This window comes from Mustela lutreola, chromosome 1 (genome assembly GCF_030435805.1).
Source record: "Mustela lutreola isolate mMusLut2 chromosome 1, mMusLut2.pri, whole genome shotgun sequence".
Taxonomy (NCBI): Eukaryota; Metazoa; Chordata; class Mammalia; order Carnivora; family Mustelidae; genus Mustela; species Mustela lutreola.
The window spans coordinates 9208469-9352647 of NC_081290.1; the positions used below are offsets into that span (position 1 = coordinate 9208469).

A 144179-nucleotide genomic window follows, 5' to 3' on the forward strand; every position below is an offset into this window, starting at 1 on the left:
TTCCACAATCTTTAGGCGAAGATATTTCCATTTAAACTGTTCCCACAGGGGTGCCTGGGTGGCTCAGTGGGTTAAGCCTCTACCTTCTGCTCAGGTCATGATCCTAGAGTCTTGGGATCAAGCCCCGCATTGGGCTCCTCTGCTCAGCAGGGAGCCTGCTTCCTCCTCTCTCTCTCTGACTGCTTCTCTGCCTACTTGTGATCTCTCCCTCTCTGTCAAATAAATAAATAAAATCTTTTAAAAATTTTTGTTCCCAAATTGAACTAGTAGTCACTAGCTACCAGTTGCTTCTTTTTTTATTTTTTGGTTATTTTTAAAAATATTTTTAAAAGACTCATTTACTAGAGAGAGAGAATATGAGTGGGAGGGAGGAGCAAAGAGAGAAGGAAAGAATCCTCAAGCCGACTCCCCGCTGAGCACGGGGCCCAAGCGGGGTCTCGGTTTAGGACCTCCACCAGATCCGCTGTGGCCACACAGACGCCGGGGTTGCTTTTTTAAAACTTAAATGGATAGGAAGATACATTGGTACCTCTTTCTTTTAAAAAGGCTCTGTATAGCATAAATTGGAATTTGTATGTAAACGTATTTCAAAATTCATGTAGGTGCATAATTAAATAAGAACCATAGCTGCAACTTAACATTACCCAACATTTGTCGGAGGCTTGTTTTAACCAACGTTTTATTCCACACAACGCAATTTGGGCTCTAGGTTTAGGGGTGACCCTTCTGTGATGAAACTCTCACTCCATTCCAGTTTGTATACTGCTGCCGGGAACACAAAAGTCAAAATTAGTCCGTGTAGACGAGGCATATTCTTTTTAAGTCGAAGACGGTTAATGCTACTGTTCAGGCTCGCGAACCTTTATGTAAGATGCACGGAAGCTCCAGTGAAGGCCCCGTCTCCCAGCCACTGATAAAACGCCTCAAGGAAGGCGATGGTTGGTATCCTTGAGTTTTGCCACTTATAATGGGAGATAAAAACTGACACTCGGTTTGCAGTTGGGGTTGACAATGTTAGCTGAACAGATGAGCCAGTTAGATCTCTCTTCCACATACTGAACTTTGACCAGTGCATAACGGATGCGCATTAAACTCGGCTCGGCCAGAAGCGCCGGCCTCTCTGCAGCCTGCGACGCGCCGACTCAGGCCGCGTGATCCACCTCGGCTCTCGCACGTAAAGAGGTCGGCGGGGGGGTGCTACCCTCTAGGTCACGAAAACCACCGACCAAATTGAATCCACTACAAAGCAAACGACTAGTTTTAAGTGAAAAGGAATGCAAAGGCCCGCGGAAGGCCGACGTCAGAGGCAAGCGCTTCCAGCGACCGCCCCGCCGGGCCCGAGGCAGCAAGCCCCGCCCCTAGCTCTGCACTCGGTGCGGCCTCGGGGGAGCCCCAAGCCGGCAGCGGGAAAGTTCTGGGCCTGCGCACTCAGGCCCGCCCCGTGCCGCGTGGAAAAGGCGGGACCTGCCTGCCGACGCGTCATCTCGAGGGCGACGCCAGACGTCACTGCCTGGACCGGGAAGGTCAATCGGGCCTGAGGGGGGGCGCGCACCGAGTTTTCGCCCGGCGTGGCCGGCGCGTGCGCGTGGCTTCCCAGGCGGCCGGGACTCCGACGCTGGTCCGGGAGGCCGGTGTTTCGGCTCAGCCCGGGCGCGGTCATGCTGTCCCGGCCGGGCGGTAGGTGGCTGCGGCCGCTGTCCGTACTGCCGCTGGGGGCCCGGGACCCGCCGCTGGTGCGGGCCTCAGCGGGCGGCGTTCAGCGCTCTGCCCCGCCGGTGTGGGCGGCGGCGGCGTCCGTCTCTGCGGGCCCAGGCAGCTGGTACGAGGCGCTAGCCGCGTCGGCGCCGGTGCAGGGCACGGAGCAGGTGCTGCTCGGCGTGCACTCCGCCACCGGTCTGCCCTGGTGGGCCTGCATCGCTCTCACCACGGCGGCCCTCCGCGGCGCCGTCACGCTACCCCTGGCCGCCTACCAACACTACATCCTGGCCAAGGTGAGGGCGCCTGCTCCCTGCGCGTCCGCCTGCGCGGCGAGGGGTGCTGTGTGTCTGCCGGGGCTTAGAATCCGCCTCTGGACTTGCTTAGTGTACCTGATCGCGACCACTTTTTTAGCTAAGACATTTGACTAGCATTGGGTCTGTGAGTTGAGAGATGGTTGGTGACACATGTGCCTGGCATTTCGTTTACCCTGCTGGGTCCGTGCTCAAAGCCCTGTTACTAAGCTTGCTGTTGGAGAAGGAGACGAATAAAGGCGGCGGTAGCAGAATTGTATGGAGAAACCTGTACAGTTGCCGTCTTAAACATCGTAACAGCCTGTATGTCTGCAGCATCCTTGTCCCCGAGGATTCCGATTCATCTTTCTTAGAAAAATCTGCTGAGCCAGCCATTCGCAAACGTGGTATCCTTATTCGGGCTGTTCCACCTGCGACTCTGGTTAGTGCAGCCCCTTGGGCTTCAGGGCTTCTCTCTCTCCTGTGGAATCGGGATAGTAGTAGCTTCGTGGTCTACTTCACCATGTTATGAAATCAAGTCAGATAATGTGGCTGGAAGTGCTCTGAAAGCAAAGTATTATTCAAATGTAAGACTTCAAGAATCATGGTTTTCATGTTTTCAAATTATTGCGGATGGAGGTGGAACCCATAAGCAAAAGGAATCATCAGCACCATTAAGGCAGTGGGGTATTTTACAGAAACAACACAGAGCATAAATTAAGGCAAACTTTTTGTGACTGGCTGTCACAGAGCATATTCAAGACTTAATTGACGACTTTTTTTTTTCAGTATCATTACTCAGAAGTCCAATATGAAACATTAAAGCATAGGGTTCAGTTCTTATCTAATCCTTATAATAACTGAGGTAGGTGCTGTTAAACATTTTATATAAGAGGAAACAGTTTTAGAGCTTAAGCAACTTGCCCAGGATCACATAGCTAAGAGTATAAGCTGGACTTTGAATTTGGTTGTAACTGAGGATATCTTAAGCAAATTTGACGCCTTATCCTTAGGCTTAATTTTCTTGAAATAATCAGTAAACCACATTTTTCAGTGAAAAGAATAGAGAGTAAAATCTGAGTAGTTATGAATAAAGATCCTTTATGTGCTCATAACGAATTCTACTTTTTCTTTAGCTAGGTGGAAAATTTACAGCCAGAAATAAAAAGCATTGCAAGGCATCTTAACCAAGAAGTTGCGGTTCGTGCAAATCAGTTGCGGTGGTCCAAAAGAGTTGCCAGGTAAGCTAATTCTATGAATATAGACCATATATATATATATGTGTGTGTGTGTGTGTGTGTGTGTCTATACGTGTATATATATACATGCTGCGTAAGTGATTATATTAATTCTAGGTTTGGGTGTTCTGTAGCTTTAGCAGCAAAGTAGTCCTTTCACTCCTTAATATTTTAAGAAGTTTATGTGGTATGAGTTTTGTATAGTGAAAGCAAGAAATGGAGAAACAGAGCAAGTTCCTTTATGAGGAACTCCAGCCTCCTGAGGAAGACCCGTAATCAAATAATGATTAAATTAAGTGCTGTGGAAAGGGTTGTGAACAAGGAGTTCAGTCATAGTGGAAAGTCAGGGAAGGCTTCACGGATGGATATATTTTGCTAGTCTGTTGGGATTTCAGTCGGCAAATGATACAGATTATTTACACACTTGACCATTTTGGAAAGAATGCTATAGCAGCCCACAAAAAGGGGGAGGTAGAAAGTGTGAATGCTCTGGTAGAAGAAATTAGATAGCCAAGGTGCTGTCTATCTGCTGTGGTTACCCTGTGTAGTTGTCTACCTGGGCTCTTAGAAAGCGCTTAGAAGGTGCTTGGCTGTGCATGCTGCAGTCCTGTGCCTGTCGTTATCCCCTGGGAACTTGTAAGTCCTGCTTTCACCAGCCCAAGTTAGTACTTAGTCAAATTATAATCCTTACTAGGCTGTGACCAAGTTCACCAGTTCACAGCAATGAGAAAAATAAGGGCATTACATTGTATATATATGTAATGTATATATGGTTATCTGTATATTTTTACCTATACGTGTATAAATTTGCCAGCTCACTTCAGTGTGAAATTGTTCCTCTAGTTAGTGTTAGAAAGATCTGACATTTAAAAAAACATTATGGTAGTTTAATATCTTTATTTGATAAAATAGAAAGTTGACAAACTTAACAGTTTTGAAGTTTTACTGACCAGAGAAATCTAAGAGTGATAACTCCAGGCCAGAAGACCAGATTAGCAAGCTGCTCATGTGAATCATAAGCGCAGCCTGGTGAGACTGGTACCTTGTTTATGTAGCATCGGCAGGATGATTTTCCAGACACATCTTTGCACAGATAGATGACTGTCTAGGAAGACACATCCGAGAGTTTCTTGCATTTTCGATGAACTGAGTCTTGAAGGCTAAAACAGAGTTAGCCAGGTGGACTGTCTACACAGATGACGTAATGACTTCCAAAACGTGCTGATGTAGAAGTTTGATTTATTGGATAGCCTGTGCATGTCGGCACCAGAATATGCAGGTTTCTGTAGAAGAGTAGCAAGAGATAAAATTGGAAGAGTCGGCAGAGTCTAGATTATAAAGCCTGGAATGTCCGTGTACTGTCTTAATGCAGTAATACACTATAATTCTAGTGGATTAGCTTCAGGCCCCTTGGATGTCTGCATTGTACAAAACATGCTACAGGAGACTGAGAGGTGAAGACCCAACACTTGATCTTCGAGGAGACTATAGAAAGTGGGATTTAAAAACAGGAATAACGAATAAGGTTAACAGAGAAACAGATTTTAAAAATCTTCTTAAAAGAGTTGGCTGAATGGAAACCATTTTGATAGGTCAAGAGCATATATATTACAAAATCACATTGCTACAAAAGGTATATTCAGGGATCAGGTAATTGAGCTTGGCTGCAATGGAGGGATTTGAGTTAAATGTGCTTTCACCTTTAGAATTTGTCATACAGACTGGTCAGACCACGCCAGTAGTAAAATTTCACGTGTTAAAACCTAATTGGCCAAAGACCACCAGAGCCAAAGCTTCTAATTCGATGATGTCAAATTTATCAAAGTATTATGTAATTTGTGTACCTTGCTAGAGAACTTTCATTAAAAGGCTTTTTTGCCTCTTGTTAGGCAATCCCTTAGTATAGTGTATGACCACTAAAAATCCCACACAAAACTTTACCTAATAACTCTGACCTGGGTGTGTTTGTGCTGTCGGTGTGAATATTGTGCTGCGGGTATGAATATTTTCTCCTTTCCCTCTTTCCCCTCTTCTCTCAAACCAGGCTCACTTATCTAAAGAATATGCGGAGGCTTGTTTCAGAACTGTATGTTCGGGATAACTGCCACCCGTTCAAAGCCACCGTATTGGTCTGGATTCAGTTTCCAATGTGGATCTTCATGTCTGTTGCTCTGCGGAATTTTAGCACCGGGGCCACACATTCAGAAGGTAGTTATTACAGCAGTCTGTTTCCCCCAAATACGTGCTCTAACATTGTCATTGTACGCTAAAGGGGAAAAAACGGGGGAAAAAACTGTGTTTTTCATAATTAGAATATTTTTACCATCTTTCTTATAAGGGTATTTTAAAATATTAACTGTAAGCAAACTAGCCATGTTGAGAAGACGTGAATCTAGGAAGGACAACAGTAATACAGTTGACCCTTGAACAATACAGGTTTGAATCAGGCAGGTCCACTGATAGATATGTTTTTTACAGTCCTGCACTGTAAATATATTTTCTTTTCATCATGAATTTTTTTTTAAATTAGAGAGAGAGCAGGGAATGGGGCAGAGGGAGAGAGAATCTTACGCAGACTCCCCACTGAGCGCAGAGCCCCACACAGGGCCGGATCTCACAACCCTGAGATCATGACCTGAGCTGAAATTGAGAGTTGAACACTTAACCGACTGAGTCTCCCAAGTATTTCTCATAATAATTTTCTTAATAACATTTTCTTTTCTTTAGTTTTATTGTAAGAATACAGTATATGATATTTAAAGCATATAAATGCTATTGGTAAGTCTTCTAGACAATAATAGGCTTTCTGTAGTTCTTGGAGAGTCAAAAGTTATACACAGATTTTTTTTTTTTTTACAATTTTATTTTTAAGTAGTCTTGTACCCGGTGTGGGGCTCAGACTCAGAATCCTGAGATCGAGAGTCACCTGCTCTGCCACTGAGCCAGCCATGTGCCCCATACAGAGAGTTTCAGCTGTCGGAGGGCCCAGCCCTGAACTGTTTAATGGTCAACTATAGTTCTTCATGGAAGTCCTAATAAAATTAGTGTTACAATTCCATGATTCAGTTTCCTGGCCAAGAATTTTTTCCATTTATAAAATTAAGGGACCAGAAAAGCATTAACAGTTATAAATGTAAACATTTATTAAGAAACTATAAACTGGGGGCATCTGGGTGGCTCAGTCATTAAGTATCTGCCTTTGGCTCAGGTCTTGATCCCAGGGCCCTGGATCGAGCCCCACATAGGGCTCCCTGCTTGGCAGGAAGCCTGCTCCTCCCTGTCCCACTCTCCCTGCTTGTGTTTCCTCTCTTGCTGTCTCTCTTTCTGTCAAATAAATAAATAAAATCTGTTTAAAAAACAAAAAAACAAAACTATAAACTAAAGCATTTCTTAAAGGCATTTCTAACCAGAAAATACCTGAACAGATTTGAAAGAAAGTAGCCTGTGGACAATTATATAAATATAAGTTAGAAAAGAGTACTGCTATGTATCTTTGTGCTCCTACAGCTGTTTGCGACAGAGAGCTGCTACTTTCTCAGTGCAGGAAGGGCTAATTTATGTCGTGGAATAAAAGTGAATGAAACCAATGCAAGTCTTTAGTATGAAGGATATCTTATTTGAATTAGACTACTTATGTGTTGTATATTTCTTTCTATGTTTTATTTATAAAACTGTCTTAGCAGGTTTTTCTGTTCAGGAACAGTTAGCTGCTGATGGAATCCTGTGGTTTCCTGATCTCACTGCATTGGATTCTACTTGGATTCTGCCTATTTCTGTTGGTATCATCAATTTATTAATAGTGGAGGTCAGTGGTTTTAAATGAGATTTGTGTGCCATTTAAATTGTTGGGATTTTTGATGCTGTCCCAAGATCAAATATAAATGTTTGAGTTGGTAGTGATATTCTGGCTCTGAGCTAGAATTGAGAGGCCTTGGTTTCTGGTCATAGATCAGCCATTGGCAAGTGTTAGGCCAGTTCCTTAACCTCTCTGGGAGCAGAATGCTCATAATTGAAATGGAAGAGTTTAGTTAGAACACTTCTAAAGTCTCTTTACAATTATATGAATTTAATACACATAATTTTTTGACTTGTTTTTGGTAAAGACAGTAATTAAAATGGTTAATCAGTATGGTTTTATTCTCACAGTAGATTGGTATTTTGTGTATTTGTTTAAAATGTAAATTTGCAAGTTGGAAACATAGTGTCTGTCTTTTTTTTTTTTTTTTTTTTTAGCTGTATGACTCTAGAAAAATCAATACTTCTTTAAGTGATGAAATAGAAAAACATATACATATAAAATATCATCTGTCAACTATGTCTTGCCATTATCCTGTGCTGTGTTACTCAGCAGTTTAGTGGAAGCAAGCCTTTAATTGTATAAGGACCTGTTCTTAATGGAGTTGAACAAAGACTTTGAACTGGAAGAAACCTTAGAAATGATCCCTAGAACTTCGTCTCAAAGATCCATCACTGTTCTCTGGGAAATCGAATACACCCTTATTTATTTATTTATTTATTTATTTATGTTAAGGTTTTTTTTTTTTTTTTTTTTTTTTTTTTTATTAGAGAGAGAGCACCAGCAGGGGGAGTGGCAGAGGGAGAAGGAGAAGCAGACTCCCCACTGAGCAGGGAGCCTGATATGGGGCTCAGTCCCAGAACCCTGAGACCATGATCTAAGCTGAAGACGGACTCTAGCTATCTGAGATACTTAAGTGCCCCAAACCCCTTTTTTTTTTTTTTTTCTTTCAAATGAGAAGAATGAAGAGGATACTCTAATGTTTTGGGCTAGAGTTTCTTGAGGAAAGACTCCATGTGTCGTCCTAGTATGTTTCCCTAGGGTCACCTAGCACAATTGAATGTGGTTGGTACTTAGTGAATATTTATTAGAATGAAGAAGATGATAAACACAAGGTCACAGTGAATTAAGGTCACAGTGAATTAATGTCAATCCTCAAGCCTTTCCTTTTGCCAGCTAACAACCTAGTGTACAAAAGTTTAAAAAAACTTATTCTTGGGACGCCTGAGTGGCTTAGTCGGTTAAGCATCTGCCTTTGCGGGGAAGGGGTGCGGGAGAAAAAGGGAAAGCCTCTGCCTTTGGCTCAGGTCATGATCCTGGGGTCCTGGGACCCAGTCCCGCACCAGGCTTCTTGCTTGTCAGGCAGTCTGCTTCTCCCTCTGTCTGCCACTCCTCCTACTTATGTGAGTGCTCACTCTCTGTCTTTGATAAACGAGTAAATAAAATCTTAAGAAAACCAAAACAACTTATTCTTACATAATATACATCATGTGCCAGGCAGTATTGTAAACAGTTTACATGAATTAACCCATTTAATTAGAATAATTCTGTAATACAGGTATTAATATTATCCCCATTTTAAGATGGAGAAAGCGAAGCACAGAAGGCTTAAGTAACTTATACAAAGCCACATAACTGTTAAATGTAGAGCTGCCATGCAAATCTAGGTCGTTTGGATCTGGAGTCTGTGCTCATAATCATTTCATTGTTCTGTCTCTTAAATAAGTTATTTATGAGTCATAACTGCTTTTCCTAACCTGGTTCTAACCTTCATTCCATACAGCCATATCACAAACCTTTGAGATACCTATTGTGATCCTTCTTTATGCCAGGCACTGTGTTTAAATACTAAAACAAGGGTAGCGGTTCATACATAGCACCTATCTTGAAAGGATTTTCAGTCTTACAATTTTTCATAAACATCGATTTGTAAAAATTATGCTATGATACTGTTTAATATAGCTGAATCTTCTTTACTGTTATTGATTAAAGCTCCCTTTAATCTGCCTAATTATTAAGTTTTCCAGAAACATAGTTGGTCAGCTATATACATTTATCAGTGTTTTAGTTTTTTTTTTGCTTCTATTAAGATATAGGTGGAGGCCAGGCAAAAATCAAATTGTATTTTAAAGCTTGTCTAATTTAATATGCTTAATAATTGTTGTGTATATTTATTATTCTACCCTCTCAGATTTTTGCTCTGCAAAAAATAGGAATGTCTCGTTTTCAGACATATGTTACGTACTTCGTTCGTGCGGTATCGTTGTTGATGATTCCAGTTGCCGCAACGGTACCTTCGGTGAGTAAGCAGCCACACTGTGTGTAGCATGTGCTCAGTCCTCTCTGTGCTTAACGTAGACTGGCTAGGTCTCTGTGTCTTCTGTTGAGCTGCCTTTGACTGCTAAATCCCTTCCTGGTCTACAAGTTTCTGTAGTAGTTACTATTACCAAGTGACACTTGGTATTTCTTGGGCTTAGATAATCTTCCTTTGTGTGAATGTGAGTTAACTCTTGTCTCCTTTTTCTTTCTTCCTTTCTTTTTTTCATCTTGCACGGCACTGTAAACATAGTATTTGTTCTGTTTGGTTAGTTGAAATATTGAATTCTTTCTGTCTGCATAGACTGGGCCAAGGAATTTAGCTCTTAAAAAAGAAACAAAACGTTGTGCCAAGTCCATACGGGTTCGTATGTAATCTTGTTTAACCTCATAACAATGCAGTGAGGTAAGTACACCTGCCCCCATTTGTATGTCATTATACTTTGGTAGAATTAGAAAAAAAAATACTGAGGTTTGCAGTTATTTCATATTTTTAGCCTTTTGCTTATTTCCCAATGATACTTAGTGCAAAGAGGGCAAAAGCTGTCTTAGGTATTATATCTGTCTTTTCTCAGGGCCAGACATAGACCATGAAGTAGAATTCATTTGTCGGGGATAGTTAGTGCTCTGTCAGCATATATCAAAGTACTTCGTTGTCTTGGGAATCTGCAACAGTGCATTTTCAGCATCAAAAATATATTTTTGAAACTGTCCCTTGAACATAATACTGCCACTAATCCTGTGTAAAATAAGTAAGTTTCCGCATTTCTAAAGGAGACCTCATAATGTCTGTGAGAACTAATAAAATAGCATCAAGTGCTTATTATAGTATTTTCCATGTAACAGTAATACTGCTGTAAAATACCCTGTGAAGAAGGAACAGTACAGGTTCACTGCATGTCTGGGGAGAAATCATACCAGTGGTAACTGAGGAAACTGCCTGAGCAGATAAAATAGGAGCAGTGAATTTTCAGTGAGGGATTGGGTTTAAAGTGAGTACCAGAGATCTCAAAAGTAGTGTCTGAAATACGTCAAAGTTTATTCCCCCAAATACAGGAAATTCAGAGTTTGGCAGTTTAGTGTAGAACTGATGTAGCAGCTGCATGAAGACACGTGAGGAAGCGGACTGCCCCTTTCATTCCACTCCACCATCCACAGTCGGTCTTTCCTGTCCTCGAGGCCACAGCTGGTCACGATGGCTGCTGGAGCTCATCTTGCTGGAATGGTGAAAGGGAGCTTCAAGTGCCATTAGCCCCTTTAAAGAGCCTTGCCAGATGTCACACCAAACACTCGTGCTCACATCCTAGTTATTTGGGCCACAGCCGGTTGCAGAAGATACTGGGAATTAGTCTTTTTTTTTTTTTTTTGATAGCAGTATACCCAGCTTAAAATGAGAATTTTATTACTAAGAAAGAAGAAGGATTCTTAGTAGGCAGTTTGTAGTTTACCATAGTTGGTTTCAGAGTACTTTTTGCATACGGGATAAGTCAGATGATGAGGATGATATTGGTTAATCCTCATTCAATATTGACTTTGTGTCAGGCACTATTTTAAAAGGTTTACATGTAATAGCTCATATAATTCATCCAGTGGGCACTGAAGTAGGTGCTATTACAATTTCCACTTTAGTGTTTAGGACACTGAGACACAAGGAGGGTAAGAAGCTCACTCAAGGTCAACTCATCCATTACCTGATGCTTAATATCACGCAGGTATCTCAGGCACATCCAGAGGGTTTGGCTCCTGCCTGTAACTGATATGCTAATCTGCTTTGAGGCTGTGGTACCTTCTGCCCCCCAAAATTTGCTTTGGAACAAATGCAAGTCTTTAATATGGGCCACCTTCTGTTCTGACCTGTCTGTGTGAGTTACCTCCCTTTTTCCTCACAGCAGCCTTCTGAGGCGGGGATAGTTCAATCACCATTTTATAGATGAGGAGACTGAAGCAGAAGGAAAATAACTTCCCTCCAGTCAAATAAATGGGATTCCCATTCAGGCAGTTCAGCTCCAGGACCTGGACTCACCCACCCCAGGCTCCTGCCTCTGGGGCCTGATCACATTCTGATGCCAGAGAAAAGTTGGCAACACATGCAGGTATGGGAGGATCTTGAGAGGCTCCAGAATGTCCTCAGTAACCTAAATAAATCACTCTGAATGGGAATACAAAAGAAGTTGAAGATAATGTTGAGACTGTCTCTGAAAAAGGCAAAGGGAATGCCTTCCCGACTAAGAAACCAATTACTGGGAAATTCGGGGGTGATAAACCACTGTGTGGAGAACAGTGGGGTCTAGGGAGCCTAAATGGCTGTGCCCCCAGTGCCCTACCTCCAGTATAGCAGCTTGTCAGGACTCTTGGTGTGGGAAAAGGGTGCTTTCTTGCCGAAGAGGAGAGGGGAGATCTCTCTGGAGCCTCTGCCTGAGCGCTGCTGTCTGTCCTCGGCTTTCCTATTGTGAAAAGCTCTCCTGCTGCTTTCTTTTCACTTTTTCGCCCTTTCAGCCTTCTTTCTACCTATCAGAATCATCACAGGTATCCGGTAGCTGCCACAGTCCCGTGCCGTCCTGGCCCACGGCTGCTTCCCCACATTGTCATTTTCCCCTGTCCTGCGTGCCAGTGTGTGGACATCGGTGCCCTTGGCGAGTTGAGAGGTGCTGACATTCACGCGCTTTCTTTTTCTAGTCGATCGTGCTGTACTGGCTCTGCTCCAGCCTCCTGGGCCTTTCACAGAACTTGCTGCTGCGCTCTCCCAGGTTTCGTCGCCTTTGCCGGATACCGTTGACCAAGTCCGATTCAGACACCCCTTATAAGGACCTCTTGGCTGCCTTTTACGCCAAGTTCATTTCAAGAAATTGACGTGCTTTCCATTAATTTTGAAAAAATTGCAAGTGTCACTATCACAGTATATTTACGTTTACAAATTCAGATGTGATTTAATTTGTCTTTATTTAAAACCGTGAATTGTGTGAAGTACTGTGGGTTAAGATATAATCCAAATATATTTGACAATACCAAAAATCCTTTAAATGCTAGAAATGTATGTTTGGTTGTATCCTAAAAATACAAAAGTAGAATCAAAGTACCTTATAAAATTATAACTTGCTAGAGGGGCCAGAACTTTGGAAGACCGGATTAGATACCGAATGATGTCCGATTACACTAACTGATCTCATACATTAAAGCTTTTATAAAGAGAATACAGTGAGGTGATTCTTAAGATTTTGGAGGTGTGGAGGATCATAGACCCATTTGCTTATCTGCTAAGGCTATGGTTTTCTTTTCAGAAAACTCCTGGGACTCAGAACATGAGGCCTTCATTGATGAGCCTCTTTTCTCCCGCCCTGAGGCTTTCTGGTAATTCCTGGTTGAGAAATCTTACTCTTACTCTAATGGAACACACAATGATGAAGAGTTAATGTGTGACTCCTAAAAAAAATGGACTTGAGATTCATGCAATAGAGGAGTCCTTATAAGAAAGTACCTAATATGGTAGGTGATGTTGCCTTTCAACCCTGCTCTGAAAGAATGTAAGAAGGGTACATTCCTTTTTCTATATCTTAAGAAGAATGGACTAGAGTATAGCACTAAGTACTGCTAGAGCCCAGAGTAGAAAATCTTAAATGTTAAGTTAGTTTAGTCCAAGGAAGAAAACCTGAAAGTCAGCCATATGTCACGGAGGTGATTTTATAAGCTTTATTTGGAGGGTTTGAGAATTCTAATGGGCTTAGACTATGGTAGATGGAAAAATTAATAGGTAATATAAATTGTGGATCCAGTTTTTTGCTTGTTTGATCTGAAAGGATGATAAAACTACTGCAGTTGGGATATTTGTGAATAAATTTGACAGGCATCTGAAAATATTATAAATTATAAGTTGTTATTGAGTTAGAATATGAACCGCATTTTGAGAGGCCCTGTATCCCATCTCATGTTTAACAATAAAGCAAAAACCAAAGCAGAATTAATCAGTCTCTCTTTTTTGAAAATATTTTTAATTTTTATTTATTTGACAGAGAGAGAAATCACAAGTAGGCAGAGGCAGGCAGAGAAAGAGGGGGAAGCAGGCTTCCTGCCAAGCAAAGAGCCTGATGCCGGGTTCGAACCCAGGACCCTGAGATCATGACCTGGTCCTAAGGCAGAGACTTAACCCACTGAGCCACCCAGGCACCCTAATCAGTCATTTTTAATGTCTTTTAATGTTTTAAAGTCATTTAATAATGTCTGTTAAATTTTAGCTGTTTTGGTTGTCACCTCACCAAAAATTTAGAGATTGCAGTTGGGACCTGGTTCTCGTTTCCTGACTTCGCAGTCCTAGTCATGACTGCCCTATTGAAGTAACTATCTTTCTAATCACAGTGAAGGAATTGAAACTTATGTACAATCATTCCTCATTATTCACAAACTTTGTATTTGCTGGTTTGTCTACACACTAAAATTTTTGCGTAAGCCCCAAATCAATATAGTGCTTTTGATGTTATTCTTGAATAAACATAGAGTGGCAAAAAATCTGAGTCATTCAAAGTACATATTCCCAGATAGGTCAAATGGGGCAACACTGTGTCTTCTTGTTTCAGCTCTCCAACTGTATAATAACCAAGTGTCCTTTTCATGGTCTAGTGCCATGTTTTTTTCTCATTCTTGTGCTTTTTGTTGGTGATTTCACTATTTAAAATGGCCTCCAACTGTTGTCATCTGAAGTGCTGTCTAGTTTTCCTAGGCACAAGAATCCTGTGATGTTCCTTAAGCAGAAAGTAATACCTACATGAAATAAACTTCATTCAGGCACAAATTATGATGCTGTTTGGCCATGAGTTTACCATTAATGAATCAACAATATTTTGTATTGATGGGTTGTTGAAAATTTGACAAGAGGCTCATAGGAATGTAACTCTGTAAATTCTCTGGGAGCAGTGGTTTAGTGTTGATGAATTCAGTGTTTGTGGTAATTTTATAGAATATAACTACCTCAGATAACAAGAATTGACCTTTTGGAACATGTACAATCAGGGAAGCAGAGGCAGAAATGTCTGTGCTGGTTGTATTATAGCAAAAAGAGAAAAGATAATTTGAGAAAAATTGTGGCTATCTCTGGAACAAGTTGAGTCTCGCCATGTGTATCATTGGGTACTGAGTCATGTATTTTTCTCACAGTGAGATGAAGGAAATCAGCTCTCTTCCCCCATCTTCCTCAGACTTTCTGAAAATAAGTCTGTCACTTTCTGAAAGTAAGAAATAAAGGACTGCTGTGACTTCCTTTTCCAGTACATCTCCTTTTCATGAGTGTGCTCTTACCTTGTTTACTTGGATTCCCCTCGATTTCTGAATGTACTTTCAACATCTTTCTCCAAGGGATGATTTACTTTGTTTCCTATTGCTCTCCTCTTTTCAGGCCTTTTGAATTGCTTTGAAAATAGATGCAAATTTCTTTGAAAATACAAGATCCTTCTTCCCAGATCTCAAAATAATTTCTGGTTGGGTTGAAGGTGGCTGGGATCTGTGAATACTCGTGAATAAAGAGAACTGGTACATTAGAACTGAGGTGAATCAGTCACCTGACTTCAAGCTGGTAAATATTGCTCTCACTTCTTTCTTCAGGCAGATTTTTTAGTAAATAGCAAGTCATGTTTCTGAAAACTCCCAGGTCCGTGGTCTCTGATCTTACTTCCCCAGCATTTTGTCATAGGAGCACTTCCAGAGCCTAAGAGCCGGGGAGGTGGGTATTGGATGGGAACAAGAGGACACACACACTATAAAGATCTCTTGGATGCTTCTCTCCTCTGCTGCTGAGGGACTGGCAGAGCTCAGTCCTGGACCCTGCAGAGTTCAGGAAGTCCTTTTTTTAATTTCAGTTGGAGACCATAGTCTATTTGTCTGTCTTCCTCCTCTCTGAAAGGGAGTCTTTTTTATTTTATTTATTTATTTTTTTAACTCCATGTGGGCCTTATTTTTGTCTCTAGGCCAGATTCACTTTTTTATATCTGTGTCTCAGCCCAAGAGTTAGGAAAAGGGACTCATTCCTGGATCAATTTATACTCTGTAATGATACTAGAGCTCAAATGTATGTTAAGAGATGGAGCTGGCATAGCCAAACAACCCAAGTTTTCCCTAGAACCCTTGTGAGAGAACACCTGAGCAGCCCTCTCTGGCCAGATGTCATAGGTGGGAAAATGAAGCTTACTTAAAAGCAAAATCCTTGATTGCCACCTTCACGGATAACCCCGGAGAGGTTTCAAAACCTCTCAGAGAAGAGAGCAAGCCTTTCTAAGGTACCTTCAGAAGCACTCAAGAGCTAAAAACCAAACCCTCACATCTCAGAAGAGATACAGCCAGTTCTAGACCATAGTGGGGAAATTGTTTCTGGGGAAAAGTGGAAAAAAATGAGGGCCCAAATAAACTTCAGTAATTTCTCAGTTTTGTACCTATGCTTAATTAACCCATGTGTCTTCACAGGCTCCTCCTCTGAGGATTCCAGGAATCTCTCTATCTTTTTTGTGAGAATCACCTTTTAAATTGCTTTAATACCAGATTAAGCCCCCAAAGCAGTAGTAACTCAGATCCTAAACACAAAGAATGTCCTTTGTTTTTTCCCTGGATGATAAATGAAGTTACCACAGAACGCAAAATTTAAGATTTCAGGTATGACCAATGAGTCCATGCAAGAATTTAGGTTTCTGTGTTAAAGCTAAATGTGCCAATATGACATAAACACGAGACTAGTTACAATAGGTCATCATTCTGTGAGTGGATTCTACCAGGACACGAATTACCTGGAAGTAATAGGAATCCACAGAAAATTTTCTATTTGAACCTTAAGAATATATTTTAAAGTTGTAATAATTGGTATTTTCTAATTATTGTTTTTAAATACTGAATTTTGGGAAATCAAGATTTAGCTTTGGGACCTTTGAATTTGTGCAATAATAAAACCTTCTGAAATTTTGGACTTCTGTACGTGTTTCAACAAGTAAAATAGGAATTTATGCATTCATATATATTTTTAATGTATTCATATATATGAATTTTTCATCCATGAACATTCCAAGCAAACCTTAAAGACAATTTGCATGTATTCTTTGCTAATCGTATGAAATACAGAGTTACCAGGTATCTCATAATCTTTTAAGAACGTGAAAAACTAGTACTGGGATCAAGCTAATGCTAGTTGGGGGAATCCTTTATTTTATTTTATTGTCATGTTTTGTATTTTCATGATGGTAAAATTATTTTATGTTTGTATAATTCTTTTATTGTTTAAGATGTTTGTGTATCCACATATTTTTTTAAAATTTAATTCCAGTATAATTAATGTACAGTATTTTTTTTGTTTCAGGCATACAATATAGTAATTCAACAATTTTGTTCATTTCTCAGCGCTCATCACAGCAACTGTACTCTTAATCTAATTGGGGGAATTCTTTAGACCTGTAAGCCGTGGTATGATAATATGTAACATTAAGTTAGTGTAGGGATCTTAATATTACAAGATTTATAATGTCATGTCTAGGAAAAAGCAAATTAAATTTAAAAAGCTTGAAAGATCAGGATAATACTTAGCAAATTTTTAAAAATAGTGACAATATATAGAAGTACATTAATTTTACTACAAATAGAAATTAAATAATAGGTGAAGAACTAGCTTATTCAGCCAGAAAGTATGCATGTGGATTATGTATTTATAATTACATAGTCATTAAAAAATGTACGCAGATCACGTAATTGTGAAATAAGATTGTTTTCCAGATTCCAGAGATAGAGCTGTTTTGAGTATTTTACATCATCTCAAAGTACAGGAGACTCTTCCCTGACCTCCTGGTCAGAGCTTTCACACTGCTGGAACGCCAACAAACAAAGCAAACTGAAACCTCATCAAATGAGGACAACGCGGCCACAGAGAGGGAGTGATTTGGTGAACAAAGTGACTAGAGGATCGTTGGTAGAATATAGTCTAAAAGCCAAAGGAATTATTAGAAAATGTTTAACTTTATTCAGTAATTGTGTTGCTCTTATTAATATTGCAGTGTTATTTTAGAATTTATTGTTAGGTAAAATATGAGGTATCTTAGTTTTCTTTGAATGCTGTAACAACGCCCTTCATTCATGCTGCTTATGCTACCAAGGGGTGGATATTGTTGAATGTATTTGTTGGAGTTTTAAAAAATATTTTTAAGTAAAAATATTTTTATGTGAACGATAAAAATATTTATCGTTTCATGATACTGCCACATAGTGGAGATACAGAAGATACATTTTTTCCCCAAGTTTTTCTTCTAAGATGGCTTCAGGGATTGCCCCTGAGAAAGAAATGGGTCCCACAGAGGGTCCACTTTCCCCACAGGTCTCCACCCCCACACTCAGAAAGCCTAGCCTTCGTATCTGTTTCACCGAAGGCCTTCCACAGTCTCAGGAGCAATGCATAAGAGCATTGGGTTGACTCCCATCTGTAGGAACCACAAGACTTGGCCACAAGAGAAAGAGAAAGAAAAAGTTACCAGCTGACGAATGGTGACAAAATCCCCAAGAATCAGCTGAATCAAGAAAGTATGTTCATACAGAGGCCTTGCCTAGCTTTTAGAACAGTAACTTTTGTGGGGCGCCTGGGTGGCTCAGTGGGTTGAAGCCTCTGCCTTCAGCTCAGGTCATTTATCCCGGGCCATGGGGGCCATGGGGGTCACAGGGGTCCGGGGATGGAGCCATGAGGGCCATGGGGGTCACAGGGGTCCGGGGATCGAGCCATGAGGGCCATGGGGGTCACAGGGGTCCGGGATCGAGCCCCACATCTTGCTCTCTGCTCAGCAGGGAGCCTGCTTCCCTTCCTCCCTCTCTGCCTGATTGTGATCTTCGTCAAATAAAATCTTTAAAGGAAAAAAAAAAACAAAACCCCAGTAACTTTTTGCTTTGCTCCTTTTAACTTGAACATGAGGGCGATATTGACACAACTATGCCAAAGGAATAGGTACAGAGAGAAGCCTGGCCCCTTGTGTTCTACCACTGACTGCCTTCTTGACCGTCCTGTACTTTGGTAAATTTTACAAAGTAGCCTTACCTTTAATTACCTAGTCCTGTACTGCTGGTTTCATTTACTAAAATGAGGAGTTCTGGGTGTTTGGGAACAAAAGCGTTAATGGAAAAACACCTGAAGTAAAACTAAAAGTGCTCCAAGAAAATAGCTACTGAGTTATTCTATCTAAGGCAACAAAAAGAAATTTCTGTCTTGGAGAGTCTCTGCTAACTCCAGAGGGCCAAGATTTTCATGATAAAGAGGACTCCTGGAAAGCGCCCATTTCTATCTTTTCCATTTTGAGAAAACAGCACAGGTGTGCTGCTTTCTCTTTGTGTCCCTGATAAGGCAATTTACATTTGTTTTGCCTTGGCTGGGAAGGCAGCACTGTATTTAATTTAGGTCTGGTTTTCGTCTTCTGGCTAAATTGTAGCTTTCCAGGGAAACTTATAACTATGAATTATGAAATATACCTAACCATAGTCTTTTCATTGCAGCTGCATTTCTGCCGTGTCCCAATCATAGCACAAATCGTTTGAGGAATTTCTTCTAATTATAACCTCAGGTTTCCTGGCTCTTCTTTGAGTGAAGGTTGCTGCTGAGGGTAAGGAGTATTAAAAATATAAATCCTGTATCTATGAAAGAATTAACAGCTTCATATTCCATGCTGTTTAAAATTTATTATACGTGTTGCTACAGGTAAGAAATTCCCATAAAGTTTTATTATAAAAGCTTCAGTTGTGCTTGAGTTTTCAAATATAAATGGGCTATTTGGGGTCCAAATAAAAACTACGGTTCCCATTATAAATTACAGTTGCAACCAAGTATAGATTTTGAAATGAATTATCTTGTTCCTCACCCTTAACTCTCACCTACCTGATAATGTGTTATTTTACTTTAAAATACAGTTGGTCCACATTATTCACAGATTCATATTTGTGAGTTTATCTGCTCACTAAAATGTATTTGTGATAATCTCATGGTGATTTTTCTGGTATTAGCAGACATACATGCTCAGAGCAGCAAAAATACAAATGGTGGGGTACCTGGCTGGCATGTGACCCTTGATCTCGGGGTGCTAAGCTCAAGCCCCAAATTGGGCATGGAGTCTACTTGAAAAAACAACAAAAACCCCCCACACTGTCCAGTGCTCACACTCAGCTGAGATCAAACAAGGTGACAGTCTGCCTTTTTGTTTCAGTTCTCATACTGTAAATAATTATCTTTTTTGTGGTCTATTTACTGCCACATTTTTCTAATTGTTATACTTTTTATTGATGATTTCTCTGTTTAAAATGGCCCCCAAACACAAGTTTGGGGAGAGAATATGTATGTTAAATAAGCTTTGTTCAAGCATGAGTCACAGGGCTGTTGGCCAGGAGTTCAGTATTAATGAAACAGCAAAATATATTAAATAAGATGTCTTTAAGCAGAAGCACACACATAGGAGAAAATTTGTCTTGTTTGGTTGATGAAAATGTTACGGACACAGGCTTGCAGGAACCTAACCCTGTGTTTCCCCTAGGAACAATAGTATCTATGCCAGATGGGCAGAGCCCCGAGAGGGCCTCTCCAAGAGGGTTCTTGGCTTTGCACAAAATAAAATTCAAGAGCAAGCCACTTGGAGCAAGGGACAAGGGTTTATTAAGTATAGAAGTAAGAAAGGGGCTGCTTCACAGACGAAGTAGTGGTCTGTCCCCATAGGCAAGGAAGAGGAATCCCCCCAACCTTTGCCTCTAATGAAGGGTTTTATAAGTTGGTTTTTGTTTTTTAATTAGCTGACAGGATAGGGAGGGGCTTATTCTTTAACTTTGGGTTTATCACTTACATGGGGTGGTCAGTTTTTCCATTGTCTTCAGGTCATGGAATCACCCATGGGGAGCAATTTTAAGAATGTCCAGCTTTTATTACTTTCGCTGTCAGAGGGAGTGGGGTCTTGTGGTCTTTCATGAGTTGAATCCCATGACTCTTTTTATGACCTGCTGACTTTTAGGTTAAAGGTCAGCCTAAAAACCAAAATGGCGTTACTTTGGTCAACTTGTCCAAGCCTCCTTTGCCTCCTGCTTTAGTAAGGTAGTAATGAATTTGGTGTTCCCAGTGGCTTTACAGAACAAAACTACCACGAGGAATGAAAATTTTACTCTTCTTCAACCTGTGTCTGGGGTATGATATTCATATGATAGTCCAAATCGGTGTCCTCAAATTATGACACTGGGGCTAAATGCACCTCACTGCCCTTTCTTGTATAGCTTGAAAACTAAGAATAGTATTTACGTTTTTAAATACTTGAAAAAAATCAAAAGAATAATGTTTTGTGATATACAAAAATTATATAAAATTTGTATCTCAGTGCCTATAAATAGAGTTTTATTGGAACACAGCTGTGCTTATTTGTTAACCTATTTCTGTGCCTTTCACCCTTCTGCCGCAGAGCTGACTGGTTGTTACTCTGCTCGGCGCACTCTTATTTCAGTGATGCAGCTTTTACTCCACATTTAGAGTGCTCTGCCTACCGCCCTACTGTGACTTTTTGTTATTTTTTTACCAGTTCATATTCAGTCAGAATAAGAAAAGTGGACTTCAGATGTCCTGCATTTAAGGCACAGTACAGTGTGAATTATGTTATTGAATTAGATGGCAAACATTGTGTTTATTATGCAGTGACACTGCCACTGTGTTGAAAGTATACAATATATGTTGACATTACCGGGCATCATGGTATTCCCAACTTATAGAAAGTAATCGTCAGAAATATAGAAAGTTTAAAATGGGACAGTTCATCATAGCAGAATGGGTTTAAAAGAAAAACTCCAGCTAATGGAAAGTTATTCTATATACTACCCTCAGAACACTTCTAGCCACCAAATATGTATATTTTTTCCCCACAACAAGCAATTCTCCAGTTCTCTGTGGATACCAGTTGGGGGACCTACAGTTCAATTCAGTTCTGCCACAACCTGGAGTTAGCGTCAGATCCCACAGGTTAAGGGGTCAGTCTCACAGACGACTGCCCCTCCTCAGACACCAGTCTCAGGTAGTGGATCTTCAGGTTACCCACAACTTCTGTCTGACTCGGTTGTAAACTGAGGGTTCCCACAACTCTGCCTTGGCTTTGATAATATGCTAAGTAAAATGGCTCACAAAACTAAGAAATGCCCTTATGATTATCCACTGAGGATAAAACTCAGGAAAAGATGGATATGGCAGTGTATCAGGCAGGGTGCACAGCGCTCCCATTCTCAGTAGGAGGCATCATCATGTCGGCATCATTGATTAAATCATTGGCCATTCATTGGTGATTGAATCTACAGCCCTGCCCTCCTGAGAGGTCAAGGGGTCGGGCTGAAAGTTCTGAGTTGCTGCTCACCCAGTTGGTTCCCATGGCAACCAGCCCCCATTCTGTGATTATCAAGGAGATTTTTTTTTTTTTTTTTAAGATTTTATTTATTTGACAGAGAGTACAAGTACAAGTAGGCAGGGCAATAGGCAGAGGAAGAAGCAGGCTCCCTGATGAAAAGAGCGCCCAGTGGAGGGGAAGAGGGGTTCAATTCCAGAACCCTGGGACCATGCCCTAAGCCTAAGGCAGAGACTTAACCCACTGAGCTCCCCAGGTGCCCCAAGAAGGGGGCAAGACTTGCCTCATTAGTATACATTTAGGTGTGGTCAAAAGGGCCTTTTTATTATGAATGACAAAACTCAGCTCCTTTAAGAGCTGTTTCAGGAGCATAGAAGGCCAAATATAACAAAAGATGCTTCTATCACTTTTCACTTAAGAAGTTACAGTGATTTTAGAAGCTCTGTGCCAGGAACCATGGATGGAGACCAAATATGTATTTATTTCATCACAGTGTCACAGGGTTTTAATTGATGAAATTGGCATTTTGCTCAGACAATAGATTATTTAAAATGGATTCTCACTGGTCAGATTAGTTGTATGAATTGGTTGAGATGTGTTTAGGACTGAGGGCATTTGGATGGGTTGAGATGTGTTTAGGAGACATGCCTACATTTAAATGATTAGGGGATAAGAATCTGGTAAATCCTCAGGGATGGACCTGAGACTTAATCTGTATAAGTATTTCTGTTCCTTCCAAGGATAACAGAAACCTGCCTGTAGTTAGTCTTCATACGATGGGATGAAAGCCCCTCAAGGGGAGGGATTTCTTTGAGCTCAGAGCACAGAAATATGAGCTGTTTGTGTCCACACACCTGCCTAAGGCATTGACATTAACATCAACACAAAAATTGAGGGGATTATTCTAAATAAAAAAGCTGCCCTGCTCTCCCTACCACTATAAACAAATAGGAGGCTACTGTTAGAAAAAGGGAGCAGATAGAAAGGGAGTGACCGCTTGCCTCTAGAGAGTGCGGGATTATCTACCACTGTGACATGAAGATAGAGTAGCTTTCACCAGGTGATGACAACTTGTACTTGGCAAGCCATAGACAACTGGATCTGGGTTGTTCGTGGAGCACAGGTAGGACCATCAAATCTCTTCTTAAAATATGAATACGCAGAGACCAAGTCAGTTGGGTAAGTGGTTCATGCTGGACCAGCTATCACAGCAGCCCCAACCCACAGGCATTATACAGCTAGGATGTTGCACAGAAGACAAGGGTGGCAGAGAACGTTTCCGTAAGAAGAGAGAAGACAAAAATAACACCATCTTGCAAAAGAAGCTGAGACTGAGATCCCACAGTCTCTACCCCCGTAGCGTGCCCAAAATTCCAAAATCTGAAATTGCAACCACTCATTACTTTCTTATTGGTGCTGTGGCACATTACCATAAACTTAGTGACTTAAAACCACACAAATTTATTATCTGACAAATTCTTGAGGTTAGAGATCTGAAATGGGTTCCAGAGGGCTGTGTTCCTTCTGGAGACGGTAGTCAGGAATCTGGTTTCTTAGGTTTTCCAGCTTCTGAAGGTTCCTGACCTGCCTCTCTGTGTCCACTCTATTGTTGCATCTGCTTTCCCGCTCCCCTTCCTGCCTCCCTCTTAGGAGGACTCTTGTGATTGCATTTGACCACCGTGCTAACCCAGGATGATCCTCCCATCTCAAAATGCTTAGTCACATTTATAGGTCATGTTCCTCAGGTCCGAGAACTTCTTGATTCAGATCTGCGGACACGAGCAGGCTTCTCTAGCTTCCACAGCACAGTGGCGGATGATCAGCAGGAGTCATTCCGTCTCTGTCTCCCTTTTTCAGTCTTTAGCCCCTGTTTTGCTTACAGTGATGGTGGTAGGGAGAGCAGGGCAGCTTTTTTATTCAAAGTAATCCCTCCAGTTTTTGTGTTGGATGTTAATGTCAGTGCCTTAGGCAAGGTTTGTTCTCTTCTTTGGGCAGGAGGTTATTAAAATGCCTTATCAAGATAATCCTGACCTTGATCTCTGATGCCATCCATCTCAAGGAGATTGCTTCATTCTACCACGCATACAATGAGTTTACAGTGGTCAGTTGTTTTTATGTCTGGAATGTACAAATACCATAACCTGTTTTGCCATACCTGGTGCTACACCCGAGTGGCAGATGTCGCCTCTAGTTCAGTGATGTGCTCAACAACGCAGTGCCCAAGGGATAAGATGTTCATTTCTCCTGCCCCAACCTGGCTTAATATCTCTGATACCTTGTCATTTACCCTAACGTTGTTTAATGGAAGGAAGACACACACTCAAAGATCAAAAATGGCGAGGCAGCCATGCAGCTGGTAATTCCCAGTGGCCTTATTGTTGGAGGCTACTGCATGGTTGGAGTCATGGATCAAACCAGGCCCTGACTTGTGTCTCCTTTAAAGTCCGGACATCTTGATAAGGGGTCAAGGACAGGAAAGTTGAGTGAGGAAGGGTCTGTGCTATGTGTCGTGCGCTCGCCTACGTGACTTCCCACACGCTCTCTCTACAGAAGGGAATAATGTGGTCAGGGTCATGAATTCTTAGTTAGTCCTTGTTGTTCCTATACCTCCCATAACCCACTCCCTGACTGATTGTCTTGCTAATGAGACAAGTGGACTAGCCGTGACTTAGCCGTGACTACCTGGCATCGCGAAGTTTGCTTGTAGTAAATGTAAACTTGTTAAAGAAACTGCGGTCATCTGACTAGATACTGATGTATTACTCCTCCTTTTCTGATCTGCCTTATAAATGATTGTAAGATGTGAAATAAAATCAGTACTGTTGGACATCATCCTCAGTGCTCCTCCTGCCCCCATCTCTTTGTCTCTTAATTTCTTTTCATCATTCTCTCTTACCCACACCTTTCCTGGTCGATTTGTCACGCTGGCCGCGACACCTTAGAGGCATGGCAACCCACACATGGACTCCATTTTCATGTTTGCTCTATATGCAGAGTTGCTGACATTGTTGATGAAGTTTTATTAAAATTCTTAGAATTTAGGTTCCCCTGAGGATAAAAGGGAATAGACCCCTCTCCCCTGAAAAAAAGCCCTGCTAAGTAGGACATTTCTTATAACCACCTCTCAAGTTTTCCTTTAATCACATAGAGTAAAGCAAAGGTATTTTCTCCTATAAAACCTTTGTTAGAAGTTTGGCTTCCTTGCATGTAGGGACTGACACCAACAAAAGTATGTATGCAGATTTTACTCTCTGATTTTATGAAAAAGGTCCATGGATACAAATTCTATAGGTTTGGTATTTAAAATCAGCTCAGAATGCCACTATGGTGGGTAACATGTTCGAATGAGTGTATTAGCTGCAGGAGTCACATTGTAGGCAAAATGATCACTTCTCTTTGGCCTGGGGAGGCTTTCCTGCATGAGCTCAGTGTCCATTTGCTCCCCCACTTACGCACAGAATGCTTGCCTTCAGGCTTCCTCCCCTAGAAGGACCAGGGTAGAGTGACTCCACTCTTCTTCCATTGCCCATGGCCACCAGGGACCATCAGGAGAGAGAAGACAAGGTGGCTACCCCGTGAAAAGGTAACCTCAAGTCAAAAGAGAGAGATTAGAAATCCAAATTTTTGAAGAAGAAAAAAAAAAAAAAACCCACCTGTAACTCCCAAATATATTATCTCTAGCTCTCTAAAGTGAATGGGACAGGGCCACTGTTTGAACAGAGGTCTTATAAGGGACTGTGTTTGTCTTTGGCTGAGCTCACACTGTCCCACATACTTCACAGGGAAATAGCATAATTGACAATTGGGAAAGTTTCAAATTGCCTCTTGGAGGTGGTCTGCTGCTTAAAGTCTCCTTTTCTTCTTCCAAAGACTTACCAAATAGAATGAAATTGTTTAGATATACCATTATGTACATGGAATTTATGTTCCCAGGCCCTCTCTCTAGCTCAGCTGCAAAAAGAGATACAACTTCAAGATTTAGTGTTTTTCTTCCACCTAAAGTAGAGTTAACACTTTTTTTCTGAGCTAGACCTTTATTTTATTTTCTTTCCATAAGACTTATATTGATTAGTCTTTAGAGTCATTCTTTTATTTGTAGGTACATTCCGATGTTAAATGCGTACTCTTCTCTTCCCAAGACAGGTATCTTCAAACAGGTCTAAAATGGTGTCAGTTCAGTTGGTCAGAAGGGTCAGATGTGAGACCTGCCACCACCAGTTCAGTCCTTTGTGTGCTGCTGGAAGAAAGTGTTCAGAATTTCTTGCTTTCTTTTGGAAAGAAATAATGGACCTGGGGAGATATTAAATCAAAACATTCTTATCTTACTCTGTATACTGAAGAGAAAAGGTTTTCCCCCTCTCCGTCTGCGTAGACAGAAACTACCCAGAGCACAATTAGAATAAATCTTGACTCAAAAATGCTGGGCCTAAGAAGAACATTCTAACTTGTGGGGAGGAGACCGGGCGCAAACTTTTATTGAGGTTTACAGGAAGGGGCACTTGACAATTCGGTAGTTCCAAGAACTAGGCAAAGATGTTCTCCTAATAGGAGTAGCCATGTTTTGGGAAATTTGGATTTTTAAAAAAAAATATTTTATTTATTTATTTGACAGAGATCACAAGCAGGCAGAGAGGCAGGCAGAGAGAGAGGGAGAAGCAGGCTCCCTGCTAAGCAGAGAGCTTAATCCCTGGACCCTGGAATCAGGACGGGAGCTGAAGGCAGAGGTCCCAACCCACTGAGCCACCCAGGCACCCCAGGGCAATTTGGATTTTATCAAGAGGAGTGGAGAACAGTGAGGTGCCAAGACATTGGGTAGGAGGGAGTAGAGAAGAATAGTTATAGGACTCAGTAGAAACTTCTGAGTTCTTCAGGGTCTCTTACACTATCTTTAAGATAAAGGAAAGCAAGGATGTTTTGCAGTTGAAAAGAAGGCTATTTCATAATATTTTTACAAACATTATATATTCACTTTCTTCATAGCATGTGTACCTCTGGCAGGGACATACACATCCTTGCAGTATATTGTTGAAGAACAAGAAGTAGTATCCACAATCTACCAATTCTTTTTATTTCCGTGGGAAGAAAGAATTGTTATATGGTAATGGTTGAGGGTCCCAGTGTCTCTCATAACAATAGGATGAGTCCTCTGGGAAAAGACCCATTTCTTAAATTTAGAAATGCCGCTACTACCAGTCACCACAAATACCATCACTAACATCCCTACCACTATCACTGAGCACTTGGCTCAGCAGTTAGAGCATTTTGAATTCCCAACATGAAATACTAATCTAATTTATTTTAGCCAATCTGTCCCATGCCATATTTCTATATATATCTTAATTTTGTAGGATCCCAAAATCCAGATACTCTGGCATTAATACATCATTAGTATGTTTTTTTAAGTCAGTAATTTTCTCTAATGAAGCAATTTTTTGTAGGATACTCCTTAAAAAGTGGAGGGGCTTCATATTGCTAATGTAATTTCTCTTTAACACATTTTATATCCGATTCAGTGGTTGATAAATGATGATGGATAAATTCTAATCGATCACTTGCTTCTCCATTACTTAGTTTGATCACAAGGCCTCTTTGTATTATAATGGATAGCAGCCTAATTCAATCTAACTTTTGCAAAAAGGGAATATTCACGTAGCTATAGTCTATAGGTAATGTTGGTTTCAGGCATGGGTGGTCCTGGGAGGTTAAACAATATCTTCAGGACCATTTTCCTTTTCTTCCAACTTTGCTTTCCCTTGGGTTGGCCTGATTCTTGAGTCTCAAGTGGAAAATATGGCCACTAGTAGCTCTAGGCTCATGGTATCTCTTCAGTTAGTGCTTTTTGCACTTTAAGAAAATGTGCCAGGGAAGACTTTAATAGGCTTGCAAAGTAGGTGGAATAATGGCTTCCCAAAGATGTCCACGTCCCAATTTCTAGAACCTGTGAATACGCTACCTTATATGGCAAAGGGAACTTTGAAGGTGCGATTAAGTTTTGGCTCATAAGATGGGTGAACATCCTAGAACATCCAGATGGGCCTGACCTAGTCACAGGAGGGAGGCAGGAGGTCTGCTACTAGCTCTAAAGATAGAAGAAGGGGGCCATGAATCAAGGAATGCAGAGAAAGGCAAGCAAACACACTGCCTCCTAGAAACTCCAGAAGAACACAGACCTGAGGACCCATTATAGATAACGATCTTCAGAACTATAAAATAGTAACTCTTTTTCCAAGTCACTAAGTTTGTGGTAATTTCTTATAACAGTGATAGGAAACAAATACAGCTTTTGATGATTGACCATCCCTGAACCAACTGGTCAAACTTTGGTGTAGGACTGTAAGGATGGTACACTACTCAGATATGGGCTATGTGCACTCCCAGAGCCAGGGTTGGAGTAAGTCCAACCCGAAGCACGTGCATGGAGTTTGAGGAAGGAATGAATCCATCATGCTCCTTAGCTGCTCTGTGGAATTCATGTGTACATACGTGTGTGTGTGTGTGTGTGTGTGTGTTTCTATCTATTTATAGTCTCATGATCCAATTAGCACTCTCTTTGGCTTCTGCTGCTAGTGATCAGTTGGTATGAAATTTCTCAATATTCTTTAGTCTCAGATGAAGGCCACTAGTCTATCGTGCATCAAGGCCAATACATTTGTGGCCTTTCACCTACATATGACTTTGAAGGCAGAAGCTGCCCATGTTTCAGAGTCTTTCTTCTTCTGTTTATAGTTCTGATACATTTTATTCTTACCACAGCCCATAAGTCAGATTTAGGCCATCTGAGAAACATTTTGTGCTCCTGACAAATACCATTAGCTTTCTTTATGTAATAGCATACAACGTAAGCAACCTTATCTCTCCCCTGACCATCACAGCTCATCCCACTGATTCTGATGTAATCTCTGCATTTCTATTCCCTGGTCAAGTTCTGTGGATGGATCTTCTATTTCTAGAAGTGATCCAGATTTCAAAAACAAATTAGTCTGAAAATGAGGATCTATATACCACTTTCCATATATAGCAAGGAAGCTCAATATTGGTTTTGCAGAAGGCATGGCTCCAGTCATCTCAATTTATATACTCACTCACTGGTTCCAGTCACCAGATCACAAAATGGTATACTATTTCTCTCTCTCCCTCCATCTGAGGGTTCTAAACCCCAAAACCACATTATTCTGGAGCCACTTCTTTTGGTCCTATTTTGCTAATATTTTGGCTGCCATGGTGGATTGTCTCTTAGCTCAGTTCTCTTTTGATTTGATTCAGGTACAACTGGACACTCAAATGCCCCTGGAGACACCCCCGTGGGAAGCCGTGAACTGTAACTGGGTTTCTGTGCCTATTATCTTGGAGGTGGAAGACTGTGACAGTAAGGTGAAATCTTTAAAAGAAAGGCATTTGTTCCCATACACACAGTTTTTTCCCACTGGAGAAATGCAGGTATCTGCTGTTAATTGATGAGAGAAAGCATGCCCTGCCTCTTTCTCAGCTGGAAAAACACACAACAGAGTTGCAAAGGAAGACCATTCTGTTCTTAATTTAGGTTTGCTCTATATGGTAACCCATATAATATCCATAGGGGGTAAGAATTTAGGAATGGTTTTCTTTATTTTACTCATTTCATTCTCTGCTCATTTAAGTGAGCTTTCACTTATGAACTCTAGGGGGTGCCCACAGGGTCTCTCTTCTGGACTCTCCTTCTTGAGGTATCCCCATAGTCGTTCATCCCCATTAACTACTTCTCTTTCTTCCCGATCCCAGCCTACTGTGCTGTGGGTGCCCTTGAAATAGGTGTCCTTTCTTGTCCACAAGATTTCTGTGCTGGGCAGAAGATAGAAGAGGCAGGTAAAAGTGCTAGTCTGGCCTGAAAGTTGGATACAAATTTAAAAAAAACATCTGACACTTTATATTATAGATGTTTGTTTCCTGTCAACATCTCCCTTTTCCTCTTATATCGTATGTTAAGAGACTGTCCCCTGCCCACCGGACAGCCACCATTCTATCACCTACATATGGAAGCTTTTGGCTTCCAGGAAGTAGGGGTGGGGTGGGAGAAAACTCATCTCACTATGGAATTTTTTTGGTCTTTTTTTTTTTTTTTTAAATTTTATTTATTCATTTGAGAGAGAGAGAGAGAGCTCGAATAAGCATGAGCCAGGAGGGGCAGAGGTGGAAGGGGGAAGGGAGAAAGAACACGAAACAGACTCCGCACTGAGCCCGGAGTCCATGCAGAGCTTGATCATGACCTGAGCTGAAACCAACAGTTGGATGCTCAACCAACTGTGATACCAGGATGCCCCCCAAACTCATCTCACTATATTAAAACCAACCAACCAACCAACCAACCAAGGTGGAGTATGTTAGTTTCTACAACTTCCTGGTGCCAATTTACAAACTTCATATCCATTATTTTTCCCCCTCTTTCTCTCCTGGTACTATAAAACGTGAACGTCTTTTTTGCTCCGCATTATCATTTATCATTAGTTATTCCTGCAGCAGGGACCTGACCCCTTTGCTTAACTTTATGGTGCTCCTCATCATCCAACACCCCTTAATTCTGCGCCTCTCAGTATTCCCGGTCATCCTTCCATCTGTCTTCTCCCACTCGTGGTCCTTTTATTTATGTCATTCATACCAGCTGCCCCGTTCTCTCATTCTTCATGCCCTCCCACTTTTCATCACTCTGACCTCTGCATCTGTGCTCCGGTTCACTAATGTGATCTTCAGCTGTGTCTGTTCTTCAGGTGCATCTATTCAGTTCATCTACAGTGTTTTATTTCAGTTACAGTAGTTTAAATTTTAATGATTCTGATCAATTTTTATAGCAGCCTATTTTGCTACATGGATATGGTATCTTTTTTATTAATGCTTCTAAAGACTTTAATTATACTTTAAAAAAATCTCTCTCGGGGCGCCTGGGTGGCTCAGTGGGTTAAAGCCTCTGCCTTTGATTCAGGTCATGATCCCAGGGTCTTAGGATCGAGCCCCACATCGGGCTCTCTGCTCAGTGGGGAGCCTGCTTCCTCCTCTCTCTCTGCCTGCCTCTCTGCCTGCTTGTGATCTCTGTCAAATAAATAAATAAATAATCTTTAAAAATATTTAAAAAAATAAGAAAATCTTTCTCCATTTGGTGTATTTTTCCCCCCTCAGGAGTTCAGCATATTTAGGTTGATGCTTACATTTCAGGGTGTGATTTTCTTTCACTATTTGGTGATTCTTTGTTGTGTTCTTGTCTCTGACTTAACTTTCTCTGCTAGCTTCCATTATTGTAGAACCTTCCAGTAATTGTGATTAGCTCTGAGATAAGATAAGCTCTGAGGTAGACGATGTCAATAAGAAGTCTTACATGGGGAGTGTTCCTTGTGCCCCTTGGGTGTAGCTGGCCACTCAAGACCCAGCTTTGGTTTATGTGTGGACACGGTAAGACAGCTGTGTGGGAACCGGAAGTGGGCTCTCACCAGACATGGAATCTTCTGACGCCTCATCTAATTTTGGATTTCCCAGCCTGCAGAACTGTGAGAAATAAATTTCTGTTGTTTATAAGCTACCCAGTCCATGTATTCTGTTGCAGCAGGGGAATGGACTAAGCATCTGAGTTGGTGTAAGTCAAAATTAGAAAACTGTCACCACCAGGCTCCTTCAGATATTCGGGAATTGACTTAAAACAGTCGGTTTGAGACAAAGACATCTGAATTTTGAAAAGGCTGAAATTGTTGCCTAGTTTTTAAACCTTGAATTATACTCAGATATCAAAGATGTATCAGAGGCTTACCAGTAAGAATATTCGTTTCTGTGTTGTGAAATTAGAAATAATCTTAAGTTTAGAAAAAGGAAGTTGACTCAGTTTTTTTCTATCTCCCTAATGTAATACTACTGTGCAGCCACTAACAAGGCTGATGGAGAAGATAAAGTCATGGAAATATTCATGACATAATTAATGGGGGAAAAGCACGTTATAGAGCAATAGGTGCGGAGATTCTTTAAAGGCAAATTCTTTGCCTATGGAAAGGTAAAACCACAAAACTTCAAGTGATATTTTCAAAATGTTAAGATTTGGTTGGATTTATATAGGCTATTTCATAAAGTTAAAATTTATTGGGTGAAATGTATTACTTTTGTCATCATGAAAAGTGTTGCTATACTCATCTTTTCAGAAACGCATCTATTTGGGTAAAGCAGGAACCTAAATAATTGTTCTGGATCATTAAATAAGATCCTAATTCTTTCTTAAACAGTTGTAGTTTTAGTGAATTGATACAATAATTAAAGTGATTAATTAAAGATTGAACTAAAAATGATACCACTTAGACACTAATGATAAACTTACTGTGATAACAAAAAAAAATGTCTAGTGTTGAGACTTTTATTCTTCAAATTTTGGTTGGTATATATATGTATATATGTATATAGCAGACACAAGATAGCTACTGCAGTAGTGGTAGGTGGACTGCAGACCATTCTTAGAAAAATACTGCAGAAGTTCTTCTTCATTGCCAGCGGAATCTCATTTCTCACCTTGCAGGTGTCCTAGGCAAGCAGCCCAGTACTACCCACCAGCAGTTTGTAGGAACAAAGTAACGATGCCAACTAAGGGTAGGTATTTTGTATAAGCTTTTTTATCCCTAGGACTTTTAAATTATAATGAACAATTTTTTATGCTTATGGAGCTTTAGAATTCATAATAAACATCCTTTTTATTTTATATATCAGAAAAACAAGGTAAATGAATAGCCTTAGATCCAACAGCTACATTGTGATAAAGATGGGACTAGACCCTGGGACTCCACTGTCCCTTGCCAACATAATTTTTGCCCATCTGAGCTGACTCAGCTTTCATTTGCTAGTATCCTAGAATGCTGAGGTGTTTGTCAAACATATTTCTGGGCTGCAAACTTGACTGTGTGTCGGAAGCTCAGAGCTCCGCATTACTTTCAGCTCCCCCTGAACTTGTGATACTTTGGTTAGAGATGGGCCTTTGAGATGGGACACCTATTGATTTACTCCAGTTAATGCTGCATAGATATGATGTGCAGGTGGTTAAGTTAAAACACCACCCAGCTATGTGGTTATTGTTGACGAGATAAAGCCAACACCTGAAGGCTGAGCGTTCTGGAAATGCCCTCCTCGGTCCTGCTCACAATGGTAGTCGGCAGAATCTAGTGTCGTTTATTGCAGACGTATCTTTACTAAAAGGGCATGTTGTTTGTTAAGGCTTGTGGCTTCAGTTTCTTGATCTCCTTGACACCCAAAGGTAGAATTGTGGACTTTATGTCATGCATTCTCTTGTGGAATAGGCAGCAAGTGAAAACACAGGGATGTTAATGAATGAGATGGTGATGCAGTAATTCTAATGATTTGGCAGCATGTGTGTATCTGCACATCTCCTCTTCATTTGGTCCTAGTCCCTCCCCCCGACGGCAGTTAGATAGGAGAGCACTTTACTTTATTGTTTTTCAAGTCTATGACTGCGAGGAAACACCTGCATTTTTTGAACTGATTTGTATCAGAGTTCACTGGAATGAGAGACTTTTGATTAATGCCTCTAGGTGGTGCCTGTGACCTGTATTTGGAGTCAGTAGCTTTGTGTGTCAAGCAGAGGAAGAACACTTTAGAGGAGAGAGATGGAGTGTGTGTGTGTGTGTGTGTGTGTGTGTGTGTGTGTGTGTGTGTTCCAATTTCCAAGCTCTGTAGAGAGACAGTATTAGAGACCAACGAGTGAGCTCAGGAACCCTATGTGGTTAGTCAGTCCTCATTTTTCCAATATCCTTTGTCTTTTCCCTTCTTAGAAAGAGAGTTCACAAGGTTGACATAAAAAAGGGGTGAAACCCAGAAAGGAATTGGAATTTTTAAAATTTATGACTAGCCATTTATGTTTTTAGGGGTGATAAAATGACACTTGCATGTAAATATTGCACATAAAATATATCTAATGAGTACACACAGAAGGCATTCTGTTAGCATTTTACTGTCTTTCTTTGTAATGACGGTGCATAGCAAGTCTTTTCCTCTCCCTTTGTGTTGTAGCCCTCTTCACTGCCGCTTGGGGAGGTGGATTTGCTCACTCAGGTGTTGACATCATGTGTGATTGGAGTTTCTATCAGTGTTGCAGTGGAACTAAGGTGAATGTCCGTGTGTCACTCTAGAAAGCAGAGCTGGAAGGACCTTTAGAGATCAGCAAGGAAAAGAGTTTTCAAATCTTTGGTTTTGTGACCAGTAACCTTTTAAGCACAGATTGTCTAATCATGTTTTAGGTTTAGAATAATTAAAACAAACAAGGTCAGGAAAGTCTGTAATTAACAGAGTCTGAATTGAATCAACGCAGCCTGGTCAACTGTCTCCAGCTTTCACTGCCTTTCTACCATATCATCTCTTTCATTGGATTTTCATGGACCTCATATAGACCAAAAATTTGGGGGGTCAGTTTAGGTTTGGCAGTGTTTTACTTAGCAAGGATGTGAAAGCCACCCCTAATAGCATCTCACCACTGCTTCATAAAAGAAAGGATTAAAAAAAAACACTTATTTATTTGAGGGAACAAGAGAGTGAGAGAGAACATGAGCTCGTTGGAGAAGAGGGAGAGAGAATCCCAAGTTGACTCTGGACTTGGTGTGGAGCCCAATGCAGGCTGAAATGGGGTTTGACTTGGATCTTAGTCTCTGGACCCTGAGATCATGACGTGAGCCAAAATTAAGAGTCAGGGGCACCTGGGTGGCTCAGTGGGTTAAGCCTCTGCCTTCGGCTCAGGTCATGATCTCAGGGTCCTGGGATCGAGCCCCGCATTGGGCTCTCTGCTCCGTTGGGAACCTGCCTGTCTCTCTGCCTACTTGTGATCTCTGTCATCAAATAAATAAATAAAATGTTTAGAAAAAAATCAAGAGTCAGACACTTAACTTGCTAAGCCACCCAGGTACCCTAAAAGAAGGCATATTTTAACACCATATGGATTTAATCCCAGAATCAATCTTTTAATTTAATAATTTAACTTTATGTAAAACTCTACATTGTTCATTTCACCAAGGATAAATGAGCTCCTCTTAGTTTGTTGATAATCCATGAGCAGCAGTGGAGAACTACTGATTTAAGACAATATCTTCATTTTTTGGATAGAGAAATTGAGATCCAAATAAGTTAAGTGATTTGTTTAAGGTCATCTGTCTTGCATGTAGCAGAGAACTGAGTTTTTCTTATTAATTCAATTTCTTATTAATTCAATAGATAGAAGCTCAGATGGCTTGTCCCCTTTTTTCTCTTTTTTCTTCTGTTGCTGAGTGAAGGACATATACAAAAGCTAAGAAGAGGTTGTATTTGTCAGGCAGAAAATAGATCCCATAACAAAATTTTCAATTCTGTGAAACAATGGCATTTTTATTTCCTGTGAAACCTAACTTGTTTCCTTTTTTCCCCTTGTCCTGTTTCCTTCTTTTCCATTTTTTCCTTCCCTGGCTTTATAGAGGTATAATTGAAAAATAGAAGTGCATATTCTTAAAATGGACAACACGTTGATTTGATATGAGTACACAATCTGAAACAATAATCACAATCAAGATAATGAACATATCCATCACCTCACATAGATACCATTTGTGTGTGTGTATGTGTGTGTGTGGTCCATTTTGGTTCTGAGTCCTGTTTAGAAATACATCTGTGTGGGATGCCTGGGTGGCTCAGTCATTAAGCGTCTGCCTTTGGCTCAGGTCATGATCCCAGGTTCCCGGGATCGAGTCCCACATCAGGCTCCTTGCTCCACAGGGAGCCTGCTTCTCCATCTACCTACTGTTCTCCTTGCTTGTGCTTGCTCTCTTGCTCTCTTACTCTCTCTCTCTCTCTGACAAAGAAATAAATAAAATATTTTAAAAAATACATCAATGTGAATTCAAGGGAAAGGAATAATGTTTACTGAGTACTTGCTCTGTGACAGGGATTTTGCTAGGTGTTTTGCATAGTTATTTAACCTTTGCCTGTCTCACAGCAACAACTGAGATCCGGGTGAATAGCATTAAATGCCAAAAATTTTCCACACCATTGAGTTTCCTTGTGTTTGGTCTTTTCTTTAGAAACACAGAACATACAGAACAGTACCTTCTTCCCCTCTGGAATTAATGACATTATTGTTTATGTATCTATAAATCCTCCCTCGTTCTTCATTTTACTATAGCTCTGGTCAAAAGAGGGCCTTTTTAGAATTACCCAACGGTGCTGGGGACCTTAATTGAGGGGAACTAAAGGGGAACTAAATTGAGATGAACTACATTTGTATGCAAATTAATGAAGGGGAAAGAGAAGTCAATGAATGCCATCTCATCTTTTGAAATCCTTTCCCGTATAGAAAAATGGGTGAACATTCTGAAGTAACCAGTCTTCACTAATATGACCACCAGGGGGTGTTCAATACTGTCAGATCTTGGTGTCTGTCTCCAGTAAAATCACAGCACCACAGGTTTTCTGTAATTACATCTTTTCTCTCTGTCCCCCTTTCTTCCTCACAATGTCCATCCTTTCGGGACAGATAATTTACCTTTAATATATTGACTTTCGGAGCTTCAATAATATTCCATGAAAAATAAATAGTCTTTTTATGAGATTAGATCATATATTATATATGAAGTATTAGTTACCTTGACCATTGCTTCTTGAGATAACCTATCTAGAGCCTCCGTGAAATGATCTAGGATAAACATGCCACAGGAATGCTCTCTGCCTCTCACCTCTAATTTTCTCATTTTCTTTTGTTCCAGCCCATCATTACAGCCAAATTTAAATTCCCCTTTCCTTAATAAAAGATTTTCTGGCTATTTGATTCTAGAGAACTTCTCTTAACCTCTTACAGCATTTAGGGATCAGTTCCTAATTCCCTACATGGTCCTGCATTGTCTAACACCATCAGCGTCTCCATAGCGTTCCCTCCTCTGTAGGGTTAAGAACTCCTAAAGGAGAAACAATTGGAAATTCTCCCCAGGCCACCATGGTATAGGACTGAAACTAGGGTCTCCATGATAAGGGTAAAACATACATCAGGCTCCATCCTTACCCACTGTGTGAGAACTCTAGCTTCCCTGGATTCTTCCAAACCAGTTCTGAGTCGGCCTGGGGTTCCCTCTGGGTGCATCTGTCAGTCACTTGCTCCCAGGATTTGGTGCCCACTGTCCACCCCGGCCTTCCCCACAGTGATGCCATTGCTGCTGCCACTGAAAGCATCTGGAGTCTCTGCAGTGCAGTCACAGTCCTGCCCATCAAACTGGCCTCCTCCCCAGCTCCTTGTGCAGGAAAATAGCTTAGTGTTTGTTGCCCTTTGCTCAGCCTTTTTAAAATAAAAAACCACTTTTTTTTTTCCAATTTACACAACCCAAGACCTTGAAAAGTTTTAAATACAGAAATGTTTTTCTCTTTGTTGAGGTATAAGTATACGTATATGTGTATATACTTCTCTTTTTTACATTAGATTTTTTTTTTTTTACAAAATATGTATATTACTCTATAATTTAAAGAATTTATTTCACAAAAGTCTTTGTCCACAAAATAAAGCTTTCTATGAAACATCCAAATAACATGGCTTGGGCACCAACACTAGGCAGAGGAGTGCAAAGTTCACTCTTTTCACTGTGTGTTTTTTTCCCAAGTGTCCTGAAACTCACCCAGCTCACTTACACCCTCCATTCTGTCTACCCGTTCATCACCTGTCGCTGTCATCTGAGAATGAATACAGCCCTGAGGGCCATAGGCTGCATCCCCCTAAACCCAGTGCCAGGAACTCAACTGCCCCCAGACATTTCCTCACTGTCTTGGTGTTCCTCACGCCATACTTGCTCCTGGTGGAAATACCTATGGATCCACACTTTGAGGTGTGAAAGAGGATACTTCTCAGCATCATACTTCATTGAGGTGCCCACAACAACAATGCCTGCTTTAAGGTAGACAATTTTCAATTCACTTATTGATTCATTGACTCATTTTTTTTCCTTTCATTCAAGAAAAATGTTTGTTGAGTACTAACTCCATGTCAGGGACAATACTAAGGGCTGGATAATTTCCCACCTGGTGTCCTCAAAGGGCCTGAGAGGGGTGGGAAGTGGTGGTGAGAGTCTGTGTTGGAACAGGTTCCAACATTAGGTGCACACTGGTCCTGAAACCCACATTCCCTTCAATGACTTTGGCCCTAGGTCTCAGTTCTAGTGATCTGTGGCCTCACCCTTCTTATGTGGGTTTCCTTGTGGGCAGCAGCTTATCTTGTTGACATCTGGCTTGAATATAACCATCCTCTCCCGTCGTAGTTCTAAAGACATGTTTTTGTATCTTTGACTCTCAAGAGTGTGGCTTTGGGATGCATTTCATTCTTTACCAGGAGGCACTTTTTACTTCATACACATTTATAAAAGCATATCATTCTATTCAACTCCATCAAACAGACCTCTAAATTCAGGAGAGTTTCTGGCACAATTATGACAAAAGGCCATTATGCTCACCATATATTTAGACCTCTAAATTCAATTGCTGTGTTGAGAGAGAAACACAATTCCTTTAATCTACAAATCGGAGCCCTGATTTAGCTATAATATCCTGTAATAACTATATGTATATATATAAAATTTTGAATTATTTTCTCCTCCTCCTCTTCCTAACTTGACTTTATATATAATAAATGCTAACAGATATTATTAAATATTCTTTGAAAACAATTTCAAAACCTATATAATCACCCATCGTGTGAATGTCCCATAAATGATTTCACCATATTATTGGGGTGCTTGTTTTTTGTTTGTAAATTTTTGCTGTTATATGAAATCTCGTGATGAGAAACTTCAGATATAAATCTCAGCCCATACTTATTTCTTTAGGAATGGCTTCTATTAGTAGAATTACTGGCTTTTATTAAACAGGAAATTTTTTTTCCATTAGTTTTCACCAATTTTCCTTTCTCAGCAATGTAAGAGAGCTATCCCACTATATCTTTATTAACAATGATGTTTAGAATTTATTCTTTTGGCATTTTGAAAGAAGCATTCTTTTAATTTACATTTTTGGTTACCACCAAGAATGTACATTTTAATATGCATTGTTGGATTTTATATTTCTATTAGCTTTAATGCTTTTTATAATAATTTATGAACTTGCTTTATATGGTGAGCATAATGGCCTTTTGTCATAATTGTGCCAAGAGTTCTTTCACCATCGGGTTGTCTTTTCATATTGGCTATAGCATTTTGATAGATGTAAACTTAAAATTTTTATATGTCCATTTTTTGTCATATTTTTGGTGATATCCTGGCAAGTATCATTCACAATCAAATATCAGCAAAATATTCACATATATTTTTCCATTTAATTGTTTTATTTTATTTTATTTTATTTTATTTTTTTAAAGATTTTATTCATTTATTTGTCAGAGAGAGAGGAGCGAGAGTGAGCACAGGCAGACAGAGTGGCAGGCAGAGGCAGAGGGAAGAGCAGGCTCCCTGCCAAGCAAGGAGCCCGATGTGGGACTCGATCCCAGGACGCTGAGATCATGACCTGAGCTGAAGGCAGCTGCTTAACCAACTGAGCCACCCAGGCGTCCCTAATTGTTTTATTTTAAAGCCATGTTAAAAACATGAAGTTTTATAGATTTTATAGACTAGCCTCTTTTTTTTTCCCCCTCAAAGGTTGACCTAATATGCCTCATATTCTTTGTTGAATAATTAATTTTTTCTCTTGTTTATGATGTTACCTTTGTGACACATTACATTCTTTTATGAACTACGGTTATTTGGGGTTTGTCAGTCTTGTTTGATTGTTGGTTTATCTCTTTACCAGTACCAACATTGACTTAATTACTATGATTTTAAAATAAATGTTAATATTTGGTAAAACAAGACTCCTTTATTACTGCATTAAAAATTATTCTGAATCTTGTCTATTTATAGTTCTAGACTAAACTTAGAATAACTTTGTAATGTTATCCAGTTAGGATTTTTCCTACTCCATTTGATAACTTTTTACGGGGTCCTTCACTGGGCTAGGCACTCCTTATTCTAGGTGCTGGGGAGGGAATGCAATTGTGTACAAGACAGGCAGTCACTGCTGTCATGGGGTTCCCAACCTCATAGAGGAGACAGATGTTGGACTAAAGCAGGAGTAGCTATATAGTGCAATGTCAGGTGGTGATAGGTGTGACAAACAAAAAAAGCAGGGCAAAGCATAGAATGATCGAGATGGTATTGGGTAACATGGTCCTCTCTAAGGAGATGGTATTTGCATAGCTCTACTAGATCAAGGGTGATACTGGATAGATATCTTTGCTTATTTGTTATTTATAGAAATGATTCAGATATATGTTTAATATAAGGTTATTATTTAACAATATTTATTTGTACATTAAATAATTTCCTTCTGGTTCTAGGGCTTTTAAAAAGATTTTTAATTTATTTTTGCAAGAGCAAGAGACAGAGAGAGTGAACATGAGTTGGGGTGGTGGGGTAGGGCCAGAGGGAGAGGGAGAAGCAGATTCCTGGCTGAGCAGGGAGCCTGATGTGGGACTCAATCCCAGAACCTAGGATCATAACCTAAGCTGAAGACAGATGCTTAGCCAACTGAGCCACCCAGAAGCCCTAGTTCTAGTTTTTAAGTTGAAATTTTTTCCCCTTAAGAATGGGTTATGGGTATTCAGATTCCTTGTTAGTATCTTTTGATGATTGTATGGTTTTTGTTCTTTGAGTTGTAGGTTTAAGGAAAGATTTATAGATTTTCTAATATTAAGCAATTATCGGACTCTTTAAATCAGTCTTATTCAATTATGTTAGATGTTTGCTTCAGTCTGCTGATCAATTAATTTACTCTGTTCTTATTTTGCGCTTTTCTAATCCATATAAGCAAGGTTGATTTATAACTTGTATTTTGGACTCTCTTTGGTCACCTTTGCTATTTTGGTCATACTAGCTTAATAAAATGAACTGGATTACTTACCAGTAAAAAGTATCTGGGTCTGGGGTGTCTGGGTGGCTCAGTGGGTTAAGCCTCTGCCTTTGGCTCAGGTCATGATCTCAGGGTCCTGGGATTGAGCCCCGCATCGGGCTCTCTGCTCAGCAGGGAGCCTGCTTCCCCCTCTCTCTGCCTGCCTCTCTGCCTACTTGTGATCTCTCTCTCTCTGTCAAATAAATAAATAAACTTAAAAAAAATTGTCTGGTCCTAAAATCTTTTACTGGAAATAATTAGATGATAGCTTTCAATTTCTTCAAAGCTTATTGATCTTTTCTTGTTTGTTATTTGATTATGTATATTTCCCCTCTCAACCTTTTATTTCATTGAGATTTTGGGACTTATCAGCACAGTCTAATGCACCGTAACTACCTATTTTCAGGAAAATTCCTTTTCATTGTGAAGCCCATCCTCTTCCTATGATTTAGGCATGAGACAACAGAGGCAGGACTGGGGCAATCTGAGACTGACACTGGGCTCTACTCATTTGTCCTTAGTTCATTATCTGTGAACAAATACATTCAGGTGGAAGCAAAGGGAGGCAAAAGAAGATGTTTAATTATTCAACATGGATTTCAAAAAGATGCATATTCTGGATATTTCAATACCATGAGGGCTGGTACATGATGTAGACTAGCATGAGATTGAGGGTTTTGTTGGCAGACCGCCTGGGATTAAAACCAGACTTCATCGTTGACTAGCTGACTTTGGAAAAATTACTGTGCTCCTCTGGACTTCAGGTTTTTCATTTTTTTAAAGATTTTTATTTATTTATTTGACAGAGAGAATGAGATAGCGAGAGAGAGTACATGAGTTGGGAGGAGAGGGAGGAGCAGGCTCCTCAGTGAGCAGGGGGCCTCACGTGGGCTTGATCGCAGCACCCTGAGATCCTGACCTGAGCCGAAGCCAGACACTTAACCAACTGAGCCACCCAGGTGCCCCTGGGTTTTTCATTTGTGAAATGGAAATTAATTCATTTACTGATTCAACAAGTATTTGTTTTATTTCTTGAGAGCCTCCTATGTGTTAGGCACTGTTTTAAGCTCTGCAAATTCAGCAGTTAAAAAAAAATGCTTGATCTTTGAGTGTATCCTACTTGGAGTTCTTGAATATGTAGATTAATTTTCCCCAACTTTATTGAGCTGTAATTGACATATAACATTGTGTAACTTTAAGGTGCAAAATGTGTTGATTTGATGTATTTATATATTGCGATATGATTACCATCATAGTGTTAGCTAACACCTCCATCATGTCACATAATTACCATTTCTTTTTTGGGGTGAGAATATTTAAGATGTACTGTTTCAGTAGCTTTCAAGTGTACATCATAGAATTTTTAGCAATCACAATGCTGTGCATTATCCCCAGAACTTATTCGTGTTCTAACTAGAAGTTTGTACCCGTTGACCAGCACCTCCCTACTTCCCCTACCTCCCAGCCTCTGTTAACTGCCTTTCTACTCTCTGTTTCTAGAAGCTCAGCTTTTTTAGATTCTGTGTACATCATACAGTATTTTTCTTTCCGTGACTTAGCAGATGTCCTGATGGAACATCCACATTGTTGAAAATTAAAGGATTTCCTTCTTTTTCATGGCTGAATAATATTTTGTTATGTATAAATATAATATTTACATATCATTAAATATATTTCTTATATTTAATAAATAATATTAATATATTATAGAAATATACTGAATCTATTTAATGTATAAATACACATACAAATCTTGTGACTGGGTGGCTCAGTAGGTTAAGCCTCTGCCTTTGGCTCAGGTCATGGTCTCAGGATCCTGGGATTGAGCCCCACATCGGGCTCTCTGCTCAGCAGGGAGCCTGCTTCCCCTCTCTCTCTGCCTGCCTCTCTGCCTACTTGTGATCTCTGTCTGTCAAATAAATAAATAGATAAAATTTAAACAATACACATACAAATATATTTAATTATATATTTAATACATCTTTTTTATCCATTCATTTATCAGTGTTCACTTAGGTTGTTTCCATATCCTGGCTATTGTCAATAATGCTGCAGTAAACATGGAAATGCAGATATCTCTTCAAGATTCTGTTTCCATTTCCTTTGGACATATACCCAGAGTTAGGATTGCTGGATCATATGACAGTTCTATTTTTAATTTTTAATTTTAATTTTGAGGCACCTCCACACTGTTTTCCATAGTGGGGGTACCAGTTTACATTTCCATCCGCTGTACAAAGGATTCTCTTTTCTTCACATCCTCACCAATACCTGTTACCTTTTATTTTCTTAAGGATAGCCGTTCTAACATCTCATTTGGTGATATCTCATTATAGTTGTGATCATTTTTTGTACTTGTTGGCTATTTGTGTGTTTTCATTGGGATAAATGTCTTTTTAGTCCCTCTATCCATTTTCTAATCAGATTGTCTTTTTGCTATTGATTTGTGTGCTTTATTTGTGTATTTTGGATATTAGCCTCTTAGCTGACCTGTGGTTTGCAAAGTCTCTCCCATCGCATAGGCTGTCCTTTCACTTTGCTGATGGTCTCTTTGTAGAAGCTTTTTAGTTTGATGTGGTCCCACTTGTTTGTTTTTGCCTTTGTTGATTGTGCTTTTGGTGTCATATCCAAGAAGTCATTGTCATATCCAAGACTTATGTCAAGGAGATCCCCCCCCCTTTTTTTTTCCTAAGAGTTTTAGTTTCAGGTCTTACATTTATGTCTTTAATTCATTTCAAGTTAGTTTTTTGCATGCTGTAAGACAGGAGTCCAATTTCATTTTTCTGCTTGTGGTTGTTCAGTTTTCCCAAAACCATTTATGGAAGAGTCTATCCTTTCCTCATTGATGATTCTTGGCTCCCTTGTCAAATAGTAGTTGAACATTAGATCAACTTTTTTTAAAAAATCAAATTTGAGAAATTATTAGCCACTATTTCTTCACATTTTTTTCTGCCCCCTCTGCTCTATTCTTTTCTCGTTGATTCCTATTTTACATATGTAGGTAGCTTGACAGTTTCCCACAGTTGTCAGAGGCTCTGTTCATTTTCTTCATTCATCTTCCTTTCTGTATAATCTTAATACTTTCAAGTTTTCTGATTCTTTCTTCTACCAGTTCTGCTATGAGAAAGCAGAGCCACTCTGCTGTGAACACTACTTTACCTATAATGCAGAGGAAGACCTCTGAGGAGGCAACACTTGAGTTAAGACTTGGTCATAGTAAAATCTGTTCCCTAAAAATAGTCAGCTATTCTCCAACTGAATTGGAAACTCTGAATGGGTTGGAGAAGGGGGATGATCCTTCCCTGGGCATCTCCATGAACCCATGAACTTGATGGGAATTTCTGTGTTCCTACTTTAGCTCTCTAGATGTGCAGTACAGATCAATGCTCTAGTTCTGAGAACTTTATTTTTAGAATAACTCAATGCCATTTGTTCTAAAACCCCTTGCATTTGCAAAGGAACCTTTATTATTTAGGCAGACTTGAATTTTTTACAGAGAAGTGGGAGGACTTAATTATAGTTTCAACACACGTTGGCATGCTTGGAACTATTCAAAAGGAAGTCAAAGAATTTTGAGAATTTAAGCCAAGATACTTATTTCATCTTAATAATGTTGTGACTTGATGTTTATTTTACCAGTAAATATTCCCATAAGTATCAGGTAATTGGGCTTTATTCTATGGCCTGAAGGCCAGTATTCCTGAACTTGGTGAAACCAACTGAATATATGAATTCCAAAGATGGAATTTCTCCATGGAAAATACGTTGCTTCCAGCCCTTGGTATTCACACCTAAGGCCTATTGGCAGCTGTTCTTTGGCCTGCTGAAATAGGCATGGTGGTACATAAAGGCAGTTTCTATGGAGACCTGAACCCAAATGATATTGGGGCTTTGAAGATCAAAGACAATTCCCTGAATTGTTTGGAGAGCCCAGTGAAGGTTTAAGAACTTTATTGTTCTCCACAGAAAACACTACAGCCAAGACTTTGAAATGTTTTCTTCTCCAGGTGCATTAGAACTATGCACAGAATAGAAATTTCTAGTTTGCTCATGAATTTATCTGCTCTATTTTACCAGGTATTTTACAACATCCGTCTCTACTGTAAAGAAAATTGTCATCTTCCATTTTTACTTTTCTCATCCTTATTTTAATAAACAGGTGAAGCAATAAGATACACAGAATATGCTGGCCCTATAAATTTGGTAGCAGATACTGATTTCTTTTCATAAATCATGGATAATCTATTCAGTGTATTATTATCACCACACACTGTTCTTAATATATACAAATGACCATGTTGCCAGATGCACATACAGCTAAATTGTAGTTCTACCTGTAAAGATTCCTTGTTTCTTTGTTTAGTATTTTGGTACAAACCCCGTTATTACAACCTTAGCAGAAACTAAAGTGACAGAAAATATTTTCCCATGAATATGTCTTCCCAAGAGTGCATTTTATTTTTCATTTTGTGGAGCTTGATTTAGACTGTTTCTTCTGATCAGTTCCCATTTTGTATAAGTCCAAATGAATGGCAGTGGGGGCATTTTCTTCTTGGCTGAAAGAGATTGTCAAGATAAAATATCTGAACATAACATGAATATGCATCCTTGGTTTCAAGGGCCATTTTAGAGGCCCTTGTAGTCAAAAGTATCATATTCATCATGAAGACTGGATATTATTATACCAAGATTTATGATTATATTAATATGTGCACATAAAATATGGAGAGAGGGGATGGTATAATTTGAAGAAGATCTCGAAGTATTTATTAAAACTTTCAAGGCCTTTATTTCCTTCCCATAGACATCCAGAACCAAAGTAATCAAGCTGCCTAGATTGTATTTACTAAAGTCTAATTTCCTTACCATTCCCTAAGGGAGCATGCCATTTCTGCCCCTTCTCTCTGAGACAGATCCATTTACCACCAGCTACATTTCCAGGCTGGTTCTACATATTTTCTTTACTTTTCATGCCTGCTTTCTTTCCTCCCCTGTGGCTGTGCACAATTGCCAGAATCTCCTTTCATCGTACCTCTATTCTTTCCTCTCCCTACCACAAAGAAAGGACTTTTGACTTAGGATTGTGATATACCTCAATCAGGGATTTTAACTTCCCTCCATGCAAAGAATTATGTTTTAATAGTGAGCTATAACTAGGGTTTAAACCAAACTGGAAAATTGGCTGTTTGCCATTTAATACAGAAGAATCATAGGATGAAAAGATATAGGAAGGATTTTGGAGAGTATCAGTATTTTGCCATCATTTTTCATTAGAGGACTTCCATTGCAGCAGAAAAAGAGCCAATTCAGCAGATGTCTGAGGCACAGAGAAAGTTCCACTCAGAAAGAACATAATATATAATGTCTTTGAAGTTCACTATTTTATCTTTAAATATTTCTGCAACTTTAGGTTGATATCAAATTATATTTTTATTTGTTCTCTAATAAAAATAGTTTTAAAATTACTTACCATTAAGTATAATGATCCCTATCTGTCCTTCACCTTTGTGTAGTATGTAGCACATATCCATATACCTTGGGGAGTTAGTAAACCCCAAAACAAAAAATACAGGCTGGATAATTATGTCCTATGGTAGGTGAGAGAACTAAGATTTAGAAATGTAGAAATTTGCTCTAAGATCACCCTGGTAGAATCAACATGAGAATTCAAGTCCAGTGACTTCCAGCCCAATGAATTTCTCATCAAACTCAGACATATGTTTCAACCCAATAACTTTTCCATCTGGGTGCCCAAGAAACTAAGGTTTCTAGAAGTCAGGAAAATCTTTGGAACCTGACTGACTTCATTTAACCTGGGTTCCATGCTATGTAAGTATACCTGAAAAACTACTGTAAGAGTAATTGTGCCTCTGTCAGCAGTCTTGCTCAAAAGGGGAGATGTGAAGATGTGTGTGTGTGTGTGTGTGTGTGTGTGTGTGTGTGAGATTGTAGATGAGAGGGAAAGTAGTGAGTGGTGATGGCGGCAGCAGAGATGGGTAGCATTCAACACTAGATCATCATATTTTCTCATTTTCTGAAACCACTACTCTTTCCTGAAATCCATTAGACAGCTTTTGGCTTTAGGCTGCTGAAGGAAAGCATTATTTAGTGAGTACTGCACGGGCTGATTCTTGTGGAACTCAGGAGAGTTAGATTTGGCTGATGTCGAGATTTTCACGAGCTTTTGAATTTTCAGAGACATTTTGTACTTTAAGATGGATATTAATAGTCTTGTTCTCTGTCTGCTAGATAAAACTTATGGATAAAAAGAGGAACTTCATTTGTTCCTCATGGAAGATACAAAATATATTTGAGTGACTGAATAGCTGGTTGAATCTTTGTGGATAATCATCAATCAAATTTATGTAGCCATTTTCATGACTAAGGGGAAAATTGCTCTTCTAAACTAAATTAATTAGAAGAGGTTAAATTATATCCCTTGAAAAATTATAATACAAGTAAAATGTACACACTCTAACCAACCAAACATAAATAAGGAAAAGCCCTTATTGCTTCCTTTCATAGGTGAGATCAGAGAATTCTGGCTCCTCTCTTTGGTCACGTGAACTACTCATAGGTATTGATTATATAAGTGTATCTATAAAAAAAATTCTTGACTTCTTAGGATACCTATTTCAGTGCCAGCCACTCAAGTAGAATTTGGGAATATAAAAATAACAAAGGTCAGTTGGCCTCAGGCTTCTTATAGTCCAGTTGCAAGACAGCTACATGAATAATAACACACCAGGGTTTCATGCTGGTGATAAAACCAGAGGAGGGGATTGCATTCGTTGCTGTTACCTCAGGGAGGGGGTGCTAAAGAGTGTTTCACTGAGAAGAAAAGACGAAATGCAGGGGTGTATGAACACTTTTCTCTCAGGCAGGAGAGAGGAAAGTGGAAGAGGCAGCAATAGCAAGGCGGCCTTGGGAAGTGGGAGAGTGCTGTGTCAGCTGGGAAGCACAGAGAGAAAAGGTAAGCGCAGGTCAGATTGAGAAGCGTCCTTACGGCATGCCAGCTTGAACCTGGGAGCCAGCCAAGGTTTTCAGTCAAAAAAAAAAAAAAAAAAAATCATTGAGTGGGTTTGGGCTTTTTAAAAAGATATCTCTGACAGGAGCTTGTAGAGTTGATTGGGTAGTGGGTGGTGTGAGAAGACTGGAGAGAAGCGGCCCGGTAATACCTAATTCTGCAACTCTTGCTTTTATACAGACTCAAAAAAAGTTTGCTAAAAATAAAGGCAGGTTTTAGAAAAGCTGATTTCATCTCTGTTAGGCATTGTGGCGGTCAGCGGAGGCAAGCTGTATGCAATGAGAAGGAGAAGTATAGGTGTAGGAAATGTGTGAGAAAAGACTACAAATCTCCTTAAAACAAGACCTTCAGAAGCAGTGATTTGTCCAAAGTTGTAGGAATGTTGGAAGCCACCATAATGTGATCTTTTACCCACCTAGAGGAGAATTTGAGCAGCAAGAAGACATATCCATATTATGTAGTTAGTTATTCCATCTGATGTAATGTTAAATTTAAAAAAAAAAATCCAGATAGAATGCTTTTTTTCTTCTTCTTTTTTTAAGTGTACTCCCTGCCCTCACATATGCACAGCCTCCCCCAGTCTGGGTATCCCACGTTAGAGTGGTACGTTTCTCGCAGTTAACGAACCTGCACTGAACGTCACTGTCATCCAAAGTTTTATAGTCTGCATTAGGATCCACTCTTGGTGCTGTACATTCTGTGGGATTTGATAAATGTACAATGACATGTATCTACTATTACAGTTTCTTACAGAATAGTTTCACTGCCCTAAAGAATCCGTGCTTTGTAAAACTTTTAAATAATAATCATATTTTAAAGACATATGTATGGCAGATGGGAATTAAATTCAGCAGCATGTTTTGAGAGTGCTGACTCAGATTTCCAGCTTGCTTATAGATTCATATATCTTGCTTGCCCACAGGGCATACTACTGTCTTTTCCTGTGATCTGGCCCTTTACTAAATCAGTCTACACCCATTGGGCATGTTTTATCGTTTGACTTAAATAACAGTGAAATAGGATTACTTGTGTCAGAAGATAGTTCTGTTTTTTCATGAAAAGTTGCATTTCATTAAAACATCCTATATGCTGGCGAACTGAACATAATAAAAAAAAAGTGGGAGATGAGGCTTCACTTAACTTGATTCAAGAGCAATGAAATGAACATGTTACTGGGGGCACCTCGGTGGCTCAGTCGTTAAGCATCTGGCTTCAGCTCAGGTCATGATCCCGGGATCCTGGGATCGAGCCCCACATTGGGCTCCCTCCTCCGCAGGAAGGCTGCTTCTCCCTCTCCCTCTGCCCCACTTGGGTCTTTCTCTTTCTGTGTCTCTGTCAAATAAAAAAATTTTTTTTTTTCTTAAAAAACAAAACAAACCATGTTAATGATGTCTAAATAATTTCAACATATTCATGTTTGTGTTGGGGGAGGGCAGTCATTTAGAGTCCCAGACTCTCACATCTCCCATACTCTCAGGCGCTACAGCAGCAGTGTGAATGTGGTAAGAAATCCCAGCACACCTGTTCTCCACCAAGCAACTATGGTAACGGTGTGCTGGGATGCAGGGAGTTGTATATGTGAAAAATCGGATCCTATGATTTTTTTTTTTAAAGTGTAGTTATCTAAATGGGAACAAACAAACAAAAAAAACCAATGAAACATTTTTTAAATTTTTAAAAAATATTTTATTTATTTACCAGAGAGAGAAAAAAAAAACGAGTGCATGAGTAGGGGGAGAAGCAGAGGGAGAGGTAAAGTAGAGGGCTGGATCCCACAATCCCAAGATCATGACCCAAACCCAAATTGAGAGTCAGACGCTCAACCAACTGAGCCACCCAGATGCCCCTTAATTTTTTTTTTAATTTAAATTCAATCTAGTTAGCATATAGTGTATTATTAGTTTTAGGGATAGAATTTAGTGATTCGTCAATAGTATATTAACACCCACCGCTCATTATATCAGTTGCCCTCCTTAATTCCCATCACCCATTTATCCCATCCCCTATCCACGTCCCCTCCAGGACCCTCAGTTTCTTCCCTACAGGTTAGAATCTCTGATGGTTTGCCTTCCTTTCTGTTTTTATCTTATTTTATTTTTCCTTCCCTTCCCCTATGTTAATCTGTTTTGTTCTTAAATTCCATGTATGATTGAAATCATATGGCATTTGTCTTTGTCTGACCTATTTCTCTCAGCGTAACACCCTCTAGTTCTATCCATGTCATTGCAAGTGGCAAGATTTCATTCCTTTTTATGGCTGCATAGTATTCCATTGTGTATATATACTACATCTTCTTTATCTATTCATCTGTCGATAGATGTCTGAGCTCTTTCCATAGTTTGGTTATTGTGGACATTGCTGCTGTAAACACTGGGATGCATATGCCCCTTTGAATCATTATTTTTGTATCCTTTGGAGAAATACCTAGTAGTGCAATTGCTGGGTTGTAGGATAGTAATATTTTTAACTTTTTGAGAAAACGCCCTACTGTTGTCCAGAGTGACTGCACCAGCCTGCATTCCCACCAAGAGTGTAAGAGCGTTCCCCTTTTTCTGCAACTTTGCCAACATGTGTTTCCTGGGTTGTTAATTTTAGCCATTTTGACTGGTGTGAGATGGTATCTCATTGTGGTTTTGATTTGTATTTCCCTGATGCCGAGTGATGTTGAGCATTTTTTTTATGTACCTGTTGGCCATTTGTGTGTCTTCTTTGGAGAAATGTCTGTTAATGTAACATTTAAAAGGAAAAAAATGGTGCAGGGTAGAAAATATTCTAGGAAAAAAAGACCTAATGATCTAAATAACCTATCTCAGACTCATCACCTTTTGTTCTTTTTATTTTTGGGGTATCCTCACTGGGGCGAGAAGGTAAAATGAAGAATAAACTATTGTTCAGTAATGAAATGGGGCAAAAAAGGATTTCCAAAACATTCTTTAAATAAAATGAAAGTTTTATGTGAAGATAGATGGACAGTTGTAGAGTTGCAGCTGGAATAGACCATGTTCAAGAATAGTTTTGGAAAATAAAAGGCTGATATTTTAATTAAATACAAAATGGGAAGGTTAAAAAAGAAATGATTTGTTGTGTTTCACAGAAAGAAAGAATAATTCTAAGAATACTTTTTCTTTTGTCTATTTACCATCCACTTTCCTGTGAATTAAATATGAGTACAGTTTTCTTCCTCAGGGACATTGGACAGAGACAGACATTGGAATGCCACCTTTTGGAATAATTTACATTTTTTGGTATTGAGAAAGCAGGAAAGATTTGGCTGCATAGAAATTTATATTCCGCTATAAATCCTGTATTTCTGTCTCTTAATGTCTAAGGACAGTAGTGAAAGGGGACACAGCATGTGGTGAATTATGAATGAGGACATGAAAGGATTTCTTGGTCTGATGTGAAACCAGTTCCTCCCCCATCCCACCCCATTTCTGACGTTGTCTTGAGTCCATTATAAACACGGCCAGTGAACCATACAAATATCTCCTTTGCAGTGTGGTGCATGGGCTTATTATTATTCTATCCCTGAGATGCTTTCATGCAAATAAGAAGTGCTGCTTGATAAAAATTAGTGTGTGCAAGGGTATAAACTAAATATCAAGTCTCCAAACCTCCTTCATGACTTAGATTACCAATGCTGACTCTAATTCATTATTTACCTAGCAAAAGCATGAGGATATGAGTATATGTGAGCAGCAGTAGAGGAGTGGGGGAGAATCTTCATGTTCACACCAAAGATGTTAGGACATCAGGGACTACCAGGGCTCCTTCTCTAAGACCTTTGGAGCAAGCTAACTAACTAGCCAACTAACTAACAACAGTGAATGGATTCACTGGACTGGGCACTTTGCTGTGAGTACTTTTTTGAATATACATTATACCTACCAACGTTTACAATAAAAAATAGTGGAGAATAATTTGAGATTAACAGGCACCCAGGCCACTGGGATTAATGCACCTTCAGCAATTAAGAATGACAATTACTGATTGTTGGTTTCTGGTGAAAATAGGTAGGCAACCTAGCTGGAGATAGCTAACAATTGGTCCTAAAGCTTAGGCTCCAGTTTATTATAGGGGAGAGATATTTTTGAGAATATCACTTATAACTATTCTCCAACAGAGCTCTGGGTGAATGTGTCCCACATTCCACCAGGAAGGGGACTGTAAAAATTGAAATAGCAATTTTGCTTTTTAGTTGCCAGACAAATACTTTTACATTTGGGGATGGGTGCTTGTGTGCTGGAAAGAGAAATTTATCAAAGGTGAGATACGAGAATTAGTCTAAAAAGTGAGCCAACAATGGTAGAAGCATGGCTGCCAGGAGAAAAGAATGCAAGTGACAGTAACAAAAACAGAAGTGGTTGGAGGCTATAATCCAAGGAGAAAATGATCCCTGGAGTCTCAGTGAGACCGAGAAGCATTAAGAATTTGAAAGAATAATCCAGAGCTCAATGCTCGAACACCACTAGAATTCTTTTTTTTTTTTTTTAATTTAAATTCAATTAGCCAGTACATCATTAGTTTCAGATGTAGTGTTCAGTGATTCATCGGTTGTGTATAACACCCAGTGCTCATCCCATCATATGCCCTCCTTAATATCCATCACCCAGTTACCCCAACCCCCACACGCTTCCCTTCCACAGCCTTCAGTTTGTTTCCCAGAGTCAAGAGTCTCTCATTGTTTGTTTCTTCTCTGACTTCTTCCCATTCCTTTTTCCCTCCTTTCTCTAAGATCCTCTGTGCTCTTTCTTATATCTCACATATGAGTGACACCATGTAGTTGTCTTTCTCTGATTGACTTATTTTACTTTGCTTAATACCCTCTGGTTCCATCCATGTTGATGTAAATGGTAGGTATTCATCCTTTCTGATGGTTGAGTAATAGTTCACTGTATATATGAACCACATCTTCTTTAATCCATTCATCTGTTGAAGGACATCTCAGATCTTTCCATAGTTTGGCTATGGTGGACATTGCTGCTACAAACTTTGGGGTGCAGATGCCCCTTCCTTTCACTACATCTGTGTCTTTGGGGTAAACATCCAGTAGTGCAAATGCTGGATCATAGGTTAGCTCTATTAACTTCTTGAGGAAACTCCATACTGTTTTCCAGAGTGGGTACACCAGCTTGCTTTCCCATCAACAGTGTAAGAGGGTTCCCCTTTCTACACATCATCACCAACACTTCTTTTTTCCTGTCTCATTAATTTTAGCTATTTTAACAGGTATAAAGTAATATCTCATTGTGGTTTTGATTTGTATTTCCCTGACGACAAGTGATGTGGAGCATTTTTCCATGTGTCTGTTGACTATTTGTATGTCTTCTTTGGAGAAATGTCTGTTCATATCTTCGGCCTGTTTCTTGACCAGATTTTTTGTTTTTTGGGTGTTGAGTTTGATAAATTTTTCTAGATTTTGGATACCAGCCCTTGATCTGATATGCGATTTGTAAATATCTTTTCCCGTTCCATAGGCTGCCTTTTAGTTTTGTCAACTGTTTCCTTTGCTATGCAGTAGCTTTTTATCTTGACAAAGTCCCAATAGTTCATTTTTGCTTTTGTTTTCCTTGCCATAGAGACGTGTCTTGCAAGAAGTTGCTGTGACTGAGGCTGAAGAGGTTGTTGCCTGTGTTTTTCTCTAGGAGTTTGATGGACTGCCATCTCACATTTAGGTCTTTCGTCCATTTGAGTCTATTTTTGTTTATGGTGTAAGAGAATGGTCCCATTTCATTCTTCTGCATGTGGCTGTCCAATTTTCCCAGCACCATTTATTTAAGACCATTTACTGTCTTTTTTCCATTGGAAGTTCTTCCTGTTTTGTTAAAGATAGTTGACCGTAGAGTTGAGGGTCCATTTCTGGGCTCTCTATTCTGTTCCATTGATCTATATGTCTGTTTTTGTGCCACTACCATGCTATCTTGATGATCACAGTTTTGTAATGTAGCTTGAAATCAGGCATCTTGATGCCCCTAGCTTTGATTTTCTTTTTCAACATTCCCTGGCTATTCGGGGTCTTTCCTGGTTCCATACAAATTTTTGGCTTGTTTGTTCTGGCTGTGTGAAAAATGTCAATGGTATTTTGATAGGGATTTCATTGAATGCACAGCTAGGATTCTTATCTACACACTTGATTGTCTCTATAACTTCCTCCTCCCCATGATAGCCCTTCTCCTACAAGTGACTTGGGAAAACAGGGATCACATTCTGATTACCATTTGAATTGTCATCAAATCTTGGTTGTGTCCTGAAGGGGAATAATTTCAGAAAATAAGGTTTATATTTTAAATTAAAATAGGGTATGGAGGATGGAGTTCATTTAAAATATGTGGTGTTTCATAAATGTAAATGTATTTTATATATTTGTAAATAAAAATATAAAATTGATATTATAAATATATTTATTTAGGGTATTGTGTTAAGTGCTGAGTGGAATACCAGAAAGTTAGGACCTAGCTTATCTCTCCAGAAATCTAGTGAAAGAACTAATAACTAGTAATCTGTTTCCAGGTTTTCAGTTCTAGAATTGAGTGGTTATTTGTGTGGTGAATTATTCCCAAGGTAGGTTAATTGCTGTAAAATCAAAACAGAACAACTCCCAAACTGAACTGTTATTATAGATCATACTTCACTACAGTTCAGTGAAGGTGGAAGGATAATTTAGGACCCTGTACCTCTGTCCCACACCTCTAACATCACATAGAGCCTTGGAGTCTTCTCTTGGACCTTCTGCATGCAGATAGGGGCCAGGACTGGAAAATTTTTATAGAGGCTAAGGCTGAATGTCACTTCTACTATATTCTAATGGCCACACAAACCACCGACTACAAGGAAGTCTGAGAAATGCAGTCTTTCTGCATTCTCAGAGGAAAACGAAGTGAGATCTAGATGACATACAGCTAGTCTGTGCCATCAGAAGGGATCTCGCAGGCTGACCTTTTCTAGTTTCTGAGAGGTTGAATCAGATTTGGTCATCAGCCATTAAATTTCCCACCTTTTAAAGAAAATGGAAGCAGGGAAGACAACACCACTTATCAGATAAGTCAGTAAGCCCTTGAAGAATTATTGAAACGGGTATGGTTCTGGATTACATACATAGTTTCTGAGGCTGGGAGAAGTAGGCAGCTTGTTCAAGGACACTGAGCTAGAGATCAGTGGAGTAAGTATTTAGATCTACATGTCTGTTTCCAAGGCATTTATTCTCTCATTTTCTCTGAAGTAGAAGTTTGGCTAAGGATGAACAAATATTTGTTGAATTAATTAAAAAGGTAAGTGAAGTTTTGCAGAAATGCAAAAGTAAGCAATAAAAAATGTAAGAAACATTTATGGGGTTTAATTATTTTTTGAGAAAGTAAATGTTACGTGCTTAGAATGATAAGAAAAGTTACTCAGCAATTAGCTATTGTCCCACACTAAATTAAACCTAGAAAGCAGTGACTGGTTCTTTTTTTTTTTTTTTTTAAGATTTTATATATTTATTTGAGAGAAAGATCACAAGTAGGCAGAGAGGCAGGCAAGGAGAGAGGGGGAAGCAGGCTCTCTGCTAAGAGAGCCTGATGTGGGACTTGATCCCAGGACCCTCAGATCATGACCTCCAGGACCCTGAGATCATGACTTGAGCTGAAGGCAGAGGCTTAACGCACTGAGCCACCCAGGTGCCCCAGCAGTGATTGGTTCTTTTTGTTTTTTTGAACCATTCATTCATTCAGCAACTACTAAAAGCCTAGCATGTGTGCATCATGAGAATCAGGGATGAAGAAGACAGACATAGTTCTTTCATGAAGCAAGCTTATACACACATGTGCCTTAAAAACCACTCTCGTGTAGCCTTTTTTGGATTTGGGCAGCCCTTTCTCTTCCTTAGGTGCTGCACCTGAAATCTGCTAAATGATGTCTTTGTTCTTTCCAAGCACAGGGGAGAACTCCTTTCTATAAAGTAGTATCTTGAGAATTCTTTCTGTGGGGAAGCATAATCAGGAGTTGTTCTGCATTACTGAAGGCTTCCAAACGCCAGTCTGCTTTTCTAGAAATTGTTGGATGGCCTCTCTCAGGCACGGGGGGAGCTCAACATTTAACTATCATACTCAAAAGCATATTTGGAATGGGGTGGTTCAGTTGGTTCTCAGAGGTTGAAATGTATCTTTTCAGCTTTGCAAAAATCAGCTTCCTTCACACTTCTATTCCTCCTTCTCTACCAAATGCTTTGATTTTTTTTTATCTGTGGCAGAAAGGAGACTGTCCCTAAAGCTGGCGGTAAAGAGGAGGAAATGTCAGGCACTGAGCAAGGTTTTTTCATTAACTCTGCAGCTTGTGACTCACTGAGTAAAAACCATACAAGCAAAATGCAACATTACGGAAGAATTGTCATTATTTTTTTAAAGATAAGATTATAATTATAATTGTGATACATATTGAGGTATTAAAGTAATCTATAATACAATTTTAAGTCAGATTAAATTCAACATATCCAGTAGCCAATGTAGGTAATCCTTTCGGATAGAGACTGTCTCTTCCTGAAGTTTTCTAAAATATCAGTTTGGAAAAGCACTTTTTTCCTGTTGAAATAATAATCAGATGTAGTTAACATTTCTGTCACTTTTAAAAGTTATTAAATCCCATCAGTGTTTCTTGACTTTTCCCATAAAGAGTCACTTTGTCTTATTGTATAGTTAAGTTACTACTTCTTTGTCAGCATTCAACAAATAATCATTCAGCATTTCCTCTGTATCGGTCCTATACTATTTGCTTAGGAACCTGTACTGTTTGCTTATGAGCCAGCTGGAAAAATTCCTCATCCTTATCTTGGTTCCAGCAGAGGGAGATAGACAATAAACAATAAGGGTATTAGGTAGATGACCTATTTCACTTATGTAGGTGGTATGCCTCCTTTTTTGAAAAGGTGACCATAGAGCAAAGACTTGAAGACAATGAGGAAATGGCCCGCTGGATACCTTGAGGGAGAGACTTCCAGACAGCAAGAGCACTCATTGCAAAGGGCCTGGGGCAGGGGCATGCTTGGCATACTTGAGGACAGTGAGGAGATGAATATGCAGAGCAGAAAGCCAGAGGAGATGAGCTCAGAGTGGTAAAGTTAGCCAGATGGAGGGATTAGGTGGGTGTAGGCCATTGTAAAGATCTTGGCTTTTGTTCTAAAGGAATGAGGACTCATTGCAAGTTTTATTTTCTTTATTAAACATCTATTTACTTTAGAGAAGGAGAAGGAGAATGAATGGAGGTAGGGGCAGAGGGAGAGAGAGACACGCAGACTCCCTGCTGAGTGGGGACTCAAAGACACTGGCTTGATCCCAGGACCATAAGATCACGACCTGAACTGAAATCAAGAGTCAATGCTTAACCGACTGAGCCACCCAGGTGCCCCTCACTGCAAGTTTTTTGACCATAATAGGAACATGATCTTCCCCTGTTTTCCTCCGTTCTTATGCTTCATTGCTTTTGGACATTTTTATAATATTTATAATAGTGTTATTAGTAGTCTCATTTTTATGGTCACTAGTTATAGTTAGTAGTCTCTAGTCATGAGTAAATTCACGTTTTTATCTGGTATGTTGCCTACAAAATGCAAAATCAGATAGGAGACAGCTTAGTTATGAAAGGAAACAATTATCTGTAGATTCTAAGCAGTTAGAGCATTTCCGTGTTCTGTTTGGCTGACTTTGTGACTCAATTAGTCCAAGTATCAGCTCCAACATACATGAGCAGAGTGCAGATTTTAGTAACTGACCTGGGTCGTGCCCCAGGCCCAGGGTCTGGAGAGATTGTGGCCTGGTTCACCTCATAGTAATGGCTTATAGGAAGGTGTGTGGATTGAAGTGGTCCTGACTTAGAACACTGGGCCTGTCTAAGAAGGAAGTGAAATTTAACATAGTTCTATTTGCATGTAAGGAGTCGAATGATCAGAGTACTGAACTAGATCTTAGATATTTCTAGTGATGAAAGCCATTTTCTTTTGGTAGCTGTGAGATAAAGTGGTGTAGGGAAGGAAAACTTTTTTCCCAGTCCTCTTAGAATACCGGGGTTGGTCTGCAAAGTAAACTGATAAAAACAGACCAATATGATAAAAGCATACTTATTTATTAACATTTTACATGTATATAGAGGCCTTCACAAGAGACTCAGGACAAGAAGAAATGAGCAGAGCAGGAAGCTCTGATACCTTTGAGGCAAAGAAACAATACATTTGTGAAGCATTGACAAACAGAGTGGTTTGGGCTTGGGATAATCCTACTGGGGCTAGGCAGTTCTTACTTCCTTAAGTAGGGCTAATTTATTTATTTATTTTAAAAGATTTATTTATTTATTTGACAGAGATCACAAGTAGGCAGGGGTACAGGTCTGTGATTCATCAGTCCTATGTAATACCCAGTGCTTATTATGACACATACCCTCCCCACTGTCCATCACCCGGTTACCCCGTCCCTCCACTTTCATACCCTCCAGCAACCTTCAGTTTGTTTCTTATGAGGGTTTTGGAGGGGAGGGCATTGCGGGGGTTGGGTGAGCCTGGTGGTGGGTATTAAGGAAGACATGTACTGCATGGAGCACTGGGTGTGATGCATAAACAATGAATCTTGGAATACTGAAAAAAATAAAGTTAAAAAAAATGTCTTACAGTTTCTCTCCCTCTCTGGTTTTGTTTTGTTTCATTTTTTTCCCTTTCTTCCCCTATGATCCTCTGCCTTGTTTCTTAAATCCCACATATCAGTGAGATCACATGATAACAGTCTTTCTCTGATGGACTTATTTTGCTTCACACAATACCTTCTAGTTCATCCATGTCATTGCAGATGGCAAGATTTCATTTTTTGATAGGTGTGCAATATTCCATAGTATATATACACCGCATCTTCTTGATCCATCCGTCTGTTGATGGTCATCTGGGCTCTTTTCATAGTTTGGCTATTCTGAACATTGATTCTATGAATATTAGGGTGCAGGTGCCCCCTTCTTTTCACTATATATGTTTCTTTAGGGTGAATACCTAGTAGTGTAATTGCTGGGTCATAGGGTAGCTCTATTCTCAACTTTTAGAGGAACCTCCGGAGTGGCTGTACCAGCTTGCGTTCCCAAAAGTATAGGTAGATTTCCCTTTCTCTGCATCCTCACCAACATCTGTCGTTTCCTGACTTGTTAATTTTAGCCATTCTGACTGGTGTGAGGTGGTATCTCATTGTGGTTTTGATTTGTATTTCCCTGATGCCCAGTGATGTTGAACACTTTTTCATGTGTCTGTTGGCCATTTGTATGTCTTCTTTGGAGAAATCTCAGTTCATGTCTTCTGCCCATTTCTTGATTGGATTATTTATTCTTTGTGTCTTGAGTTTGATAGAATTTCTTAAAGATTTTGGAGACTAGATCTTTAATATGTCATTTGCAAATATCTTCTCCCATTCAGTTGGCTGTCCTTTGGTTTTGTCAACTCTTTCCTTTGCTGTGCAGAAGGTTTTAATCTTGATGGAGTCCCAATAGTTCATTTTTGCTTTTGTTTCCCTTGCCTTTGGAGAATTGTCTAGCAGGGAGTTGCTGCAGCTGAGGTCAGAGAGGTTGCTGCCTGTGTACTCCACTAGGATTTTAATGGATTTCTGTCTCACATTGAGGTCTTTCATCCATTTTGAGTCCATTTTTGTGTATGGGTTTTAAGCAGTCAAGTGATATATTTATGTTTGCATGTGAGAACTTCTTGATTATAAAATAGATTATAAAGAAACAAAAGTGTGGGAGTAGGGAAGGGAAGGAGTAAGAAGGGACCATTGTCATTAATCCAAGTGAAAGAAGATGCTGATGGCTGGAGCTATGCTGATGGCAATGGTTATGAAGGAAAACAGATGTGTCTGAGAGAGTTACTTAGTAGCTCTTATTGACAGGACTTAAGATAGACTGGAGGTGGAAGCCAGTGATACCATTTAACGTAATAGGAAGAAATAGGGGGAGAGTTGAAATAAAGATCACAGAGAAGATCCTCTTATACGTTAATACTGAACACAGACTGTTCACATCTGGGTGTGATACCCTATAAAACTGCTGCCCAGTTTTGTCTTTGTTATGACAGTGATGGAAGCAGCACATCCAGTAACAGCTACCCTCTCTTCTTATCTTCTTCCTCTGCCTTTTACCCTATAACCCTCCAAACTTTTGTCCCACCTCTCAACACCTTCTAGAAGAAACAGCCCTGCGATGCCAATCTCATGGTGGGACTGAATTTCAGCAGGAGACTTGACCTGAAGTTTCTGGCAGCACCTTGCTTTGGCTCTTGGATGAGAACCCTAGACACGAATGTGCTGCAGTTTATTTGGGCATCACCTGATTTTTGAATTAGCCAAGGAACGTCATTGCCTCAGCAATTTGCAGAAAAAAGCAGATTGTTACGAAGTTGTCACAATTCAATCCCTAAAGCTTCCAAACTAGCCTCCATCTGAACTAGAAGTGATTCCATCTCTTAAGCTAATTTTAGGGGCAAGAGCCCTGGAGTAGTAAGGAAGAGAAAGGTGTGTGGGAGTTTGAGGGGCAAATCCTATCAGGTGTTCTCTCTGAAGATGATGTTCTTCTCTGAAGAAGATTTTTCTAAACACATACTCTCCACCTCCTCTAACTGTAAAGCCAGGCAATCCACAGATATTGGCTTGGCAAGTGTGACCTTGCAGTCAGAAAAGCGAAGCAGCAGAGGGTTCATGGTGCCAGGTACCAGGGCTTGGGTTTTCAAGGAAGCAATACCTTCCCAGTGCACTGGTGAACAGTGAAGACATTTTACTTTCTCTCCTCTCCTCCTTTTTCCTCTGGGGTGCTAGAGAAGGGTTGGGTGGAAAAGTTGATTTGGACTGAGAAAGAACTGCAACAGCATTTTTCTGTAGAACAGCTGAGGTCTCTGTACCATACCTTGGGTTTGGTTTGGTTTTTATGGGTTCATGGTTGAAATACACAAAAGCATCCGGGCCAAAAGGATTGAAAAGTCATTTGGAATAAGAATAGGCCCTTGAACATGACCTCATGGGAAGAATGTTGCTCAGTGGAGACAAGTGGGAAACATACATAGATGTTGGGGGCTGACACATTGTTCAATTTCCAGGGGAGGATTGGTGGGGGAGGCAGCATGCCAAATGCTGGTAAAAATGTTCTGGAGGGCAAACCTTACGTGGCCTGAGCATTTGGAGTTTTTTGTTGGCTTCTTTCTACGGCTGTGTTTTCCAACTCTTCAGGCCTAGGAAAGCTCTCTTCGTTCCCTTGCAGGCTGTTCACTCCCTAACATGTAGGCCTTTGTCTCCTTGACTAAATCCAAGCCAAAGGTAAGCAAAGGAGAAATTTATTATCTCACAGTTCTGTGAAGATTGGAATTACGCTGCCACAACCCAGAAAGCTCTCAGAAGAGAGGAAAGAGGCCCAGAACAGATCCTTTTCTTGCACCTTCAGAGGGAGCATGGCCTTCATGACACCTTGATCTCAAACTTCTGGCCTCGAGGACTGTGAGACAATATATTTCTGGTATTTAAGCTATTCATTTTGAGATACTTTGTTACAGCAGCCCTAGGAAACTAACACACCATCTGAACTCCTTTAACAAATGGAGTGCCAGAATCTAGGCTTCAAGTGCCTTTCTCACTGCCTCTTTTGCAGATTTTTTTTTTTCCCCCTGAGCAGGAAGATACTAGCTCAGATGGAGTCTGTTTACAGTATCATTCTCAGTGGTTGTGTTTCTGTGTGTACTCTGTATTTGTGGTTGAGGTGAACTTTGCTGAGTTCTATGAATCCAAGTGTTTAAAAATGGACCTCAACAAGAGCTCTAGATTTTTTTATTTTTGAATCAAGAAAAATAGTTCTTAAAAAAGATTTAAAAAATACTTTTACATGGATTTCAAGGAAGTAAATATTTTCCACATTAAAAGTCTGTTAGGATGAGTGTAATTGGGCAATCTGAGATAAGTCATTTACCTCCCTGAGTCATGTATTTTAAAAATGGTAGTAACAACAGACCCTGTTGCATCCAAGGGTTGCTTTAAAAACAAACAAACCAACAAAAGAGTGTGAAAGCCCACTGTGAACTGCAAAATACTATACACTTTTGTCAACGTTAACCAAATTTATGATTATTGTTTTATTTATCATTTGTACTCTACATTCATTTAAAATAAATTTGAGACATAATGAAATACAGATAATTAAAATGGAAAATAAAATACAAAACTGTCTGGATGAAAGAGAACACAAATATACTGTAAGTCCCAAACTAAACTAGTGTGGTGGAAACTGCCTTAGCAAACAGCTAAATGACAATGCCCAGCCTTCTCTGCGATCAGATGTGGGCATGTGATTTGGTTCTAGCCAGTGGGTCCTAGTAAATGGAAGTGATCTGTGCCACTTCCAGATCTGACCCATAAAGCCTCCTACAGGGTGTTTTTCACAGCATAACCCATTCAAAAAGGGTGAAATGGTGACCTGAAGACCACAGTGATCTTAGAAGTCATGTGTTGAACATGGTAGAGGTGTATTAGCCTAGAATGTATGTGTGAGGAGCAGACAGACAGACCGTTTCTTTCCTCCAAAGGCAATAGAATTTCCTGCCTTGGGCTGCTCTCTGAGTGTGTAATGACCCTCTCCTGACATTATACTTTGCATCTGTTTGTTACAGTAGTTTAGCTCAGCTGATACATAGGGTTACTGTATTTGAGTATTAAATTCAGCTTTCAACATTTCTGAATCAGAGACTGCTAAAACTGGGAGACACCTTAGAGATCTAGTCCGCCCCACTCATTTTTCAGGTTATCATCTTTCTCTGTTAATCCTGCAGTGTCTCCAGATTGCCTTCATAATGAGATTCAAAATCCTTAACACGCTTCACAAGACATGTTCTGATTTCTCCCTACCTTGTTTCTTACCATTCTTTATTTTGGAGGTACTTCTCTAATTAAACAGAAAAACTTGCCGTTCCTCTAACTTTCTCATTTCTGTGTTTCGTGCTGTCCCTGAACTGCTTTCTTTTTTCCTTGCCTATTTTGAGATCATCTTTATTATCAACTCTGGAAATCTCCTCCTAATTTTCCCTACACTCGTCACTATTTAGCTTATATTTTTCTGGTATTTTCCTGCAGCACTTGATGCTGTTCCTATAATGCTTACTTTGCTCTATTGTCATCATTGGTTTGACTTATCAACTAGACCGGAGTTCACTGATGGCCGAAGACTTACTTTGAAACATCTTTGTATCCGTGGTTTCTACCACAGTACCTAGAATGTTTTTCAAATAAGTGAGCAAATTATTTCAGCAATATTTATTAAGTGCTTTACATGTGCCAAGCTCTTTAAGTGCTAGGAATCCAAAAATTGACAGGGCCTCTGCTTTCATGGAGATTACACTCTAGTGGAGGAGATAGACATCAATCAGATAATCAAATAAAAAAATAGACACTTGGTAAATGCTGTGCATAATACATATATCAGCCATTAATAACATTCCAATCTGACTTCTCAGCACATGACTACAAGAAATTTATGATTTGGCCCTCAAAATTATTATAGTTTCAGATGTTGCAAAATTATTGAATCCTATAAGTAATAATCATACCTATCCTATATTGAGCTCTTATTATGGGTGAGACACTTCAAAAGGATTATCACCTTAAGATCTTGTTGAATCCTCAGGAAAACCCTCTCAGTTATAGACTGTTATTGCAGAGGAATGAATTTATAATTATGGTCTCTAGACCAAACTCAGAATCAGAACCATCCACCTAAAAATGTAGTCAGGCACCAGTTGGGTTAGTTTTCAACCATGACTTGTACCAAGCTCTGATCCTGGTAACACCCAGGGTTGTCTGGAATTAATCTACAACTTGCTTTTCTTTACAGAGGGAATTCCAAAGCGAGATGCTTCTCAGATCTAGTGAAATCTTAACTCCAAATCATTGGCATCTGTGTATTCCTGGGAGCACTCGGGGAAGCCTGGGAAAGTGCACCTCCACGTGAGGGTTTATTGCATGTTTCCTCTCGACCTTTCTTTTCTTTTATTCCCACTGTCTCCCATTTTTCCAGATGGGAAGGTTGGGGCTTAGTGGGATAGTAAGTGCTATATCTAGAGGTGTGATATGATTGCCTAAATTTAGCTATGGAAAATAAAGAAAGCTCTGTTTTCACATATATAAGAATCAATGGCTTATAGAGACAATTAGAAAAAAATATATAGGTTTATAATTTTAGATATTTAAAAAAAAGAAAGCACTCAAATTTTTCAGGTGATATATTTCTGGCCTTTAATTGTAGAAGAAATTGTTTGGAATTTTATGATCATTCATTCATTTACATGCAAGAGTCAAAATGTTCTACAGGACACTGTCCTTGCTTTGGAGTGGAATGAAACAGATGTACCAGTGAATGTTGAAAAAGTACTAATTGGGACACCTGGGTGGCTCAGTCGTTAAGCGTTGGCCTTCAACTCAGGTCATGATCCCAGAGTCCTGGGATCGAGCCCCACATCGGGCTCTTTGCTCAGTGGGAGGCTGCTGCTTCCTCTCCCACTCCTCTTGCTTGTGTTCCTTCTCTCTCTCTCTCTCTCTCTCTCTCTCTCTGTGTTTGTGTGTGTGTGTGTGTCAAATAAACGAATAAAATCCTTAAAAAAAAAAGAAAAAGTATTAATTGCTATGATAGTTATTAACATTCATTGAAAGTGGTAGCTATACGTCCATGGATGGTCAAGAACAGTGTTACTGAGGAGGTGACATTTGATCTGGTCTCCTTAGTTTGAGTAGAAATTCATGGAACAGAGAGAGAAGATATATACAAGCAGAAGTACAGAGTGTGCAAGAGCTTAGAGGGCGCATAGGAAAAGAGCAAAGAGTTGCATTTGCTTATTATAGAGGATGCTGGGAGAGTGGTGGTGAGAGTGGCCAGAGGGAAGGTAAACCAAATCACAGAAGGCTTCGTAGGCTATGGCTAGAAGTGCAGATATCATCTTATGTAAAATATAAAATGTGAGGTTAATGAAAACATTTCAGGTGGAGAAAGGACATAAAGATATTGGTGTTTTCAAATGGGAACAGTGAAGATAGGAAAGCAGAATTGCTTTGAGAAAGACGTTTTCAAGAAAAATTTAGGAGATAGAAACTCTAGGAACTGATAACAAAAATAATTTAGGTGAGAGGAAGAACTGGAGCTGTGCTTTCCAGTAGGATAGCCATATGTGGCTATTTAACTCTAAATGCAGCGAAAATTCATTTCCTCAGCCATACTAGCCACATTTCAGATGCTCTATAACCATGAGTATCTTGGACACCATATTGGACAGCACAGACATAGAACACTTCCATCATCACAGGAAGTTCTATTGGACAGCACTGGATTAAAGACTGTTTTAAATTTGGGCAGTGAATGACAATGACACTGTAATAGGGAATATAGGAGAAAATTTGAAAGAAAAAGAAAAGGACTTCTATTTGGACACAGTGCATTTAATGTATTGTTGGGCATCCAAGTGAAAATGTTAAGGAAGCTGTTGGAAATTAGGTATGATACTCAAGAGAGACAAGGATTATAGACAGATATTTCAAAGCCTTCAATATTTTTTCTTTTGTTTTTTTATTAACATATACTGTATTATTTGCCCCAGGGTCATAGGTGTGTGATTCATCAGGCTTACACAGTTCACAGCACTCACCACAGCACATACCCTCCCCAATGTCCATAACCCAGCCACCCTCTCCCTGCCCCCCTACCCACCAGCGACCCTCAGTTTGTTTCACAAGATTAAGAGTCTCATGGTTTGCCTCCCTCCCGATCCCATCTCGTTTCATTTTTTCCTTCCCTAACTCCCATAAGATGCTGCCCTGCCTCTCAAATTCCCTCATATTAGAGAGATCATATGATAATTATCATTCTCTGATTGACTTATTTTGCTCAGCATACTCCCCTCTAGTTCCATCCATGTCATTGCAAATGGCAAAATTTTGTTTCTTTTGATGGCTGCATAGTATTCCATCGTATATATACACCACATCTTCTTTATCCATTCATCTGTTGATGGACATCTAGGTTCTTTCCATAGTTTGGTTATTGTGGACATTGCCACTATAAACATTGTGGTGCACATGCCCCTTTGGATCACTACGTTTGTATCTTTAGGGTAAATACCCAGTAGTGCAATTGCTGGGTCATGAGGTAGCTCTATTTTCAACCTTTGAGGAACTTCCATACTGTTTTCCAGAGTGGCTGCACCAGCTTGCATTGCCATCAACAGTGTAGGAGGTTCCCTTTTCTCCACATCCTTGCCAACATCTGTCCTTTCCTGACTTGTTAATTTTAGCCATTCTGACAGGTGTGAGGTGGTATCTCCCTGATGCCAAGTGTTGTTGAACAATTTTTCTGTTGGCCATCTGGCTGTCTTCTTTGGAGAAGAATTAGATTATTTATTTTTTGGGTGTTGAGTTTGATAAGTTCTTTATAGAGTTTGGATACTAGCTCTTTATCTAATATGTCATTTGCGAATATCTTCTCCCATTCTGTCAGTTATCTTTGGGTTTTGTTGACTGTTTCCTGTGCTGTGCAAAAGCTTTTGATCTTGATGAAGTCTCAATAGTTCATTTTTGCCCTTGCTTCCCTTGCCATTGGCAATGTTTCTAGGAAGAAATTGCTGTGGTTGAGGTCGAAGAGGTTGCTGCCTGTGTTCTCCTCAGGATTTTTTTTTTTTTTTTCCTCCTCAGAATTTTGATGGATTTCTGTCTCACATTGAGGTCGTTCATCCATTTTGAGTCTATTTTTGTGTGGTGTAAGGAAATGGTCCAGTTTCATTCTTCTGCATGTGCCATCCAATTTTCCCAACACCACTTGTTGAAGAGACTATCTTTTATCCATTGGGCATTCTTTCCTGCTTTGTCAAGGTTTGAAGACCATAGAGTTGAGGGTCTATTTCTGGGCTCTCTATTCTCTTCCATTGATCTATTTGTGCCTGTTTTTGTGCCAGTACCATACTGTCTTGATGATGACAGCTTTGTAATAGAGCTTGAAGTCTGGAATTGTGATTCAAGGCCTTTAGTTTATAAGTACAGGCTAAAGCCATGGAAGTGGTTTGAGAAGAGGACCAGGTATGCCGCCATAGATCTCCCTCACTTAAAGGGAAGTAGAGAAATAGTAATTAAGTATGAAAAGTGATCTAAGGAATCTGAAAAGCCAGAGAAAAATTCTGAGGGAGTGATAAAGTCGATGACAAATTAGGCAAAAATGTCTAAAGTGGGGGTGCTTGGGTGGCTCAGTTGCTTGGGGTTCTCTCACTTCCTCTTCTTTTGTCCCTCCCCCTCCACTCTCTCTCTTTCTCAAATAAGTAAATAAATAAAATCTTAAAAAAAAAAAAAAAAAAGTCCAAAGCCTTAGAGCACCCAAATAGTATTTGCCTTGAAAAGACTCCTCTGGTTTTGGAGATTAGGAAGTCAATAGTAATCTTGCCTACAGTGGTTTCAATGGGTGATGGGAGAAGCAGCCAGATCTCAGCAGAGCTGGGATGAAATTGATGTCTTGTCAGGGAGGGGTGGTATAGGAGAGACCAGCTTTCCCTCATTTGAGAAGTTCGGCTGTGAGGATGGCAAAGAGACATAATTATCTTGAGGGATGGGGAAGGATAAAGAAATTTTTTTTTATTTTTTAGGAAGTGTGAAACTTGAATTTTCTTTACCTGTAAGGAAGGAGTGGGCAGAGCGAAAGAGACTTAAATGGCCTTGGAGTGGAGGTATGAGCACTGAGCCAACTGTAAGAGATAGTGGAAGAAAGGGTGGGTGAGACTTGGGAAGGGAAAAAAGATACTTTTGTTTCTCAGAGCCAGGATGGAAGGAGAGAATGATTAATCATTGGGGGTGGAGGTAGAGAAATGTGGAACTGTTCGCATCTTAGTTTTATAACATAATGTTTTCAACTATGATTTGTAGACTCTACAGAAACATTATATATGTGGCTAATGTTGAACGTTGATAAAAGCCAAAGATGTGTCAACAGTGTGTAACTCAATTTGTATGATTTTGTGTTGGGGAAAGCTAATGACATCTAAATGGACAAATTTTCAGACTAGAATTTCCATTAGGCTAACTTCCAATACATTTGTGTCTAAATTGGACTTCTGTAGAGCAGGTTAATAATCATCTCAGAGTTGAATTTTGTGGTAAATAAGCTCCAAGGAAGACAAAGTAAGTAAATGAATAAGTCTGTACTTTACACATCAGAATCAAACTGCAGTGCTCCAGCTACAGAAAATAAAGAGAAAGCTTAAAATACTAACAAGAGAAGAAAAAACATTAACTACAAGGGTAAGTAATTAGATTAGATTGGCAACAAACTTCTCAGTAGCAACAGTAGAAGAATGAAGAAAGAAGGGAAATATCTTTAAAGAAAACATAGTTCTCCATGCAATTCGTGCCCTCACTGGGTGTGGTACAAAAATAATGAATACGGTTATACTGAAAATAAATAAAAATAAATAAATAAACGAAATGTAAAAAAAAATAAAGAAAACATAGTTGTCAATCTAGTATACCCAACTATGATTTAAGGGCAAAGGTAAAATGAAGACATTGAAAAGTAATATTGAAAGAATTTACCAGTTAAACATTCTCATGGAAAAATTACTTAAGAACACACTTTAGGTGGGGTGCCTGGGTGGCTCAGTGGTAGGCATCTGCCTTCAGCTCAGGTCAAGATCTCAGGGTCCTAGGATCGAGCCCTGAATCAAGCTCCCTGCTTAGCATGGAGCCTGCTTCTCTCTCTGCCTTTCTCCTGGCTTATGCTCTGTCTCTCAAATAAATTGAAATTTTTAAAAAAATTAACAATTAAACCTATAAACTTTAAAAAAGTTTTAAAGAACACACTTTGGGAGTAAAGACTTGTGAATGTACAGAAGGAAAATAGGAGAAGCAAGAGGAAATGTGATCGAAAGAAATTAGTAAACATGGCAGTATCTAACTAATCACTAACTCTATAAAACAATGAAGACAGTACTGATTAAAGACAAAGCATATGTGGAGTTAAAATACTAACAACAATAATGTGTAGAACAGGAGGAATGTGAGTAGAGTGAAAAGTTCTGCAGACCTTTTATTACCCAGGAAGAAGAGAGAGAAATTTTTTCAGATTTTAAGTCAAATCATGCATGTGGAAATTATAAAGGTAACCACTAAAGTTACAGAAATAGAATATATAAAATTCAAATAACTCAAAATCTGAAAACAATAAAGATCAAACTTAAGCTGAGCAAGAGAATAAAAAAGAGCTGTAGAGAATTTTTCATATTGTGCCTGCTGGCTCTTTTCTGTATTACTTTGAAGATGTTTCACTATCAGTTGTGAATGTCTTTGAGTTTATGGGCTTAGGAAAGAGGGAGACGATGCAGTTTCCTCCATACTTGTGACATGCCAGCCAACATAGCACTGAATGTTAGTGTCACAGAGTGTCATTTTGGTGGTGAAATGATCAGATGCATAGAAATTCCAACAGAATTAAGAGAAATCTATTAGAACTGAAAAGAGTTCAGGAAAGTTTTAGGTATACAACCCCTTTATAAAAATCAATAGTATTTTCCTATGTCATTATCAACTAGAAAATATAATTGAAATATGATGCTATTTATAATATCCCACAAATGAATAAATATCTAGAAACTAACTTAAAAAAGAAAGCCAAGGGGTACCTGGGTGGCTCAGTGGGTTACAGCTTGTGCCTTCAGCTCAGGTCATCATCCCGGGATCCTGGGATTGAGCCCCACATTGGGCTCTCTGCTCAGCAGGGAGCCTGCTTCCTCCTCTCTCTCTTCCTCCTTCTCTGCCTCCTTGTGATCTCTGTCTGTCAAATAAATAAATAAAATCTTTAAAAATTTTTAAAAAGTTTTTTTTTTTTTTAAGATTTTATTTATTTGCCAGAGATAGAGAGTACACACAAGCAGGCAGAGAGGCAGGCAGAGGCAGCAAGAGAAGCAGGCTCCCCGCCAAGCAAGGAGCCCAATGTGGGACTCGATCCCAGGACCCTGGAATCATGACCTGAGCTGAAGGCAGCGGCTTAACCAACCGAGCCGCCCAGGTGTCCCTTTAAAAAAGTTTTTAAAAGCCAATATCTTTGTGGGGAAATATTTAAACCTCCATTAAAAATATAAAAGAAGTTTTGAATAAATGGACAGACTGATTTAATGTGGTACAAATGTCAATTATCCTCAAACAAAGCTACAAGCTACAGTTCAAGTTCAAAATTCCTTTTATATTGTTTGAAGAACTTGAAAAACTCTTTATAAAATTTGGGAAAATAAAAATCTATGAATAGCTAAGCTACATTTGAGAAAGAAGAGAGAAGAAAGGGTATTTACTATATTGCATATTAAGACACTTGACAATTATGTGGTTTAAAATTTTTTTAAAATTATTGGTTATGGAACAAATAGATCAGTGAAATGGAATATAGACTCTAAAACTGAACTGTGTATATGGGGAATTTATACAGCTGACAGATAGAGTGGTGTATTAAAAAAAGATTAAAGAACAGACTATTTTAGCGTCACACGGGAAGAAGAAATTTAGATCCCTGTTTTACACTGTGTAAGAGGCACTTCTGCATAAACTGATGACATCATTGTGAAGACTAAAAATTCTAAATCTATAAATAAAAATATTTACAGGAAAGTAACCACAAAAAAACAAACCTGATTAAAAAACGGGTTAAGGATATGAAAAGGCGATATAAAGAGGGAACTCTGAATGGCTACAGAATCATCAAGAGCAACTTCAGATGTTGTCATCAGAGATGTTAAAGCAACAGCGAGATGCCGTATTAAGCATCAGAGCAGCCAACATTAGAACTGCACATACAAAGTGCAGGTCAGCATACGTAACGATGGATACTTGAACGTTCTCCCATGGATGTGTGGAGTGGTATGTTCATTGCTGTTATGCCCTATGGGCTGGCAGATTCTTGGGTGTTTTTCCCAGAGAATTTTTTGCACATATCTCTGAAGATACAGATAAGTAATGTTAAAATAGGAAATCATGGTTGTGTTAGGCCCGATGAAAGCATGGAATATTTGAAGAGAGGAGAAAGTAGGGCAGCAGGTTGGTGAAATGTCTGTAAGCTTGATTGTTTCCTTTGGGTTTGAGTTCTGAGGGAAAGCTATAAAACTGTCTGGATAGGTATGGGGGAATCAAAGTGACTCGGCTGTTTGTGCAGATTTTTATTTGCAAATATATTTTGTATTTATTTTTATATTATATGTATTTATATATATTATATATAATCTATATATTTATATATAAATAAAATATATTTTATATATAAATAAAAATATATTTACATATATTATTTATCTTATATAATACACATTTTTATATTTTATATATATTTTATATTTATTTTTATATAAAAAATATTTTTTATGCCAAGCCTTGCCTTTGGCCTGAGCCACATTTAACATGGTGAGAGAAGGAACTAAACACAGATGGAGGATGGTGTCTAGAGGAATGACCCTGAGGTCTTGTGCCTGATTCCATACTGTGGCTGGTGTGGGGGCAGTGAGAGGACTGGACACATGGGCTTAGGACAAGGAGGCAGCAATGTGTGGGGACTTTTCGAGAACAAACCAATGGCTGTGTCTACTGACTTTAGCAGTGGGTGTCTGCATGATGGTCTATAGGAGTAGGAGTGATGAGCCACATTTCAGGAGATGTCATCGTAGAATTCCCAGAGGCCAAACCATACCCAACTATTTCATAAACCCAGATACCAGGGAAAGGCATAAAGACCTACAGGTGGGGCATGTAAGCACCCTTTCCTCTGATAAATCACACGATTTATCACGTGATTAAAATCATGTGTTAAATCACATGTTAAATCACATGATTTCCCTCATACCCACAGATAACATATTAGAGAGCAAAAAGAGGGAAAGAAGGTTGGCTACAAAAATGAATAATTTACCCCAAAGAGATTTGACCTGAAAGAAATAGTTAAGCAGGAAGAGCTGTCTTTAATTGGCACGGGAGATTAGAGCAGTTTTAAAATAAGAAGATGCTGTGTTTCCCCCTCCATATGTGGATGTAAAGTTTGTGGCATGACCTTGTTACGTTGCCATATGACTGTCGTTTTACCAAATTAAGTATGTGATTCAGACAGTTCTTCTTCACACTTGATCTAAACAGATGGGAAACCCTGTGGAGCAAATTACAGGGTGATTCAGAGCAGGAAACACACTTTCACAAGGAAACAAGAATCATGAGGCCACAGTAATCGTGTGTAATGGGATGGGTTCACCCATGACTATTAAATGGAGGCTGTTGTGGGATAAGAGCGGCTTCTATGACTCCTAGTGTTTTTGGCAAGCTGAGAAACTGGAGTCAGCCTCACTCAGGTGTTTTCAGGGCTTCAGTGGTGTCCCTCATGTCCCTGCATTTTTTTTTTTTTAATCTCCTGACAGATGCTATTCTTTGCTTTTCGGTTCTTGGCTAATGCCTCTTTTTTCCCTTAAAATGCACATACCTTAATTTAACACTGATTTAAAGCAACCCCCCCCCCATTTTTTTTGGTCACCAAATTTTTCTCTAGTTATTCCTACCACATTTTGAGTAATAATGTCTAGCAGCAGGGAGAACTTATTATAAGATAGTTGCTTCTCATTCTTAATTTATCAAAGATAAAGAACAGTTTAATTTAGAACTTCTGGTCTGCTTCTAGAGCTAGCCACTACGTCTTCACTGTCTTAGTATATTCTGGCTTACAGTTTCCCTTTATGCTCACTTATCACTTCCAGGCTTCCAAAATGGAGACATAGTAAATGAATAAGGCAGGACAGTGCAGTTTTGGTGAAAGAACATGACTGGTTATTGAATGAGTTCTCATCCTAGTTTTGTTTTTCACTTAGGTGAGATACTAAACTGACCCTTATTCATTTAAAGAATGATAAGACTTTCTGCATTATTGTTGGAAAATTTAGATGGTTCAATACGCCTAACAGTGTGGAGGGGGGAATTAACCATTTAATTTCCAATACTTAGGGTTATTTTATCCTGGTTTTTGTAGAACTTTAGCTCTGTAAATAAGAAGGCTCCAAATAAAATAAAAGGTAGTTAGTAGTTATTTGGGAAGTTTAGGTAAATTACTTGTTGGAATTCCTCCCAGAAAGTGAGAAAGTGAGTGACTCAAGTGAGTAACAAATGTTTCTCAAAGTAAGAATGTTCCAATTCTTTAATAAATCAGCTGATAGATCATTAACAGATTTTGGTGATGGATCACTGTATTCATTTCCCAGAGCTACTATAACAAAGTACCATGAACTGAGTAGCTTCAACAGCAGAAGTTCATTGTCTCATAGTTCTAGAGAAGTCTGAAGATGTCCTAGTTCTGGAGAAGTCTGAAGGTGTCAAGTCTGAGAGAGTGTCTCTCTCAGATCTGTCGTGGAGCGTCCTTCCTTGCCTCTTCCACCTTCTGCTGTGTGTAAGCAATCCTTGGCACTCCTTGGCTTTGGGTGAATCCCTCCAATCTCTATTATCAGATGGCTGTGTTCTCCCTATGTGTCTTCACCTCTTCCTTCTCTGAGGGTTGGTTCCAAATTTCCCCTTTTTATTTTTTTAAAGATTTCTTTCTTTATTTATTTGAGAGAGAAAGAAAGTGAAGTCAAGCTATGGGAGGGGCAGAGGAAGAGGAAGGGGGACAAGCAGGCTCCCTACTGAGCAGGGAGCCCAATGTGGGTCTTGATCCCAGGACCCTGAGATCATGACCTAAGCTCAAGGCAGCCACTTAATTGACTGAGCCACCCTGGCACCCCTCCCCTTCTTATAAGGGCACCAGTCTTACTGGATAAGCAGCCCACCCTAATCCAGCATGATCTTATCTTAACCAATTACACCTGCAACAACCCTATTTCCAAATATGGTCACATTCTAAGGTACTGGGAGTTAGACCTTCAACATATGAATTTTGGGGGACACAATTCAACAAATAGCAAGGAGAAAGAATTCTGGAGGAAAGAAATTGCTAACTCATATCCAGAGAATGTTGATAAGTTTGTATATTCTGTTTTCTTCCATCCTGAGTCAATAAAAATTGAGGGTTCAACTGAGACTTTGGGTATTCATTGCTGGTTGGAGAACTGTTTGGAGGCTGGACAGGTCCATCAGAAGCCTAATTCCTTTCCAGAGGTGGCTTGGCATATGGAGCTCACCAGGGGTAAAAGCAGTGGTAATGTGGGTGAGCCAGCAGGGGAGGTAGACAAGTCCAGACACAAGTTGAAAAGAACCTTTCTATTCTGGACTCATATCCCAACACTTTATAGAAAACAGTTCCTACTAGACCCAGGGAAAGTGCCTTCTCAATAGAATGTGATTGTGTCCTTCCAGAGTCACAGATTTATGAATTTTCCTGTTGGTTTCTTTATTTTCATCTCCCTGGTTGCCCAGAGGAAAATCAGGATAATTCTGACAGTAGAACTTTCAACCTAAGCCCTTTTATTGCTCCTGGGTTTGTGGTTTTGGGTATTACTCATACATTTACATCCACAAAGTAACCTTAAGTTGCTGAAATGTGGTCATTAATTAATCAAGTAATCTAAGTAAAACCTTCCCTGTTAGGCATTTCTTATATCATTTTTCCAGTGAGTTTTGAAACTGGGTTTTCAATAATTTTCTGATCATGAAGGATCCTCTGGCTTTGGACTCATGGTAGAAAAGTTCATGGAAAGCCTAGGGTGTTAACTTCTTTCCCGGCTGTATTCCAGCTGGTTTTAAATTGCTCTGCTTGCTTTGGCTTTCCCACATTCCCTCTGTATGTGGGAGTTATAGGAACCTTCCACTAGTGTCCAGTAAAACTCACCCCTTCCCTCTCAATCTTGCTACAAAAGGTTGGAAAAAACTTGGTGGTAATCTTACCTTAAAACTCAGGCCAAAGGATAGACAGGAGTAACCAGAGGGGAAGTGAGCCATGGTGGTCATTTTTCACACTTAACTGTTTGTGAGAAACAATGAGGAAAGAGGTCCACAGAGGGAATGGCCCTTTATGGAGTAGACCCTCTGAAGGAAATAATGAGTCCCATGAGAATTCAAGGTTCACCTAGAGGTTTAAGAAAGGATTAGGAATACATGTGTGCTACCAGCCAAAGGCAAAAAGGAGGTTATTCTTGCATTGTGGGTGGCCAAATGTGCATAGAGCTATGGGATTATCTGACAGATAAACCCAATGATAAAAAAACAAAGGAGAGATTATTTCTAAGCAGACAGTTTAGTCATCTAAGACATCCAGGTCCTCAGCAGTGAGCACTTAGGGGGATGTTCAAATTGTCCTCAAATACTCTCATATTATATCGTCATCAAAAAAAGTTGTTTTACCCCTCCTTTTATAATTATGAAGGCAATACATGGACATTGAAGACTAATCAGACTATATGGGAAAAATAAAGGAACTTTGAAAAAATATACTATAAACATTCTACCATAATTATTTTCTTAAAAAAAAAAAAAGATTTTATTTATTTATTTATTTGAAGGAGAGAGAGAGAATGAAAGAAAGAGAGCATGAGAAGGGGGAGGGTCAGAGGGAGAAGCAGACTCCCTGCTGAGCAGGGAGCCCGATGCAGGACATTCTGGAGCCGAAGGCAGTTAGTTGCTTAACTAACTGAGCCACCCAGGTGCCCCATAATTATTTTCATCATTGCACATTGCCCTCTAGTTTTTGTCTAATGCCTTCATTTTTCTTGAGTTGTAACCTGCTTAATATTAAATTATAAATGTTTTCCTGCATTTTATATATAGCCTTTATCATTATCATTTTATGTGTCAGGATACCAGTTCATCATATTATGTATGTTAAACCACTTTCCTATGGTGGGATATTGGGAAACATGTACTTTTTTTTTTTTTTTAAGATTTTATTTATTTATTTGAGAGAGGGAGAGAGGGAGTATGAGAGGAGAGATGGTCAGAGGGAGAAGCAGACTCCCCACTGAGCAGGGAGCCCTCTATATGATCTGATCCTGGGACTCCAGGATCATGACCCAAGCTGAAGGCAGCTGCCCAACCAGCTGAGCCACCCAGGCACCCGGGAAGCATGTACTTTTTTGGGTAAATTGAATTATATTCTTCATAGATGGTATTTTGATTCATTGCATTTGGGGAGAATACATTTTCTAGGAACCATCTTGAGTTCATTAGATGTAAGAATTTATTAAAAATGAGAATTACCTAGTACCTGCTCCACCAGCCATTTGTAGAAGATGAATATTAGAAACTTGGTACCATGGGGTTAGTATTCTAAAAAAGAAAGAAAGGAATGAAAAGTGCTGTTTGGGTGTCAAAGAGAGTTAAAGAGAAATTTAAGGCATTAGTAGAGAGATTAGTGACTATAATAATGTATTTCTGTGTTCTGGATAAGAAGGCATTCGGCATGGTCTCTGCAAAATGAAGCCAGAATTCCAACTAGAAATGCAATAATGTTAAGAAAACTTTTCTTGGCATTATAAGCTCACACATGCACTTTTATATTCTGCAAAGTTGGAAAAAAAAAAGTTAAAATTCTGAAGTATTGAGGCCACAGCTATAAAAAATTAAGGTTTTAAACTAAGAAAATATATGTTATGGTATGCTAAATATTATTCTAAATAGTGCTTTTTCATGCTGGTGAATGTTTTACTTCTGCCAATGTGAACAATTATTTTTGCTGGCCAAAACAGTTCAAAGAAAAACAGAAGTAAGCCACCATTTCTTAACATAGTAAAGTTGAAAATGTCAAACATCTAATGGAAATTATTTTCACATTTATTTCATTGGTATTCAAAGGAAGTAGTAAGAATTCCATGCAAGTTTGTGTTTATGACAAAAGTAACTTGCTAGTGTAAAGTTATTTGGAGGTTAGAAGGATGATAAATGGCAATGGTTGAGAAGGAAACGCGTGTGTCTATTTTAAAAACATTATTATTAGCTTCTTCCTTCTTTGACCCTTACACACTGTGGAAGAGTCTGAAAAGGATACAGTGAGTGGACTTACCAAACCTTCATTCTTTTTTTCATGTTTAGCAGAAACGGAATTGTTCTCAGTGAGTTCCATGGATCCAGCTAAAATACTTCCCCAGACTTGCTCACAATTTGGGGTACTGACATGACATTTGGGCTGATGAATAATTGATGAAATCTCCTAGATTCCACTTCTTGACTCTTCTTTCCTTGTTCTTGCCTGGAAAGCAGACAGTGAGGCTGAAGGTAACAGCCAACCGGAGGATGAGGGATTAGGCTGCATAAGGAGAATGAGGAGTGCAAGAAGGACCCTGGGGCACTGAGGGCACCGTGGCGCCACTGGGCTGCTTGTCTCTGTCCTTCTTTTTATGTGAGGCAGATTATGCGAGGCTATTTGGTTAAGCCACTGTCATCAGATTTCTGTTACATACAATACTCCCAAATGCTAAATGAGGCAGACCCCTTGATACAGCCTCTTCTTGTATCTTGTACTTTATTTACAAACTATCCATTATGGGCAATAATGTGCTTAATGGTTTTTGTCCTCAAATACTCTGAGCTATTACTTACATCAATGACTTGACCTGACAATTGTAAAGCATTCTGTCTAGCTCATCATTGTATTAAATGCTTGTAAGTTCCTGACACATTGTGTGCACTTAATAAATATATATTTCCAGGTAATTTAAAAAGCCATTTGGCTCCGAAATGCACATCCACACCCCCTCCCCAGAGAGATGGGCATCTTTACATAAATGCATATATGTGCAAACATTCCATTTTAAGTTATGTGTTTTCCACTTGCCAACACTTGTATGGCTTTGAAACACTTAGATATTAAAGAATCGCTCTATGAGAATAATTGTCACTATTTCTTTTCCAATTCGGATTTGTGTATTACTGTAATGATGGACATTTATGTGCCTCACTGAACTCTAAGTTCTTAGAGAAATGTAAGGGAACTGATGTGGCTGAAAGGGAGATAAGGAAACGTGGCTTTAGATCTCCAGCATTTGTCAGGCCACCTGAATAAGCATTCTGTAAAAACAAAATGAAACAAACACACAGGATTTTAAACTCAAGGAACTTTTGGAAATACAGCGTGTTACCATCTTTTTCCTGGTGATTCATGGATCTATTAAAGTTGCCTTCAGTAGATGAATCTGCTTATCTGCTTAACTTTGTGTAATCTGTCATTTTCCAATCTTATGTGCCATGAAACTCTTCTATCCAAGTAATGCCTATTAATAATGACCAGTGGAAATACTTCTGTGACACATACTCTGGGAAACCCTGCAATATAGGGACCAGAAACATGAAAAATAATTACTATTCTATGGTATTGATTTAGGCTATTTAGTTCAATTAGATAGTAATCAGAAATAAAACATACGACTTTTGGAAAAGGGAAGAAAAATGAAAACTTTACAGAAGACTGAAATACCTAGTTTACTATGAAGGTGAGACATTTATTTTGTTCCTTTTTTTTAGCTCTGGTAACCAGAGTACCTATGTGCAACACAAACATGTTCAGTAAATTCTTGTTGATGGAAGGCAGGCTTCATGGAAGGAGGGATTGATGGAGAGAGGTAAGGAATCTCACGGGATACCAGTATTCTAGAGAAATACCCTGAGGAAGCTGTGTAAGAGCCATGATTTGAAAAGCTTTCTGGAGACTTGAACATGCCTCACATTCTCCATATTCTCATTGCTTATAATTCTGAGTTTTACTCCACTGATAGAAATTATGTGAACTTGATCAGAGTATTCTAGGCGACATGTACTCTAGGCAACTACTCAACATAGTACTCTAGGCAACTACTATCAGTTGATTGGCATAAGCAAAAGAGCTAAAACCATCTCAATATAAGCCTTAATATTCCTTTTTCCCAGTCAAATAACATACATATTTCATAATCACTAGCCTCATGTCCCTAGCATTATCTGAAGACAGATTATTCACTCCTTCCTCTCAGATATTCTTGTGGTGGTTTTAAAATGACCACAAATTCTTTGATATTTCTCTTCAGTTGATGGAAGATAATTCCTTGTCCACTGAGTATGGGCTGGGGTGGACTTAGTGAATCTCTCCCAATGAAAAGAATATAATGGAAGTGACAGTGTGTGAGACTTCAAAGGCTAGATATAAAAGACACTATGACTTCCTGCTTATTTTTTCTCTTTCTCTTTCTCTCTATTTCTATCTTTCTCGCCCTCAGATAATTCACTGTGGAAGAAGCTAGCAGCTAGGCTAGAAGCCCATGTGGTGAGGAACTGAGGCTTCCCACAAACAGCCATTTGAGTGAGCAATCTGCAAGTAGCACCTTCAGCCACAGTCGGGTCATCAGATGAAACTGATCAGCCAATGTCCTAACTACAACCTCATGAGAGGCTGTGAGCCAGTGCCACCCAGATGAGTGACTTTTGAACTCCTCACCCACAGAAACTAAGCAATACATGAAACTAAGATATTGTAGGAGTTAGGAGTTTTAGGATAATATTTAAAATAAAAATTGATAACTAATTCAACAATTTGAAGAACTTTTAAGGAAATGGGGCTCTTTTACAGCCCCCTTTTAAAACCCACTCTCCTCAATCCCATTTTCACCACTTTGTTATGGCCAGGTTAGCTAGTTATCCATCAATTCCTATTTTTGTTTTATTTTTCTTTCTTATAAAGTGATGGTCAGAAAGCTCTTCTAATACAGGGAAGACGGTAAATATTTTAGACCTTGTGGGCCATGTGGTCTTTGTCACAACTATTGAACTCTGCCCTTGTAGCATGAATGCAGCTGTAGACAATACTTAAATGAACGAGTAGGGCTGTGTTCTAATAAAAGCTTATTTATGGACACTGAAATTTGAATTTCACATAAGTTTCACATCATGAAGTATTATTCTTCTTTTGATTTTTTTTCAACCACTTAAAAATGAAAAATCATTCTTAGCTTGTAGGTCACTTAAATCCAGGCTGTGGGCCAGATTTGGCCCTTGGGTATAGTTTGCTGATTCCTGTATTAAGTGAATAGAGTTCTTGATATTTAACTGTCACATGGATGCCCAAAATATTTCAGACAATAATCATGTGACCAAATTATGGTTAAGGGGATGTAGGTGAAAATGATATGTGCCAATTCTGAGTCAAGCTCCTGAAGAGAAGTGGTGGACTTGCCCACCCCACCCCCAACTTTATTCGCCTTTCCCACTTCTCAGTGGCTACAGTGAAGATCATCTTGGACCATGAAGATGACAGCAATGTCCTTGGGATGGTGGAACTAACAGAGCTAGAATTCCTAGCATTGTCTCTTAAGCAGTCATACTGTTACAAGGGTGAGAACTCGACTCTATGTTTTCAGATCCCTTTCATACATCACCAAATGTGAGCCCTAACTAATTTAGCTGATTAGTCTTTGGCTGAAAGCTCTTGAGTAATGCAGGTTAGTGCGTTGTGCTTTCAAGAATCACTGCAGACAGTGGCTAACAGCTATGTGTGGAGTTGCAGAAAATTCATTCTTGGTCACCTACCAAGTTAGGGTATTCTGGACAGAGGGTAGCTCTAACATTTTTAAAAACCCAGAATCTCTAAAAATTGCAGGTATTTGCCTTTTCTTCTGATTGCTGATTCCCTGCAATTTGGATTAGAACGAATGTGCCTTTGTATTCCAATTCTCCCACCTCTATTCTATTATGGCCAAGAGTGGAACATTATTAATCGAGAGAAACATAAACAATTCACTCCTTATTATCTCTGAGGAAGAATTAGTTCATATTGTACTTTGTGGAGCTCATTTATAGAAATGAATGGGTTTAAAAATCTGCCCCCTCAAGATTCCCATGGTCCTATGGATCTTCTCATTCATATCACTGAAAGAAAATGTCGTCATAATAGCTATACTTATTTTGTAAAGTTTTTTTATTTTCCATAGCAGAACTTGGGGATCCCAGACTGTGAACCACAGTGAAAACAAAGCCCACAGCCAAAGTCTGCAAAGCACTATGAGAATCGTCAGCCATCACTTGGAAGCACCAGAGCATCAGGCATTGTCCAAACGCCATTGTCGGAGTCCTTGCACCGACGCACAGTGTTTCCCATTCATCGCCCCTCCTTTCTCTCCCTGCCAAGAACCCAACTCAGTTTAAGCAGGTGCAGTCTTCCAAGTCTTGGCGGTTAGTGTCCCCAAGAGATTTCAGGGAGATGCAGCCTTGGCTGAGGGCCAGAGCCAGAGGCTCCGTGAGGCTCAGTTCCCTCAGGGAAGGGCACAATGTCTGCGTTTGGGGAACAGCTGGAGCTCCAGAGGGAGAAAAGCAGTTTGGCAAGTGAGGAAAGAATGTACTTGTCACTTCAAGAGGCAAGAAACTTCAGTTTCTCTCCTGCTTCTGCCAGCAAGTGTTGATTGGAAAGGAGAGTGGTGGTGATGGCAGGTGACTTTTGGTTAGGGCTTTATGGAATGTTTCATGTTGATTTTACCTTTTCAAAGAGCAGATAAATGTACAAATCCCACAGTATAACTATTCTGAATTCTGCTCTTGTTTTTATTGGATAAGTGAGTGTTGTTCCTCAGAGTTATTTTTAAGAATGCTGCCTCTGGCCCATTTTGAAACGCTGCTTGCTTTCCTTGTGTGTGAGCTAAAATTTGTTGTAGGGAATTTGGAAGAAGGTAGCAGAGGGTATTAAATGGAAGGTGAAGGCCTACGGGAGGAAGAACCCTGTTCTGAGAGCACGAGCTGGATTTACAATGGGGGAATCAGATGGGCCTGTTCAGACAAAACATGGACTTTTAGCTGACACCAAAGGTGAGGTTATAAAACGTTTGATGCAGTCGAGGGGGAAATAAAGTTTTTAAGATGTCCTACTCTTTGGTTGTGTCTTGAGTGCTCTGATTTCCTTGGATTCTTATGGAAATGAACATAAGAGACTATTTTTTTCCATCTCTGAATTCCCTTTGTTAGACTTGGAAAGTGTCACCCAGTCTTAAGTATTACTTATAAAATGAACAAGAAGTTCAATATTAATATTCAAAAAACAATAATTGTTACCATTTCAAGGTCTCTTATCTCCCTTCCTCAATTCCCAACATTTTTGTCTACTTCAGAATTCTTCTTTTAACTCTATCTGTTTTGTTTATTTGTTTGTTTTTGTTTTTGTTTTTTAATTTGGCAGTGAGAAAGTTTATTAACTGGGTTTTGGGGGACAAATAGATCTAAAAGTTAAAATAGTGAATCAGTGGGAGGATTGGAAAGGGAACGAGTATTTTTTGAGTTCTGTCTGTGTGACAGACCCTTGTACTAGTTCCTTTCCTTATAAGAAAATGTGAAGTATAAAATATCATGCCCATTTTAGAGAAGGGAGACAGACTCATAAAGGGTCCTCATAAATTGTCTCACATTATCTGATGTTCTATTAAATGGTAAAGTCAAGGTATCTGGCTATAAGCATGATTTTTATTCTAAAGCCCATATTCTTTCCACTGCTACACTTTTGTCTATATAATAAAATCTGGGTCGATTATGTTTACATTGGTTAATCACTAAAAACTGATTGGTCAGCAGTAATCTGTATATATGTTTTATTACTCTTCTCGTGCTAGTGTGTTGTGATTCTAGGTAGTGGGACTTAGTTGCAAGGACACAACTTCAAATATATAGTCACTTTGGGTCCCCAGATTTTCCCCAACTAGAATTAGTACTACTTCTTGAGAGAAAAGTAATACATCGTGGTCTATTTGTCATTAACCACAATGAAATTCCTGGCCTGGCAGGGTTCACGCAAGCCACTTTAGAGATACGGCCTCCTCCACATCAGACTGTGTGCTAACTTAATGTTTAACTTGGGCACTCCTCTCTGGGGCCAAAAACACCAGGTTTCACTCAGCATCCCTGGTGTGAATCATAGCAACTGTTAGTCAAGTGTCTTTTGGGCTGCTGTTCTTAGAAGGGGCCTGTGAGCAAAGCAGGAACTTAGAATTTCATAGAGTCCTTCCCCGAGCAAGAACAGACAATGGGGATGTGAAGAAGTCAGTGAACTTCAGGGAATATTCTTGTAGCAACACCTTTTGTGGTCTTCTTTCTCCATTCAAGGGCATTGCCAGTGAGTTGACATATTGTTGTTGTTTTTTTTTTAAATTTTTAATTTTTTAAAATGTTTAAATATGATTTCCTTATCTACTAAGTTTTTCATTTTTGATCCCAGTATAGTTAACATACAGTGTTATTTAGTTTCAGGTGTACAGTGTAGTGACTCAACTATTCCATTCAATACAGGATGCTTCCCTATGTGTCGTGGGGATGAAGTGCCCTCCTGCGACCTGTCACCTACCTCACCCATCCCCCCATCCACCTTCTCTCTGGGGACCATCAGTTTGTTCTCTAGAGCTAAGAGGCTGTTTCTTGGTTTGTGTATCTGTCTCTCTCTCTCTTTTTTTTTTTTTTTTTCCTTTGCTGGTTTGTTTTGTTTCTTAAATTCCACATATGAGTGAGATCATATGGTATTTGTCTTTCTCTGACTGACTCATATCGCTGAGCATTATACTCTCTAGTCCCACCCATGTTGCTGCAAATGGCAAGATTTCATTCTTTTTATGACTGAATAATATTCTGTTGCATATATAACCACATCTGCTTTAGCCATTCGCCTATCACTGGACACTTGGACTGCTTCCACATCTTGGCTATTGTAACTAATGCTGCAGTAAACAGAAGAGTGTATTTATCCCTCAGAATTAGTATTTTTGTATTTTGGGGGTAAATAGCCAGTAGTGCAATTGCTGGATTGCAGGGTAGTTTGATTTTTAACCTTTTGAGGAACTTCCGTCCTGTTTCCCACAGTGGCTGCACCAGTTTACATTCCCACCAGCAGGACACAAGAGTTCCTCTTCCTCCACATCCTTGTCAACACTTGTTATTTTTTGTGTTTTTGATGTGGGCCATTCTGACAGATGTAAGGTAGTTTTATTTATAAGGTAGTTTTGATTTGCATTTTGAGTGATGCTGAGTATTTTTCACGTGTCTGTTGGCCATATGTCCTCTTTAGAGAAATGGCTGTCCATGTCTTCTGCCTGTTTTTAAACTGGATTACTTAGATTTTTGAGTTATATACATTCTTTATATATTTTGAATACTAATGCTTTATTAGACATGTCATTTGCATGGGGCACTGGGTGTGGTGCAAAAACAATGAATACTGTTATGCTGAAAATAAATAAATAAATTTTTAAAAAAGATACGTCATTTGCAAATATCTTCTCCCATTCAAAAGGTTATCTTTTAGATTGGAGGGCAAGGTGATCTAAGATAATGAAAGTTTTTGCATTTGATTTTGACATTTTTTTTTTTTTAGAGGGAATATAAAATGGTACTCCCTTTTATTTATTTATTTATTTTTTAATAGATACCTGAAAGAATTTATTGGCTGAAGAAATAACTAAATGCAGTGGAAATAGGAAAGAGCAATCTTGAGAAACACTAATTAAACAGATTTTTTAAATGTCTTTTTCCAGAATCAATTAAAATTATAAAGATTTCAGGGAAAAAAAAGGTTATCTTTTAGTTTTGTTGGTGGTTTCCTTTGCTGTGAAGAAACCTTTTTTTTTTTTTTTTTTTTTTTTTTTTTTTTTTTTTTTTTGATGTAGTCCCAATCGTTCACTTTTGCTTTTATTTCCCTTGCCTCAGGACATATCTAGAAAGACGTTGCTATGGCTGATGTCAGAGAGATTACTGCCTGTGCTCTCTTCTAGGATTTGTATGGGTTTCATGTCTCATATTTAGGTCTTTAATCCATTTTGAGTTTATTTTTGTGTTTGATGGAAGAAACTGGTCAGTTTTATTCTTTGGCATAAAAGACTGTCTCCTTCCCATTGCATTTTATTTCCTCCTATGTTGAAGATTAATTAATCATATAATTGTAGGTTTATTTCTGGGTTGTCTATGCTGTTCTTTTGATCTATGTGTCTGTTTTTGTGCCAGTATCATATTGTTTTGATCACTATCACAGTGTAATATAACTTGAAGTCTGAAACTGTGACACTTCCAGTTTCGTTTTTCTCTTTCAAAATTGCTTTGGCTATTCAGGGTCTTTTGTAGTTTCATATAAATTTTAGGATCATTTCTTCTAGTTCTGTGAAAAATGCTATTGGTATTTTGATAGAGATTGCATTAAATCTGTAGATTGCTTTAGGTAATATAGGTATTTTAACAATTTATTCTTTCGATCCATAAGCATGGGATATCTTTATATTTCTTTGTGACCATTGATATATTGTTTTAAGTGTCCACTTTGTGCAAATCAAGGTGAGAATATTAATAATTTTTAGAAATTAGAAAAATACTTAACTCTTAGAGATTGTCACTTTGCTGTGTTCACAAATACCATAGTCAACACAAACACTGCCTAAGGAGTCTCAAACACTACAGAAATGTAGAAATATTTCTTATAAACCAGAATGTTTAATTAATCAGAACTCTTACTTTCCAAGCATTTTGAGAAATCAGTATTTTCCTATCACTTGCACCATGACACATCTGGGATGTTCAGTACACTTTATTCTGCATCTTTAACATTATATGTGATATACATGACAAATACGCATTTAAATAGTCACAGATATATTCCAAGTGGGGTTGGTGTGCTCTAATTCCCATGAATTGAGGGATAATGTTTCTATGTTATTGTTTTCTATAGCAAGTCCTAAAAATGGCTGCACATGTCTGGCAATTTAAAGTTTCAATAAACTGGGGCACCTGGATGGCTAAGTCAGTTAAGCATCCAGCTCCTGATTTTTGATCAGGCTATGATCTCAGGGTCTCGCTGACGGAAGCCCCCATTGGTCTCTGCACTCAGTGGGGTCAGCTTGAGATCCTCTCCCTCTCCTTCTGCCCCTCTTGCTGCAAGCTCCATCTCTCTCTCCCTCCCCCACTCATTAAAATAAAATCTTTTTAAAAAGTGTCAATAAACTATTACTTGATAATAGCAGTGATTTATTTCTCTTAAGGATTAAATAACTGGAAGTTTAATTTTGCACCCAAATTTAAAAATAGCATATATCAGGGCCCCTTAATAAGGTGCACCTTAAGCATCAGCCTTGGGCTCAGGATCCTGCATCACTTGCTCAGCAGGAAGCCTGCTTCTCCCTCTCTCACTCCCCCAGCTTGTGTTCCCTCTCTTGCTGTGTCTCTCTATGTCAAATAAATAAAGCTTTAAAGAAATAGTGTATATCATATAGAATTGCTGATATGAATCTAGTAGAACTTTGCCATTAAATCTACCGGATAGAATATGTAAAACGATTTGTCTCTTGACTAAACTGTACCTCTAGGGCAAAGTAGATTAAAAGAGTTGTCCAGAGTGACACAACTTTACAGGCTCACCTTGCTGCTGCTTTATTGTAAAATCGAACCTATTGTAATAGATACACTTTTATGAGTCTAAAATTGAAGAACCTATTTATAGATATTATACTCCAATATGTTCGTGAGTCACTGGATGAATTATTAAATAAAAGAATATTTATAAAAGAACTATTTTTTAATAGGTTTCCTAGTTTGGGAGAAGATATTTGCAAATGACATATATGATGAGGAGATAAATAACTTATATAAAGAACTTACACAACTTAACACACATAAAAAAACTCCAATTAAAAAATGGCAAAGCTCAACTATACTTCAATTTAAAAACATGGGAAGAGAACCTGAACAGGTATTTTTCCAAAGAAGATATACAGATGGCGAACAGACACATGAGAAGATGCTCGATGTCATTAATCATCAGGGAAATACAAATCAAAACCATGATGAGATATCACCTTACTCCTGTCAGAATGGCTGGAATAAAAAAGACAAAAGGTAAGTGTTGGCAAGGGTGTGAAGTAAAGAAAAACCTCATGTAGTATTGGTAGGAATGTAAATTGATGCAGTCACTGTGGAAAATAGTATGGAAGTCCCTCAAAACATTATAAATAGAAATACCATAAGATCCACTGATTCTACTACTGGGTATTTACCCAAAGAAAACAAAACACTAATTTGAGAAGATATATGCATTCCCATTTTTATTGTAGCATTACAATAAATTTACAATTTACAACTGCAATAGCCAAGATACGGAAACAACTTAAGTGTCCATCGATAGGTGAATGCATAAAGAAGATGTTGGGCATATCCACAACGGAGAATATTACTCAGCCATATAAAGGAATGAAATCTTGCCAATTGTGATACCAGGGGTGGATCTAGAGGGTATTATGCAGAGTGGAATAAGGCAGAGAAAGACAAATACCATGTAATTTCACTTAAAGAGACAAAGCAGAGCAGACCCATAAATTCAGAGAACAAACTGATGGTTGCTGGAGGGGAGAAGGACAGGAAGATGGACAAAATGGGTGAAAGGACTGGAAGGTTCAGGCTTCCAGCTACGGAATGAGTACGTCGTGGGAACAAAAGGTACAGCGTTGGAGGGGTAGAGTCAATGGTGTTGTCATAGCATTGTACGGTAACAGATGTAGCTGTGCGTATGGTGAGCAGAACATAAGGTGTATGCTTGCTGAATCATTACGTTGTATACCTGAAACTAATATAGCACTGTGTGTCCATTACAGTTCAATTAAGAAACTATAAACCTTGCCTGGGGGTGTATCAAGTAGTCAACATACCAAGTCTGGTCTTTTCTAGGACTCTGGATTACCACCAAATGTGATCTGGTCCTCGCCTTTTGGCCTCGTTACTCACTTAGTGTTGTTAATGCTTGAATTGCCAGTCATCAGGGAAACAGAGCTTAGCAAATCCGCCAAAGTGCTGTGTATAGCAGCATAGCAGGGGCATAACCATGCCTATCGCTGCAGATAGACTGCTCAATTAAACCTTGTCTTTGCTTTTTACTGGATTTTGACCTTGGTCAAATTATCTGACCTCTGAGTCTCAGTGCCATCATCTGGAAAAGGTAGGGTAATAAAGTACCTCATATGTTACTATGGTACTGAAATAATGTGACTAAAATGTAAAGTGTGAATGAAATGGTGCTTCTCAAGCACTTAGCCCATTCCTGGCAATACTAAAGGCTCAGTAGATGTTAGATAACGACAATAATTTGTGTTGTGGATTTTCATTGGTTTGTTACTATCATGACTACTTTTATTATGTAAAGCAGAAAGTTAATATATAAATTTATATGAAACATAGTATAGTACCGGGAATGCTTGGGCAGGTTCTCAAAAGTACTTCATTTCTTGGTTTAAGGATAATTTAGATATAGAACTGGTAGATAGAAAGCTGTCTAATTAATGAGGTCAGAACAAATGAACACAGGGGAAGGGAAGGAAAAATAAAATCAGATAAAAACAGACAGGGAAGCAAACCATAAGAGACTCTTAACTATAGGAAAAAAAAAATCAGGGTTGCTGGAGGGGAGCTGGGTGGGGGAAAGGGATAAATGGGTGATGGGCGTTAAGGAAGACAGTTGATGTGATGAGCACTGGGTGTTGTATGCAATGATGAATCACTAAATTCTACCCCTGAAACTAACAATACACTAAATGGAAGCTAAATTGAATTTAAATAAAAAAACAAATAAAATCTTTAAGAAAGGATTAGTTTATGGACAAATTAAATCCTGGGTTTTTTGTTTGTTTTGTTTCTTTTTTTTTTTGCCTTTAGCTGATATTAACTCACCTTAACATAGTAATCTCCGGTTATCTCTGCTGGTAAAAAGCTTATTGGCCACCGTATTTACTGTTGATTAATTCTTTTTATTGAACTAAAATTTACATAACATAAAACTAACCATTTTAGAGTATAATTTATTGGCATTTACTATATTCATAATGTGGAAACATTTCCTCATAGTAATTACAAAACATTTTTATCACTCTGAACAAGACCTCATACCCACTAAGTAGTCCCTCCCCATTTCCATGCCTTCCCACCCACCCAACCCAGGCAACCACCAATCTACTTTCTGTCTTTGGGATTTATTTATTTTGGATATTTCATGTACATAGAGTCCTACAATATGTGACCTTTTAGAATTCTACAATTATGTAACCTAGCTTCTGTCACTAAGCCCAATGTTTTTGAGGTTTATACGCATTATAGCATGTGTTGGTACTCACGACTGAGTAATTTTTTGAAACAGCTTCAGGAGAATAGGTATTATTTCTTCTTTGAATATTTGGTAGAATTCTCCAGGGAATCCATCAGGTCCTGGGCTCTTGTTTTTTGGGAGGTTTTTTGATCACTGCTTCAATCTCGTTACTAGATATTGGTCAAATCAGGTTTCTTCCTGATTCAGTTTTGGAAGTTTATAGGTTTCCAGGAATGCATCCATTTTTGTCTATGTTGCTTAACTTATTGGCATATAACTGTTGATAATAATTTCTGGTGATTGTTTCTATTTCTTTGGTGTTAGTCATGATCTCTCCCTTTTCATTCATAATTTTATAAGTTTGGGTCCTCTCTCTTTTCTTTCAGATTAGTTTGGCCAATGGTTTATCGATCTTATTGATTCTTTCAAAAAACTAGCTTCTAGGGCACCTGGGTGGCTCAGTGGGTTAAGCCGCTGCCTTCGGCTCAGGTCATGATCTCAGGGTCCTGGGATCGAGTCCCGCATCGGGCTGTCTGCTCAGCAGGGAGCCTGCTTCCCTCTCTCTCTCTCTCTCTGCCTGCCTCTCCATCTACTTGTGATTTCTGTCAAATAAATAAATAAAATCTTAAAAAAAAAAAAAACTAGCTTCTAGTTTCATTGATGTGTTCTACTATATCTCTAGTTTCTAACTCATTAATCTCTGCTCTAATCTTGATTATTTTCCTTTTTGAGTGTGGGGTTGGCTTAATTTGTTGTTAATTCTCCAGTTCTGGCATCATACACAAAGATGAACTAGAAATGGATAAAAGGCCTCAATGTGAGGCAGGAATCTATCCAAATCCTAGAGGAGAACATAGGCAGTAACCTCTTTGACATCAGCCACAGCAACTTCTTTCAAGATATGTCTCCAAAGGCAAAGGAAGCAAAAGCAAAAATGAACTTTTGGGACTTCATCAAGATCAAAAGCTTCTGCACAGCAAAGAAAATAGTCAGCAAATCAAAGAGGCAACCCACAGAATGGGAGAATATATTCGCAAATGACACTACTAAGGGCTGATATCCAAGATCTGTAAAGAACTCCTCAAACTAAACACACACAAAACAGATAATCACGTCAAAAAATGGGCAAAAGACATGAACAGACACTTCTCCAAAGAAGACATACAAATGGCTAACAGACACATGAAAAAATGTTCATCATCACTAGCCATCAGGGAGATTCAAATCAAAACCACATTGAGATACCCCCTTACACCAGTTAGAATGGCCAAAATTAACAAGACAGTAAACAACATGTGTTGGAGAGGATGTGGAAAAAGGGGAACCCTCTTGCACTGTTGGTGGAATGCAAGTTGGTGTAGCTACTTTGGAAAACAGTGTGGGGATTCCTTAAGGAATTAAAAATAGAGCTACCCTATGACCCTGCAATTACACTACTGGGTATTTGGCTCAAAGATACAGATGTAGTGAAATGAAGGGCCATCTGTACCCCAATGTTCATAGCAGCAAGGGCCACAGTTGCCAAACTGTGGAAAGAACCAAGATGCCCTTCAAAAGATGAATGAATAAAGAAGATATGCTCCATATATACAATGGAATATTATGTCTCCATCAGAAAGGATGAATACCCAACTTTTGTATGAACATGGACGGGACTGGAAGAGATTATGCTGAGTGAAATAAGTCAAGCAGAGAGAGTCAAGTATCATATGGTTTCACTTACTTGTGGAGCATAAGGAATAACATGGGGCACATGGGGGAGATGGAGAGGAGAAGGAAATTTGGGGGAATTGGAGGGAGAGACAAACCATAAGAGACTGTGGACTCTGAGAAACAAACCGAGGGTTTTGGAGGGGATGGGGGTGGAGGGGTTGGGTGAGCCTCGTGGTGGGTATTATGGAGAGCACGTATTACATGGAGCACTGAGTGTGGCACATAAACAATGAATGCTGAAACACTGTAAAGAAATAAAGTAAAATGGGGGGGAAAAAAAAGAAACTGTGCCAGTTTAAGGAGTCTGGGAAAGGATTCTTGCTGAAAGATTGCATCATGCATTTGCAAACATAAATCAATTTTAAACCAAATTTTCCTTGAATGTGGTAGTTGAAGAATGAATTTTCTTTGTTAGCCAATTTATGAGCAGAATCAGAATACTTTCACCGCCCAAAGCACCATTTAGTTATTCTTAAGATTGTAATGAATTTACTCTGCTTCAGAATTGCTTTATGTCCCACATTTTAATCTAGGAGTAATTTCATGATACTTTTATGTGGCTAGCATAATTCAAGATTTGAACATAAGTGCTTATGCATAATCTACAATAATAGTTTTGTGATGTATGGACTTGCCAGGAATTAGATGAGGTCTGTACACCCAGCAGTTTGACATATTTTATTAAAGAATATAGTAAATCAAGAGGTGGGGAGACAGAAACATATGTGAGTAAAAGACAGAAAAATAAGTTACATGAAGAATGGCTAAAGCAATGAATATAATTTAGCTTAAAGAAGGGGTATTTGAAGAATTATATGGAAAATGCTGACCAACTGGATCTTTCTCTTTATTGAGCATATGGGATAATGAACTTAATCAATATAAGTTAAAAATATGAATACTGAATTCAAAGAGACAGGTTAGAGTCCCATCTCCAATCACTTATTTGCAGTCTGTAACTTCAGGCAGATTCCTTAACTGGCTTCGATTTTCGGATAGGAAAAATAAATATATAGCAATAATTATCTAAGAAGGTGGTTGTGAGGATTAAATAAGCTCATCTTTGCACCCTGATGCACCATAAATGTCCACTAAGCTATTTTTATAGTTTGAAGTCAAGGACATTTAAATGTTGGACTAGATCTTCAAAGGAATGGATTCTTCCCTTGAGAGCCATGAGACCGTGAGGGGGTCCCCTCTGTCCGCAAGCAACATTCTTCTCCAGATGATCCATTTATGTATTTTTCTAGCTCGCAATCCTAGCAGCAAACTATAAATAAGGAGCAGCTGTTGTAAAAATCCTTTTTGCTCTTTCATGTTGGCTTGCTATCTCTGGGAAGAAAATTTTTGCTATTTAAATTCTGTGCTTGTCACCCTGAATCTGGGTTGGAATTGGGGTCCTGCTGCGGATGGGGCTATACCAAAGCTACCAATGGGGACCGGTGCCCAAGAGGTAGGCTGCTCTGGGTGCCCTGCCCTTGTTTCTCAGACAAGCCTCACACTTCAGTAAGACAGGCCAAATCTACCTGCTACTTTCTTCAAAGCCATGGGTGGTTTCTCTGCCAGGGGACAGGCCAGGGACTCGACATTCTCCAGGAAGAGTCTCCCCCAGTGACTATCAGAGTTGCTGGGTGGGTTCTTGAGCTCCTTTTCCCTCAGGTGAGACGATTCTCTTCTATGTTGTTTTCTCACAGGATCCCGCCCTGGGAACCCACGTGGGACCCACTTTTATTTGCTGCCTCCTCTTTCTTGTCTCACTTCCCCCACTTTCCTTTTGGTGTTTGGGGGGATTACCTCTCAAATAAGTGGCTCGCATTAAAAATTCTTGTTTCAGAGTCTGCTCTGGGGGGAGCCAGACTGAGAGGCATGGTGTCAGGGGTCATCTGTCATGATTTGTTGATAAGCGTTTTGCAGCTTTATGGAGATACAATGGACATATAGTTGTGTAAGTTTAAGGTCTATAAAGTGTATATTTGATACACGTATATATGTCTTGTATGTTTTCAGAGCAGGGAACATCAAAATAGAGATTATGGGAGATTTGATGTGAATGGGAAAGGTTGGGATATATGGTGGGGGGGACTGAAAAGATGAGTGTCCATTTGCTTTAATTAAAAACATCTAATTGAGTGTTAAGCACAAGACACTGGTCTAAATCCTGCTAGTGTAAGAGATGGGTGCTGTCCTGGACAGATTCACACTCTTCTAGGAAAGACAATCTTAGTAATTCATCACTAAATTCCAAGATGATCCAAGACTTAGAAAGCTGAGAACAAAGTGCTGTGGGAGTACAGACGAGAGAGAAACTCAACAGGCTGATGTGGATGTACCTCACATTCACAAAGGAAGACGGTTTGTGCTAAAGGACGAGTAGGACTTTGGTGGACTCAAGTTGAGACGTGCTTTCTGGGCAAGAAGAGCAACCTGCATCTGCATAGAGTTTGAAGTTGCCTGGAGTGTTTGCGTGGACAGTTGAAGAAAAGCTAATTGTGGGGTGGAGAAGAGGCAGGAGATCAGGCTGAGAGAATGTGAAAGGTGTGATTATGAAAAGTCTTGTCTGCTTCAACTGTAGAACAGATGGCAGGAGCACGAAGGGCTTCATGACCAGAAAATGCAACTGCGATGCCTTGTCCAACACTTCCTTTCTGCTTGTCTCTAGTTCAAGGAGAAAAGAGAGAGAAGAGGCTCAGGACAGAGGCTGTGTATTTTCAGGTACATTCATTACTGATTATAACGTGCCAGACCCTATGCTAGCGTGTCCTTTCCAAACCTTATCCTGTTTCATCCTCACGGTAAGCCTGCAAGGTAGGACTACTGAGCTGTTTTGCTGGGGGACATTGAGGCTTAGAAGAGGTCTAGAAAATTGTAAGATTTGGAATCACGGATGGCTACCTGATTCAAAAGCCCTTAAACACTATACCATATTACTTCTCTCCTGGAAGAAGCGAATGTGGAGTAGGCAGATGCTGCAGAGGTCACCTTTCCTGGACGGGGGTGACAGCTCAGTGGAGACCACTGAAGGCAGAGGCCCACTTGCTGAGTTCTGCTCATTTGGAGCAGCAAAAGTCAGAAGACACAGAAGGAAGAGCCATCATGTGGAAAGTTGTTTGTGTTGTTATTTACTTTGTCGAAGTCTCCAGAAAATATTTTGGGTTTGGAGTATTTGTTTTTTCATCAGATTCATCCTTAGTAACTGTTAAAAGCATCCAACAGATGACAAGAGAATAAACAAACAAACAAACAAACAAAAAAACACTTAAGCCATCAACAGTGGCAAAGCCAGTGCCACAGAGTAAGTGACTGTTGGTTTTGGTTAACCGTTTCCTGGACGAGCCCGCGTACTGCACGGTCATACTTCCGTACCACCTCAGAGTCGAACTTTTCTTCTGCAGAAGGCTTAAGGAAACAAAACGAGCTTTTCTGCTATGGTCCCAGCATTTTTGAACTACTTAATTTTTTTTGGACTTTAACATCTGTCTTAAGGACACAGTTACTTGACAGAAAATGCTTGTCATTAACTTTTCATTTAACACTTGAGAAAGTTGAGCCTTTTTTTTTTTTTTTAAGATTTTATTTATTTATTTGACAGAGAGAGAGATCACAAGTAGGCAGAGAGGCAGGCAGAGAGAGAAGGGAAGCAGGCTCCCTGCCGAGCAGAGAGCCCGATGAGGGGCTCGATCCCAAGACCCTGAGATCATGACCTGAGCCGAAGGCAGCGGCTTTAACCCACCGAGCCACCCAGGTGCCCCGAGAAAGTTGGGCCTAATTGATGTGACTTAAAGTTTTTTTTACAAACAGAATTCTGAAATTGAGAGAGATAAGAAAGATAAGATGGATCCTATGTTTTCATAAATAAATAGTGGAAACCAGACATATAAATGATTGTAAAAATTTTAAGCACTGTGCATTCTTGCTACGCTAGACTAGAAGAGGGAAGCAGTAGGGAGACAATATGGAAAATGCCAAAGTACTTTTTTTTTTTTTTTCCACGTAGGCTTCCAGGCTTGAACTCAGGACACTGAGATCAAAACCTGAGCTGAAATGAAGGGTTGGATACTTAATCCATTGTTCCACCTGGGTAGCCAAAGTAATTTTTAAACATGTGACTGAAGCATTAATGAAATTAATTAATTAAAAAAAGAAGTCTCACAATGGTCAGTGTAATGTAAAACATTTTTTCAAATAAAACATTATTTGAAACATCCCATTTTTGTAATGGATGTTAAAACACTCACGTCATCTGATTCCCTACAGACTGCCGTCCACACTTACAAGAGGACCATTGCATATGGGAACTGGACATTTTGAGCAGTGATTGTTTCAGGCAACAGTCTTATATTAAGGATTTGAGTCAATTTTCCATCAGCTACTTGACCCGTACCTCTCCGTTAGAATCAGAACAATGTTTACTGTGTATCAGGCTCCCAGTGGTCTTTGAGAATCAACCTGAACATTTTAACTTGCTGCTCCTGGTGATGCTTGACGGTTATCCCTCTTCAGACTGAAGAGGGGAAAATCTAACGCATTCATCTGAAAGCTTTATTTGCTATGGGAATTCGCTTTGGCTAATGCAATGTTTAAGACCTGCTGGTTCACTCAGAGGTCAAGGAACATTTCTGTAAGGAATCTTCAATAACATTCTTGCAGCTTGGCGAGCGGAGAATGCCCTGATGCCAGTTTTCCCCTCTTTTGAATATTAAATTTGTGTATGCCTTCGTCTAAATTCCCACTACACAGTGAAACTGTTTTCAAAATATGCAGATAACATCATGTAAAGTCAGAGCATTTGTTTTACTTTTATTTCCTTTTCAGGGATTTTCTTTTCTGGTTTATCAAAAGCACTGTTTTTGAAACATTGGTCATAACCAAAACCTGCATTATGAAAACTTCTTTTACCAAACAAGTGAGTTTGCATTAAAATGCTCCCTAAGGGGACGTTTCCCTGCATTTCCCAAAGTATGTTCTGCAAAATTCTCCTTCTAAACCCTGGTTATGAGGGTGGTAACAGTTCTCCTTTGGTGAAAATGTTTTCTGTGATTAAGTAAGTTTGAGTAATTCCAGGAATGGGGTGACACCGCTTGCTTTCTTCCACTTTCAGTTTGAAAGTATTTGACTCCCCTGGTGAACCTGTCGGCTTTGGGGTGAGGCTTTAGGCACTGGTAGGTCCTTTTGGTGAGAATTGGTACAGGGTTTGCTTGGATTACAGAGCACCGTGTAAGCCCATGGCAAGCACAAGGCACTTAACCTCAGAAAATCTTGGGGGGAACATCGACCTCAGTCTCGGGTGTATGTTAAGTCTCCCCCTCCCTAAATGTTCACAGACCAAGAGAGAGCTGAAAGGCTAATTTGCATCTACCCTGCCAGTCAGAGTGGGAGATGACAGGGAAATTCTGCAGGACTGGTACCCCGATTTTTCATCACACGCCCCAGATGCTGAGAACCCTTTGCCTGTCACTGCCCACAGGTCTCACTGCCCTTTACGCTTTCTTAGCAATAAAACCCAAATCCCAAAGAAGCGACAAAGGAAGATAGCAACCTAGTTGAGAGCCACGGAAGAGAGAAAGATCAAGTGGGGCTATCAGAACGTGCCACGGAAGAAAGGAAACAGAAGCACCGGAGAGGACATCCCGGCTCAAGATGGCGATGTAGGAGGGTCCCCAGTTCACGTCCTCCATGGACAAGCCCAATCTGCAGTTACATAGAGAACAAAGTCTCCTGGGAGTAACAAACAAACAAAAATAAAAACTTAAAAATTATCTGAGCAACTCCCGTGCATCTGGTGAGCGAAAGAAGTCTCGCTTCGAAGCAGGTAGGAGAAGCTAGGACACAACCTTGCCATAAGCCCTGTCCCCAGTGCAGTGACCCACAACTGGGAGTGAACTCCAAACAGCGAGCTTCCTCCTGAAGAGGACAGGCTTGAACCCTACATCAAGCACCCAACTTTTTTTTTTTTTTTAAGGATTTTATTTATTTGTTTGACAGACAGAGATCCCAAGTAGGCAGAGAAAGAGGGAGGAGGAAGCAGGCTCCCCGCTGAGCAGAGAGCCCGATGCAGGGCTTGATCCCAGGACCCCGAGATCCTGACCTGAGCCAAAGGTAGAGGCTTAACCCACTGAGGCACCCAGGCACCCCAAGCACCCAACTTTTAAGACCTGAGATACAAGCCCTAAAACATCTAGCTTTGAAAAATACCGGCGCTCACGTCCATGGGACCCACAAGTCTATGAGGCTCTGAGAAACAGCTCGTAAAGTATTTGAGCCCTTGGACTCACCAGCCTCGGAGCTCAGTGCAGCAGCAGTGGATAGAGAGTTGCCCAGACTTTGTGTGCATGAGGCTCATTGACTACTTTTAAAGCCTTGGTCTAGGGGCAGGCATCTAACTCATCACACACGCAGGGGCCTGCCGGCTGGTGAGTACCTTCTTCACACTCTCCCTCTGCGTCCCTCTAGCCAGCAGGTGCTATCTTTTTTTCTGTATTTTCTCTCTCTCTCTCTCTGTCTCTTCCTTTCCTGCAGGCCCCACTTATATGTTCTCCCTCTGCCTCATTGCAGCCAGTGGCCACCGTCTCCGTGCTCTCTCCCTCTGCCTTACTCCAGAGCATCAGTATTTCCTGGAGGGGAGCTTTTCCGTGTGTCTGGTGCTCCTGGCTTTGTAGCTGCCACCCAGGGGACAACCTTTGGTCACCTGGCTCTTGAGGCCAGGAGTGCTTATGATCCTGAGTCCCATGGGGCAGTATTAATCAGAGAGACAGTTCTCGGCAGGCTACCACTCTTGGCGCACTGCACAAACAGCAGACGGACACACACTCCTGTCTTTCGTCAAAAAGGCCTGCTTGCTGCTGCTTGTCCTGGAGCTTTGGTCCGGGGGGCAGGCTTCTGGTCTGGCACATACCTAGAGGCCAACAGAGGTGCCCTCTGGGAATGGAGGCTGATGAACATGATCCTGGCACTCTTCCTCTGCCCAGCTACTGCCTACTGCATCCCCCCAAACAAACTTACATGCTCGTCCAGTGCCCTGATTTTTGCAACTTGCCACCAGGGGACACCTGTACACTGCCTGACTCTGGTGGCCAGTGGGGCTCTGGCTTGCTGTCCCACAGGACTGGGGTATTTGCATACTTTAAAAGCTGCTGCCCGAGGGCCTGGCTTCTAATCAGCTAGATGGAAATTACGACGGAAAAGATAAAAGATTGGAGGGTAAATCCAGGAAACTGAACATATGGGTAGTAGGTATTCAGAAGGGGAAAAGAGAACAGATGGAGGAGATCCTGTCAAATTGTAGGGAAATATTTTTCAAGGCTGAGCTGTCTGGAGTCTGCGGATTTAAAGCACTCACAGGGCTCCAGGCTGAGCCCTTCAGAAAAGATACACAATGTATTATTCACCTGCATAGACATTCAAGGACTGGTGATAAAACAGTGTCGTCCAAGTAACCCCTCTGAGAAAAATATTTGAGATAGTCCAACTGAGATATAAATGAACTCAAATGAAGACTCAGGCCAGAGGAAAGATGAAGAGGACAGGAATAAATGATGAACGAGGAGCCTTGCCATCGAACGGATTCACTCTCAGTGGACGGGTATTTTCCAAGTGCCTAATACCTACCAACATGGTTGTTGACAGCGAGGATACTGGAGGGACTAAGATAAACAAGAATTACATCTTAATGGACGAATATAATCTATCTGAGCATAAGTAACATAGTGTTTGATTAAGGATGGCTGAAACACAGGGAATACATTGTGTTGGATTTTAAAATAAATACTAAAATATGCCCACAAAGCCTAAGAGAAGGGGGTGGGGAAGCACAAATGCATTATGAAATTCTCATGGGGGAGAGGGAGATGACAGGTGTTGGGGACTGGGAGAGTGAAATTAAAAATACTCTAAAGAACTTTTTCTAATTGGGGAAGAGTGGCAAAGCAGTTGTTTTAACTGTAGATATCAACTCTGGTTGGTTAACATCTAAAGATGACTTTAGACATCTCTTGTCTTAATCTCTAGGACTGAATATTGTGTGTGGGATTCTGTTGTCTTACATGGCAAAAACCTTTTGCAAATATAACTAAGGTTACTAATTAGTTGGCTCTGAGTTAATCAAAAGGGAGACATCAAGGTAGACCCAAGGTAATCACATGAGCACTTTTTTAAGGGAGGGAGGGCCTGAGGGAGAGAGGGGTCCGAAGCAGGTTCCACACACACAGCACAGAGACCGATGGGGCGCTCAGTCCCACAACCCTGAGGTCATGACCCCAACCAACATCAAGGGTCGCACCGAGCCACCCAGGCCCCCGGATCACATGAGCACTTTAAAAGCGGAGTTTTCTCCAGCTGATGGCAGAAGACGAAGTCAGGTAGATGGAAAGCTCGGGAAGGATTTGCTGCAACACTGATGGCTTTGAAGATGGAAGGAGCCACAATGCAAGAACTGAAGGGCAGCTTCTACTTGCTGAGAATAACCTTTGGCCAACAGCCAGCAAATAAATGAAGACCTCAGTCCTATGCAGGCAAGAAACTCTATCCTACCAACAATGTGAATGAGTCTGGAAGCAGATTCTCCACAGACCTTCCAGATAAGATCCCACTATGGCCATCACCTCAATTTCTGCCTGTGAAATTCTTTTTTTTTTTTTTTTAAGATTTTGTTTATTTATTTGACAGACAGAAATCACAAGCAGGCAGAGAGGCAGGCAGAGAGAGAGAGAGGAGGAAGCAGGCTTCCCGCTGAGCAGAGAGCCTGATGCAGGGCTCGATGCCAGGACCCTGGGATCATGACCCGAGCCGAAGGCAGAGGCTTTAACCCACTGAGCCACACAGGCGCCCCAACTGTGAAATTCTAAGCAGAGATTCCAGGTGTCCAGACATCTGACATACAGAACTGCAAGCTAATAAATGGGTATTGTTTCACACTGCTGATTTTGCGATAATTTGTAATGCAGCAGCACAAAGCTAATATGTCAGCTTGTGAAAGTATTAGCTGATACTTAACCTTTATGACATTGTCTTGATGCTTTTGATCAATCACAATTTTATAACTTAAACATATGAAAAATTAATAGCTTATAATAATTCAACAGCAAATATCTAAATAATGAAATAAATAATAAAGAAAGCAATGTATTTGGAAGTCCTTTGTAGACCACAGAGTGACATACAGTCTCAAGAGGCATCTATAGAACGTTAGGAAATGCATCCAGAGCACTATTCTTGAGTTTGTTGACTGTTTTCCCTTAGCGTGACCCTTAGTAACATTAAGTGTGTTAACTCCAATGCAAAGTGCCCTTTAACTCAGTTAATACAAAGTGTTTTCACTGCAAACCTATAGTTAACAAAGAAAAATGTTATATGCTTTTTTACAGAGGATTGCCTGGTTAATAGATTTTTCTCGTGCTTTATTACTGTTGCCTTTGATATTTAAGTATCTATTTTTCTAATCCCAGCTTTATTGAGATATGGTAAATAAAAATTGTATGCACTTAAACTGTACAATGTGATTTCTGACATACGCATGCATCGTAAATGATTACCACAATCGAGCTGATGAACATATCTACCACCTCACATGGTTAGCCCCCACCCCTTTGTGGCGAGAACACTTTAGATGTACTCTTCACAAATTGCAAGTATACAATATGTTATTTTTTAAATTTAATTTTATTTTTTCAGTGTTCCAAGATTCATTGTTTATGCATCACCCCCAGTGCCCTATGCCGTCCGTGCCTCCTTAAGTAACTATTTTATTTAGATTTTCATCCCATCATTCTCATCATCTTCAGCTTTGTTCTCACTGGAAGGGTTTATAGCCTCCCCAACATTCACAAATGCAAATTAACCTTATGATTATTTCTATCTGGAATCTGGAGTATAATATTTCTTCAATAACTAATATACAATTTCTGGGTTTACCTAGTCTCATGACTCCTTAATTCAAAGACCTTTCTTCAAAGTTATCCAAAGCTCAAGAGGCAATGAAAAACGTCAGAAAGAATGTTGTGCTATATTAGAGTTCACTCTTCAGACTTCCATGAGCTAGTATTGCATCTTTGGAAAATCTCTGCTCTTCTCTCTCAGGCTCTACCTTTTAACATTTGTATAATTCAGCTCTCCATTTCTTTCTTTCTTTCTTTTTAAGTAGGCTCCATGCCCAACATGGGGCTTGAACTCACGACCTCGAGATCAAGAGTCACATGCTCTACCCACAAAGCCAGCCAGGCGACCCTTAACATTTCTAATTCAAAGGAGTGGTTTCCACACTTTAGAACCCTGGGGCCTTCTTGGAGGTCCCCATATTTGCTCTAGAAATAAGTCAGGAGCCAGTGGGGTGGCTTTTGGATGCCTGCTCCTGTTTTAATTGGTAGAGTTCTTTTATCTGCTTCATAGAGTGGCTTCTGTATCACATTTCATTTCAAGAAATAGCTATAGAGCTTTTGAAAAATGAACACCAGAGTATTAGATGATTTCTAAGATTTATCTTGGTTTAAATGTAAGTTCCCTTCTCCACCTGAATTTTCTTTTCTGAATTCGGTAACTGAATACATTTATTTTTTGTTTAATTTTTTTAAAGTTCTTACTTATTTATTTGACAGAGATCACAAGTAGGCAGAGAGGCAGGCAGAAAAAGAGGGGAAAGCAGGCTTCCTGCTGAGCACAGAGCCCAATACGGGGCTCCATCCCAGGACCCTGAGGTCATGACCTGAGCCGAAGGCAGAGGCTTTTACCCACTGAGCCACCCAGGCGCCCCTGAATACATTTAGATAGTAAGGAATATACATTCTACTACATATTAGTCATATTCCATAGAAACAGAACCAACAAGATGTGTTCATTTTAAGGAATTGGTTCACTTGAGTGTGGAGGCTTTATAAGTCCAAAATCGTCAGAGGAGGCCAAGAGGTTACAGACTGTGCTTTGAGTCCAGCCAGTCTGAGGACAGAGTTCCCTCTTGGTTGGGACCCGATGCTGCTGGTGATGGCCACTGTCTTTCTGCTTTTAAGACCTTCAAATGACTGGCGAGGTCCCATCCAGAGGGTAATCTGCTTTACCTGAAGCCCACCAATTCAAGTGTCAATTTTATCCAAAAAATTCCTTCATGGAAACATCCAGGAGAATGTTTGACCAATTTCTAGGCCCTGTGGCCTAGCCAAGTTGACATGTACAATTAACAGTCACATGCTAGGAAGAAAAGAAATAGGACATTTTTGCTGTATAATTACTCTTTTACCAATACACAGAAGTATGCACTAATAAAAGATAAAATAATACATTTTGTTTTGTGGAAAATGACAGAATTAGAAAAATCAAAGTTTCATTTGGATAAGGAAAGCATGCTGTTTGGGGCAGCTAAAATGACTGTGAATTTTTAAGTTAAATTGCTTGGACAAAAATTTCTCCTCTTTGAGTCAATGTTGGGCATAGTGTTATAAAGAAATAGCTCCTCCTAAATGATACCTCTGTCTTTCACTGAAGAACTACCTCTGTGTGTGTTCTTTAGAGATCATGGATTCATGATGTCCCAGTCTTTACTTTATCTGTGTTTCTTCCTAAGTCTCTGCTTCCTTTATCTGTTTACTGTTTCCCTTTGTTAATTCTCCCATTTTTATTTGTCGCTATTTCCTTCAGCAACTTTTCAGTAAATCATGGCATTTTGCAAGAAATAAATGAACACGCTCTTAGTAGATTGTTCTATATAAAATGTATGTATCTTTTTTTGTATTTGCTTATTTGGTAATTGTCTTTGAGGCAAAAGGACGGGGCAAGGTACATTCATCTTACCAAACAATAGAGAAATGAAACATTTACTCAAATTTAGTGGTAAATGTAATGAATAATGAAGGTTATATTTCTCTGAGTGACAAAAGAAATTTACATAGTTTAGCAATGTTATATCATAGAATAAAAATAGTTTGTGTAGTGCTGTATCTCCCCTTGAAATAGATTTCCCCCCACAGAATGATATTTTCTTGCTAATTTAATTATTCTCTTCTCTGTACCTTGAGAATTCTAGTGCTATCCAGATGTGAAATATGCCTTAAAAAAAAAAGAAGTGTTTCATTATGAAATGACATGCATGACATATTTGCTTATAATGACACCATATAGCCAAATTCCCAAAGCAGTAACAACAAAGTTTCTCAGGCCCTCTTAACAACTCATTTGTATTCTTTCAACATGATTCCTTGCTTATGTGCTGCCTCCTTGGTTTGGGCCAAGGTTATAACTGATTTATATATTTTGCTGCCTCAGGAAGAGACTGATACTTTATCTCTGAAAAAAAGAAAAAAGAAAAGGTGATGAAGGAGAATTTCAGTATTTTTTAAAGACTGAAAAAATTAGACATCAAACTCTGGAGTAGAGAGTACACGTTTTTCATGCTTCCAAAGCAAGTAAATGCAAGGAGAAAGTACTTGGTCAGAGTGATCTGTGAAGACAGCAGTCTGATGAACAAGAGTGCTATTCCAACTGTAGGAAGTGGCCAAGGAGACAACTCAAAACATCACCAGCTTTTGAGAAAGACACCATCACCTGTTAACTATCTTTGATTTGAGGTTACTTTTGAGATGAGAATGGTATGCTCACAGTTATCTTTGAGATTCTTCTAGAAAAAGGAATTTACCCTTGCCAGAGGTTCAAGGCAAGAGGAGAAGATCTTAAATATTTGAATATAGTGTTATGCTCCACAAATAAGTAAAGCCATATGATAGTTGACTCTCTCTGCTTGACTTATTTCACTCAGCATAATCTCTTCCAGTCCGGTCCATGTTGCTACAAAAGTTGGGTATTCATCCTTTCTGATGGAGGCATCATACTCCATAGTGTATATGAACCACATCTTCCTTATCCATTCGTCCGTTGAAGGGCTTCTTGGTTCTTTCCCTAGTTTGTGTTCTATAGGTAGCATTTCTTTCTCCACAGGAGCATTGTCTTGCCTCCTGCTCCCCTAGCTTCATTTGTACAAGGACTGTTTTATATATTGTAGTGTCTCTGGAACCTCGCATTGGTCTCGAATAAGATTGCCTATTAAAAGAATATCTGTTAAGCTGAGTTAAACTGATTTCTCACTATTAATATATGATTAATTCTAGCTTTAGCTTATTGTGCTGTATTGTGAGATCTTAGAATCACTGGGATTGATATTCTTTTAAGGCCCAGTAGAAGCATTTAAGTAACAGTAACATAATAGTAACATTGGTTTTATGAATCATTTGTTTTTATGAATCAACTTATAAAAGGAGACTTAGAGGCAAATTTCAGGGTTGAATATAGAACATCCATCTCTAAGTAAGTTAATGGCTACAGAAACCCTGATATACTTCGAGCCCCTACCCAAAGAAGACAAAATGTTGATTTTCAGTGAGTTTGGTTCAATTTAAATTCTTCAGAATTTTTTTCCTGAACTTTCTCCTGAAGGCAACTAATGCATAGCTGTATGCCCCCTTTGTCTTCTCAGACACTGGTGTTCCTCTACCACCTAGATTTGGTTATTTCTAACTTGGTAGGGGTTAGACCTAGAATCAGAAATTGCAGACTAATAGTCTGTACCCAAATAAGGCTCACATAGTTGCTCTGTTTGGTATTTTAGAAATTGGTATTTGTATTTCAGGGTCCCTAAAACCATCCTTGGGTTCCATGATTGCTAGAAGGACTTATAGAACAAAGAAAAACTGTTATTATACTCATGGTTACAGTTTATTACATCAAGAGGATAAAGATTAGAATTAACAATGGGGAAAGGTACATAAGGCAATGTTAGGAGACTCCCAGCAAAAGTTTCCAGGTGTCCTATCCCAGTAGTCATGGGGATAGTGCTTAATTCTCTCAGCAATGATGTGTGACAGCATGCATGGGGTACTGCCAATCAGGGACATTCACCTGAAACTTGGTATCCAGTGCTTTTCTTGGTTGGTCACATAGGGGTCCATTCTGTCGAGGGGTCAGGCTGATATCACAGAAGCCATAAATCACTTGGTTGGCATAGACTCTCAGACATGGTCTAAGGCCTTTAGGTAAACAAAACACCCTTATCAGGCAGGGTATTCTAAGGGTTTCCAGGGTGCCTTCTAGGAGCCTGACGAACACCACACCTTTCTGTGTAGTGTGTGGCGTGTAGTCAACCCAGACCAGCTGAGTGAATCCTAGGCCACATAGTATTAATAGGAAATTTCACATTAAATATGGATTTTTGGATTTTCTTCAAAAAGTGGACAAACTGGCTTATGTGTCAACTTGGCCTCCAGTGGTAAGAGCTGAGCAGCTGTTTTTACTTTAGAAAAGGCATGTTCTTTCCAGCCTACCATAGTCCTTCAATATTACACCCAGTTTTTTTTTTTCACTCAATTGCATCACTTGTTCATCTCTTATGAACATTAACTTATTGATTATTTAGAAAGTAAGATATTTGTTGGTGATTCAGAATCAAAAACAGATCATTCTTTTACCTACTGAATTGGTCATGTATCTCCTCAAGTTGTTTTTTCTATGCTACTTTGTTCACCATTTCATTGCTTAAGACATGGGATAAATTGTTATTCCTGAGAAATCAACATTATTCAAATTTTTAAAAAAACCCAGAAGATTACTCTGGGCAAGTTTTCAAAATTTTTTAGTCCAGTGATGATGGCAACAAAGTAATTATAGATCATCTACTTTTTCTAACCTTACTCATCCTTTTCTCCTAAATCACCCTCACCTAAATCAAGGAAATAAATATTATTTCTTACTTTAATACAATTTTATTCAATATCACATAGAAATTTTTGCTTGGAAGCCAAGACACAAACTTTTAGGCTACCTATAGCCACTTTTTATTGGGACCTGGTCTAAGTTAAGAAGACCCTATATAACCTGACTACTACGTTAGAATAAAAGCAGTTTGCAGAACAAAAATGCCGCACACCCAGGTACTTCTTAGATAAATGCTCTTTAGAAAATAGATACAAAATATGGCACCTGGATGGTGCCATCATCTAAGTGTCGTTTCAGCTCAGGTCACGCATCAGGCTCTGGGTTCAGTGTAGAGTCTGCTTAAAACTCCCTCTCTTTCTCCCTCTCTCCTCTCCCCCTTCCAAATAAATAAATCTTATAAAAGAAAAGCAAATAAAATAGGTATAAAGAGTTTATATTCTTTTCTCCGGAAGCCCGATGCAGTCCCAGCTCTGTGTCCTTTTAGAAGCTTTAGCTGCCTCATTACAGAACAGTTTGCTCAAGGCACACATCCGTCAGTACAGAGGCAGGACTAAGGTAACTGAATTCCTCCTAACCCAAGGGCTAAGAGCAGGGCATTTAAGGATCAAGCCTGAGCATTACACATAGGGATGCGGCTATAGTCTGAATTTTATAGAGTAATTGCTTGCCTTAGAGTTGAAGCTTAAACTAATGGACACATCCATAATTCCATAACATCTTGGCTGAATTATTAAATAAATTACAATTATCTTAACACCTCTCCAGATTTCTAGTGAGGATGGTTACTGTTGAGAGAATGGATATCATGATCTGTCTCCTAGTTCAAAGCAGAGCTGCACTTAAAATGCCCATGTGTGCAGGTACTTCCTTAAATTTCTGTGGGCATTATGGAGAAATTAGAGACTTCATTGGTGACTTGGTGGTTATTATACTTTCTTTTGCCAAAAATCATTTTGAAAGGAAAAACATGCTGGTTTTCCCAAATTAAAAGTAATGGTTAATAAAGGACTATGACTTATATTACATAGAATGTATGGATATGTGGCCATAATGTAATAAATCATAATGAAAATGAAGTAGGTAGGGGTAAACAAACAAACAAAAAAAAAAACCCCTTCACTTGCAGCAGCTCACTTGACTGGCTTTGAGATTTGTTCTTAATAACAATAGGCAAAACAAATATAAAAATCTGAGAAATACAGTGTTAATCAATGGAGCATTATAAAGGCACAGTCTCTCTCTCGAGTTAGTAATTATCAAGAATTGGAAGTTCCATTTAGAGCTATATCTATAGCTTAGAGCCATTACAAAGTCAGCTTTATTACGAAAAGTCCTGCAGGAAAACGAAATTCGTTGTTGAGACTCTGGAAGTCTCTAGCTCCCAATCTCTTTTCCCCTCATTGAAACTATTGTTTTTACAGCATTATTTTAGATAACTAAGGTTTCTTAGGAGCATAAGGATCACATTATAACAAAATAGATGGTATTTAATGCAACATTAATAGTATGGATGGGACTAGAGACAGGCGGGAGGATTTGTGAATATCCGAGCCGTTTCCTTTAAACCCTGTGATTTTGTTTCACACACAGGCTTTTAGCTTATTAAGCATTCATTCTTTTGATGTTTAAAAATGGAATGATTTTTCTTTGTTTAAAATTTATATCAAACAACAAGAACTTGAGCTTACTTTTCACTGTGGACATAAATTCTTACATTCTGTGTATATGTATCCTCATTGTAGCCACTGTACATATAGTTCTACATGTATCAGTCCTGAATGCTCTTTTCTTCTCTCAAAAGTTCTCCCTTCAGGCACGCGCACCCGAATGTTTATAGCAGCAATGTCCACAATAGCCAAACTATGGAAAGGACCTAGATGTCCATCAACAGATGAATGCATAAAGAAGAAGTGGTATGTATGTATGTATGTGTATATATATATATATATATATATATATATATATATACATACACATATACATATATGTGTGTGTGTGTGTGTGTGTGCATACAATGGAATACTATGCAGCCATCAAAAGAAATGAAATCTTGCCCTTTGCAACGATGTGGATGGAACTAGAGGGTATAATGCTGAGTGGATGGAACTAGAGGGTATAATGCTGAGCGAAATAAGTCAATCAGAGAAAGAAAATTATCATATGATCTCCCTGATATGAGGAAGTTGAGAGGCAATGTGGGGGGTTTGGAAGTAGAAAAAGAATAAAATGAAACAAGATGGGATTGGGAGGGAGACAAACCATATGGGACTCTTAATCTCATAAAACTGAGGGTTGCTGGGGGGAGGGGGGTAGGGAGAGGGGGGTGGCGTTATGGACACTGGGGAGGGTATGTGCTATGGTGAGTGCTGTGAAGTGTGTAAACCTGGTGATTCATGGACCTGAACCACTGGGGCTAATAATACATTATTTGTTAATTAAAAAAATTGGAAATTAAAAAAAGTTCTTCCTTCACATACTCAAATTGTATCCATCTTAGGGATTCTTTTCTTTGCCTACTCATGCAGCAGCACTCCCCAAAGCGCTGTAAGATAAATGTGATTGGGAACATGCATAAAAATGCAGTTGGCAAAGAAGCAGGGGGAAAAAGAGAAACAGAAAGAAATTCTGTGTCAGGGAAAGGGATATTTTATGTGCAGGAACTACAGAAGGCAATAAGATGCTGGGTAGTATTTCTCCTTCGTTCGAAGGAATGTCATAAAATGTGTTAATCATTAAAGGAGCCAAACTCTTTTACATACTTCATTCATGTGTTATCTTTAAATAAATCTGAAGCTGGTGCTTGTGCTGCTAGTGATTTTCTGTCTGCAATGAGGAGAAACGAGTTACTATTCTTAATTGTATGATAGTGAAACCCTTGGTCGGTAGGGCACATTGCCTTCATTTGAGAGCAGTTTTATTGTTTTTATTTCAGGGATGGTACAGCACGTTTTGTCCGTTTTGAAAGTTTTCCAGTTAAATGTTTAATGATGGGTGGGCTGAGGCCGAGGGGTGAAAGAACAGGTCTCAAAATTCTCTCTTCCTACAGCTACCCAGAAGTACTCTGTACTTTGAATTCTCTCTCTGGACAGAGCTTCAGAGCAAATGAGGTATGTATTTTTAAAAATATTCATAAACTAAACAGGAAAAAAGTTCACAAGATAACAGTTATTTTTATTTTTTCAAATATGAAGATGCAGAGTTCCAACATTTAGAGCAAACCCTCAGTTCTCAGTTAAGCCCAATCAATGCCTCTCATTACTTATATTTTAATTTTGATTCTCTCTTCAGTATACCCCTTTAAATAACCATAATGTTATTCAAATGTGTATTCTGAAAGCTCCTAGAACATGAACACATTTAATAGGCATCTGTGGGATTATTATTACGACCTGAAATTTTTCAGTGTTCCATTAAAGAGCCTCGTTCTTACCAAGATACCAAGCGGTTTGATAATGGTTATGGAGAAGGGGACATGACTGTGAGCTCAGAGAGAGAGCCGTCTGCATCATCTTTGTCACTGTCTTCCTAGCACCTGGTAGGGTGCCTGGTGTGTATGCAGCAGGAGTTTAATACCTGCTTTAGTTTGAATAATCGGAAAAGAAGATCGTGTCCATGCTGTGATTGACATACACAATGCGTTATCTCATTTAATCCTCAAACCCCTCAAGTAGGTACCACTTTCATCCTTTTTATTAATGAGACTAAGAACTTTAAGACCAGTGAGCATTTGTGGCTTACTCAAGGTCACAGAACAGAACTAGTGGTGGGACTGAAATTTGAAAGAAAATTCTTGAACCTTCTACTGCACTAACGTGCTCTTGCCACAGAGTTCTGAATACCTGAACTGTTTTAGAAGGAAGGAAGAAGTTCAAGATTTGCAGCCAAAGTGCCCTTGAGACCCAGTGGTTTTCTCGTCCCAGCGCAGTGATGGTTGCCTGGAATGTTCCCGAAAGATGTTAAGTGGATGTAGGAGGGCTCTGAGTTTCTGCTTTGGGCAGGAGACTTTTTTTTTTTTTTTTTTAAATACAAATATTTCCAAATGGGAGAGGAGGAAAAAAAAATCTTAGAAATCTTTATTATCCCATGAAAAGCCTTTTGAATCCATGTGAGGAAAAATCCCAGCCACGTGAGGCAGGGCTCAGAGGTGACGCCGACGACCGTTGATAGGTCCAATTACACCATTTATTCTAATAATGACACCAACTTATTTTCTTTTAATCTTCCACTCAATTTTCTGTGCTAAGTTTAGATTTTTGTAACATTAAACTGTTTCTGAAGCAGTTTCTAAGGAAACCTCTCCGGCGAGGCACTTAAATCAGTAATTAGAAAGTCGTTATGTGTGAATTAAGTGAAAGCGGCTGCGAGCCTGGAGGAACAGATGGGAAGGGGCAGTCGCACACCTCCCAGCTCAGTGGCCTCCAGGGTTACTCCGTTTCTGACAGCCCCTGGGAAAACAAGCCTTCCAAGGTCCCCAAGGATGTTCAAGGTCCAAATGTAAGAACTATTTTTTAGTTACCAAACTTTGTGCCACCTCCCCCCCCCCAACCCAGTGATCTTGCAGCCTCCCCTTGTTCCAGAACTTTGTACCATCCCTGATAACGCGCTCTTCCCGCCAACCCATTGCACACGCGAGGTCAGCAGTAGGAAGGGCTGCAGGGTCCCGGGCTTGGACCCTCTCCAAAGACCCCAGCTTTCTGGGATTATTTTACCTGTCACACTTAACTGAAACCGATGCAACTCCCTTTCTGGAATCTTGCATCCCATGTTGGTGGAAAGTCAAGACTGGTCCCAAAATTTTGGACCCCCCCCCCCCCCCCAAATAGTTTTTTTTGGTGCCAGGGCTGGGAGGTACGGAGTACGGTTTCCCTGACTTCCTCTCTGGCTCTGGATGCCTGCCTCTGCCTCTGCCTCTCCGGACCTCTCTCGCTTCTGCGCTTTCTCTTCTCCACTCCGTCTCCGGCTGACTCTGCCCAAATCAAAAATTCGCCCTAGTCTCCCATTCAGAGCAATCCCACCTTCTGCAGCCCTGACGGCAGACTGAAGCCCAGACCTACTTTTGGGTGCTCCGACGGATCCATAAGCTGGCTAAACAAAGTCTCCGGGCTCTGTCCGCAGCATGAAGCCCCTGCAGAGGCTTTGCGAGGACAGATTTTCCTTCACCTTGGGCGGCTCAGGCTCTCGGGTATGGCCTCTCTCCCTCAGGAAGGCAGAGGGCTACAGTGAGCGCTTTGTTCACGTACATACTTTCTCCCCAGGTTTCTTTTTTCCAGGCAGAGGGATGTTCATTTAGGTAACACGTTTGGTCTCTTATTGTCCCTTCGTTCTGTCCTTTGGTGAATCTGGGACAAGAGAGCGGGCACCGCAGCCCACACCCCTGCTCTGGGGTCTTGTTCTTTGCCCCCTGCAGGGAGGTCACCACACTGGCAGGTCGTTAGTTTTGAGGAGCACGTTCTCCCCCCTCACTTATTATTATTATTTTTTGTAACTCTGCTCAGGTAAGGTAGCTCACCTCCCAAAGCAATAAAGGGAACCTTCTGATGTCAGTTTATTTGACTTTTATGTGTCACTCTCTCAGTTATTTGCAAATGTATGTGGAGAAAGGGGGAGTATTTGTTGGTTCCCTCAAGACCCATCTGGTTTTCTTTTCTTTCTTTTTTTTAAAGATTTATTTATTTATTTTAGAAGGAGAGCTAGCACCGTGGAGGGAAGCCGAGAGAGAATTCAAGCAGACTCTATACTGAGTAGAGGAGCCCAACACAGGGCTTGATCCCACAGCCCTGAGATGGTGACCTGAGTGGGGGTCAAGAGTTGGTCCCTTAACGGCCTGAGGAATCCCAAACGCCATCTGATTTAAATAACGCATCATCCCTCACCACTAGTAACATGTTTCCCCTTTAACCAATATCCCGAATCTCTCAAGCCAGACCCTGGTACCCTTCAGTCTCAGAAGACAATCTAATCTCCTACTTCAGAAGGAAAATTAAGCCAACTGTGTCTTACTTTGCCTCAAGTCATGAGCCTACTTCCTGTCGTTCCTCTTATTTTCAAAGAAGGAGCTGTTTCACCCTGAGAGTAACCGCTTAACATCGTTTTGTTTTGTTTTGTTTTGTTTTGTTTTTTTAGAACACACAGAAAGAGAGAGAGAGAGGGAGAGGGTGGGGCAGATTGAGAGAGGTTTTTTTTGAAAGGTATTATTTCTTTATTTGACAGAGAAAAAGAGAGACAGAGAGAGAGTGACAGAAAGAGAGAGAGAGAGAGAGCACAAGCAAGGGGGAACAGCAGAAGGAAAAGCAAGCTCCTTGCTGAGCAGGGAGCCTGATGTGGGACTTGATCCCAGGACACTGGGATCACGATCTGAACCAAAGGCAGACGCTTCACCGACTGAGTCACCCAGGGACCAGAGAGAGAAACTCTTCAGCAGGCTCCATGCCTGGGGTGGAGCCAGATGCAGGACTCGATCTCATGACCCAGAGATCATGACCTGAGCTGAAATCAAGAGTCAGACACTGAACTGACTGAGCCACCCAGGTGCCCTCCATTGAATTCTTAGGTACAAAACCAAATGAATCTTTATTGTCATTCAGCTTTCCTCCCTGCATCACTTAGAAGATTAACCAGCTCCTTAACATTCTTGGATTTCATGGCACTACTGTACAGTGCAGTCCCTGGGACCTTCCAGACCAAGGTTTGCATTCTGCATCTACTACTTACCGTGAGACTTTGCACGAGATTCTCAACCTTTCCAAACCTCCGTTTCACCATTTGTACGATCATGGTAGTAACAGTGCCCTCCTCACAGGGCAGGTGCCAGTAAAATAGAGACGAGTACATGCTAAGCTCTTTACCCTGGTTCAGGGCCCTGAAGTCTTCAGACCCAGGCTTCCCTGCAGTGACTTGCTCAGGACACTTTGCAAAACTGTGTCCAGAAATCCCGGGCATTGTTCATGCTCATCTTCTTGAACCCCACAATATTTGCTTCTCTTGGTTTCCTGGACGCTGTACTCTCTCTCTCTCTCTCTCTCTTTTTTAATCTCTCTTCCCCTCCTCCACTTTGAGTCACATTTTATGGCTCATCCTCTTTTATTTCATATTTAAGTGGCTGGAATTTCTTGAAGCCTCTTCTCATGATTTATTCTTTCCCCGGGTGATTTCATCCACATCCACGGTTCAGTTCTTATCTCTCCCCTGATGACTCCTCGATTCATTTTTCTCGTTAGGCCTGTCCTCTGAGTTGCACAGTTATCTATCCACTCTGCGTGGTCACAGGTACCCACCAACTTTGTGTGCCTCGAAGGAAACTCTAGGCGTTCCCTTTCCTCACCAAACCGACTTGGACTTGAGTTTTTGAACATCCCAGAAATCCTTCCCATACCTATGAGGCAGGCCAGGCTCCCCTGTTTCAGTGTTCGTAGGGCTCACTCTCTCCCTGTCAGACTTCTCCCCCAGTTACAATTGTTTAACTAGTGATTTAGTATCTTCCTGTCCAGGTAGTACGAGCTCCAGGACAGCCTAAGTGTCTGTCTTATTAACAACTGAATAAGCAGCAGGTGGTGTTTTCCCTCACATTTTTCACATTGACTTCGTATTTTACCTCACATTTCATGAGTAGTAACAATATGTTATGTGCAGAAACAATAGAATCCATGGCACATAGCCGTCACTTGAAAATGTTAGCTATTACAGTTTTAGCCACCAATCTGTAACTTCTCTCTATCCCTTCAAATGCTGCTGTATTCCAGGGTTCCTATCTCTCATGTCCTACTTTACATATCTTTTATAAGCAATTTAATCTATTCTCTGGTTTAACCTCTCCCCTATGTGCCAACACTCTAGTGGGGCACTTAGTTTATACTGAAAGATTTGGGAAATGCTCTTTGAGGAGTAATATTAAGTGCAGAGACCTTCGGGATAAGTATGAGACCTTCAGGATAAGTGTGGGCCAGAAGTCTTAATGACTTCTATAGGAAATTAGCTCTGAAAGCCTACCTTGGCTTTTAAGTCAGCCACCGAGCATGAGGTATCTGAAACACAACATTCCAAATACATTTGTCACCTACTGCTGCTGTCTCTTCTTGTGTTGAGGTCCTACCCTTTCTGATTTGGTGACGTGATGTCACTGAGCTTGACTCTGCCTTCCTCTTCTATTTGTACCCATGCAGGCCTCTCATTCAGCTTCAGTGAGTCTGCTAACTGGAACATAGACAAAAGAGCAAGAAATGTTAAATGTTCATGTAAAGAAATATTACTATATACCCTGAGTGGCGTAGCTCAAGGGTTGCTAACTTGTTCTGTAATCCCAGTGGCTTAAATTAGAGCTTCAGTTAATTTAAGCTTTTCAGGGCCAAAAAAATTAATAAGAATAAAAATAAATAAATAAAATGCATGCCCAGGGCAAACAGGAAAAAAAAAAAAAAAGGTTTCAGTGATTCTTCCAGATGTTGGGAGGAAAACTTCCTCTCACCCATGGTCAGTGCTATAAACAATCAAGGTGATACATACCCACGTTGTTCTGGGTTCCCAATGTCAAAACTCTTTAACTGATACGCACAGCTATTTTTTTTTAATTTTTAATTTTTTATAAACATATATTTTTATCCCCGGGGGTACAGGTCTGTGAATCGCCAGGTTTACACACTTCACAGCACTCACCAAAGCACATACCCTCCCCAATATTTTTAACAAAGCAAAAATTATTAATAGTATTCCTTCTCACTCTCAAAAATATCTTGATTTGGGTAATAAATTGTATGACCAACTTCCTTAAAGTCCACCCAACCTAGAGTGGTAGAGTGATTGATGCCATAAGGAGGATGGGTTCAAATTTTGGCTTTTTGACGTGCTCAAATCTCGCCTCCCTGTGACTTCTTCACAGCCCTTGGTATACTTTGTAGAGAGCTGGTCTAAACTGGGACCTCCTTAATCCTGCAGAGATGTTCTACTTACATTTAATTCTAAGAGATGGGGAATCAGTTCCAATCTCTTTCATACAGGATGTGAATTCAAGTATCTTTTCTCTGATATTCTCAGATTCAGCATACTAGGGAGTATAACTTGGCCAAACCTAGAAACTCTAGTTCTGCCTTCTACTTTACATCATATGATCAAAATAGTCCACTGAAAGATTCAGCTAAAAAGGAAGATTTTTCCAGGTCATCATAACTGTGAGACTTTGAAGCAGCTCACAACTTTAAAACATCAAGCTCTTGAGCTTTACTTTATGCACACATGTACACATTATTCACACACCTGTTCATAAATCCATAGAAATAAGCACAGGAGTCTGGAGGGTTATTCATTAAGTGATCATTATAAAAGCTGTTTGTTTTTAAGTCAAACTGAAGAATGAAAAACAGAAAAATCCTCCTGGTTACATTTTCATCAACAAGCATTTCTTGAGTACCAGCTGTATGCTAGGCACCATGTAACTATTTTGAAATAGCGTAAACAATAAAATTATATAATCTGAAAACAAGTGGATTTTATTTTTGGTAGTTTGTAGCTCTCTGACCAAGTTAATTGCACATTTATTTTTTCCTGTGGAACATCATACTCTCTTCTGGTATGGCATACAGGATGCTATATTATAGCTCTCTGCAACCATTTTTATCCCCTCTGTCAAACTGTGATCCCTTCAGGGGAAACTCCATCTTTTCATCTTTATAATGCCAACTATTGGCCCAGTGCCTGGCTACAATTGATGTACTATTTTTTTTTCTCTTTTTGCTAGTTTTTTTTTAACTTTTCCTTATATAAAGTCAATTTAGAGCTAAAATAATTGAGTGGAGTTGAAATCTGTGTGGCATGATTTCAATAGCAAGCTAAGAAAAGAGATAGTTACAGAAATACTTTCCTAAGTGAACTGAATTGAAAATAAACTCCCAGAACTTGATGTGAAATCTTAAGTTTAGAGACAATGTGTTAGTCTTCTGATGTGAAATCTTAAGTTATGAGAACAATGTGCAAGTTTCAGAGTGATTATAGGTTCCAGCAAACTTATCAGAGTTGGCACATGATGAACTTTAATTTTATTTTGGGTGAAAACCATATCTCATCAGAGGAATCTGAGTAGCTCAGTTGGTTAAGCAGCCACCTGTTGATTTCAGCTCAAGTCATGATCTCAGGGTCCTGGGGTTGAGCCCCACCCCCGTAGGTGGGCTTTGTGCTCAATGAGAAGTCTGCTTCAGGATTCTTTCTCCCTCTGCCTCTTCCCCTGCTAATGCATGCTCTTATGTGCGCACGCTCTCTCTCTCAAATAAGTAAATTTCAATAAAAAGGATCCATACATCATCATATCTCTCTAGTCCATCTAGATAGTACCTTAACGTATGTGCTAGGTAAATGCTCATAGAATGAATGGGTCTATATTTATCATAGAATTGGCATTAAATGTTCTACGAGGAGTAGTATTTGTTTTGATGTTTAACATTTATCTAATAATAAGGAAAGCTATTACTTATAATTATAAATAAAGCATATCTTAGGAGCTAATATTTCCTCATTAGCAGAGCAATTATTAAGTGCTCAAAAAATTTTGGGCAAAATAACAAAATCAAATGACCACAGTTTCCTCCTCTGTGATGGGTCTAGCAAAATTCGGCATTTTCCCTATTGCCATTTTTTATTCTATATCTGTTGCAGTTAGTTTTATGCTGATATTACTTATATTTATGCACTTGTTGATTTTACTCACTAGGAAACTTTAAGGCCAAGTGCATGGCAGCTTGGGATTGTGGAATGACTACATCCTGGCTCTAATGCCCCTGTCTCCTGATTCCATTAACTGTGTTATTTCCGGATTTGTTTCTATTGGTTAGTGTTTTTCTTACTTATAGGTCATATTTTCCTGTTTCTTTTTGTGCCTGGTAATTTTTGTTTTGATGCCAGAAATTGTGAATCATGTTGTTTGTTGCTGGGTTTTGTTATATTCTTTTAAATATTTTTGGGCTTTGTTCTGGCAGACAGGTAAGTTACTTGGAATTTGTTTGAACCCTGTTGAGGCTTGCTTTTAAGCTTTGTTTGGAGTAGTCTTTAGACTAAGGTTATGAACGTATACTTTTCAGGACTCTACCAACTGTCTCCTATATTGAGATCTTTTCAATCTGGCTTATGGGACAGAAATTCTTAGTGCTGAGTTAATTCTGAATTGTTGGACACACTGCTGTTTGGTGGTTCTTAAGATTACCACCTTATGGAATATGACCCTTGCAGGCACAGATCAAAATTGAGCAAAAGATTTAAGAGGAACTCTCACCTCTAAGGTATTCTGCCCTGATTCTTGATGATTTCACCTTCCCATATTCTGATATCTATTTCCTTAACTCAGTGAGATGACTCAGTTTTCTGTTTGTGTTTCCACTCCATATTTTGAGGCATTGAAATTTTCCAGGCAGGAAGCTAGGGTGCATCTCATTCATTTTTATATTTTCAGAGATCACAGCCCTGTACTTTCTGCTGCCTAATGTCTGAAAGTAGTTGTTGATGTATTTCATCTGGTTTTCTACTTATTTAATGTGGGAGGGTAAATCCAGTTCCTGTTACTTCTTCATGGCCAAAACCAGAGATTCATATACTGTATTATTTAAAAATGTGATGGCTGTAATAGGACTAAAGACTTTTAATTTGCTGTTTAAGAAAATGAAAGGACCAGGGAGCTTGGGTGGCTCAGTGGGTTAAGTGTCCAGCTCTTGATTTTGGCTCAGGTCATGATCTCGGGGTATAGTGCTAGAGATGGGCTCCATGCTGTGTGTGAAGCCTACTTAGAATTCTCTCTCTGCCCCTCCCAATCCTCACTCACTCTCTTAAAAAAAAATACAAAAGGAAAATTTATGCTATCATTCTCATTTCATAGAAGATAGGCTATTTAACAACAACAATTTGAGAACTATCTATTCTCAGTATATAGTATATTCCTTTCTATCCGTCCTATTAAGTAAATTTAGTTCATGAAAAATTTACATTATTCATTTTCCCATTGTGTCATATGAGTTGAGTTTATGTTAGGCTAGCTTTAATCTGTTGGTTTGTGGTCAGAGGCCACTGATCCAGGCCATGCCTACCTTTTGTCATTTGTGCTTTCTTGCCAAAAAGCACAAGATTCAGATAGACCAATGAGAAAGTGATAAATGTTTAGCAATGGGCCAGGGCAAAAACTCAGATCTCCTGACTCCTTGTCCAGTCCTATATCACAACGGGGTTTTCCATGTGTGTGAACATAGTCAGTTGAGCTTCTAGATACTCTAGACATTATCTTCCCATTGATGTGTAACATCTCACAAAATTGTTTTGGCCCTTTGTCACCAATGTCTTATCTGAGTTAAGTACAATTACTTTGATAAAAATGCTGACTGATAATAGCTTCAAGAAATTAAGAAATATGCTCAATAAAGCAATTAAAATAAGAAAATTCAAATCTGTTCATGATTTATATGAGAGATAGAGATGCTTACCAAATCTTCCATCTGCTCCCTAACATTTACCAGCCCCCTGTGTAAGGCAGACCATGTGACCAGTTCTGGCCAATTGACCATGGGCAAAAGTGCATGTGTTGGTTTCATGCAGAAGTATAGAAAAACTGGAGTCTGACTCACCAAATACTTTTCCTCTGCTGTGGGGACTGTGGCCATTTGCGCATTCCAGATGGTGGAGATAGAAATTTCCTTTAGCCTAGAATTTTGAGGACTCTGTGTGGAAAAGTCCCTATAAGCCCACCATAGGCAGGTAACATGAACTATAAGCCACTGGGATTTGGGGGTTACTATATAATCAGCCTATGCTGCATTCTCATTGATTATGGGACATGGTCCTGAATTACTGATGAAGCAGTGAATGATTCTGAACATACCTGCCAGTCTCCATCTTCATCACAATCAGTCACTCTGATTTTTATCTGTCAAATATTCTTTCCTTCTTAGGCTGCTGCATATCCTGGCAGCTTTGAGAATGAGTGTCATCTTTTGTAAATTGTTAGTCACTGTGATTGTGCTAAATGGATTGGATTGAGGTAATTATAGCATGTCAGCCTATACTGGGTGAAATTTTATCAAATTGTGTATTTTTCTTAGCTGATACAGAAGTGGCCTTGTGAGGCCACGAACTGCCATAAGTAGTTCATAAGGGAGGATGAGAAACACAGTATAACATGTGTTTTTAATGAATAAAGCCAATTGGAGATAGTTCAAACAATGAACATCAAGAAAAAGAATGTATTGGAAAATATTTTGCTATCTCATAGAACCTAAGAACATCTGCATGTAGGGCCTACTGGAGCAGGAGCTGAAAAGATATGTCTCTCACCCAGGCAACACTCTTTCTCTTCAGTCTCTGGTCTCTGATCTGCTCACCATTCTGCTTTATTCTCTTTTATTAACTGGAATCATCTGCTTCTTTGTGTGCATGGGGGTAGATGGCTACCCGCAGTTCATTATGCTACAAGTTGGCGTTATCTTGGTTCTAGTCAGATGGCAGAAGTTAATTAGCTGTGTCTGAGTCTTTATTGCAAAGAGAAAAGTGTCATTGGCTAACATAAGATCAGAAGTGTGTGTGTGTGTGTGTGTGTGTGTGTGTGTAGCAGAAAGTTGGTGTGGTGCAGTAAGCAATTCTTAAGGAAATCAAATCACTGTGACATGATCAGAGACCCTGAAGTTATTTCCATCCATTTGAGATATGGGGGGCGTCTCAAGAGTAAATCAAGGAGTTTGTAGGAAAATCTCACCAAAAGTTTATCTAGAAAAAAATGAAAAATCTTTAGATCAGCAACAGTTTATTTAAGAATGAAAGGAATTGAATAATTGATTATTAAATACAGGAGCAGGGGATGAGATACAATGTAAATTCTGCTTAATTTATAGAGGCTTGTTTCCATTGGCTAAATGCTTATTAATTTAATGCACCAGAAGAAGCAAAATGCATGTCATGAGGGAAGCATTCCTTAGTTTTACTTCTCCTCTCACACTCCTCTAACTTGGCTTTTATTTTTTTTAATTTTTAATTTTTTTTCTGCATCATTTTTTTTAAAGACTTTATTTATTTATTTATTTATTTGGCACACAGACATCACAAGTAGGCAGAGAGGCAGGCAGAGGGTGGGGAGGAAGCAGGCTCCCCACTGAACAGAGAGCCCAATGTGGGGCTCAATCTCAGGATCCTGAGATCATGACCTGAGCTGAAGGCAGAAGCTTAACCCACTGAGCAACCCAGGAGCCCCCCCCCCTTTTAAAGATTTTATTTATTTATTTGAGAGAGAGAGAGACAGTGAGAGAGGGAAAATAAGCAGGGGGAGTAGGAGAGGGCGAAGCAGGCTTTCCACTGAATGGGGAGCCCGAATCGGGGCTCGATCCCAGGACCCTGGGATCATGACCTGAGCTAAAGGCAGATGCTTAAGGACTGAGTCATCCAGGTGCCCCTAACTTGACTTGTCTTAAAGGAGATGCATACATGCTGCAAAAGTTATTCGTTACATGGATAGTAAAAAAAAAAAAAAAAAGAAAGAAAAGAAAAGAAAAGAAAAAGAAACCCTCCACCATATAACCCTCCACCAAAACAAATAAACAACCCAACAGAGAGTACTAAAAAGCTTCAGAGTTTCCAAGAAAGGAACCGTTGTGAAAGTGAGCCTGGTATCTTAGCCAGAAGGCTCCAAAATGGGTACAGACCTTGAAGAAGGATGAAATGCTGTGATATAGAAAGAAAACATATATTTTATATTTCTACTTATTCTTTAGCAAAAAATTCAGAAAGAAATGAAACTTTGCTGATACATAAATCAAGGTTGGTAGCCTAACATGGATTGCATGTTGGACTTGAGGTACCATGTCTGATACCTGAGGTAGAAGGCAATGTCATCATGGCTAGGATCGCAGACTCTGCAACCATATGTCTGGGTTTTAGTCCCATCTTTCATTCATTCATTAATTAATTCTATTTATTTTTTTAAGACTTTATTTACTTATTTGACAGAGATCACAAGTAGGCAGAGAGGTAGGCAGAGAGAGAGAGGGAGAGAGAGAGAGAGAGGAAGAGTAGCAGGCTCAATGCTGAGCAGCAAGGCCTATGCGGGGCTTGATCCCAGGACACTGGGATCATGACCTGAGGCGAAGGCAGAGGCTTTAAACTACTAAGCCACCCAGGTGCCCCTAGTCCTATCTTTTAGAGCAAACACTTATGGGACCTTCCCTGAAATCTTTAACTCTCTGTGCTTCTTTTGTCTCACTTTATACAAGAGGAATAAAAATAGTATTTGTTTCATGGAATCGTTCTGAAGATAAATGAACTGATACATGTAAAGCCCTTGGAAGAGTTGCTGATACAAGGACATATGATGTGAGTGGTAGAAATAACTTTGATCCTGAGAGATGAAAGGTTGTTCCACAGCACAGAGGAGCTGACGATGATACCTTCCCTCAGTTGGTCAATTTCAGCACACTGTGACATACTGCCATTCAGATATACGTTGCTAATACAACTTATATCATTTAGTTCCAATGAGGGCAGAATGGTTTTTTAGTACCATTAATATATAGAAATAAGTAACAAATCATTTTTTTCATGTTAACTTATGTTAAGAACTTTAGATTTTTGGCTGTCAATGATTCTTTCCAAATCCTTTTCTTTCTCAAAATGGTAACTTATAGATTACCATTTGTCTTTATTTGGGATATATATAAGACATTTCACCCAATGCAAGAAAAGCAATTGGAAAAGAATACAATACCGTTCATCTCTGAATCAGACTGATTGTGTTAGGCATCATCACTATAAGGGAATCTTTCATTTGGGGTCAAATTAAAGAACAGACATCATCTTTGCCTTGGAAAATGAAAACGGAGATACCTGAGTAGCTCAGTTGGTTAAGCGACTGCCTTTGGGTCAGATCATGATCCCAGGGTCCTGGGATTGAGCCCTGCCTTGGGATCCCCACCACTTGGAGGCCTGCTTAAGAAAAAAAGAAAAATGAAAACAGACCTCAAAGATAGAATGTGTGCATAAAATTGTAATGATTAGGAGGGCCAGAATGGGTTGGATTGTTCAGAGTTTTTTCCATCTGGTTGGGAAAAGGAGCAGGTAATTCCCACTCATATTGGGGAAGCCTGTGTGGGCTAACCCCCCAGGTACCTGTGCCATTGTGGCATAGACAGGTAGGTGAGGAAACATTTCATATTTTGTAGAAAAGACAAAAGCTCAGCAGAACTCAGGGCACTTGGGTGGCTCAGTCAGTTAAGCGTCTGCCTTCTGCTCGGGTCATGATCCTGGGGTCCTGGGACTGAGTTCCAAGTCGGGCTCTTTGCTCAGCGAGGAGACTGCTTCTCCCTCTGCCTGCCCCCCCTGCGCCCGCCCCCCCTGCTTGTGTTCCCTCTCTCACTCTCTCTGACATAAATAAATAAAATCTTAAGAAAAAAATCCTCAGCAGAACTGATATTGGGAATTCTGGAAAACAGTAGAAAGTGTTTTCACACGGTTTCTGGAGATTAAGGATCAGGGAGACCATCCTAGGTTGTTATCCCTGTGTGGCCATGTTCCTTCATGAGCAGGAAAACCAGAATTTGGTTCTTGGGAAGAAGAACCAAATCAAAGAATGTGTTCAAATGTTGTCATAGTCAATTCTGTTGTCAACTCAATGGAGCCTCCGGGTGCCCAGATACTTGGTCCAGCATCACTCTGGGTGTGTCTAGGAGGGTGTTTTTGATGAGATGAACAGCTGAATCCAAGACTGAGTAAAGCCGACTGCTTCCTGCGAGTGGGTGGTCCCATTGGAAGTCCTGAAGAGAACAGAGATTGATCTTCCCAAGAACAACATGGAGCTAGCTCCTCGTGCCTGACTGTTGAGCTGGGACATTAGTCTTGTTTCCTATTTTTGAACTTAAACTGAAAAACAAGCTCTTCTTGGGTCTCAAGCCTGCCAGCTTTCAGACTGGAAGTAACGTCTTCAGTTCTCATGCGTCTGTAGCTGTCTGCGGGTCCTGGGACTTCTTAGCCTCCATAATCATGTGAGTCACTTCCTTACAATAAGTGTCTTCATGTAATAAGGCATACATATGTAAGAGATTACATATGTAATATATATGTCATATATTATGTATAACATATGTGATATATTACACATGTAATATATACATGTTTATATATACACACACACATACACATATATATATGTATTCTATCAGTTTTGTTTCTCTTAAAAACCCTAACACAAGTGTCAATAGTACCAAGAATGATGATTTCCATTCTAATACATTCTGATAGGATTAGAATGAAGAAAAATGGCCCACATACTGGCTAAGGCAAGATACACTTAAGAAATTGAACTTAGTGTAGAGATCTGAAAAACAAACAGACAAACAAAAGTAATTCTGAATCAAGAATACAAGGCATTCCAGAACTCAGCTTTTTATGCTAAATAACACATCTTGGTGTTAAAAACAGCATATGACTGCATAAATCATTTTATAGCATATTGTAAATAGAAGAAAGGATTGTAAGTCAAGATTAAATGAAATCTGTATGTTTATAAAAAGTGAATAACCCAATCTTTTAATAAGACAGCCTACCCTTCAGAATCACACCTTATATTTTTTGTGCAGTTTATGGAGTTGAATGTTGAGCATATTATTCTATTACTGAGTATTTTTTATTTGACTTTGTCTTTTAACCATTAATTAATATGGATCTCACCGTTCACTTAACACCATGGCACTGTGATTTGGCAGTGCAGGAAATAAACACTCGCAGCATGGCTTTTATTATTCCCTAGGCAGCCATGAAACCAAATAAAGCAAAGATGAGACCCAGTGTTTTGAATTTTACCTCTTTTCCTATGTGTAAAATGGTCTAGGTTAAGTGAAAAAATGTTTCCCTGAAACCTCAGAAAATGTTTGCTTGGACTGAGCCTCAAGAAAATTTAGAGTTAGAAAGAAAAGGAAAAAGACGCATTTTAATAATTTCAGTAAAAAAAAAACAACAACACCCTAGATCTATTGAGCTCTCAAATGGGACATATTGCATGTTTTCTATGACTTCTGTTATCTTGGCCTTTGAAGTAATTTGGGTAGGTGCCTTCCTTGATAGGCAGCCAGACAATGGTATTAGTGAAACTGATCATGTGGGCACTAACCCCAACTCCAGCTTTACCAGTCCTACTAGTCTGGGCTTTTCTACCGTCTCAGGTATGCTTGTAATAGCTGGAGATTCTGGGATTGATTTCCTACGCTTCCCGTAGCCAAAAGCCAAATAGTGTTCATATTTCATTCCCAGCTTCACCGCAAGTCCAAGCTTTTGCCAAATACCCCAGTACCCGAATCCAGAATATATTCCTTGCAGACTTTCTTTCTCATAAGGCGTTATTTATGTGACTGTCTTGGGGTGGGATAACGTGACTTTTAATTTAACCGAAAGGCAATCACAATGCACTCGATGCTACTGGTGAGAAAGCGTCTGTATGAGCACAGGGGTCTCTGGAGGAAGAATGAGACGCACATGTGTAGCACAGGCTGCCCGACAGTAACATTGTTATTCCCAACAATCAAGTCAGACTTCTTGGCAAACCAGTTTTGGGTAATACGCAGCTTATAATGTCTTTATACTCACAGATTGGCAGGGTCTGGCGGATCTACCCGCTCATACCTTACATTCCTCTTGAAGAATAAGGAAAAGAAATCCAGGAAAGTGGAGTGTGGGGAGATTGTTGCTATTTTCCCCAAATAGACAGCTACAAAGTACCAGGGCCAATGGGAATGCTCTGCTCTGAGAGCCACTTTGGTTTCTTGGTGGGGGCTAAGAGAGGAAGGTCGGATGGTCTGTTTTATGCCAGAGACTGACGTTTAGTAGAGTTGGACTGGACCTTATGGGAAGGAGGAGCAAGGGCTTGCAATTTTGTTTGGTATAGATTTTCTGCCCTGTTTTTGAAAGACCTAATGATAATTATATGGAGCAAGAAATAATTAAAATCATAGGTAAGATAGCGAATTGATCAAATAATTCTCCTAAGCTTTCTCCTTCACAAAGCTCTTCTCTCCTTTCCTGTTAACCCAAGGCATCACCCTTCACCATCATTACTCTTCCTGTGTCATTTCCCCCGAGGCTCTCCAGACTCCAATGATAAAACGGAAAATTCTATTTCGGTACAGTGTCTGTGATCGGTTATCATTCAATGGGGGTGTTCCTCCCACGTCGGTTATCATTCAATGGGGGTGTTCCTCCCACGTAAGATCTGTAATTTAAACCATAGTTTTCTGCATCTCTAGCCCCTGATAAGCAGTTTGGGCTCGTTTTTCTAAATACCACCCCTTGACCCTTGGAAGCAGATAGATTAGAATATTCTTCTGGGTCTTAGAATTAATTCAACACATATTTAATAAAACCTACCATTTTCCTAGAGACTGTCCTAGTCAGAGGAAAACAAAGGAATAAAATAAAACTCTTGTCTTCAGTGAGGCACTGAAGATTTTACTAGAAAGGAGGTGCCGTATCTTCTGCGCATGGTCTGAGTCCGCAAGATGGAAGGAAGGCATGGGCTGTGAGGAGAGGAAGCACCCAAGGTAGAGGTGTGAGTTGTGCGACGGGTTGGGATGTGCTAAGCGCCCCTGGCTTACCATTCAGTCCCCCCCACCTCATCCCTCACCCCGTGCTGGGAGGTCCTTGTTCAGGAAACTAGTTCCTCACATTCACACTTTTGGAACTTCCAGTGAGAGAGCCAATCCGATGGCTCAGACCCTAGGATCTACAGCTTTCCAACTGTGACCTTGAACAGTTCCTCCACAAGCCTCAATTTCCTCATCTGTGAAAATGAGGAAATGAAAATTCTCCAAATGGCTTATTTGGGGGGAGGATTTAATGGGATAATTCATGCGAAGTTCTTAGTGCAGTTGCTGGCACATAGGAAGCTCTCAAAGAATGTTGGCAAATGCAACATAAATAAAAACGGATATACCACGTGGCTCTGTCTTTACAAGGAATTAAATAAAAGAAGTAGAAATCCAACTCCAGAAGCCTTGATGAATGATGTAGGAATGTGGGGGTTATTTTCTGAAAGAAGCAGGCCCAGAGATCTTGGAGGGTCTAACACGTAAAGAAGCTTCTAAGAAATATTCTAGAATAGTTGCAGTCATTTGTTCCATCGTCTCTCCAAATTCCGTGCCGTTCATGACAGCTGCTAAGAACCCATCTCAGTCTCTCAGATAAATCTGTCTTCCTGTCAATTTCCCCCTTTCCCCCTTGCCCGAAGAGCCGCGTCCCACATCATGTGGTCACGCTCCGGCTCACACTTCCTACGCTCAGGCACTGCCCCCACCGCCGAAGTGTGACCATCCCTACGAGGGGCAGCCCCTGAGAAACGAGGGCTTTTCTCTCCTTAGATTTATTTTCTCATAAGTGTTACTTCTCTTGAAATTGTGATGAATCAAATGTTATATATTATTGCATAGCACTAATAACATTATTATTAAATGAATAATCTGTGCGTGACTCTGCTATTGTAGCATGAAAGGAGCCCTAGACAATATGTGAATGAAAGGTTATGGCTGTGTCCAAAACACAGCAGGGGCTTATCATTAAAAAGCAGGTGGACTGGGGCGCCTGGGTGGCTCAGTGGGTTAAAGCCTCTGCCTTCAGCTCGGGTCATGATCCCAGGGTTCTGGGATCGAGCCCCACATTGGGCTCTCTGCTCAGCAGGGAGCCAGCTTCCTCCTCTCTCTCTGCCTGCCTCTCTGCCTACTTGTGATCTCTCTCTCTCTGTCAAATGAATAAATAAAATCTTTGAAAAAAAAATAAATAAAGTGGATTATGACTTGTTGATCCCAGAGGCCACCATGGTGGGGGCCTTGGCTCTACTCTGAAGACAAAAGATGCTAGTAGAGGTTTCAAGGGCAGGTGGGTGACACAGTCTTACATATGGAAAGGATCCTTCTGGATCTGTGCTGAGAAAAGACTGTGCGGGGAACAAAGGCAGAAAGTGGCAAACAGGTAGGAGGATTATTGCAACAGAAAGTGGTAGCATGAAAGTAAGAAACCATGGGATCCCGGAGATATTCTGAAGGTAAACACTTGTTGATGGATTTGTTTACGGATTGCATGTGGGGCCAGAAGTGGTGAAAGTCTGGGAGGGCGCTGGCCGGTTAGGAAGCAGATGAGGGCTGATGAAGGCTGGAACTGAGGTCTGGCTTTTGGGTTTTATGCCAAACCTGGCTACGTGTAGTTGTAAAAGGGTGTGGCTACGGTGGAGAGCTGTTCCCCGATACTCTTTACCTGATAAAACTAGTCACCTGTCTCATTTCATACCTGAGCCCTAAGCTTTCTTCTGGGCTGCCACAGCACCTTGAAGAAACCAAAGAGAGAACGTGAAGGTTTGCTAACAACCTCCCTCCTCTTTCCGTGCCTGCAAATTCTAGTCGGGGTGGAGAGAATCTTCTGAGCCTGTAGGGGGTGATGGTTGCCTGCTTAATAAAAAGTGAGTCAGCTAAAGTTGACTTGGTTTCTTGTCCTCATATTTAGAATATGGAGATCTGATCCTCAGTTACATTCCTAAGATATTATCTAAATATTTTACCAAATTTTTGATCTTCTGCTTATATGAGGCACCTTTATTTTTTACACACGACAAAAGAAAAAACAAAACAAAACACTGCTAATTGAAACACAATCCAACACCTCAATTGCGAGACACGTCCTAACTCTACAGCTGTCAAAATGTTAAAAATACGAATCTTAAAGATCAATGAAATAAAGCATGCTATAAAGAACAAGTGTTTAAGTTGAAAGCCAAATAAAAATAAGAGAATTCTGTACTGGATGCCTATATTACATACCAAAATTTTCAATATAACTGGGATAACTTATAAAGCCTACTTAAATTATATTTTAGTGGATATCTTTTATTTTAAGATTTTATTTACTCATTTGAGAAAGAGAGACAGTATATGAGTTGGGGAGGAGGGAAGGGAGATACAGATTCCCCAAGAGCAGGGATCCTGATATGGGGCGCAGTTTTAGGACCCCAAGATCATGACTTGAGCTGAAGGCAGACACTTAACAGACTGAGCCACCCAAGTGGGTATCTTGTTAAAATGTATATGTATTTTAAATAACCTCACCATTATCTCTTTAAAAAAGCATACTGAATAATATTCCATCTTTTTATCAATAGCTTAAAGTCATGATTATAAGTAACATTGGTTTCCAAGATGCCACTCTCTTAGTCTGACTCCTAGTTTAGTGGCTTCTCTGTCTCTTCTGAGGGTTCCTTCTTGCTTCCCCAAGTCCTAAAATTTCAAATGTTCAGTGTTTCTCTGTTGTCTCCTCTTGGGGCTCAGGTGAGCTCCCTAACCTCTTAGGTCTTAAAAGCTTTAAACACCACCGGTCAGAACCTCCGTCTGAACTTCCCTCTTACATTCAATTACATGGTTGACTCTTTCACTCGATGCCTAATGAACATCTCGTGCCTGACCTCTCCAAAGGAGCCCCTCACTTTTCCTTCTCCAGCTCTTCCTCCTACGGTCATCTTTATTTCAGCAAATGACATTCCATTCTCTCTCCATTCTCGTGTCTCTCACCCCACATAGCTAAGCCATCAGAAAGTTCTTTTCATTCTATCCTCAAAATATATTCAGGAGCCCACCAGTTCTCACCACCTCCACCAGCACCAGCATTGTCTCTTAGCTGGAGTTCAACAACCTCTCTCTGTTGCCTCCCTTGCCTCTCTAGCACCCGTTCCCTAAATTTTTTTAAGGTTCCTTTAAAAATGTCATCAGACTATGCCACCTTTCTGGTCAAAAACCGGCAATGGCTTTATAATTGTTGCAGAGTCAGATCCAAAGCCCTTGCCGTGATCTGAAAGGTCTGAGGGGCCTTGGCCTCTGCCTCCTCTCTGACTTCGTCTTCTGTCTCTTCCACTGGCTTCCTCTGTGTGCTTCTCCTATGGAGTTTCTCCATCTTGGCCCTATTATCAAGTGCCTTGCTCCGGAGGGGCTGTCCTGTCCACTGTAAGATGTTTGCTAACATCCCGGCCTCTCAGTAGATGACGGTAACATTCCTCCACTGTGACCAAAAAAAAAAAAAAAAAATCTGCAGACATCACCAGGTGGTCTCCAAGGTTAGGGGAAAAATGGCTCCTGCTGGAGAAGCAGCGCTCTAACCTGTCACATACACTTCTTGCTCAGGACCTTTGCACTGTCCATTCTCCGCCTTCTTCCAGATACCACATAGCTTGCTCCCCTGCTTGGCCAGGTCTCTGCTTCAGGTATCATGTTAATCATCCCACTCGCCTTACCTTTTTTTTTTTTTTTTTTTTTTTTTAAGATTTTTATTTATTTATTTGACAAAAAGAGAGATCACAAGCAGAGAGGCAGGCAGAGAGAAAGGGGGAAGCAGGCTCCTTGCTGAGCAAAGAGCCCAATGTGGGACTCGATCCCAGGACTTTGAGATCATGACCTGAACCGAAGGCAGAGGCTTAACCCACGGAGCCACCCAGGTGCCCCTACTTTTTCTTTTTTTTAAGAGCGAGCGAGCGAGCGCACGTGCGTGCGTATTGGGGCCAGGGCAGAGGGAGAGGGAAACTCTCAAGCATGTTCCCGACCCAGCACTGAGGCAAGTGCGGGACCCAGTGTTATGACCCTGAGATCATGACCTGAGCCGAAATCAAGAGGCAGACGCTGAACTGACCGAGCCGCCCCGGCGCCCCGCGCTCCCATTCCTTACCAAGCCGGCATGGTCTTACTTCCTTTGTTCCGTTTGCCTTTGCCTTGTTTTAGCCACTTACTCTGCCCCGGCGTCTCCTCTAACACGGGGGGAGCACGATTAGGGCCAAACTCGTGTCGTCCTGGTTCCCGCCCCCCCCCCCCCCCCCCGGAAGGTGGGAGGACTGAACTGATTGGCGGATTTGGTCAGAACAAGCTGGTGTTTGGGGCTCAGCTCTCATTTCTTTTTCGTCCCGGTGTGTTCCTTTCCGAGAGCAAGTGAGGGAACCTGCTCCCTCTAGTGCTGCCTGTGACCACGCGGGTAAGTTTGGCTCAATCTGAGGTTTGATGAATTTTTAGCCCCTTTAGCCAGACCCTCATATCTAGCCTTTCAGTGACAAAAGCGCTATTTCGGACTCTGTCTGTTTTGTCATCATATATGTTAATCTGTTCGGAATTGAGGGAAAAGGAGAGATATCTACCGGAACCCTGGAGACCCTAATGTTGGATGCACTGAGAAATAAAGAAAGGATTGGAAACTGGGGGAAGCCCAGTAATAGGTGAACAGTTGAGGTTTCTGGTGTGGTAAGAGTAAGCGGGCTTTTTTTTGTTTTTCAAAGATTTGTTTGCGAGAGAGGGCACACATGCGCGCAGGGCGCACGCATAAGTTGGGGGAGGGGCAGAGGGCCGAATCCTCAAGCTGACTCCCTGCTGAGCACCGAGCCCCATGCGGGGGTTCAGTCGCAGCATCACTACCCCCACCACCCACCCATGAGATCGTAACCTGAGCCAAATCCAAGAGTTGGATGCTTAACCAACACTTAAGGGCCTGAGCCACCCAGGCACCCCAGAGGGCATACAGCCTTTGATTGGGATTTTATTGCGTGGCTAGGGTATAATGGTTTCCGCTATTTTTAGGGGATTGTACTTGGGCAGTTTTTAACTGCTCTGGCTGAGGCACGAGGCTTCCAGCCTTAAGCCATGAAATATTTTACCTTGGGCGGATGATTCCCTGGTAGACCGCTAATTCCAGAAGCCATTCTCTTTCTATAGCATCAAGACTGTGGGCTGTAGGTCTCTGAAAAGGGGGACTAAATGGGCCTCAGCAAGGGCACCGGCGTCTCTTGGGCCTTGGCACATGCTGGCTGTGTGGGCAGCCCTCACGAAAGTGGCAAGAAAAGTGCAGGGGGTGCGGGCCACCCCCAGGTGCGGGCCTTGGCAAGCGCAAGGACCTCAGCGCATCGGTGGGGCTCCGGGGTAAGCTGCTCAGCACAGCGCTGGAGTGAGGGCCCCCACAGTAGACCGAAGTGGTTTTCCAAGCGGTGGTCCTTTATGAAAGTAGGTGAAGGGAATTAATTTCCTTTAAACAGCAAAGCAACCAAGTCCCATGGGCCCTCAGAGCATTACTGTGTGGGCTGGGGGAGGGGGGTGGTTGCAGAGGGAGTCTGTCCTCAGTCGTTGGTGCGGCAGGCAGCAGGACATTCATGGCCCCAAATTCCATTCAGGAAGGTTTGTGGAAGGTTAAGTCTGGATGTATATGTTCTTTCCATACATAGGTCAAGAGTTCCCTCTCACTCCATGGTCTCAGATTGGTTCTTGATTGGTTAATTTTGTCCAAGAGAGAGAGAGTTATTCTCCAGGAGACACCTTTTTCAGGTCTAACAATCCCTTGATGAGAAGTAGAGGAAACAGCCATTGTGGCTTAGGACGAGAAAATATCCGATTTCAAGGGACCGTGAACGCGGGGATCCTGGGTTCTATCTAATGGGGTGCCATAATTGGGGGTTCAGAGGGAAATGGAAATTAGACACGTACAAAGGGAATATAAGGGTCTTTGACAAAGAACTGGTGTCTGGTGCTCTCACCAGCATAAACTTTCAGCCTTGTAAGAAGACAGTAACTTCTCCGTGCCACGTACCTAGAAGAGAGACAAAGCACACAAGTGAATCCCTCTGTCCTCCTCCTCATGCTAAATGTTTAAGGCCAAAATGAGCCAAACTTAAGTTCTCCTGAGCTAAGGTAGGTCTCTAGATCTGGGGCTTTGGGTCCCAGGTTTAGCTGACTAACATTCGGGCAACACTAGCCTCATTTTTCAAAGATAACATTGAGTCTTTGCAACACTGAATATTTAGTTTTCTGAAACATAATTTTTCTTAAGATAACAGTTTTGGAGGATGAGGGGATTTGTTTATTTTCTAGTTTAGTGGGTGCTGGCTGGTGCCATGATCTACTTATGTGTCCAATTAACTTTTTGGACTCTATAATAAGGGAAGGACATCAAAGACTTGGCATTGCGCTGAGCAGCCCTGAGGCAACCGCTCTCTTCCCGTAAGAGACAGCGCACATTGCGGCTGATGAAAGGACCCCCAACTTCACCCAGGCAACGAGAACCCCTTCAAAGCCGAGTGTGAGACACTTTGGAGGAAAAATCTGGGTCTGAATTTTGTTGACCTTTAACTTACATGGGCAAGAGTATTTGATTCCATTGGATTTTCGTACTTTTGGACATTAAATCACAGGGATTTAATCTCTGAACTTTCCATTTTTCTCTGAAATTACACAACAAAAAAGAGAGTTTATATCTAATTATGGGGTAGCTCTGTGTTGGCGTATTATTGTAGAGTGCCTTAAATTGTTTACTTTTACTAAAAAATCTCTGATATGCTTTCTTGGAAAATGTGGTTTATCAACAACTGGGTAGGAGAAATCGAATAGGGAGTCAGTAGCCAACCTTAGTACAGAGTGACTTGGAGTTGGTTTAATTATGCTGTTCTAACCCATTTTAGGGTTTTCTGGGAGAAAATTCTATACCTCCCAAAAATATCCTCCAAAAAACTGGCTAGTATTGGAGGTGTGGCCTCAGGAAGGCAACAGCAATTATTCTAGCAAATTTCTTACCAATACTCTGAGAAAGAGAGCAAAACCCATGGTTGACCATAGACTTACTGGTTGACCATAGACTTCATCTCGGGTTAAGCCCGAGATGAAAAGACAAATGTGAGCAACTGTTGGAGAAAAAGGTAGAAATGCTTTTTCTTTAATGCTGATGTCTCCTTCCATGTTGAGGGAGTTAACTTAGTGTGATGCTAATAGTCCCTCTCCAATCCTCTGCTCAGCGTACAGCTACGGAAGGAGAAATGACTTACCTAATTTGAACATTTGGAAAGAATACACTGTGCATGCGTGGGGTTCAGCTCCCCCACTTCTCTCTTGGGAGAGAGATTCCGACTAAGCAGTCAGCTTTGTTCTGGCTCTACATGCCCTAAGTCAGCCAAAGCAGTTTCCCCATAAGAGGATGTCTTCCCTTGTCTAGACTTGCCTATGGCTGGGTGGGGAAAGCCTGTCTAATTTGGGGGCTTAGAATTACTGGCTTACTAACTTGTCAGCCATATCCCTCAACTTAGTCTTTATCCATAATAAAGGTGATATTTGACCTATTCTCAGTCTCTCATTTTTGTCTTATTTTTCCATTTCATCAGAGCCACAGTGGAGGGAAATACCCACACTTGATAATACCCATATTTAGCACTTTCTGAAATATTCTTTCTTTATGTAATATCTCTCTTTGGTAGAAGACGAGTTCCAAGGTAGGAACGTGTTTTCTTCTCTGCTGCGTTCACAGTGCCCCCGACTAACACAAGGTAGACTCTCATTAAATATTTGCTAAATGAGGACCTCAATTATGATGCCTTATGAACTAGGGTGATGACCTCAGGGATGACTGAGCTTTTTCTGCAATAAATATCTCCCTGTAAGTTATGGATTGTTAATTTCCTATCTCTGTTCTTTCTTTCTTTTTTTCAAGATTTTATTTATTTGTCAGAGAGAGAGAGAGAGAGCATAAGCAAGCAGAGTGGCAGCAGAGGCAGAGAGAGAACTAGGCTCCCCACTGAGCAAGGAGCCCGAGGTGGGACTTGATCCCAGGACCTGTGATCAGAGACTTACCCGATGAGCCACCCAGGTGTCCCTCTGTTCTTTCTTAGGAATACCATAGAGGTGCTCTCTTTTACTCGCTCCCCACCACTTTTCTTTCTTCTGTGTACTTAGGTAAAGCATTTTAAAATATGAGCCCAAGAATCTTTCTTAGTAAAGTATATGGACCTTGTATATTTACCGAGGCTGTTCTGTAGTATTTCTTTCTGTTTTCTTTTTTCAGATTTTATTTATTTATTTGAGAGAGAGACAATGAGAGAGAGCATGAGAGGGGAGATCAGAGGGAGAAGCAGATTCCCCATGGAGCTGAGAGCCTGATGCGGGACTCAGCATCTCAGCATCCCAGGACTCTGGGACCATGACTTGACCTAAAGGCAGTTGCTTAACCAACAAAGCCACCCAGGCGTCCCTGTATTTCTCTGTCTTGTGTTTAGTTGCATTTCAATGACTTCGATTTGTTGGATAAATGACATCTGGATAAATGAGGTGTTCCATTTCATTACGATGAAACGGAGAATGGCGCATACATGATTCGAAGTTGCCGGGAAGGAGATTCTGTTTTGTCTCCATCAAGGCCAGCGAGCAGTTATATTATGACATTTACATGTTTGGCTTCTGTTCCCACGGGACTTTGTCTTTCAAATGTCCTCTTAAAACTCTGTTTATTTGTCAGACTAATTTCCTCTTTTGTTTTCTGGTCTTAGGCATGTACAGCAGTTCCCCCTTATCCACAGGTCAGCCAAGACCTCCAGCAGATGCCTGAACACATGGAGAGTACTGAACCCCATATATATATATATATATATATATATATATATATATATATAGTTTTTTCCTATACGTACCTATGACAAAGTTTAATTTATAATATAGACACAGCAAGAGATTAACAATAATAAAATAGAGTAATTGAAACAATATACTGTACTAAAAGTTATATAAATGTGGTCTCTTTCAGATTATCTGGTTGTGGGGTGCCTGGGTGTCTCAGTGGGTTAAAAGTCTGCCTTCAGCTCAAGTCATCTCAGGGTCCTGGGATCGAGCCCCGCATCAGGCGGGGAGCCTGCTTCCCCTAGCCTGCCTCTCTGCCTACTTGTGATCTTTGTCTGTCAAATAAATAAATAAAATCTTTTAAAAAAGAAAACAAAAACAAACAAACAAACAAACTCTCTGGTTGTATTGTACTCACCCTTTTTCTTGTGATGATGAGAGATGCCTACATGATCAAATAGCATGAGGTAAATGACATAAATATTGTGATTTGACATTAAGCTACTATTGACCTTCTGACTATTTGTCAGAAGGATCATTTGCTTCTGAACTGTGGTTTCAGCTTTGTTGTCCTAGTTTCCAGTTATCTGTTTAGTTATCACAGTCCAGAAGCCGATGATCTTCCTTGATTTATGGTCAGAAGATTAATGGTGGCCTAACGTTTTGTCACAATAACTATGTCATTTGCCTCACATTATCTGGTCACATGTGCATTTTATCATCTCACATTACAAGAAGGCTAAGTCCAGTAGAATAGACATTGAGAAAGACCACATTTCCATAACTTTTATTACAGTATATTGTTCTTATTGTACCATTAGTTACTCTTTACTTTTTACTCTTTACTACATTAGTTACCATTAGTTACTCTTAATGTCTTGCTGTGCCTAATTTAGAAATTAAACTTTATCATAGGTATATATGGAAAGAAAAAAACCCAGTGTTTACTGGGTTTGGTACTCTCCATGGTTTCGGGTACCCACTGGGGGTCTTGGAACATGTCCCCCATGGACCAGGGGGACTATTGTATGAATCTGGACATGCCCATGGGTATTTTCATCTCTTCAGTTTTTCTTTCTTCCTACATGGCCAACTCTTTGTAATATTAGGGTTTTGAATTTGGAATTATTTTGAGGCAAAACCATAAGCTTAAACTTACTAGAGTGTGTGCGTATGTGTGCGTGTGTGTAGGGGTTTCCAATTCAAGTTCGGTTAAGAAAAAAATTTTATGTTGCCTTTTTGTTGTTTTTATTAGTGTCCCTGAAGCTTACAATTCCATCTGAAACATCAGGAAAGGGGTAGCTCTGTTAGAATCTGGTATTCCCTCATTTCAGTGAGGTCATGACGCCAACTTAATATCATCAAAACTCCACAGCAAACTAAATTAGGCCTTTGTTGTTGTGGTTATTAAAAGCAACAGAAGCCAATCTGTGGTAGGCAGCTTTTAAGACAGTGCCAGGGACTCCCACCTCCTAGCACTCACAGCTTGTGTGGTCCCTTCCTCTTGAGTGCGGGTTCAACAGTGACTTGCTTCTTATGAATGGAATGACAAAAGTAATGTGGATCACTCTGAGATTAGGTCATAAAGGACTTCCCTCTGGCACTCTCCCACCATCTCACCCGTTGGTTCCCTCTGATGAAGCCAGTTGCCGTGTTAAGAGCTGTCCTCCAGAGAGGCTCACATGGCAAAGGACCACAGCAGCCTCTGGCTGGGAGCCAGTGAGGAAGAGAGGCCCTTAGTCCAACAGCCTCCAAGGAAGTAAATCCTGCCAACACCCACTAAATGGGCATGAAAGCAGATTCTGCCCTGTTGATTCTTGAGATGACATTAGCATTGCTGATACCTTGATTGCAACCTCCTGAGATGCCCTCAGCTGGAGGATCCAGCAAGGCCATGCTTGGACTCCAGACCCATAGAAACTTTGAGCTAACGTATGCTGTCTCAAGCCACCATGTTTGGGGGAAGTGATCTCTCACCAGTGATAGACAACTAATATACATCCTAAATCTGTCATGAAAAATTAAATTTAATAATTTATTAGTTTATATCTCTTTTAACTCTAATTAAAAGCAAAGAATAAGAAATCACTTGACTTGCCAAAGGATTTGTTACCCTGTCATTAGAATCATTTACCTTCTCAGTTTCCGGGAGTCCTACCCCAAAAGGCTCTACCAAGACTTACCAAATAATTATCAGTAATATATGCTGCTTTTAAGTTAGAAGCTCCTTGTTTAATCCTATATACTAAAAAGATTGGAAATGTGGGATGTTAATTTTATGCATCTTTGCCAATATAACATTTTTTAAAATTGAAAGATAGTTAACGTGGCTATATTATATTAGGTTTAAGTGTACAACATGGTGATCTGACAGTTACACACCCTACAAAATGCTCATCATGCTGCGTGTGGTTACCATCTGTCACCGCGCAAAGCTATTACAATTTATTGAGTATATTCCCTGTGCTGTACTTATCACCCCCATGCCTTCTTTATTTTATAACTGGAAGTTTGTACCTCTTTGTCCCCTTCACCTATTAAGCTCATTCTCCCCATCCCCCACCCCTGGCAACCACGCATTTGTTCTCTGTATTTATGAGTCTATTTTTGTTTTCTTTGTTCTTTTATTTTTTAGAATCCACATGTAAGTGGAATTATCCAGTCTTTCTGTTTTCCTGTCTGACTTATTTTGTTTAGCATATCTTCTAGGTCTTCCCATTTTGTCACAAATGGCAAGACTTAATTCTTTTTAATGGCTGAGCAATATTCCCATGTGTGTTGTATGTGTGACACATCACAACTTTTTTTTTTTTAAAATTTAAGTGAGGATATTTATTTATTGTGTCGTTTTAATTGAAATGTAATTGACACACAATGTTGTATTAGTTTCAGGTGTACAACATAGTGATTCAACAAGTTTCTACATTAGGCTATGCTCACCCACAGGCGTAGCTACCCTCTGTCACCATACAAGTCTATCACAATACCACTGCTGTATTCTGTGCTGTACCTTTTACTCCCATGACTTACTCATCCCATGGCGGGAAGCCCACACCTTACTCTCTCTTTCACCGTTTTGTCCATCTTCCCATCGCCCTCCCCTCTGGCAACCATCAGTTTGTTCTTTGGATTCTACATGAGTGAAATCACATTGTATTTGTCTTTTTCTGAGGGACTTATTTCACTTAGCATCATACCATCCAGGTCCACCCATGTTGTTGCAAATGGCAAAATTTTATGTGTATATAAAATGATCACATCATCTTTCTCTATTCATTCATCAATGCTTCTGCATCTTGGCTCTTGTAAATGCTGCTGCAATAACCACAGGGGTGCATATATCTTTTTGAATCAGTGCTTTCATTTTCTTTGGGTAAATACCCAGTAGTAGCATTCTGGCTCTTATGTTATTTCTATTTTTAATTTTTTTTTTTTTTTAAGATTTTATTTATTTATTTGACAGAGAGAGATCACAAGTAGGCAGAGAGGCAGGCAGAGAGAGAGAGAGGAGGAAGCAGGCTCCCTGCTGAGCAGAGAGCCCGATGCGGGACTCGATCCCAGGACCCTGAGATCATGACCCGAGCCGAAGGCAGAGGCTTAACCCACTGAGCCACCCAGGCACCCCTATTTTTAATTTTTTGAGGAAACTCCATACTGTTTTTCACAGTGACTGTACCCAGTTACTTTTCTACCAACAGTGCAGGAGGGGTCCTTTTTCTCCACATCCTTGCCAACATTTGTTATTTCTCGTCTTTTTGATATTAGCCATTCTGATTGGTGGAAGGGGTTATCTCATTGTGGTTTTTGTTTGTTTGTTTTTTAAAAATTTTATTTATTTGACAGAGAGAAAATGCCAGAGAGGGAACACAAGCAAGGGGAGTGGGAGAGGGAGAAGCAGGCTCTGCACCGAGCAGGGAGACCCATGTGGGCTCGATCCCAGGACAGTGGATCATGGCCCAAGCCGAAGGCAGATGCTCAACAATTGAGCCACCCAAGTGCCCCTCATTGCGGTTTTGATTTGCATTTTCCTCATGCTTAGTGAGGTGGAGTATCTTTTCACATGTCTTTTGGCCATTGATGTGTCTCTGGAAAAATGCCTATTTGGGTTCATTTGTTAATTGGACTATTTTTCTTTTCGGTGAGTTGTGTAAGTTCTTTATATATTTTAGACATTAACCCTTTATTACAGACATGATTTGTAAAGATCTTCTCCCATTCAGTAGGTTGCTTTTCTGTTTTGTTTATGGGTTCCTTCATTGTATAAAAGCCTTTTGTTTTGAAGTAGTCCCAATACTTTATCTTTACTTTTGTTTCCTTTGCCTGATGAGACGTATCTAGAAAATATTGAGAAGGCTGATGTCCAAGACATTAATGCCTATATTTTATTTTAGGAGTTTTATGGTTTTAGGACTTGAAAGATATTTTAATCTTTTCACATTGCCCTAAATATATATTCCCCCAAATATTGAAGTTGCAAATTTAGCTCATTTAATTTTAGAGCATATTGGCCAACATCTTAATTTTTAAAGTCATCTTTATGTTCAAATTAATTAACTGAATTGGATTTACTTTCTGTTGGAAAAAGTGGGACTCTATTTTAAAGTGTTAAACATAATAATACACACTTTAAAAATATTATATAAAGTACTGAGAGATAAATTATGGTGCACATCCTACAAGACTATTCAAGAACCAGCTATAGAGTGCTGGGTTTATTTTTGCCTCAAACAGCAAAAAGATAGATGATCTCTGATGGAAGAAGAAGAAAGTGTTTTTGCAGGCATTTACTTGGGAAAATGAGCTCCAGGAAGAATTTCTCAGTTGGGTAATAGAGAATATTAAGTTTCTTTTCTTATCACCAGTGTCACAATGTATAATTTTTCATAGTGACACTCAAATCTCTGACATTTCTGTCATTGGGGAAAATAAAGTTGTTATGTAAAAAATAATGTTATTAATCTTATTCATAAAAATAAATTATTATACCTATTCTGTGGAGAAAGATATCCCTTATGGTATAGGAAGACATCCTCTAAAGAACATATATAATATTTTTTTCTCATTAGGTTGAATGAATTAAGTGGGATATTCTAGGTGAAAATGCCTGGTGTAAGTCCCAACACTCTGTAGGTACAAGGCTTTTTTTTTTTTTATTAAGTTTTCATTTTATTTTAAATTTTAATCTAAATTTAATTTAATTTTTAAGTTTAATTCCAGTACAGTTAACATACAGTGTTATATTAGTTTCAGGTGCACAATACAGTGATTCAACAATAAGTGCATTCTTTAATCCCCATACCCTATTAGACCCAACCCCCCACCCACCTCCCCTCTGGCGACCATCAGTTTGTTCTCCATAGTTAAGAGTCGGTTTCTTGGTTTCCTTGTCTCTCTTTTTTCCTTTGGTCACTTGTTTTGTTTTTTAAATTCCATGTATGAGTGAAATCATATAGTATTTATCTTTCTCTGACTGACTTACTTCCCTTAGCCTTATACCCTCTAGACCTATCAATATTACAAATGGCAAGATTTCATTCTTTTTTATGGCTGATAGTGTTCCATTGTATGCATATACTACATCTTCTTTATCCATTCTTCTGTTGATGGACACTTAGACTGCTTCCATAATTTGGCTATTTAAATAATGTTGCAATAAACATAGGAGTGTATGCATCCCTTTGAATTAATTGCTTTTTAAAAATAGCTATGTCTCTATCTATTTATCTTAGTTCCTTGTTTTTTTGGCACAGAAGCATCTTTTTTTTAATTTCTTAAATTTAAATTTAATGAATTAACATGTACTATATTATTAGTTTCAGAGGTAGGCTTCAGTGATTCATCAGTCTTATGTAATACCCAGTGTTCATTACACCCTGTGTCCTCCTTAATGTCCCTCATCCAGTTACCCCATCCCCCTGAATTAGTGGTTTTTGTATTTTGGGGGATAAATACCCAGGAGTGTGATTATGTTTTTTTTTTTTGTTTTTTTTTATACATGGATTTAAGGCTATTAGTCTGTGTTCTCCAGGTAAAGATGATGGTAGTGAGAGATAAGGATGTCTGGGGACCAAAGGTTCTGGTTGAAGCTTTGAGGTTTCTGAGGATATTTCAATCTCCACAATTTATAACCAATACACATATGATGTCCAAGAGCCTCAACTTTTTTCTCTAGAAAGAACAAAACACTGGCCCATAAGATAACATGGGAGAGAAAACTGGCTGACCCAGTGGACTGTTTAACTTTGGAGTGAGCTACTGAGGTTGTGAAATCCCATCTTCTGGCTGCCTCCAAAAGTGGAGTATTTTCTTATCTGTCTGGTATGTTAAGACAGAGATGGGCTAAGGGTGTAGGACAATGGCAATGACCTCTGAAGTTCTCTCCAATCCTAAAAGTGACTAATTTTTGCAAAGGAATGCATAGTGTTGGGCAATAGAGAAATAAAAACATCTATCTAGAAGTCATGTTATGAATTAGAATCTGTAATTCTTGGAGAGTTTTTTCAGGACTTGATCAGTAAAATATCTACAATATTTCATTACCTTTATATGCAATCTCAATTTCAAAATGATAGTGCCTATTGTATAGCTTGCATGTGTTGTCTTCATACATAATTTGTATAGTGCATCTTATTGCCATTAGTATATACTCAGATCCCTTTTTTCTGCTAGCCTCTGTGTACTTCTAGGCAGGCACATGTCTTTATCTTTACATTCTTAGAACCTGACATTAATCCTGGAATGTACGGGGCTGAATGAACTTTTGATGGACCGAGCTAATCTGGTCAGACCTGTCTGAGCCTACCCCAACACTCTGTACCTTTTCTTGTAGCATTTATTTTCTCATTTTTGGGTCATTGTCATTACTATTTACTTTATCTCCAACATTAAGTTTTGCTCTTCTTTTGTCTAAGAGAAACAGTATATTTTAGTGACAAAGACATACTCCACCAGACTAAAAATCAGTTTAGGTAATCTGCTGTATAACTTTGTGCCAATTACTTAATCTCTCTATGCCTCGATATCTTCGTCTGTAAAATCGGGGTATTGACAGTACCCATCTTGTAGGGTTTTGTGGAGGACTATCTGTATTGAAATATCTAACAAGTTTAGCACAATACTTTGCAGCTAGCAAGTACTCAACACATGATATCTATTTTCAGTTTACCCTGTAGGCTTACAATTCCCTTTGGATGGGAGGCATGTAATCCAGGTTGAATTCAAATAAATCAGAATCTGGGGGAGAAATAGTTAATGGTTGCAGTAGGCAGAGATTTTTAAGAGATGATTACTAAGTTTGACTTAGTATTCAATATATTTTAATTAAATGTGTTTTAGTTATTATCATCAGAATTATTACTTTTTTTTGGAAGGTGTTCTTACCTAAGCCATCAGTCTTTTCTACATTCTACAAGATATGTACAACCTCACTTCATCCCATGTGTTTCCATGTGAGTTTTATGAAGTCAGTACCTTATACTTTCATAGGCAACCCGTTCTCCCAGGCTATTATGGAATGCAAGGTTTTCATTTCAGAGAAGCATAATTGCTATAACATATGGGTACATTTATGATGCTGTATAAATTTTTAAAAATGCTGGGGTGTATTTTCCCATGACCATACTCTGGGAGTAGCTTTAAAACAGTTTTTGTTTCTAAGACAGGAATACTTCATATATAAGAATTGCTGATTCATTCATTAATCTTTAAAAGTGAAACTGCAGGTCTATGTATCCCATTGCATTTTAACATCCCCCAAAGCCTTAAGAACAAAAACTAGGATGAAAAGTGAGATGACTTCTACCATAGGAGTGTTATCAATAAGGAGCTGTTCAGAAAATGTTCTCCGATCCATTTTCCCAACTCTACTTTACCCACTCCATCTTTTTTTTTTTCCCCTTGCAGACACATTCTGCCTACTTTTGGCCAATGGAAGATACTGGCGGGAGATTGGAGGACAAGATGTCTGGGCATTTCCATCCCCCTCATTTGCTTGGGTTGGGGAGACTTCTCTCTGGCAGTGTTTGTGTCTCATCATGGTTACAGGGTTTTGTAGGATGGCCCTCCACCATTGTTCCAGCTAATTATGGGGAGTCAACTTGTGAGACCAACTCTTACTGCATAGCTTGGCTTTTAGGATTGGTCTCCTCATCTCCTCTTCTTCTAGTCCCTCTAGACCTAAAGGGGGTCACAGATTCCTTCAGTTACTAATTTCTGTGTTGTCTCAAGGACCCATCTTTGGTTTTTCGGCTCTTCCAAACACCTTTTATGTCTCTCTGTTGGGTTCCCCGACATAGACCTTGATCTCACAGTAGGATATTCAGTGATTTTAGCAATTTGGATAGATATGCAGAGACCTGTAAGTTTTTCTCTATATGTAGCAGGTACATAGTAGGTGCCTTAGCCCATCTGGGCTGCTGTAAAAAAATGCCACAGGCTGGGAGGCTAGTAAACAACGAAATTTATTTCATATAGTTCTAGAAAGTTAGCAAGTCCAAGTCAGAGTGCCTGTATGGTCATGTTCTGGTGAGGATTTTATTTGTTGTTCAGAGCTGATGGCTTCTCACTGTGTCCACACCTGATTGAAAGTGCTAAGGAGCTCTATCATTTCTTTAATAAAGGTGGTGATCCCATTCATCAGGGCCAGACCCTTAGGACCTAAGCACCTCCCAAAGTCCCCACTCCCAATATAATCACATTGGGCATTAGGATTCCAACATGGATTTTGGGGTATACAAACAGACTGTAGCAGTAGGTAATGCAGAAGTTTCTGGAATCTTGTTGTTTAAATGCAGGGAGTAAAACTTTGTTTCTTAAATCACTTCTAAGGATTTGCATGCTTTGAACAAAGACTTATTAGGCTGTAACTCTTCCCTTTTCAAAATTCCTGCACTATTTCTCTGTGGCTGAAGTTTACACAGAGGAAGAGAACATGAAGGTTCTGTACATCCCTCTTGTCAGCTCAGAAAATTTCCTTCAACTTTAGACTCTTCTGCATTGATTTTTAACTTTCATGGAATAAGGAGGAGCTCTTTTAAAAAAGGAGAAGTGTTGGTGGACTGACTAGGACTCTTAAGTATAGTGAATTCTAGGGAGGAGGCTCATCCTATGTATGAAAGATCTTTTTCCTCCTATTCTGATTTTCTCTTTTACAAGGAGAAATATTAAAAGTATTGATGAGAATGTTATCAGTAATGAGTTGCTTAAAGTGATCTGTATGTGTACTAATCTTAAATAGTGAAAGTGCCAGAGGAATGTTCAAGAACACCAGGTTACTGTTGGGCCAAATAATTCTCTTATTTAGTGTTATTTGATAGCTGTAATCCCGGAGATTGGATTGAGAGTATTTACTGCCAGGCTCTACTTTTGATTGCTTCTAATTTTTTTAGGCTCATTTAAAAGAGCACGAAATCAGTTAATTAGGCAATGGTGATTCCAGGCAGATGAGGATTGATTTCTTTTTTTTTTTTTTTTTAAAGATTTTATTTATTTATTTGACAGAGAGAAATCACAAGTAGATGGAGAGGCAGGCAGAGAGAGAGGGAAGCAGGCTCTCCGCTGAGCAGAGAGCCCGATGCGGGACTCGATCCCAGGACTCTGAGATCATGACCTGAGCCGAAGGCAGCGGCTTAACCCACTGAGCCACCCAGGCGCCCCGAGGATTGATTTCTTCCATTTAAGAGTATCATTCTTGATAAAAGAGGATGCTATTTTGGAGATAAAGGGCCAGAGAGACAGCATCTATTAATTTCCACAATGCTCAAGATTCATAGACCAGCACATAATTTCTTGTATAAAGAGAAACTCACAAACTACGACAACACAATTCTCCTAAGTTTCACTGAGAGAATATTTCCTGCCAGTAACTTCATGACCCTCACATAACTTAAATTTGTGGTTTGAGATAATTATTTTGAAGGGAAAAATAAATTGGTACTAAACTCGTATTGGCTCCATGTTTCTTGGACATATTCTGTAAACATTTTAAAAAGATTATTTGGAAACATTCTTCACAACTTTATATACATATTTTTTACTAGTTTCATTGCCAAAATAAATTAGCCTAGGTCAATAGCTGTCTTTCAGTCTCTGTTTTCTTCTTTTTATTATTATTTTTTAAACATTTGAGAATCTTAACTGGGGAAGTCACCCAGAAGACGATTGTTTCTATTAAATTAAAGATTTGGAAGCTAAAGTTTCAGCTCAGTAAACGTTTGCTTATTATCTACTTTGTGCTAGGTATTTTGGATAGAAGATGAGGAAAGCAAGTTCTTTGGACAGTAGGTTCTCAAATTTTACATTTATCAAAATTACCTGGAGAGCTTGCTAGACCCCAGCCCCAGAGTTTTTGATTTAGCAACTCTAAAATGGGAATCCCAAATTTGCATATCTAAAGAGTTTCCAGTAATGTTGATGCTGTTGTTCTATGAATCACAAAAAGAACATGAAAACATATGATTAAAATGTGATTTGTATGCTTGACAATTCACAAGGATAATGTTATGACCGAGTTTTCACGTCTGAGAGACCACCAAGGAGCCAAGCACCGATGCAACCACATGAGGGTTTATTTGACAAGCTTAAGGTTGGGCCCAAGTATACCTGACACAGCGGAGTAGGGACTTGGACCCCGAACCAGATTACAGTCAGAGTTTTTAAAGGCAGAATAGGGGTGGACTCGATGGTGGGTGAGGACAAAGGGGATTATGGATGATGTCAGTCTCCAAGGATTTTTGGAAGCAAGGTCTCCAGGACCTTGAGGGGCTTG

At 39.8% G+C, this 144179-nt stretch overlaps 1 protein-coding gene across 6 annotated transcripts; it reads left to right on the plus strand.

Moving 5' to 3' along the window:
• Window positions 1-1493: 1493 nt before the first annotated feature.
• On the plus strand, window positions 1494-81435 carry LOC131823284 (cytochrome c oxidase assembly protein COX18, mitochondrial). 6 transcript variants are annotated; one of them, XR_009350548.1, is made up of 8 exons: window positions 1494-1991; window positions 3129-3229; window positions 5271-5434; window positions 6907-7031; window positions 9214-9321; window positions 67270-67350; window positions 78074-78171; window positions 78802-81435. XR_009350548.1 is itself a non-coding variant. In XM_059159447.1 (6 exons), the coding sequence occupies exons 1-6, from the start codon at window positions 1659-1661 to the stop codon at window positions 12186-12188; spliced, it is 1005 nt and encodes a 334-aa protein (XP_059015430.1). In that variant the 5' UTR covers window positions 1495-1658; the 3' UTR covers window positions 12189-14596. The 6 variants fall into 6 exon arrangements, 2 of the variants coding, with proteins under 2 accessions (XP_059015430.1, XP_059015438.1); XR_009350550.1 differs by having other exon boundaries at window positions 80509-81435; XR_009350549.1 differs by lacking the exon at window positions 67270-67350.
• Window positions 81436-144179: the final 62744 nt, after the last annotated feature.

Coding starts and splice junctions, on each gene's coding strand:
- LOC131823284 (XM_059159447.1), top strand. CDS start 1,659: ATGCTGTCCCGGCCGGGCGGTAGGTGGCTGCGGCCGCTGTCCGTACTG. Junction 5,435..6,906: donor CGGGGCCACACATTCAGAAG/GTAGTTATTACA, acceptor AAACTGTCTTAG/CAGGTTTTTCTGTTCAGGAA. Junction 9,322..12,014: donor TTGCCGCAACGGTACCTTCG/GTGAGTAAGCAG, acceptor TTCTTTTTCTAG/TCGATCGTGCTGTACTGGCT.